At 47.3% G+C, this 144,179-nt stretch overlaps 2 protein-coding genes across 2 annotated transcripts; one reads left to right on the forward strand and one right to left on the reverse strand.

The window, feature by feature from the left end:
- Positions 1-1,001: 1,001 nt before the first annotated feature.
- LOC120844423 lies at positions 1,002-2,450 on the reverse strand. The gene has a single exon (XM_040216214.1). It carries the CDS (start codon positions 2,448-2,450, stop codon positions 1,002-1,004), a length of 1,449 nt encoding a protein of 482 aa, XP_040072148.1.
- Positions 2,451-55,995: 53,545 nt separating this feature from the next.
- LOC121835902 lies at positions 55,996-112,182 on the forward strand. The gene is made up of 7 exons (XM_042290448.1): positions 55,996-56,129; positions 69,823-69,883; positions 73,466-73,596; positions 78,609-78,715; positions 88,883-89,040; positions 102,920-103,018; positions 111,974-112,182. The coding sequence occupies exons 1-7, from the start codon at positions 55,996-55,998 to the stop codon at positions 112,145-112,147; spliced, it is 864 nt and encodes a 287-aa protein (XP_042146382.1). The 3' UTR covers positions 112,148-112,182.
- Positions 112,183-144,179: the final 31,997 nt, after the last annotated feature.

Consider the following 144,179-nt stretch of genomic DNA (forward strand, 5'->3'; position numbering starts at 1 on the left):
TTCGCGCCATCGACGACGGCTAAGAGCGTCTAAATAGCGGTGAACCTTTTTTTGTGCCTTCCGAGCTGCACGAGAATCCTCTAAAGTTTTTGTTCTTCTTGCTTTCCGTTCAGCTCGTCTTCGAATAGCTCGCAATCTTTCATATTCAGCATCAATGTCAGTACAATGGAAAGGTACATGTATCTGTTTTGTCGACAGTTTTAGGCAGTGAGCAATAGACGGTGCAAACTCCTCGTTTGTTGTTGCTGCTGTTATACATTTCCCTGCTAGTTCTGAAAAAAGGTTCCAGTCAGTATATGAAAGGGCGTTGGATGTCTTACAACCGGCAAAATCACGAACTGTGAGAAGAATAGGATAATGATCACTACCTCGAGTTTCGAGATCTGTAGTCCATGAAACGTTTTGAAGAAAGTTTGAAGAGACAAAACTCAGATCGAGAGCACTGCTCACCGTTGTTCCTCTATAGAACGTGGGGCTTCCGTCATTGAGTAGCACCAGATTCAATTTTGAGGTGAGTTCGCTAATCGTGTTACCCCGTTTATCATTTCGAGTGCCACCCCAAAGCTCGTGATGTGCATTAAAGTCTCCGCAAAGTATATGAGGGGAAGGAGTGTCTTGAATAAGCCTTTCTAGCCGTTGGGTATCGAATGCTGCTCTTGGTTGTATGTACGCCGATATCAACGTAAACTTGCGCGATTTACTTTTAACTGTTATGCAAGCATATTCATTTGTGTCATGAGGTGCCACTTCATGTTCTATGTAACTTAAATCTTTTCTTACGCCTATTAAAACTCTGCTTACCCCATTTGACCTTTGTGAGGTAACGAAGGTATATCCTGAAAGCTTTATGGCATTTTTGTCTGGAATTCCAGACTCTGATATTGTAATTAAAGGAAATTGGTGTTTCCACGTGAACTGTCTTAGATCTCCAAGCCTCGATTTAAGTCCATTAGCATTCCACTGGAAAATAGTCGCTGCATTTAGAATAACTTCAAATGGGTCTACATTACCAAGGTGTAGATGTACGGAAGTGCGAAGTCGACCAGTTTAAGTAAAACTTTCGCCCACTCTGATTGGCTGTCATTAAGTAAGCGGCGAACATAATCAATTACGACATTAATTGCTGTCCTACAAAATGACCCTGTTTCTTGTTTAGCGTTATCAGTAGAGCGCTCATTCGTTGTTCCGTCTTTGTTTACCTTAGTATGTTCTTGTGTATTTGATTGCATTGCTGCAGTTGGGGTGCTACGTGGGGGCGTAGGTGGATGTTTCTTGTCCGGCACATTTTTTAGAGCGTCTCTATAGCTACACTGTGGGGGCCCCCTTTCCTTGCGGGGCTCAAGATTGGGTGTCATTGCTTGAGCAGCAGGGTGCTGGATGGCAGTTTCCTTGCTGGCTTGTTTGAGTGGTTGTAGGGGCCTTAAAATCTCTAGAGGTGGCCCCACTTCTGGCGTGTATTTGTGGCCGCTCTGATCGTTGCTGTGAAATCTTCTTTTGTTCTTGGCAAGTTCTCTTTGTTCAACTTGTTTGGGACAGGAAGCTACAAGGGCATCATGTTCACTGCCGCAGTTAACACACAGGGGAGAAGCTTCGCAGCTCGCTCGACTGTGGCTGCCTCCACATCGACTGCACATCTGATTCTTCGTACAGACCACAGTCTTGTGGCCGAAACGGCCACAGTTGGCGCACTGCAAGGGGCGCTCTTCGAAATCCCAAACTTGGTACCTGACCCGTGAGAGCAGCACGTACTTGGGCATTTTTGGGCCATTAAAAAGGATCCTGACTACCTGAGATTTACCTAGTCTTCTGGCGTGGACCACGGGTATCTCCGAGGTTAGCCCAGCTTTTAGGAGAGCATCATCAACGTCGTCGCCAACACCCTTGATGACGCCGACGGCTCCATCGCGGGGTCCGGGCTCGTACGACTTCACAGTGACTCCGCACAGAGATGTTAGTTTTAGAAGCGATCGAGTGGCCTGTGCGTTTCTGGTGTCTACTGCGATCAAGTTCAGTCGGTTGTTTGGGCGTATCATCTGGATGCTTTCTGGGCAGTGGTTTTCCAGCTCGGAGGAAACTCTCATGATGCTAAGTTTGGTGAGGGAATCTGTGTGGTTCGCTGGTACAAATATGACGGTTGGTCCTACTTGTGAAGCCTTAGGCGGTGACTCGCTTGGTTTGGGACGCTTTCTCGATGTTACCAGTGTGTAGCGGTCGTGCTCAGATCTTTGAGCTGTTGCAGATTCTTCCATGTCGTCGTCGGTTCCACGAGGTGTGCCTTGGCCGGGTGTCAATGACGCTTCACTGCCTTGTGAAAGTGATGAAGGAAGAAGGTCTGCAGCACTAGAATCCATAGGAACGTCATTTGGGTTGCTCGGTTCAGCAGAGTAAGAATGTTCTATGACTTGCTCTGACGAGTGTGTTCCGTGATCGTTCAGCTCGGTGTTTTGCATGGTGTTGAAGAGCCAAAAGCCCCACACGCGCTCAGGGCGTGGGGCGAAGGATTGTAAATATGAAGTGCTAAAGTTGTAGTTAGTTGGCGAATAAATTATACGATCACTTCAGTTGATATGAAGGAAGTGATCAGAAAAGTCACCTATTGTTCTTACTCGTCGTCGTCGTTTTTTCGGCAACTCAGAACCCCCTACTCTTTTTTTTTCTTCTTTTTCTTGATACTGATTTTGGTCATAGGTAGTGCTGAAGGTGCCGTTTTCATTCATGTCAGTAGAAGAATGTGTGGTTTTCTTCGTTTTCTTTTTGTAAGGAGACAGGTGGGATGGCAACTCAGAACCCCCTACTCTTTTTTTTTTCTTCTTTTTCTTGATACTGATTTTGGTCATAGGTAGTGCTGAAGGTGCCGTTTTCATTCATGTCAGTAGTTTTTTTTTTTTTTTTTTTTATTTGATGTAGAGAAAGGAAATCAGAGATGTTAGCCTGGAGTTGATCTCCTGACTGGCTACTCTGAGTGGGGAGGGGAGTTAGGGAATGAAAGATATAAGTATGAAAAGAAGGCGTTCCATCTCAGGCCCACACACACACTCACACGCACGCGCAGTACATAAATTAGAAAAAAAAAAAGGCGGGCAACGTTTGCGACCTTAGGTCAGAGTCTTTTGTCAAGGCCTGTTGCTGACAGGAACTTTAGAAGGGCATTCGTTGACTTCGCAGCGCGGCTTTCGTCATCCCATGGTCCGAGAAGATGTTGAAGAGTGAGGGCTGATCCAGTTGTCTGATGAATGTCTTTGTAGAGCTGGTGCCGATTATCAGTATACTTAGGGCATTCAAGTAATACGTGTTTGATGTCTTCAATGGTTCCGCATAGGGGACAGTTGGGTGATTCGAGCTTTCCGATGAGATGAAGGTAGTAGTTTGTGTAAGACACTTTTAGGCGCATTCTATGAAGGACTGCCTCCCGTCGCCTCTTGAGACCGCGTGGAACTTGGAACGTTAAATTTGGGTCAATTATTTTTAAGGACGAGCTCTGGTGGGCGACCGCTTTCCAATGACGCGCTGCAGTAGACCTCCCCAGGAGTGCCACAGCTGCACGAATGTCTGATCTTGTAAATGGAGCCATAACTTGCTTAACGTGGTCATGGCCACGTGCAGCCATAGCATCAGCCATTTCATTTCCTTGTAGGCCACAGTGGCGAGGTATCCATTGGAAAGAAATTGAATGTCCTAAAAGGTTAGCATCTGCATGAACTTTCAGAATTTGTAGAACTAATTGCCTATTTGGACTCTTTCTACGTGGAGACTGCAGCGATTGGAGAGCTGACTTAGAGTCAGTAATAACTGTCCAAGTGCGAGGAGACACATCTAATATGTAAGAAAGCGCCTCACGAATGGCTACCAACTCTGCCGCAGTGGAGCACATTCTGTGAGACAACTTGTGGCCCGCGCTCAGACAAAGCGCCGGGGACGCCAATCCAATCGATGATCCTTCATGTGTAGTCGATGCATCTGTGTATAAATGGCAGGAGGAAGAGTGCCGCGTATATAAAACAGACAAAGAAAGCTGACGAAGAACAACTGGAGGGAGCGCTGATTTTTTAATTATTCCTGGGATGTCTGTGTGGAGCACAAGAGGGGGCAACAACCAAGGAGGCGTAGCGAGGATGAGAGAGTCCTGATATGCATCTGGAATGTTCTCTTTGTGATCAATAATGGCCTGTGCAATTCGGCTGTAGAAACACCTCTCCGGTATGTCCGCTAGGTGGTGCGAGTCATGCCGTGTAAGGTGCCTTATGTGATTTCGTAGAGTCTCCTGAACGCGAATGGCTCTGATAGGTAGGCAGTGAGTTTCAGCTATTGTATCAATGGTCGAGGTTGAACGAGGTACCCCAAGGCATACTCTGAGCGCCTGTGCTTGAAGAGATTCAAGCTTTTTCATGTTTGTGGGACTTAAACCATGCATAACTGGCAAGCTGTAGCGGAGAACGCCAACGAATAAGCTGTTATATAAACGCAGAAGTCCAGCTACGGATGTCCCCCAGGTTGTGCCGCTTATAAACCTCCCTAAACTAATAAATGCAGAAAGCTTCGTCTTAAGATGTTTTAGTTGCGGATTCCATGTTAGGCCCTTGTCTATATAAACTCCGAGAAAAAGATGATTTGGAGTGTAAGGAATATCTGTACCATGGAGGGAAAGAGGGTAACGGCTCATTTTCATCCTCGTGAAAGCTACAGCTGCTGATTTTGTTGGAGCAATTTCAAGCCCCCGATCGTGAAGAAATTGGGATACTTGAAAAAGTGCCTTCTGTAGTTGAGCATGTACCTGCTTAAGAGAGGCAGCGGTTGCCCATAGGCAGATGTCGTCGGCATAAAGTGTAAGGTGCACGGAATCTGGTACAGCCTTCGTAAGCCCGATAAGTGCGATGTTAAAAAGAACCGGACTAAGAACGCCCCCTTGGGGTACGCCCTTCGCTAAAACATGATATGAGGTGTCGCTTTCTTTGGTGTGCATGTAGATTGTTCGATTATGGAGGTAGTCAGCAACCCAGTCAAACAGTCGCCCACTAATTCCAACTGATTGGAGTCCTTGTAAAACGGCTGAATGTCGGATATTGTCGAAAGCTCCACGTACATCGAGAAACACTGCTATAGTAAACTTTCCCCGAAGCTTCTGGTCTTCAACATGGGCTACAAGATCGATGACGTTGTCAATCGAGCTACGGCTTTGCCTGAACCCCGTCATTGTAGCTGGATATGCTGAGCTTGATTCGAGGAACCACTCCAGCCGTGACAGAATTAACCGCTCCATGCATTTGCCGACGCAGCTAGTTAAAGAAATTGGCCGGTAAGACTTCAAATCAAGAGGAGACTCACCCGCTTTGAGTACAGGAACGATGTTCGCTATTTTCCACGCTTGTGGAACACGACAGTTTGTCCATGAGTCATTAAATATCTGAAGCAGCAGCTGGCGAGCTGCTGGTCCTAGGTGGGCAAGTGTACCGTAAGTGATTTTATCTGGACCAGGCGAAGAAGAGTGATCAAGGGAGGCTAAAACTTCATCTAATTCTGGCGCACTGAAGATGGCATTCATGGGAGCTGAAATAGAAGTATGTTCAGCGCTTAAATGCAGTGAAACATCGTCGTTTAAGGCTGGTAGAACGAGTGAAGCGCAAAACTCTTCAGCGATGTCACGTGGCGAGCGACCTGTGTGGAGTGATAACGCAAGAAAAGGCGTTTTTTGTTGCGGTTTGGATCTTAGTCCGCGAGCAACGTGCCATATTTTTGACAGTGGAGCACGGGGATCAAATGAGGAAGCACATGTTTTTCTCCACTTCTTCCGACCTAGTTTATCCAAGTGACGGCGGATATGTTTTTGAGTGCGCCTGTCTACTCTTACGTCAGCAGCTAACTTGGTTCGTCGAGCGCGACGCTCTGCCCGTCGACGAATCGCTCGAAGTTTTTCGTATTCCGCATCCACAACGGTGCGCGAGGCTGGGAGAAGGACAGTCCTGGTCGCTTCCGTCGCTGATAGCTCTAGCGTTGAGACAAACTTCTCGTAAGTGCTTGTTCCTTGCAGGCGCAGTTCCACATTGTCTCGAAAACATGGCCAATCTATATATGAAGTGAGAACATGATTATAATAATTTGCTTGGAACCCTCTGACCGTTATGTAGGTAGGCATATGGTCACGGCCATGAGTCTCTATATCAAAAAGCCAAGAGTTTTGGGACAGGAGCTCGCGCGACATGAACGCAACGTCTAAACAACTACTGCAGCGACTACCTCGAATGAACGTAGGTGAACCATCATTCAGGAGACATAGGTCCGCCAGATCGAGTAGCTCTCGTCCCCGTGGCGTCGTCCTTACACTACCCCACGCCACATTGTGGGCATTGAAATCACCTACTAACAAAATGTGGGATTTGCATTGTCGAATAATATTATCTAATCTCGAGATATCGAAGCCGCAGGCCGGAGCTATGTATACAGCAATAACGGTGAATGTAACTTTCCCCTTTCGAACTGTGACACTCACATACTCATTGTCCGGATGAGGGGTGATATCATGTGACACATAGGTTAGGTCTTTCCGGAGCGCAAGAAAAACTCTACTAATGCCATTAGGACGAACCGACTGAAATATTTCATATCCCGAAAGTCGAAAGTCGGATGGAACGCGTGATTCGCTGATAGCTAAGATAGGAAAGTGATATTTGAACATGAGCTGTCGGAAGTCGGAAAGCCGAGGACGAAGTCCTCTCGCGTTCCACTGAAAAACGGTCGCATTTTTAAGACTCTCTTGGAATGACGAAACGTCAACCATTATTCTGATGCGAATTTCCTGCCATCGCGATAACTGCGGGTTCGAATACTAGGATTCCTTGCAGAATGCTTTTGAAGGCACATGGTGGTAGTTGTGCCGTGAAACTTCGTAGGGCGGAGAAGACAAGGCAGATGATATCGCCAATTGTCATGGAGCAGAATACGGAAGGTGCAGGTTGCTGGGGACGCTTATCAGCTTTGACAACGTCGCTGTATGTGCGCCTGTTGGTCGTGCGGGAAGATACGTCTGTAGCTTTGAGCTCATCTGTAGAGGTAGCGGGCTTGCGAGGAGGTCCTTGGTTTGGCGTTGGTGGGATTGTTGTAGATGCCCGAGTCTTCTTCTTGGTCTTCTGTGGCGGCCCCTTAGGCTTCGCACCTTGTTCGGCAACGCTAGGCGTTTCTTGGGCATCTGCAGTGTCCGTTGCACTAAAAGTAGCGCTTTTTGGAATTGTGTTCTCGTTCGATGGCGAAGCGAGCTTTGGTCCATGAACAAACTGCTTTGTTCTGGCTAGGGCTCTGAGGCGCACCTTGCAATTTACATAGTCTGCAGGGTGTTCACCACCGCAGTTTGCACACTTGACTGCCGTTTCTCCCGGGAAGTCCCTCGTTAAGTGTGGTTGAGCACACTTCTTGCACTTGGCGTCTCCTTTGCAATATTTTGCAACATGGCCAAGCACTTGACACTTGAAGCACCTGGTCGGCGCTTCGATGTACTCGCTTACCTCGTGTTTGGTGAATCCGAGGCTTATTCTGCATGGGCGTTCTGTGTTGGGGCGGAAAGTTAAGACTGCCTTGTCTGTTGGTTGGGCAGCTTCCCCAGGTTTTCCTCAACGTCGGTAGAGTCGACGGGCTGCAATGACCCCGTCTTGCTGCAGGAACGTGGCCAGCTCGGCGTCCGTGTGCCAAAGGGGTACGCCTCTGATTATGCCACAGTTCTGCAGATATGTTCTGGGCACTGTGGCTTGAACGGGAACTCCGCCGAGGCAGCGAACCTTCAAAAGGCGGTCCACTGTGGCGGTTTCAGCGACTTCTACTAGAAGTCCGCCTCTGGCAGTGAAACGATGTCTTATTATGGCAGCCGCCGCCTCCGCGTTTACCTCGGCGCTCAAGCTCAATGGATTTTGATGTTGCAAACGATGTCCTTCATTTGCAGGCACAAAGAGGACAGGGATTCCAGTTGTTCTCTGACGGCGATGCTCAACGAGAACGAACCCCTCAAGATCGCCCTCGATGAGCTCTTGTTCCATCGAGTCGCTCTCCGCCGCCAGTTGTTTGGCAGGCGTTAAAGCAGAATTGTCGCCTTCACCGCCGCGTCGTTTACCGAGAGTAGAGCGCGCGGATGGAGTGTCTTGAGTGACGTACGTGTCTTGAGTGACGTACGTGTGGTCTTCGTTTGGAGATGTCTGTGAAAAACATGAAGATCCGGTCGCAGATGCCAGTGCAGAAGTACCGGGTTGAGAGGTTATGTCGTATTTCGGGTTCCCCGAAGGGACCCTGCCGTGAGGAGCTGCAACCGGTTGACCCTGGCCACGGCTGGTGCTTTCGGGTCTCTTCTCCTTATGTCCGAGCGTATCCAAATGTATTCAAAGCTTGAAATACTCAAAAACGTGAGGGCAGAGAAAAGAACGGTAATTACTCCTCAGTAGAAGAATGTGTGGTTTTCTTCTTTTTCTCTCTAGTGAACTCGCCATGTCAGTAGAAGAATGTGTGGTTTTCTTCTTTTTCTTTTTGTAAGAAGACAGATGGGATGGCAACTCAGAACCCCCTACTCTTTTTTTTCTTCTTTTTCTTGATACTGATTTTGGTCATAGGTAGTGCTGATGGTGCCGTTTTCATTCATGTCAGTAGAAGAATGTGTGGTTTTCTTCGTTTTCTTTTTGTAAGAAGACAGATGGGATGGCAACTCAGAACCCCCTACTCTTTTTTTTCTTCTTTTTCTTGATACTGATTTTGGTCATAGGTAGTGCTGAAGGTGCCGTTTTCATTCATGTCAGTAAAAGAATGTGTGGTTTTCTTCGTTTTCTTTTTGTAAGGAGACAGGTGGGATGGCAACTCAGAACCCCCTACTCTTTTTTTTCTTCTTTTTCTTGATACTGATTTTGGTCATAGGTAGTGCTGATGGTGCCGTTTTCATTCATGTCAGTAGAAGAATGTGTGGTTTTCTTCTTTTTCTTTTTGTAAGGAGACAGGTGGGATGGCAACTCAGAACCCCCTACTCTTTTTTTTCTTCTTTTTCTTGATACTGATTTTGGTCATAGGTAGTGCTGATGGTGCCGTTTTCATTCATGTCAGTAGAAGAATGTGTGGTTTTCTTCGTTTTCTTTTTGTAAGAAGACAGATGGGATGGCAACTCAGAACCCCCTACTCTTTTTTTTCTTCTTTTTCTTGATACTGATTTTGGTCATAGGTAGTGCTGAAGGTGCCGTTTTCATTCATGTCAGTAGAAGAATGTGTGGTTTTCTTCGTTTTCTTTTTGTAAGGAGACAGGTGGGATGGCAACTCAGAACCCCCTACTCTTTTTTTTCTTCTTTTTCTTGATACTGATTTTGGTCATAGGTAGAGCTGATGGTGCCGTTTTCATTCATGTCAGTAGAAGAATGTGTGGTTTTCTTCGTTTTCTTTTTGTAAGAAGACAGATGGGATGGCAACTCAGAACCCCCTACTCTTTTTTTTCTTCTTTTTCTTGATACTGATTTTGGTCATAGGTAGTGCTGATGGTGCCGTTTTCATTCATGTCAGTAGAAGAATGTGTGGTTTTCTTCGTTTTCTTTTTGTAAGGAGACAGGTGGGATGGCAACTCAGAACCCCCTACTCTTTTTTTTTTCTTCTTTTTCTTGATACTGATTTTGGTCATAGGTAGTGCTGATGGTGCCGTTTTCATAGGGTGCCTGCATGTCTGTCTGTCTCAGGGTGAAGACATCCATTGTTGCACTGAATGTGCCAGCGCGTGACGCTCTCGCGGTTTCGGTGCATGATTTGGGCGGTAAAATGGCGTCTATGCATTAGCCAAAGCTACGCGCTCGAGCTGAGTGACACCGGATTGCGCGCACTCCAAAAGGCATAAAAAACAATTGAGCGGAAAAATGGCTGAGATGTCACCACTCAAGCAAAGGCGCGCGTGTGTATGAAGGCACTCTACGTTTTCATTCATGTCAGTAGAAGAATGTGTGGTTTTCTTCGTTTTCTTTTTGTAAGGAGGCAGGTGGGATGGCAACTCAGAACCCCCTACTCTTTTTTTTTCTTCTTTTTCTTGATACTGATTTTGGTCATAGGTAGTGCTGATGGTGCCGTTTTCATTCATGTCAGTAGAAGAATGTGTGGTTTTCTTCGTTTTCTTTTTGTAAGAAGACAGATGGGATGGCAACTCAGAACCCCCTACTCTTTTTTTTCTTCTTTTTCTTGATACTGATTTTGGTCATAGGTAGTGCTGATGGTGCCGTTTTCATAGGGTGCCTGCATGTCTGTCTGTCTCAGGGTGAAGACATCCATTGTTGCACTGAATGTGCCAGCGCGTGACGCTCTCGCGGACTCGGTGCATGATTTGGGCGGTAAAATGGCGTCTATGCATTAGCCAAAGCTACGCGCTCGAGCTGAGTGACACCGGATTGCGCGCACTTCAAAAGGCATAAAAAACAATTGAGCGGAAAAATGGCTGAGATGTCACCACTCAAGCAAAGGCGCGCGTGTGTATGAAGGCACTCTACGTTTTCATTCATGTCAGTAGAAGAATGTGTGGTTTTCTTCGTTTTCTTTTTGTAAGGAGGCAGGTGGGATGGCAACTCAGAACCCCCTACTCTTTTTTTTCTTCTTTTTCTTGATACTGATTTTGGTCATAGATAGTGCTGATGGTGCCGTTTTCATTCATGTCAGTAGAAGAATGTGTGGTTTTCTTCGTTTTCTTTTTGTAAGAAGACAGATGGGATGGCAACTCAGAACCCCTACTCTTTTTTTTCTTCTTTTTCTTGATACTGATTTTGGTCATAGGTAGTGCTGATGGTGCCGTTTTCATTCATGTCAGTAGAAGAATGTGTGGTTTTCTTCGTTTTCTTTTTGTAAGGAGACAGGTGGGATGGCAACTCAGAACCCCCTACTCTTTTTTTTTTCTTCTTTTTCTTGATACTGATTTTGGTCATAGGTAGTGCTGATGGTGCCGTTTTCATAGGGTGCCTGCATGTCTGTCTGTCTCAGGGTGAAGACATCCATTGTTGCACTGAATGTGCCAGCGCGTGACGCTCTCGCGGACTCGGTGCATGATTTGGGCGGTAAAATGGCGTCTATGCATTAGCCAAAGCTACGCGCTCGAGCTGAGTGACACCGGATTGCGCGCACTTCAAAAGGCATAAAAAACAATTGAGCGGAAAAATGGCTGAGATGTCACCACTCAAGCAAAGGCGCGCGTGTGTATGAAGGCACTCTACGTTTTCATTCATGTCAGTAGAAGAATGTGTGGTTTTCTTCGTTTTCTTTTTGTAAGGAGGCAGGTGGGATGGCAACTCAGAACCCCCTACTCTTTTTTTTCTTCTTTTTCTTGATACTGATTTTGGTCATAGGTAGTGCTGATGGTGCCGTTTTCATCATGTCAGTAGAGTAGTAGAAGAATTTTTTTTTTTATTGATGTGAAAAAAGGAAGCCAGAGAAATTAGCCGGGAAGTATCTCCTGACTTGCTACTCTGGTTAGGGGGAAGGTAGTAGAAGAATTAATGTGTGGTTTTCTTCTTTTTCTGTTTTTAAGACAGATGGGATGGCATCTCAGAGCCCCCTATTTTTTTTTCTTCTTTTTTCTTTTTTTTTTCTTTTATTTTCTTTCTCTCGCTGCTGAACTCACGAGCAGGAGCTCGTGAGCTCACAAGCAGGGGCACGCCGGACGGCGGACGGACATACGGAAATGGCTAGCCCCTAAGGAGCTTCGCCCCTAAAAGGTGGGGGCGAGTGTCGTAACGTTAAAAGCTGTCACGGAATTTTGATCTATCGCGCCTCCAATATTTATATTACACCCCCATCGAAGCCAGCAGCATATACGTCTACATTGCTCAGGTTGACCGACCACAAGAAATACTAATTTTCTTCGTTCAGGATTCGAAGCAAAGTTCAATACAGAGAGTTTCTGCATGAATCTCCGATGAAGACTCTCTTCAGTTTGTCTCCGTGCTGCCGGCTAGAACCATTACGCTAAGTTAAAGTAGTATCTCTCTGTCTGTCAAATATACTTATATTCAGCAGTTCACATAATAGCTAGTCAACTAAGCTCATATTTCAACCCGAAGAATATACTAATATCGCTTTAGTGGGACCATAGTACGTAATATAATACATAACCCGCTCGTCAAAATGACTTCTCGATTGCTACTAAAACCTGAATTGAAAAGACGACTGGAGCCGTTCTTAAACTCGGATACGCACGAAAGCTCGATTTCACGGACAGAGAAGTCGCATGGTCGAGGCATCCGAGTTAGCTGAAAATTACTCTCGGTGGAACAATTCTGTAGTCATCGCCGCCTTCCGAAGATGTTCAAAACTGATTTGTATATTACCGTCTCTCCGGAGCCCATAGTTTCGGTTTTGAACGAAATCTCCGAAACGAAAGTTTGACATAAAAAGAACAAAGAACACCGGGAAAGCAAAACTATGCTTTGCAAGTTTATGTGCACCGGCTACACTTAACCGTCTCAGTTCAAATACCTATAAAATTCCGCATTAAACGAAAGAAAATCTGTTCAATTGAACGCGCCACCTGTTCAGGCGGCCCGGCCGAGCCAACGCGACCTGGACTCAGCCGCCATGTTTGTTTGGTGGTCGCGCCCCCTATAGGTCGCTGGAGTCGCGAATAGTCCGCATCTCCAAGCACGCATTCCGAGATTGTCAGCGGCTAATGCGTCATCTGTGACACCACGCGACCACGCTTCTGACATTTCCTGCGCACAGAGAGTGGAGTCAAGCGATAAAAAGTCTATGGCTGATTGGTTCGGCAAGTAAATACCTTCTACCACGCTTTCAGCTTAGGGAGATAGAGAAAAGGAGAGAAGGAAAGGCCAAAACGGAAGTGCACGCACAAAAGGCTTATCTTCTGGGGCATCAATGACCACAATGAACGGATGTCACTTGTACCCAATGTTGATAGTGCAGTGAATGCTATGAGTGGGCCCTGGGCTTGGCAGGTGCCCTGTTCTGCCTTATCACCAACTTCTAGACTGTCGTCACGTGACCCGGAGACACGTTTGGCCTAAAACATGCAAAGCGTCTACCTTGCTGTCAAATCGGAGTGAACAGGTCAGTTCTATAAAGTCCAGTTTTTGAACTTCCAAAGAAGCTGTTTAGGCACAAAAGTAACCCAAAACGATGCGAGTTTGAAGATACTATGTTATACTTCATATAGCCCACGTTAGAACTTTAAATGAAAAAAATAGGTGCGACTATTTTTTGCGCACGATGTCCACAAATAAATAGACAAATAAATATATATATATATATATATATATATATATATATATATATATATATATATTTACCAATAAATTTAAAATTATGTGTACACTGTTAGGTTCGCGTTTTTAAATTTCAGATTTTTTTACGAAAGAGTTACACATAAAAGACAGAACAAAGAGCACATCTTCAGACTTTCAACACACGATGAATCGCCGACGCTCGCGAACGGGAGGTCGTGATGCTGCGCCAACGGTTTTTGAAAGATGCTGCGTAGGGTTCTCCGGGCGCAACGGCTTCGGAGCCGTTCGAAGGGAAAGGGATTCGGGACGACGAAGTAGTGTCTTGCATTTTTAGTAAGCTAACGGTTCGTGTTTTCCCGCTAAATTTAGCAGGGAAACATGAACAAAATTAGTTACATAGCTTGGTTTATCGGGAAAATTGACGTCACGTGACATAATCACCAATTCAATTTCCCGCGAAATTTAGCGGGGCGGTTACATCGATGCCGACAGCGATACCGACACCGCTTAACGCGGATACGGGCGCCAAAAAGCTGCGATCTGATGTCCTTTTTTGATAAACTCGCTTTCCGATCCTATGCACCTCGTCATTTTGTCACACGTCAAACATACAACCAAATTTCATTTGTCTTTCAATCTTCAAATTGCGCAATTGATTAGTTGGTCCAAGTATCTGGAATAACTTCCCTTTAAGAATTTTAACAATAGTTAACCAATTACATGACACTCATGCAATATAGATCAATCAACTAGTGTCTTGGCGAGTACATATCACCTTTTGCTTGTACGACCGGAACGGGCCCATGTATCATTATCAGGGGATATATTTTTACCCGTATATATCACGAACGAGCTATATATGGCAGTATTTGAACTTTTATACAGTTATATATGGCTGTATTTGCACGCCTATATGGTGATATATGACCGTATTTACGCACTTATATGGTCATATGTAGCAGTATTTGCACACTTATATGGCGATATCTGGCAGTAATTGCTCCCATATTCGCGTCTCCAGCTCGACGCTCGCCCTCCCGTGGCGGAAACGGGAAGCGCTCTAGTGAGGGTCCCCGGTTCTCCTGCTCAGCGGGCATGGCGGAACTGCTCGCGATCATGGCTCGCGAAATGTCGTTTCCGAATGCAAACAACACTCTTCACTGTCCCAACGTAGTGCTGCAGCCGGTTTGGGATTGTACTTTACTGGAGAGTTTTAGTATTGCGCATAGAAGCAAATGCAAGCGGTGTGCGTTTGCGTTAGAGTTGCGTGCCCCACGTTGTGCGTGCGCCTCATCGCCATGCGCCATCCAAGACAGCAATTTCGGGCTCCGCGCACGCGCAGTGTGGAACGCGCAAAGCTAACGCAAACACACAGGGCTTGAGTTCGCTCGTATGCGCAATATTAAAACTCACTACTGTTTCACCGGCTTCCAACGCCAACGAAACGTGCTGCAGTGAGCGGACGTGCAAGCAGGTAGGCGTTCCTTCGAACTAGAAAGGCTGAGATTGGCAAAACGACGGCGAGCAAATACAAAAGTAAATAAATGTTATGAAAAAACTAGTAATTAAAAAAAGTTTTTTTTTAACTTTTGGGCATTTGGTCTGGAAGTATATTGGCGGCGACTTTGGACGTTTCGCCGATTGTCAAAAGTCGCGACTTTGATAGCACAATATACTTTACCCACAATTAATGTAATTTTACATGGATTTCTCACATTAGCTAGAATGTTTTCATTGATTTTAGACTATTTTTTTATTTGTAATTAAAATGCAGCAATTGGAACCAGTGATGATAATTAGCACAGTATTCATTGTCATATTTCTTCGCGCGTTTAAAATTAGATCATAAGCAACAAATTATATTAGAGCTTGAATAATTACTTATTCAGATATGTGAATTTTAATATGATTATAATACATATCGCGGCAATGTATGCCTCTAATTAACGCCAAGATCACGAGAATACTCTATTTAACCATAATGGTCTTTCCAGAAAGGTATAATTCAGTTTTCTTTTTAGCATATGAAAAACTCTGACATAGTTATCAAGATACACAAACAGTTAAACGCTGGATGTAACATGAAGTCCTACGCGTCACGCGGTGCTATAAAAACACACACACACACTTCAGCTGTCTGACTCGGATTTCGTCTTGGGCTGTTGCAGTGAGAGCGGCGTTTATTAGTTTATACGTTACGTGAACATATTGTAAAAATTGGAATTATTCACTTATTCTTGTGCTGGGATAATTGTCATTATTTCCCTTGACAATTATCTGAGCGAGAAAAAGGCAGCGAGAACGCACAAACATCAGCACTGATTTTTTCAACAACGACGAATATCAGCCTGGATCGAACAATATGTCACAAAATAAAGTTTCCGCGAACAACCTTTTTAAGTAAATAATTACGATGTGAGACACATCTTGAGTCATGAAAGAATCCGAAATTAAGACATCTGTCGAGAAATTAAATCCAAAATAGAGGTAAGTTTCGGTTTCGCTCCAGAATTAAAACGCGCACCCTCCCGTAATTAATACGCTAAACACCGTTCTTGTTTTCAGGTTAAAGAGGTGACCTACGCTCATAAAACATTAGCTTCCTCGAATTACCAGAAACAATTTATGTCGCTCAGTGAAGCCAGCACACTAGACAGGCTCAACAGCGGCACGCATCTCTGACCCTCACTAAACCCGCCATCTTGGAAAATGAGTGGCGCCACCTATAGTTAGTTGGAGTCGCGAATATAGCGGTATATGGCCATATTTGACTCCTCATAGTATCATATATGGCCATATATAAAATATATCAGGGCCATATATGACATTTTCGTACGAGCAGCCAATCAAGCGCCACTTTAGAAGATACGTCAGATCACTCTTCGGCCGTGTATCAGTGCGCGAGTTAAAATGGCTCTGATTGGGGTTCCGACGTGAACGCGGTGGTGGTTGAACATTTTTGTCTGCTGTGTTGGAGAAAATTCAGACGTGGTATAATTTGGTCGAATTACTGCACAAGTTCAAGTATATTTGGTAATCATGGCTGCAACCTTTTGACGTGCCGAGGTTGACGCGCAGCTGTGCAGTTTCAATTTTTTTAGGGGGATCGGTTGAATGGCACGGAATGTTATCCTATCACAGAGGCCTTGCACGTCGAGCGGAAGCAGGCTCCACAGAACCTCTTCGCCTCACTTCTTGTGCCACACAGAAAATTGGAGACTTTTCTGTCACGGAACGGATCAGGTAGGCCTGAAGAATGGCCCGCCGAGTTCAAACTACCGCCCTTGTAATATGTCTCGCCTGTATGGAGTCGCACGTCAAGGCATCCGTCTCGGATTTGAATGTGCCGACGCCGACTACTAACAACACACTACGGAAGCTGCTGGGAAGTTACTGACGAGGCACGCGCGGCACAAAGAAACTGTTTCTCTACTTTTTGCAACGTCAATAACGGTATGTGGCACTGAAGAATAAAGGCCTTCTTGCTCTCGACACCCTGTAGACATGCTGCCAGTGGCACTTTCTTCTGCATTCAGCACAGCTCAGGCGTTCTTTGGAGGATCGCTCTGTACGACTCGCGCAGGCTCAGAACGAAGTTTCGAGTACAAGGTGAGCACAATTTACCCTGCTTCTCGTCCAAACGCGCATTTTCTTAAACTGTCTGGAAGCGAGCTGGCGAAGGAAACACAGGAGTCCCTGGTGGAGGCGCGCCTGCTGATTCCGCTGCCATTACGGGAAAACGAAAGTGAGAGCGCTGATACATATTTCGCGTGACATTTTAAATAAACAGCAATGCCATTTTAATGTATAAATTATTACATTCAATAAATATCCAACTCAGGTTTACACTACATAATAACTTCAAAATAGAAAATTTATATTTTTAAGAAATCTTTCTTTGCAATACACCACATCGGCCATGGTGCCATGAGTGTTTTTTTTATTTACATGGAAATCTGGATCGCCGTTTTAGCATTATTGCAGAGAGCTCTGTGTACAGAAATTTTTTGTTAATATTACACAAAGAAAATTTTTTTTTATTTAGCATGATTAAAAACAACACAAAAAACAACATACAACAAAACACATAGTTTTAACATGAAGCACCAATTTGAAAATCAGGCAAAACTACAACCTTCGGCAACCTATTTAACTCTTTGATAGTTTTTGAAAAAAAAATGAAAAGGCAAAAATATCAGTACGACAAGGGTAGGGTCGTATTTTTCGTGGTTCGACTGCTCTTCCCGATACATAAAAAGGATCATGCAGAAATGTGTCCCTGCTGAGTAGGAGGCGATTGTGATATACGTTATCAAAGAATTTTAACCTAAAAGATTTTCTTCGTTCGCTAAGTGATTCCCAATTTAGAGTTCCCTTCATACTGGTGACGCTGGCTCCAAGTTGGTAATTATTCAAAACAAATCTAGCACATTGGTTCTGAATTTTTTCAAGTGTATCAAATTATTGTAGTGGGCGTCTCAGATAATTGACGCGTACTCCATACATGGCCGAATAAAAGTAAAATATAAAGTTTCCTTAATTTTGCTTGATCCCTGTCGGAAATTGCCTTATAAAATTAAGCATGCGTTCTGCTTTTAAGGCTATCACATTGCCACGCGCGTCGCTGAGCGAGCGCGTGCTTAGCCGAATGGTTACCTTGCTTGACTGTCGTGCGAAAGGTCTAGGTTCGATTCCGGTTAGCGGACTGCCCTTTTATTTATTCTTTCAACTTGGTGTTTTTGTGAGTTCGAGAACCTTCTCGTCTGACCGAGTTCCGAATATTCTACGCGCCGAACGTTCTAGGCCGAATGTTCCAGAAACTCACGCGGCTACAAAAGGTGCTCCGCGTTGCGAGTCGTGGTCAGTCTCGCCCTATAGCATTCGATTCTGCTATTACGCCGACTTCCACGCTCGCGACGCTCTGCTTTTTTTTGTTGCCTTTTTCTTTTATTTCTGGGCACAAGTTCGCCCCATTAAATGTTTCAGTTTCCTCAGTTATTCTCTGTTTCACCTCGTCATTCGTGACATTTTGGTGGAGGTGCTTGGTATTGCATTCTATGCCCGTTAATCGTACCCCTCCAAAGACATCCCGGCCAAGCGACGTGCTCAGCCCCGGAAGGCTACCTTCGCCGAAGACACCGAAGCCCGAAGAAGCCGTCGTATTAGAGGTCAGTCCCCTGAATTGGGTCTGCTGCCGGACAAGCCCAAGCCGAAGAAGACGACGATGGCCAACAAGTCGCAGACCCCGGCCGCCGCCGTCATGTACCTTCCCGTCGCTCCTCGCAGACCGACGCACTTTCACGGCGAAGCCCAGGAGAACGTAGAAGATTGGCTGCAATATTACGAACGAGTGGCCCGCCATAACGAATGGCCACCGGAGCAGTGCCTTCAAAACGTTTACTTCGTTTTGGAGGCCACAGCACGGAATTGGTTTGAAAACCATGAAGCGTCAATCACCTCATGGGGGCAACTGAAGGCTGAGCTCCGAGGTACGTTCACCAACCAACATCGGAGAGAACGCGCCAAAGAGCTTCTTCAAGCAAGGATCCAAGGCCCTAACAAGAGCGTCGTTAGCTTTGTCGAAGCTGTTCTTCGACTCAGCAACCGCTCCGATCCTCAAGCCCCTGAAGCAAAGAAGCTGAGATCCTGATACGAGGTGTCAAGGAGAGCATCTTCGGGGACCTGGTGCGATGTCCACCGACAACCGTCGATACGTTTGTAAAGGAGGTGACCAACATTGAACGGGCCCTGCAAGCACGAGCCGCTCACTTCCATCGAGCTCCTAGCGTCGCTGTACCCACGCCGTCCAGCTGCGCCCTCAGCCCCAATATTCCGGGGATCCGAGAAATTGTCCAGACATCGTCCGTCAAGAACTAAAAAAGCTGGTACCTGCCGCCGAACGTCCAGCTTCACTCTCGATCGCCGAGATTGCTCGAGAAGGGGTCCAGCAAGCGCTGCAGCCAGACGTTCTCGCCGACGCCGTACCGGAACCACCAGCTTTGACCTACGCCGCGGTTGCTCGTCGTCCGCAGCCTCCTGTCACCCGGAAGTACTCAGCTGCACCCCGAAGAGAGGTCTCTTCGCCCCAGTACGTTCCGCGCCAAGAGCAGCGTGGACCTCGAAAGACCGACGTGTGGCGCACGGATGACGGACGCCCGGTGTGCTTCCACTGCGGGGAGGCTGACCACGTTTACCGAAGGTGCCCCTACCGACAGCTCGGCCTGCGAGGATTCCCGCCAAACGACCGTCGACCTCGCTTTGGAGAACGACCAAGGGACATCGAGGAATACCTCCGTCGCCTTCCGTCACCAGCGCTGAGAGCACCACGAGGTTCCCGTTCTCCATTTACCCGACGTTCCGCATCGCCTTTCCGTCGGTCGCACAGTGACAGCCTGTCCCTCCTATCTCGTCGGGAAAACTATGTGCGGCAACGCCTGGAGGTGGCGTTTCCGTAGACGACCGAAGTAGAGAGCCTCCAAGAACGCCGGAGCGCTCCAACTCTCTCGACGCCACGCATCGCAACGACGCGCCTGCAACAGCGTCCAACAACCTAAACGTCGTCATCGACGGCCACGACGCATCGGCACTCGTGGACACCGGGGCAGACTACTCAGTCATGAGTGGGAGTATCTCTCGCCGCCTTCGAAAAGTCACGACGCCGTGGATGAACCTCAAATACGAACCGCCGGAGGACACCTCATTACATCAGTCGGGAGGTGCACTGGTCGCGTCGAGGTCCACGGTGAGACGTGCCCTGTGAAATTCGTCGTTCTACTAGACTGCGCGAGGGATGTTATCCTCGGAATAAACTTTCTCTGCGAGTATGGCGCCATCATCGACCTCCGAGCAAATCAGTTGACGCTCGAAAGCCTGTTCTGCAGCCGGTAGAGACCAACACGACGTCAACCGCGATCCGAGTTATGGCCGACCATGTGAACCTGCCACCGCGGGCGAGTGTTTTCGTCACCGTCATAACCGACGCATCCATGCACGGTGAAGCTCTTCTGGAAGGCAGCATCCAACTGCTCTTTGAAAAAAGTGAAAGCCGTTTACAACTCCCTGTAACACCGAATTGGAGTGCAGCTCTCGAGGAGGAGGAGGGAAGGGTACTGAGAAGAGGGTAGACCCCCCCTCCTCCTCCTCCTTCTCCTCCTCCCCTCATTCTTCAAAATGCTCCGGGGGGTCACCTGACCTCGGGGGGGGGGGGGGTGTCACGGAACTTGGGGGGGGGGAGGGGGGTCACGTGACCTTGGGGAGGGGGGCCACGTGACCTCGGGGGGTACGTGACCTTGGGGGGTCACGTGGGGTCACCTTGGGGTTCACGTGACCCTGAGGTGACCCCTCCCAAGGTTACGTGACCAGGGGTGCTATGTTGCGCTTTTTGGACTCCCAGGAGACCAGGGAGAAGGAAGTGACGTCAACAACGCAGCAAATTCAGATTGGATGTTGATTTTGTTTTCTTCTGTCAACATCCAATCTGCGTTTGCTGTATCATTGACGTCACTTCCTTCTCCCTAGTCTCCTGGGAGTCCAAAACGGGCAACATAGCCCCCTTGGGGGTCACGTGACCTTGGGGTGCCCTTGGGAGGGGTCACGCGACCTCCGGGGGTCACGTGACTTTGGGGTGACCTTGGGGCGTCACGTGACCTTGGATGACCTTGGTTACGCCGACGGCGACGCCGACGCCGCTCAAACCGGAAACGAGCGCCTAAGAGCTGCGCTCTAAAAGGAATTGGTGTCGCACAAGGCGTAACGGATTTCCAAGAAGGACGTACAACTGTTCTCGTGACAAACTTCCGAGAGGAACCGCAGCACATAACGAAGGGTACCACAGTGGGCCACATCAAAAAGCTCCAGGCGCCAGCCGTGGTCACCGCAATCTCTGAGGAAACCTCGTCGTCACACCAGAAGAGCACGTCGCCGCGACAGCTCGACATCGACCCCAACCTCCCAGCTCCAAAGCGCAGGAAACTGGTTGATCTCCTCGCCGAATACAGTGACTGTTTTGCCACGTCGTCGAAAGTTCGCCGAACACCAATGGCGAAACATCACATTATTACCGACGACGACGCGCTCCCTGTCCACCAGTCGCCGTATCGAGTCTCCTTAAAGGAAAGGAAGGTGATTCAAGATCAAGTCCAGAAAATGCTCGACGACGACATCATTCAACCCTCAAGAAGTCCGTGGGCATCCCAAGTCGCCCTTATAAAGAAGAAGGACGGAACCCTAAGGTTCTGCGTGGATTATCATTGACTGAACGCTCTGACGAAGAAGGTCGTCTATTCGCCCCCCCCCCCCCCCCCCCCCCCCGCATCGACGATACGTTAGACTGACTGCGCCACTCCCGATATTTTTCGTCGATGGACCTGAAGAGTGGTTACTGGAAGATTGATGTCGACGAACGCCACCGCGAGAAAACTGCCTTCATTACTCCCGACGGACTGCACGAGTTCAAAGTGACGCCGTTCGTACTTTGTACAGCACCAGCCACCTTCCAGCGTGTCATGGACACCGTGCTGGCAGGTCTGAAATGGCAGAGTTGCCTCGTCTACCTGGACGATGTCGTGGTATTTTGACGGGATTTCAACGAACACCTGAGACGACTTCGAGCCGTGCTTCAAGCCATCAAGACCGCCGGCCTGTCACTCAATCCAACAAAGTGTCGGTTCGCCTATGGTGAGCTAAAGTTCCTTGGCCACGTCGTGAACAACAAACGTGCTCTCCCTAACCCCGAGAAGACCTGCGCCGTAGCTGAATTTACGCCGCCGTCTGACAAGAAGGCCGGGAGAAGATTCCTTGGACTCTGTGCCTACTACAGACGGTTTATTCGGGACTTCGCCAAGCTGCCCGCACCGCTGACGCACCTCACGAAGGACGCCGTAAAGCTTGAATGGACATAAGAACACTAGCGGTCATTCAATGAGCTCAAACGAAGACTCCAGACGCCCCCCATTCTTGGCAATTTCGACCAGTTCGCAGAAACAGAGATCCACACGGACGCCAGTAACAGCGAACTTGGCGCGGTACTAGTCCAAATGCAAGATGGGGTAGAGCGAGTCATCGCATACGCGAGTCGGGCGCTGTCTAAGGCAGAGAAGAACTACTCAACGACTGAAAAGGAGTGATTTGCTGTCGTCTGGGCAATAACAAAGTTCCGCTCATATTTGTATGGAAGTCCTTTACACGTGGTCACGGACCACCACTCGCTCTGCTGGCTCACGAATCTGAAGGACCCCTCCGGACGGCTCGCCCGATGGAGCCGACGATTGCAGGAGTTCGACATAACCGTGGTATACAAGTCCGGCCGGAAGCACAATGACGCCAACTGCCTGTTAAGGCCGGTCCTGCCTGCATCGAAGTCGACGACGATGAGTGTTTCCTTGGCGCTTTGGGTGTCAGCGACATGGCAGCACTCCAGCGATACGACCCTGAGCTGCGATCACTCATCGAGCACCTAGAGGGACAAGGAAGCGCCGTTCCCCGAATTTCCGTACGAACACTGCCAACCTTCTCCATTCGACAAGGTGTGCTCTACAATAAAAAATTCAGCGACAACGACACGGCGTGGCTGTTGGTGATCCCTTCCAGTCTGAAGAAATATTTCAAGCCTGACACGATGACCCGACGGCGGGACACCTTGGCTACAGTAGGACTCTTGCCAGGATACGCGAAAAGTACTACTGGCCCAAGCTTGCGAAGACAGTCCACCACTACACCCGATCTTGCCACGATTGTCAATGACGGAAGAAACCACTGGCGAGACCGGCAGGACTTCTTCAGCTTATTGCGCCGCCATCTGCCCCATTCCAGCAAATCGGAATGGATTTACTTGGACCCTTTCCACCATCGACGCAAGGAAACCGATGGATAATCGTCGCAACCGATTATCTCACACGGTACGCCGAGAAGAAAGCCCTTCCATCAGGCACGGCTTTTGAAGTCGCAAAGTTTTTCATCGAGTCCATTGTCCTCTGGCACGTCGCCCCCAAAGTCCTCATTACAGACCGTGGATCATCGTTCATGGCCCAGCTGACGCAAGAGATCCTTCATCTCAGTGGCACCGGCCACCGTCGAACCACTGCGTACCATCCACAGACAAATGGACTAACAGAACGGCTAAACAAAACTATCGCTGAAATGATCTCCATGTATGTCGGCATAGAGCACAAGACTTGGGACGAGGTGTTACCCTACGTCACGTTTGCTTAAAACACGGCGGTGCAAGAGACAACAGGAGTAGCCCCGTTTCAGCTGGTGCATGGCAGAAAAGTAACGACCATGCCCAACGCAATGCTGCCATGAGAACCAGCTGACGATGGGATCCCCGACGCCCAGGTGGTTGCTCAACGAGCCGAAGAAGTTCGCCAGCTCGCCTGACTCCGAATTCAAGATCAACAACGTGTCGAAGCTACCCGGTACAACCTTCGTCGTCTGGACGTCCACTTCCAGCCCGGAGACAGGGTATGGGGCTTTGATACCGATTCGCCGCCGTGGTCTCGGCGAGAAACTCCTGAAGCGCTACTTTGGACCCTTCAAAGTGCTTCGTCGAATCGGGGATCTGAACTATGAGGTGATGCCCGACGGAACACGGACTTCATCACGCCGCCTCCACGACCGGAAGTCGTCCACATCGTACGCCTCAAGCTTTACTACGATCGATATGACTGTGAATTGTGTTTTGTAATACGCTCGATAGGATTGTGTTGTACGAGTCTACGTAGTTTGCCATTATTTTTGTTTGTTTTGCTGTTTTGTTTCCCAGCACGTAGCATCGAGACCATGCGCTTTTAAAGGGGGGAGTAATGCCACGCGCGTCGCTGAGCGAGCGCGTGCGTGGCCGAATGGTTACAGTGCTTGACTGTTGCGTGAAATTTCTAGGTTCGATTCTACGTAGCGGACTGCCCTTTTATTCATTCTTTCAGCTTGGTATTCTCATGAGTTCGAGAACTTTCTCGTCTGATCGAGTTCCGAATATTCTACGCGCCGAACGTTCTAGGCCGAATGGTCCAGAAACTCACGCGGCTGCAAAAGGTGCTCCGCGTTGCGAGTCGCAGTCAGTCTCGCCCCAGCGTTCGACTGTCCTATTACTCCGACTTCAATTAACGCTCGCGACGCTCCGCTTTCTTTTGTTTCCTTTTCCTTTTATTTTTGGGCACAAGTTCGCCTCATTAAACGCTTCAGTTTCCTCAGTTATTCTGTTTTACCTCGTCATTCGCGACAATATTCACATGCGCTTTTCACGTTAAATCACTAGACATCATAACACCTAAGTACTTTACATTTGATTTGGTTTTACTTATTTCGTTATTTACTATATAGTTGGATGAAATGAGACATTTTTTTTTTCTAGTAAATCTTGCGTGCACATACTTCTTAACGTTTAGATTCATCCTCCAACTGGAGCACCATGGCGTCCAGTGAATCCCCCCCCCCCCCCCCTATTCGCGACTCCAACGACCTATAGGGGACGCCACTATCCAGCAAATATGGCGGTCGAATCCAGGTCTTGTCGTGCCACGTGCCAGCTCAACGCACAACGCTGTGGCACCAGCAAGTAAACATTGGACTCAAAATTGGTTCCCCCGCATTTTATCTTCCACGTTTCGAACCTGCGGCGATGTGTTGGGGTAAGCGAGCTTCCAGAGGCTTGACTTTCTTCGAGGAAACGAGGAAAGGACTGCCCCCTGACCTTCCACGCTACTGGTGAACATTGATAAACGCGGAATGTCTGGCTCACGCGGTTACGTAGGTCACGTGCAGAGCAACTTGGGTCACAAGGCGATACTACGGTTACGACACGGTCACCTGTACAACTGTTCTGCCGCGCAAACCACCGACAACATCTAAACACGGAAGCCAGAAGAGACGAGCAGAAATCGCGAAGGAACCTGTTCCGGCCTGTTCAGTGTTTTCCCTCTAGGTGCCATTCGTTTTGCTAGAGTCGCGAACAGTGAAGATCAGTGGACAATACCTACGAAATTTCACGCCCCGAACAACAGCACGAGCTTGTGGTGGGTTATTTCGAAAACTATCATTTTTAGAGAATTTTGTGTAATTGTTTTTGTATAATTTGTATAAGTGTAAATATCGGTTGCGATCTTTATTAGCGCAATAAGTTTATTTATGGAATAGGTACATCGTGCTCTACTTTGGACTCTAAATGAAGAAGCAAACGCACAAGGAATAAGTTTACGCTAAAACACCGTTTGTAGTCAGTGTTTGTCCTCTCCTGTCCTTTCTTTTTCGTGTTCAAGGATCTATCCTTTTCGGCAAAACATGGTTTCGTAGTACAGTGGTACAGGGTGCACAATTGGAGCAATTTATTTCAAATTTTAGAATGTTATAGAAGAAGAGTGCGTTCATTGTCATTAGAGGCCCTTTTTTCGTTTTTCATTTTATTTTGACAGATATTTACTTTAAAAAATGTACCTCGCGGAAGCACATTCAGTCGCGGATTTTTGGCCGCCTACTCGGTCATTTTATTTGAAACTTTTTACATGTGTTTGCAACTATGGTAGAAAGAGCTACGCTAAATTTCATTGTAATATGGCCTAAACTTTTTTCGGAATGCTCACGTGAAAAGTGACAAAAACAATTTTTTTTGGCAAACTTCATTTGGTAGTACAGTGGTACAGCGCTTAGGGATTGGCACATTTGAATAAAATTGTAGACCTGCAAAGAAAAACATATTCTGCTTTGTCATTAGAGGCCCTTTTTCTAAATTTCACCTTTGAATTTCCATAAAAAAAGTTTGAATATAGGCGAAATCACGAATTTGTTGATAGTCAAAACCGAGTATTTTGACCCTTTTTGGCAGACATTTAGGCCGATATTTTTAGTATTAAATGGAGATTAGTGTTCCAGGTCCTAATTATTAGCCCACATTTTCACTAATCGAGCCTATTTATTAAAAAAAATCATAAAACATACAGAAAACACAAATTGGATGTCTGGTTGCGCCCTCTATGTGGCGGTGGCTGAAATGTGACTACGCGAGGTTCAGGAAACTGCCGAGGATGGCGCTGATTCCAGCTGTGGTTGTCAGCTTCGGAAACTGGTTGTACACTTGGCTTCTTCCGTTTCTTGCAAAATAACGTGCTGGAAAACTTGGTCGAAACTCGTGAGGTCCTTTATAACACGGTACTTTCTGCTAATATAGACCTTTTCATCCTCCTTCGCATGGGCGCTGCCATCTTGGAATCACGTGACGCGGCAGCCATTAGGTTGCTTCAACTTGCTGCTCCGCTCTCCCCTCCGCGCCTTGGCGGATGCGTTGTATTCGTGTTTTTCGACGTGTTTCACCGCGCTTTCTTGCCTTACTTCGGAAACTGTAGTCCGATACGTCTACTCGACGACTAAGATATCACAAAGTTTGAAGGGTCCTTATGACAACTGAGGTTTGTTTCTAAGAGTGGCGGAACATTCTTAGTAAGAAGCGCGTATATTTATATCGCGCATTTAGGATCGGAAGGTGTCAAAAATAGTCAGTACAGGGAGACTATTTGTATTTCCTGAGAGTATCGTTTTTTGTATTCATAATATGTCAAAAACAGTTTCTTTTTGATTATTTGAGGAAACTCGCGGAGGAGATAGACAACGAACGTTTAACTTGTACTTTATCTGAGCTTAGAAGTAATGGTACGTCAACATCAGGCAATTTCTTTGTTCATATCATCACACCTACATGTGTATGATGTTCTCAATCTTTTTTTGCGACGTCAACCTTCGGTTGGTCGGTTTACTTATGAAGTTTAAAGGGGCCCTGCAATCATATTTAAGCGTCTACCTTTTATGCGGTTTCCACCTCTCTTGGGGTTCGGGCAAGCCAGCGGGCACGGAAAGAGTAGCTAAATATCAGTGCGCCATATTTTAACCGGACGACACGAAAACCTCATCCACCGACGAGGGCGACCCACGGTACCGAAAGCGCGCAAAATGTGACGTCTTTGGTCCTGGGCTTACTACTGGTCAGAGCCGCTAAAAGCTTCTTTTTAGTCGAAATACAAAATATAAGTGGTGCGAACCGTTTCAGTTATTTATAACAGTAGTTTTTGTTCACTATTATAGATGAAAAAAAAAAAAAGAAAGAAATGCACTTTATAAAGTACGGAAACAAGTAATGACCCGTCAACATACCCGCCGCCAAGCGGCGGCGCATACTAGAAAAGAGTAGTGGGATAAGGCGCCGACACGGAAAAATCCCGGTTGTACGCGGTGGCGCTGCAGTCGTATGGACAGGAGGATCCGACCGGCTCCGAGCGTTCAGAAGGCCTTCCGCGAGAGGCTTTGTCTGGCGGTTTGGCCGTTTCGCGGTATGGCAGCGCGAAGTGGCTCCCATTCTGAACTGATATTTACCCCGTGTTTGCTGTCGTTTGTGGCCAATAAAGTGTCATGCCGAATTAGTGTTTAATCGCGCAGCAAACGCAATGAAAGCCGCTTTGGCTGCCCGCTGTATACAGCCTATCCAGAACATGCTTTAGTGGCGCCCTCTGGCGCCGTCGACACGGAGTGCGGCGGCCGTGAGCGCTCGATGAGCTCACTATTCCTCCTCTAGTTCACGGCCACTCAAGCCAGGACCTACGACGTCATGAAGGAGGTTATTTTTTGCTTGTTTTTGTAATTCTAAATTGCCTATAACTTTTAAAATGAAGCGAATTACGCGGAAAGAAAAATTCCACTAAGTTACTACGTTCAGTGCGCTCAGGTTCGGTGCAAATTAAAAAACAGTAAAAAGTCCTTGCAGGGCCCCTTTAAGGAATTGCATACCGTGTCGAAATGGGATCCCATTTTGACAATCATATAAGTGATTTATTGATTATATTTAGATAACCAGTGCCATGCACTTAATTTATTTTAACAGAAAGGTTGGGACTTCTCGCGTAAGAAAATGCTACAGACACTTAACAGTCGCAAGTTTTAGAATAGCGTGCTCAAAGAAATAATGCATTTTCTATTTGCAAATCAAAAACGCATTTTAAATTCGGCGCATGAGCAATTTTTCTTTTTTTTTTTTTTTTGCATACGTCGTTTTAACTTTTGTTAGTATCTAAAATCTGCGATTTTTGATGCCAACAAAAAAAGAAAAAAAGGAGCTGTCTGCATAACAATCATTTGAGTCCAGGATTTTCGATGACGAATAGAGGCTTACTTTTGGTGACTGGTGACGCCGAAATTTACAAAGCGAATCTGTTGAAACAAATAAATATTTGTTCACACAGGTACGTGAAGTGGTGCCTAGCGTTAGAATTCGGCCAAACTTTCCGAGGTATTTCTCCTCCTGCGCCCATGAATTTTATTTGGCCAATTTTACGGAAGACAAATGTCACATTTAATTTGACATGACTGTCACTTATATCACGTGGCGATCTTGAGTAAGCAAAGGTTGATATAAAAATAATTTATATCCTAGGTCCAATATCGCGAAATTCTGCTTACAAGTACTTTAGCAGGGTAGATAGCTTAAGACATTTCCTACCCGGCCTGTCAAAACATGCTCGAGTACTGAATTAAAAAAGAGGCCAAGGCGATACTGCTTGTTTATATCAATTATCTGCGTCATTACACGATACGTTTTTAGTTTGCGAAGTTCACTAAAGGTTGAGTGCCCACAAAAACCAAACAGTGAGTAGTAAAGTCGCAAGTTCATCTGTTCTGTCCGATTCAGCACATTGCTAATCAAGCTGTTGTTATGCTTCTTTACATTCATGTGTTAGTCTCTTCATTAGTTCGTTTTCTGGAAACTGGTGTCATTGGGTACGGCCGTAGACGATGGTAGTCTTTCCTGTACATCAGGCAGGCGTTTAGCAACCAACCATAGTCAGATACATCAACGGAGTTGGTAAAAAAAGCCCGCAATGTAGGCTTTAAAACACCTCGTAGTACTCAAAGTGGCTCAATACCACTGTTTCATTAGGCGTGTGCTACAAGGAAAATAATCGAACCACAAAATTAAGCAAAAACAACGTAAAACAGCAACATAGCCGCGTGCACATTGAAACCGAAAACAACAAAATTGAAGCAACCTAATGGCGCCGAATGCGTCAGCGCCCTCTATCCGCCCGTGAGGCAACTACTGAAATGAGGAAGAATTTCAGTCGCTTTCATATTGTCAAACGATTTTTTTTTTTCTTTATGCGAGGCTCCACCGGTTCAGTTTGCTGAATAAATTGTTCACGCAATCGATATCGAAGTTTCAAATTACCGAAATGCGAAAATCGCCAGTTCCGCGTTGATACGCAGCGTGACGCACGTGCTTCTGGTGCGTGTGCACGTACGTGTTTGCTGCGTGGTTCTTCGGTTGCTGCGAGTTTTCGCGTATTTATTGTGCACTGCTTACCTCCGTCTGCGCACGCCTCTCATCCTTGTAACTACCTTTGCTCTGTTTGCCTAGAGTGAAGTTTGTGTCTGTCTTTTCGTTCGCTGACTAAGCTCGTGTCGGTGTCCTTCCTACTGGCTGCTGTTCGTGTTTGCGTACCGTGTGTGTCGCTTTGATTACTAGGTCCCCTGCTTATAGGCAGCCTGCAATGCTGTTTGGTTTGGCGCCACCTAGCGACTGAAGCAAGAAATATTGGGTACCCCTGGGAGTGGCGGCTGCATTGTTCAAACGTGAGCTATTACTCTGGTGGCGCCGCTGAGCCTAGTGTCTGAAGCAAGAAATATTGGGTATCCCAGGAAGCCGTGATCGCGTAACGTGCCAGTAGAGCGGAAGCTACGGCCCGGGCGGGCCAATCGGAACGTGACTGCGTACCACCGGAGCGCGCCTCAACTCCGAAGAAGTATCAGGCTTTTCGCTGCGTCATGCTCCAATATGTGTGCGTTGTGCTCGTATAACGTCGCGCATTTCGTAGCCTTCGGCACGCAATGTGGGGCTTATCGTTCGCCGTTTGCCAAGTTACAACGAGACAGCGTATAACCGTGCGCTCTCACCCTGCTGGCGCCGCCTGGCCGTTGCCGGCTGCCTACTGGGTGGAGCAAGCGGTGGGCGTCGCGCCAGGGGTGGGTCGTGATTGGGGAAACAGCTTAGCAGCCGACGCCGACTTCGGCGCTTTTCTTCTGCCCACGCGCGTACTGTCATTGATATCGCTACTTCGCGCCGTGACGATGCGCTGATCTACAGGCCGGTCGGCGCTCGCGTGATACTGTTGAAAATTCTCGAGCGTGTATTTACGTTTCGAAAGCCATAATAGAATTAAAGTGACTATTTGGCCGGCAGCCGGCATACCGTGCCTCTGAAAACAAATTGCTAGGAGTGTCCTCCCATTCGGGTGCGCGCAGTCCGTGCTTCTGGCCGCCCCGGCCGCCCAAATGCGTTTTTCTGATGCTTGTTTTGTTTTCAGTAAACAGACAATAGATTCCTGCTGATATTCTCCTTTATAATCTTCACTCTTGACAACTCTTTAGTCTTGGAAGGAACTCCGTCAAATTTGACGATAATGCATGTGTAAGTACAACTGGAACCTCATAGTTGCAAGAATACTTTTCCTGGATTGTCTGCATTAGAGTGCCTCCATGTGCGCTTCGCGCACATGAAGGCTCCCTAGTCTGCACCTTTCTGATAATATGATCGGACTCCATAAATTGCACTTCCCCGCTTCGGGAGCACGGCCAGCGGTGGTTCTCTGTCGGTCATCGAACCTCACACACGTGAAGCGTTGTCAAAGCTGTGATATACCGGGCGTTTTATTATTATTATGTTTTGTTTTATTTATTTTTTTGCTGAAAGAAATTATACTGTTGGTATCCCGGGGATAACATTATCGGCTGCGGCGGACGTAAAGGAACGAGCGTAAATTGACAGTTAGTGGCCTAATAAACTAAAATTTGCCATTTGCGAACGCTGGAGAGGGGGCGACCTCCTCTCCCCCGTTCGCTCCGCTGAAGTGGAACAGGGTGGGAGGAGCTCCCACTTCGTTCTTGACCTGTCACCGACTACAGTTGCGAATTCCACTTGTCATTTTGGAGCGATGACGAGATAGAGCTGAGTCATGTATTGCGTTCTCTGAGATGAAGAACGCAATGCGCGCGGAGTTGCTCCACGTATGCACCAGTCACCAGTAAAAACGACCTGTCCTCCGAGGAGGTCGAGCGAGACGCCGGCTGACATGGGGGTCGGTCACCTCACCGTCACCACCGTCTACCGTGCCTTCAAAAACACGGGGCGCAATGTGTTTCTGCAGTATAACAAAAATTTGAACAAACAAGGTACAAACTTTCATTTTTTTCCTAAGTGTGGTTTGCAGGGCTGAACCGAATACAAAAACGATACGCCGTGCTGGGATGACGTCGACTACAATGGTACACGATCATAACAAGAGCACAAATCCTGCCACATTATTTTGCTACAGTGATAAGAGCATATATATCTTTGTCCGCGATGCCGCAACAGAGACATTATTTCCAAATTAGAGTTCGAAGTTAGCCTTCGATGCTAGCACTGACCAACTCACTTCACTCACAGGGTGAAAACGTGAAACTTTGTATCATTCGGACAGAGATCGAAAAATAACACGCACCGCTTCAACTTGGACACCCCAAAAATAATTAACTTTAGTGGATCGCACGCAAAAGCTTCGTGTACGCAGTAAAATTGCCGGTCAGAAGTACGGTTCCGCAAACAAAATCAACATATGAGTCATCAAATTATGAAGTAAAACCAGGTGTGAGCCTGCCAAAAATATTCGACATTATTTGTTTTTCTATCCACGTGCTTATGTCGCAGTGGAAAGCCGTGAAACTCCCTATAAAATTATTTTGGGCAGTGTTTCCGACGAATCCCGGAGAAAAGCTCACCGGAGAAAAGCTCACAGGAGAAAATCTCACAGGAGATAAGCTCACCGGAGAAAAGCTCACCGCAAAACCGGCGGATGCGGAGAAAAGCTCACCGGCCATTGAGCGTATGCGGAGGAAAGCTGACAGATTTTTTTTTCCTCTCTTTATATGGAGGCTTTTGGATCATGCGTAACATATATCAATTTATTATCATTAAAATTCGTCAGCTTTGTAAAAAAATGCCCTTTTTTGTATTATTTGTTAAGCTTATTGGGTATATTTCTCCCAAATTAATAATTGCGGGCGAGTGTTTTCTGTGGCTTACTCTGTAGGCAACGAAAGCCCAACTCAAAAGATTATAAACTTGAAGAACAGGAAAAAGTTCGAAAATTTAATGTCTGCATTAAATCTCAGAAGCAAAACTGTCAATGGCGAACTTCCGAAAGTGCATGCGCAACAACGCGGTACCTGAATTCCTCTTTGAAGCTTTTGTTAACCTTTGAAAACAGGATAGAACGTCTTCCACGGACATGCACGTTTTGTAGCCGGAACGGCTACAAAACGTGGTGGCGTTTCCAGACGTTCCCTTCGTGTGATAGTGCCCTTCTACGGCGAGTTACCCATGACCTTCAGAGCTGCACACTGGCACCATTGTTACTCAGAAGTAGTCTTCTGTAAGGGTAACGAATAGGGCGAGTTGGTAAACGTCATACATGATGAAAACCGCTCGAACGACGACGAGGGAGTGAAGGCAACAAACACGACAGGACGAATCTGTTCTCGCAACTAAAGTTTTGTTAGTGGAATTAACAGAAAGAACACGACGTAGCCGACACTGATTACATCAACAAACACCTACTTATCTATTAGGCAATACACAATATTTGGAACTGAAACGGTTCACACACCGCTATTCATATTAGCTTGCAAAGAACAAACCTCTTTATTTGACAGAACTATCGACGGTTGTCAATAAATTGTTGTCTTTTTTACCGGTGTACGATGTTCTGATTTTGTACCCCCCCTTGCAGTTTCATTAATATCCAGAATGGGTGATTCAATCGGTGAGCTTTTTTTTTGCATTCGCTCAGAGGCTGGTGAGCTTTTCTCCGCATTTGCCGGTTTTGCGGTGAGCTTTTCTCCGGTGAGCTTATCTCCGGTGAGCTTATCTCCGGTGAGCTTATCTCCGGTGAGCCTTTCTCCGGTGAGCTTTTCTCCGCCGCCCGTTTCCGACGGTGCTCGCTCGATCGTAAAATGCCGCTTTGTTGCTACTTTGGCGAATCAAACAAGGAAGCCACGTTCACCTACAATGCCCTGTCCACAAGAAGGGAAATCGAAATTTTCGCTTCGTTTTCTTTTTTTTTTTTTTTTTTTAATATTCTTCTCTTCTGCACGATAAATGGTATGAATTATTATCCTTCCCTGTACTCTCGCTGCGACGAACAGTCCGATAAACGAGTCACCCTATGACAAAGATGGGGGTCCCGAAAATCTCCTAAAATCGTGTTTGTTCTCAGAGACACATCCGTGTGTAAGAAAAACCGCGGCCCTCTCCACGAAGTACGGACATATTTGATAAATAGCGTTGACTTGAGGTTGAACTTTTCATTTGCTTTGTAAACACAAGCGTGACGTCACGTGCGCATCCCACGCGACCCGACTGAAGTCTGAACTGGTGTACTATGTGTGGACAATAGGGCATTATTTTGACTTCCCGGCCGCGACGACCTTGGCGAGGGAGGACAGATGGGGGTCCCGAAAACTCCTAGAATCGTGGTTTGTTCGCAGGGACACACACATCTGTGTGTAACAAAAAACGCGGCCCTCTCCACGAAGCTTACACAGGCATTGTCGTGTAACTACTGAAGATGCCTCTCGCAAGGGAGGCAAAACGTCTAGTGAAATTGTTTTTTCCTGTTCTGTGAAGTCGGTGCTTTTATTTTAATTATGTTACCAGTCGGCCTGTGCGACCAGTGGTCATTTGAAGAATCGCCTTTGTCTTTCCTGAACCCTAACAAAAACACCCTCATTACATTTTTTTTTACTGTTCGGCTACGTTGGCATAGCCTATAATCGACATAATTTTTGCGAAAGCCTACTTTTATTTTATAATTATCTGTAACCATTTCTAATTGAAGAAGTGACAAGTATAATAATTATATTATGATTTCATTTCAAAATTCGACGAACCGGGAGATGCGAAATTCGGTGAAACAGCTCTTCAAAAAAATATCCGGTGCCCGAAACTTGCTTATATTAAAACGTCTAACATGTGTATGTGTTCTAATACAAAAGATGAGTGCAATGTGGAAACTGAATGGCCTCACAGACAATTGTCAACGAGTTGGAATTTTTTATGAATTACCCTTTGTCGAGTCATCCTACTACCGATTGGCCTCTTCAATCAATTGCCCGTCGACAAATATTGTTGTTGGTTTATTTGCCATCTGCTGTAAGGGGAGAGTGTGGGGCTCGTCAAGCCGACATCTGCCAGCATTTTCATCACGCCTCCAGCGCCTGTACCGACTGACGCCGACGAGTTGGCCTAGAAATAAATACCCACGGACTATACTATAGCCGCTAAATATCTCTACGCTAGCATGATTTGTTTTCAAAGGGGCACCCGCCTGTCGGTGCTTCTTTGAATTATACATACGTCACGGTCAAAACGTTCCGCAGCTAATGAGTGAAGGCCGACCAACCTATTTTGTCCAATTGTCCGTGCATGGAAGATGAGAATGCCACTGCGTCAAAGACAAGACGTGTGCGAGCGTTGCTAAAAATAGAGACCGCTATCGATGTTTTAGTATACATGGTTTTATTCTTAGTCAGAGCGGAAACAGAGGTTAGATGTCACGAAAACACATACACAAAGACAAAAAGCACTTTATCACGGCGCATTGTATGAGTTGTTATATTAGTGGGTGGAATCACCCAAACAAAGATAGTGAACGCCGTGGCGTTTAGGTGTTGAGCTGTTGGTGATGCTTGATCGGCGCAATGTGTCAGTCGAGCTCCAACTGAAGGTGATATGAGGCGGGGCAGCTCGGTGGTTTTACTTGTTGTTTATTCTGGTGTCTTTCGTTTTTGCGCGAAATACTGCAAATCACAACAGCTAGGCATCTTCGTCCGATGAAGCTCTGTTTTATTGATTGGCGTTTATCGAATAGTGGACATTTCATCGAACACCGCTTCATTGAACGCCAACTCAAGTAGCTTGATCGAATTATGTTTCTGCTATCAAATTATTGCAGATATAATAACTACGCTCGTCATATTTTGTAAATAACGGTAGCCTTTAGCGAAAATTGTGTTGCATAGTTAGTTTCGGCCGTCAGCAAATAGTGAAAAATATCTATCTACCTATCTCTCTCTCTATATATATATATATATATATACAAAGGCAAAAATGCGTACTGTCAGAGTTACTAATTCGAAGTTTACTACGACGTTTCGAGTGGGGACCACTCTTCATCACCTAATGAAGAACGGTCCCCGCTCGAAACGTCGGAATAAACTTTGAATTAATAACTCCGACAGTACGCATTTTGACTTTTTATATATATATATATATATATATATACATTTTACTAATACAATGTCTGGACATTTACACTTACCAAGTAACCATTTTCAGCTGTGATTTGAGACTGTGTTGCGCTTATCCCGCTCTTATTTATTTATTTTTTGTTTCTCTTGTTTCTGGCCTTTTTCGTATAGGCTTCCACCAGCTCGCTTGCGCGTGAACTCTAATTTCAAGTGAAACAAGTTTGTAAATTAGGGTGACACTATATAGGTTTGAAATCCTGTATACCAATTTTATTGCCATTTGGTGAGCCACGTACGAATTTTGAAATATATCTTTTCATCCAAATAATCGATTAGTAAATCGAATAGCGATTCGGACGAATTTACTACGACGGGAAGAACGAATTTGCAAATCTCATGGCAATTAGGAAATTTCAGCCATCCTTGGTTTCCGATTGGTCGCGCTCAGTAGCGGCTCCCTCCGCACAGAGTAGCCTCGAGTCAGAATTCGCGGAGTCTCTACTGACCGGCCAAAAAAGTGCGGCGTTTCAACTGCTCCCGCCCAGACGACTTGATGTATTTGTATACGCCCATGACATCGGCCGCGATCGGCGATTGAGGTTCCGTTAGCCGACGCAAGCGTCAGCGGACGTCTCATATTTCCATACTCTCATTTAACTACAGAAACAAAAACAACAAAAAAATCATCCAGTTCATGTTCACTATGTTCACCACTGACAAGATAGTCGGTAGTCGACGAGTTTCCGTGCAAAGCCGATCAAAACGAGGCACCAGATCAACTTTTACGGCTGCCATCAGGAAAGATCTGGCTTGTCGCGTTCCCTCAACGTCACTCCGAATATTGTTTGTGCCCCGCGCACCATCCTCTTGTAGCAATATTTTATTGTCCCCATGTGATTTCTTTTTTATGTTCTTAGTGGTGTTTGATCATAATTCGGTCATTGAAATAGTTTTTGCTGCCGACCCTACCATTATTTTGACCCTCTGGCAGCAAAGGAATCTTATGCCGGCATTACACACGAAATAAGAATGTAGACACTCCGTCCCATATCTCAAATTACATCACAATGTGTTTACACAACTGTAGTGCAGAGGTACGATGAGCAGGGTTTGAAAAAATATTAGTTTCAGTATTTTCAAAAGAGCGACGAAACATAATAAAGAAAGGACCGCCAATCGGCAGCGCGTGCAAGCATAGGCAGTAGTGACAGGAAACGCAAGGTGTGTCTTTCGTACGGCCGGCATCAACTCACGCACTGTCCGAAGATGTACTCTGTTTTACTCGTAGGATTGCAACGCTGCGGAATGTAGGCGTGTGATTTCAGAAAGCGCGTCCTACCATTTCTACGCGCGAGTGCTCCTGCAACCCAAGCATACGTCCTCGCGCCCGTGCCTTGGCCAGCCCCGTACACAACTTATGCAGTATCGAAAAGGCATAGTTCAAAATTGACGGTCCCACTTTTCCATACCGCTTCAAAACCCCATCTCGCTCAAATCACTTGGCAGCCGGACAATTTTGGCAGGGGGCCTCAAGTTGGGGATTATCCGGTACATTGTCCTCCCAACAATGAACGTGGGCGCGACGCGAGAGACGGTGAACACGTGAAAGGAGGGGCGTAAGAGTGGAGAAGGAAACTCAAGGTCGCAAGCGACGGGAAAAAGGGTTTCGAAATTGGCGCGCAGGTTTTGCAGCATTTGCTCATACTAGAGGGAGCCAGAGTTGCGCATTTGTTTTCCCCGCGCCGCCACGCCGCTATTCGCCGAGATCCATCACGTGAGGAGCAAAGCATCCGTTGGCGTGCAAGAAAGCCACCTTTACGGTCGCTCCGCCGACGTTTCTCTTGCCCCGGCGTATGTTTCCCTGCTTTCCGCCTCCTTTTCCTCCTCTCCTGTTTTCCATGCGCGGCGGCGCGCGCGGCGCCGCTATTCGCCAATTTTAGTCACGTGAGGAGCAAAGCATCCAGCTCGTGCGGGAAAGCCGGCGCTATGGCCACGCGCCGAGGCTGAATGCGCAACTCTGCTACCGTAGGTAGCATATACAGGAACTCTAGCTCATACGGACAGCCAACGCCGCCCTGGTGGTTCAACTAATGTTTTGTTCAAGATGGCCGCCGTGGTACTCATTTTTGATATTTAGAAAACTATGTAGCCCTCTTCAGTATCATATAGGAAGACTCCATGTCAAATATTACGATCTAATTCCGTTTATATATTTAATAAACTTGCCAGCAAACCTTCAAGCGAGCCAAGTCGCCGAAATCTGCCAACTCTAGCGTGCGGCGCGAGGCGCAATCATGAGCGCAGTTGATGCCACGGAGTTGGAGCGGCCAACATTGAACCACTACGTCAGAGGCATGTGTACGTCATTCTCACGTTTTGCTTGTTTTTACTTCTCAGAGTAAAATTGAACGATGACGTCATGAGTTTCTCCTCCCGGTGTTGGCTGACCGGGCGTTCACGTGATCACCGTAACGCGGATGCGCTAGTTTGCGCTGCCCTGCGCGCTTATCGGTCTGTTTCTCCGCTCCCCTTCTCCTCTTTCGTCTTCTCCCCTTCCCTCTCTCCCCCGGGCCATCACCGTCCATGCCATGCGAAGCAACCTGCCCGCGTCCAATAAAAAAAAAAAAAAAAAAAAAAGACTTGCCCGCGTCGCGTGTTCTGTTTCTCGCTCCCTCCCGAACGTCACAAGACCACGTGGTTCGACGTGACGTGCCATGACTCTGACGACCCGAGACCAATGTTGCCTGACGCAAAAGAAGTTTCATTTTCGGTATCTGCTGATGTTTAAATTAGGATTACACAAATAATATTCCACATTTCGCGAATCCGAAGACGTAGAGTTGTTTAGTAGTACTTTGTGAATGTGAGTCACATGGAAGCCTAAATTTTTCGGAATTGAGCGGAGTTGCCCTTTAAGGTATTTAAATAAAATAAAAAAAATAAAATAATTCTGAAGCATAAGCTGATATTTTGCAACCACAAAAGAACATATAAATACTATTATATCCTCTGCGCGTGCTTTTGTGTTGCCCTTTGGGGGATTGCACACAGTAAACGACGTCTTCTTGATAAAACGTCTGCGACGTTTTATCAACAGGTCGTTTCATCGACAAATCTTGCCATGTTTCGTCAACATTTTTTTTTTCTTTAGTTAGGGGTGCGTTGGTTTGTTGGTGAGCGAGTGTGCGGGTACATGAATGGGGGCGGGACCACCCTTACACGCTGGTGCGAAGCGGCACGTACGGGTGGGTTCACATTTTTGTAATGAACTGCCGCAGACTGTCGCCGCGAGGCGTCATGAACTGGGTGGCTCGGATAGTTTAACATGGACCCTAGTGATAAACGCGCAACGAAATGTTCTCACAGCGTGTAATTTGCGTGTGAATGAAACTTTACATGCGCGGTGTGGTAGTATGGATTAAACGAGTCAATAAAAAGTTGATGAAACATGTGTTGATGAAACGACAGGGACCCTTTGTTCCGATGGTTCCATGGAAGCTCTGACAATGAGGACTGCAAAGTTGTCTCCAATAAGAAGTTCGATATGTTTTCTACACGAGTTCGGCCTTGCCAAGGTAGATCAGAAAGATAATGGTGGACTCTGAAGAGGTCGTTCGTGGCTACGGCCTGGTATAATGCAGAGATAAACATACGTCAGAATTGTATTTAGGTGGTTCGAGCCGTTGCTTGATGCAAACATTGTCGATTTTATTGTTATAAAGACAAACCATTATGCCGCTTGCATTCGGACCAAGATCAGGACATCTGGTTATTCGGTATGTCTTAAATTTTTGATGTAATCAAATAATTCTCATATAGGAAAGCCAGAATTCATGAACTGGAAGCTGCCCTTGCAATAAATTTTTATTGACATACTTTTCAGCTGTTTCAAATTATTAAACCAATGCTGCGATCGAATAGTGTGGACGAATTTTTCCCTCTAAAGTAAATTGGAATAGTTGGTGCGTGTTTGCCGGTAATACCCAAGGTATTACCGGCAAACACGCACGTCACGTACCCGGGTTTCGAAGCATAAACATACGACTGACAGGGCCTCTGAGAGCAAGCAGAATGTTCGGAATCATTTGAGAGTTCCAAATCTGCTTCCCTCAAATTCTCTGAAATTTTTCCAAAAGAAGACATCAACTTCTTAACATCCAAAATAATATCAATTACATGTTTGTAACAAACGCATCAGTGGCTTTATCATTTGTATGTCACATGTATGTAACAGTTCATTATTGCGAACGAGGGTGCACCCGTGGGTACTATCGCGGTCATAGATTACCGTGCAGCTGATTGCGACGCGGAAACTTGACAATGACGCCACGTTGCACATATGAATACATACTGCTGCGAAGGCGTCATTTCAGAAGGCAGACTATTTATTTACGCCAGCAAAGATATGGTCGAAATCGGGTGAAGACATTCACTGTGTTCGCGTTTCACTTATGCCCCTCCCGCACAGCCCACTACACTTATAAAGAAGCGTTTGGTGACCGCTGCATTTTAACGTCGCTCCACGGAAATCACTGCGAAGAAAAGCCGATGCCGTCACGATGTTGAGGCGCAACCTGAGGCGGACGAAGCAGACGGCGTCCGACGTGTGTACGATGCTCGGCCTTACTCCCGCATCGAACTTTTCGATGCCAATGCTATCGCTGGATTCTCACGCTGTCGCGCAGAACCTATTGCGAATAAAAGTGGACGCGTTTACGACTTAGAGACGTACGCTCGGGTAAGTGAAAAACCCCGGTAAAGAGGAGAATAATTGCTGCAGGATACTGGAGTCGTAGGAAATCGTCCCGGCAGCCATGTTGAAAATATTCGTTTGCAAGAACAAGATTGGTTCGCGCAGGTCGGGACGTCACGGAAACAACGGGACGCGATTGGTGGCGGAGCAATACAAGATTCCACTTGAGGAACATTTGCCGCTTCCTTCTTGACTTGTAACCGACTATAGTAAATCTAGAGCCACTAAATGAGCTGCGCTTAGAGTATCGGCACTCCGTTCCCCGGCATTGTTGTGGGCGCCGCCATTTTGGCTCGTATGCAGAGCAGACTCAACTGCCGATCGTCATGATTCAAAAGTGCGACTTCTTCAGGATTCGGTTGTGGAAAGGTCACGCAATATTGCTTTGCTCTGTCACGAACTATTTAAACATTTGTGGAGGGCGGAAAGGCGTTTCCTGTGATTTCAGATAAAGCTTCAGATAACTGGCAACCATGATTTTACGACACAATATGGCCAAGTGTCGTTACTCTGAAGCGTAGCTTATTTAGTGGCACTAAGTAAATCCAGTAGTATAGGGCGAGGCCACTGATCTGTGGGCGCGGCTTAGAGGGTGCTGTGACATCTACCTAAATAACGTGGAAAAATTACTAAAAAGACACATGTTCCATATATGCCCTTTAAAAAGTGTTATTTTTTTTTTCTTCGTCTTAACGATTTTGAATTTTGAGCACGCGTCTTCATTCCGTCCAAACAGCGAATCCGCTATTCATGGATTAATAATTTGCGCTTTCTGCGTTTCCATTTTTTGCGTCTGTATCTTACCAATGTATTACAACTCCTGCTATGACTTTCAGTCGAAAGCCACAGTATCGCTCAAATAAGTAAATAAGTGGCGGCACCACAGATTGGTTCCATTCTAGTTAAGGCGTTGTAAGGCATATTTGTAAGCGTCGGCACAGGACACTTCTTTACACTTTTTTCCTTGACGTCACTGACTTTTCGTTTGTTCATTTTGTCTTCGGCTTTTTTTTAGTTCCCAGGCTGTTCAACTTATTGTGTTTACCAAGACAGGCTTTCTGCACGTTTCTTATATAGGGTGTCTGAAATAACCAGGCTCGATCTACACTGGGCCGTAAAAATCGCTGCCGGCACGTAGCAATTTAAAATCTTCGGCAAAGGTATAATTTACCGGTCGGTTTTCTGCTTTAAAATTACAAAGCATACCTTCCCATCTGTAAAAAATGGCCGAGATACTTGCCAGGTTCAACGGCAAACGGTGACGCAGACGACCGAGTCGAGTGGCGGGACGCGTTTTTCGCGTGCATTGATGGATGGTGCAAAGCTCCTTATCGATACTGCTCACGACGACGCCTTGTCTACTAAAATGAACTTAATATTTTTTTCTTTTGCAAAGTATCTTTGCTTTAATAATTTATTGAGGACAATAACAGCAAAGCTTGAAGTGAAAAAAAAATGCGGTTGGCTAACAACGGCGCTTTTGCTGCCAACAAATTTCGTCTGCGTGTTGTCTGCTTTCTTTCGCTGGTCGGCTACACCTTCCGAAGCAGCTCCCGACGCCATCTATCGATACGTGCGCAAAAGGCGCCCCCCCCCCCCCCCCCCCCTCGTCTCCGTCGCCTGCGTCGCCACCCGTCGTTGACCCTGGCAAGTTTTTCGGTGCCACTGTTTACAGAAAGGGAGCTACACTTTGTAATTTTACAAGATAGCCCGACTTTTAAAATACAGATTTGACGAAAAGTTTAGATTGCTACGTGTGGGAGCCATTTCTTACTGCTCATTTTAGATCGAGCACGGTTATTTCAAACACTTTATATATCGTAGGTTTGAGCGGTTCTCGGAAAGGTAGTCACTGACCGCTTTAAAAACGCAAGGCGGGGATTATTGTGTTGATTCCCATGTACTTGCTTCCTTGTCCTTATTTTCCGCAATTTCATTGGCTAATAGGCAATAATAAGATTCTCAAAACTTTTCGTTTCTTAAACTGTCAGTGACTTTAATGGCGGATACTATTTGAAACATTTTGAAAGCCTTCATAAAGCAACATATCCGGCGCTTTTCGTGAAGCTTCGATATTTTCGCCATAAACAGCACTTCTTCACTGGCACACCAAGTTTATTGCTCCAGCCCGCCGCTCGTCCTGTATCGGTCGAACGAAGAACCAGAGGAGCGGGGACTTCGGGGAACGCAGTGCCATGGACTGCCGGCCTTGGTGCTGCTCTTACCACTAGGACCTGGTCGGTGTGTTCGCGCATCGTGCAGTTTTAAAGGAGAAATGCGGTCGCGTGAAAATAGGAATAGTGTTCCATTTCGCAACTTTTACAAAGCAACATGCTCAATTATTTAACGCACGTCAACATCTGCGTTACCTTGGATATGCTCCTGCCCTTACCGATTTGTAAATGTAGCCAAATATATTCGTCTCATCACACTGACCAGCGTCAACGAGCTAGCGTACGGGAAATACTGGACAATCTAATTCCGTATCTTCCATCTTGGAACTATAGAGCCCCGTCATCTACGGGACGGTGGATTTGCGAACACGGCCCGCGTCGTCACGACCCAAAACGCTTCGCCCTGCTTGTCACGTGTAATTGGTTTCTGCGAACAGGTGTGACTTCTCCCGTGCGTGCCGCCTTCCGTTACGATTCCTTATGATGGACCGCAGGGCAAGCCGCGAGCCATCCCAGCCAATCCGGCGTCGCGAACGTGTCACCTGTCCACACGAGTCGCCTGTCCCGGAGGTCACGTGACGGTCGCGTGGCGTTGGATTGGCTTGCATGGCTCGTGGCGTCCTCCGCGCTCCATCGTTAGTTGAGTGTAGCTATTGAGCCACCCGCCGGTACGGACGGAATCGATAGCCAATTTCCTGGGCTCACGAAAGACTGTCGAGTTTATAGAGCATCGCGTGGGTCCTAAAAGCGCTGTCACGCTGGCGCAGTGCACGCACCGGCCGACCGACCGTCCTGAAGGCGAGAGGTCCCAACGGCTTTTGGTTGCTCTTCGTCCCCTCAAGGACAACTTCAACTGTCCCTCCAAGCTGCGTATTAGACAGTGTCCGTTCGATGCTCGGAGCGAGTCCCGTTTTGAACATGAAGGAACCCGGGAGACAGGGCGTCAGTCCAAAGAAAAGGTGGGCCCCTAATTATTGCTGTCTGTCGGGCTTTCGGTGGCAAAGTTTTGTCTCGGTTAATAGGCGTAACGATTAATCGAATAATGTTAGTATTAAGATGAAATCGGCGCTTATATACGCGTGTAAATGGCCTCATTTTGAATGCAAGGCTTTCAAGACCTCTATAGGATGTTTGTCTACAATATATTTGGCTTATCGCCCTTTGTATATCGAGTTGGCTTCAACTCCCCAATGCTCTCGCTGGAGCTAGACGGTGGAAATATTATTCTTCAGTTTTTCCCAACTACCCCCCCCCCCCCCTTTCCCGACCTAAATCAAAATATATTTGCGAGCCTAAAAAAAATTCAGTTTAGTTTACAGCCCGACAGCTCACCTATGGCTGCGTGACTTATTCTTTTTTCTCACCAAAAGACCTATAGAATATATCATACGAATATATGCAATATGCATGCAAGGAACCTATGAAATAATAAAACTTGTGCGCGACGTTATGCACTCAAGAACGGATATAGCGTCAACTCTTCGCTAAGCACATCGGTGAGTCAATCGCTGCTATCAATGGAAGCTCGGTGAATTACGAGGCTAAAAAAAAAATGAAAGACGTTTGCAATTATCTGTAGTGCAGAATTAGAGCGCAGCTCTTGAGGAGGAGGAGGGGAGGGTATGCCCCTGCTCAACCTCCGTACCCTCCCCTCCTTCTCTCCTGTCCCCTCCCATTTAGCGGGGAAATTTTCCGATAAATTTAGCAGAAAAATTTCCCCACTAAAGTTAGCGCAAGAATTTCTCCGCTAAATTTAGGGAAAAATTTCCCCGCTTACTTTAGCGGGCCAATATCCCATAATTCAACGCGCGGTTACGCCGACGCCGCTCAAGCCGGAAACGGGTGCCTAAGAGCTGCGCTTTAAAATAGGTTTAGAGCTAAAAAGTACAGCCTTCGCTAGGGCATTCAGCATGATGTTTCGCCCATGGAGTTGAACCTGCAATTATTCCGGTTCGGGTTCAGTGGTTTTCAGTTTTGTTTCGGTTTGGTTCCTGTTCAGTGATGAATTAAAGGAGGATCGGTGGCCGAGTGGGCTAAAGCGCACATCCAGCTCGACGCGCGTGGAGCGAAAGCTCGCGCTGCAGAACCCAGGGATCCTGGGCTCGAGCCCCACCCCTGCCCGTTTCGATCTGGATGAGCATCGTACCGGCGTGCGGTCCTGTATCACTACTGCGTGAGCACGTTAAAGACCCCAGGCTGGCGGTTGTACTGCACCGACTAAATTGCTCATCTACAGCGTGTGACTCGTCGCAACTTTAATGGCTGACCAACTACACGCTGTATAAATATCCCCACAACCCCCCAATGAAATAAAAATAATGGTTTGGTTACCGGCTCCAGCAAGCGTGAACCGGTTAGTGTGTTCGAAGCAGCGTCATTTTCATTAAAAAAAAGTGTCAGTAAAAAGCTGCGCTGTGGAAACGAACGCAGCGAAACAAATATATGCTTCACTTCGATTTGTGATCTTGACTTTTTATCGCAAACACCGTTCTCCGCAAATTAAAGGGAAATCCTGCATGGCTTGTTGATCCAGCCCGTCAAATGACGGAATTCGACGAATAGCTGCGCCGGGCGTTCGAGGCGCGCGGCGCGCTCTAAAGCAGGGGAACGCTCGGCGGGGCACGCGCAACGTCTACTTTCCTGCACGGCACTTGATCCGGCTCATCACGTGACCGGATCTCGGCGAATAGCGGCGCTGCGGCACGTGGAAAACAGACGCGCAACTCTGCTCCCGTAGGGACTCTCTAGGTGGGCTTGGACATGAGCGCCGATACGCGGCTGTGAACGACAGCGCGTCACTTTTTTCTCGGAGCTTGTCAACTTCTCTGATCCAGTAGCGTCGGCTCCGGCAGCCACAGTCTTCGCTCATCGACAGCGGCCGAGCGGCCGAGCTTGCGTGCTCTGCAACACGGGCGAATCATGCGACTCTCGCGCGACTCCGCGACGCGTTAAAATGATGGTTTTCTTTTTTGCGTTAGTTGAACGCTTCCCATCAGCAATGAAGCGATGTCACCAGGAAGTTTCGTTACTCCGCCGCTGCCGGCAAAAACAAATTGGGTGGTGTGTATGTTTATACAGCCTAGAACTTGGTCTACCACAACGGGCGACGAATCTCCCAGTTGTAGATGAATAATTTGGCCAGTGCAGTACAACCACTAGGCTGGGAGCTTTAACGTGCATCAGGCTGTAGTGATAGACGACCGCACGCCGGTACGATGCTTATCCAGATGTAAACGGGCAGGAGTGGGGATTGAACCCAGGGTCCTGGGTTCTGAAGCGCGATAATGCATCGTGGGAGCTGTAGTCGTTCGGCACGCGCGACAACCACGCTGCATGTGATCACGAGCAGAGCATGAAACAGCTGGCCCACGTGCAAAAATACAAGTCCCACGATCCATTTGCGACGTGAGTGATCGAAAGCGTCGCAGTGGTCGGCCTGCCACGATTGGCCGAATGCTGACTATGACGTCAGCCACAGATTTCACATAGACGCAAATAAGAGTAATGCGAGAGTTTCAATTTTTACAGTGTTGGCACTGTTGCTTTGGAAGCGCAATGACTTCAAGCTTTCACCATGCTCATTGCAAACACCATCAAACTTGTTGTTCGCGAGGTAATGACGTCATGAGTTGAAGCCATCCAAGGCCGATGCAATTTCTGCAACGACAAAACGAAGAAGGCCGACCAAACACTCCTCATCTGGGACTGTCCCGGACTAGAGGCATGCAGACGCAAACACAAACCGACGGAAATCATCGCTCTAGAGGGGTGGACTCACCCACCAGGTCCCTGTGTCAAATCAAGAAAAACGACGCTAGACTCGCTGCTTAAGTTCATCTTTGAGGCGGGTATCGACGTCTGCTGCTAAATTTTTTGTTTAAAAGTATCCCCTTCCCCACAACCTCTTAAGTGTTTCATCCCTTCCCTTCTCGCCCAATGTAGCAGCGTCCAAGCCAAGAGCTACTTGACGCGCTCCCCTATACCCTTTATCCTGTACTATGGTCAATGAAGCGCCTACAACCACAACATAGGAGGGCGCCAAATAAAACCTTTAGCTGCCCACAGAGGCTGCGGTGGCATAACTAAACTTGCTGGTGAAGTCACATAGTTCTATTGCAAATATAAAAGCTTTAAAAATATTAATTAAAAAAACTATTGTTTTGAACGCATGAAACGCACATTGCACGAGTTTCTTAGTGATTCTGCGCTGTTGGTTCATCGCATTGAACGAAATGGACGACTCAGCGTGCATTCGAAACTGCCCAGCATCCCATACTCGGTGTTTTTGTAAAGTTCGGTTATACTTTACTTCAAATGTTTGTGCAGGTTCGTGCAAAGCATGGTAGAGAATAAATATCAAAATGGTTTAAGTCGTGATTTTAAAGGAGCTGTGCAACGATATTCAATTGGAATGTTTCTCTCTCTACACGAGCTTACTGGCACACCTGGGACTCAAGGGTACTCACACGCGACGCCATTGGCCAAGAAACCCCTTTGTTGCGGTGTAATTTCAAGGACAAAAGCGATCATTTTCATTCAATCTCTCCTTTGCAAAATTTGATGACGTAGCGTGGGGATCGCAGAACACCCAAGTGACGATATTTGAATGCGGTTCATAGACTGGACCCGAGCATTGCGTGGGCACTCGACTTGGGCTCGTGATAATTGCTAGCTCGAGAAGCATTCGGGTAGTTACCCGTGTCCAATCGCTGCAACAACGACAACAGCCGAGCCATAACAATGTCTGGAACTCAGCGCGTGTCCTGCGCTTTGCTAACCCCAGCGCGTGGCTATGATCAACACTGGCGGCATATAATCGGCTCCAGATCACGTGGCCGCTTGTCCTGGCTGCGAGTTGAGGAAGTGAAAGCTGCTCGTTTTTCTTTAATTTTTTTCTGGGACTTCTATTGCGTGGGGTGAAAAACGAACGCGTGTTTCATAGGTCATTAACGTTAGGGATCAGTTTTAAGCGGTATTTCCGCAAAGTACAAAAATTGTTGCATTGCTCCTTTAAGCATAATTTATATCACGATTTGAAGTACTACAGTTTCACTGTAATAATTTGAACCATACTTTTTCTACAAATAAAATACAATAATATATTGTTTCATTCACCGTTTGTTTTTGACCAAATGCTTTTCGTGCGTAGTTATTTTGCATATAATAAAATATTAACCAAAGAATAAACATATATGTATATAGTTCTGGACCCGAGCAAGGTGGGCTATTTTTCCGATCAAGTCGGAAAGGTGATATTTGTTTCTACCTTGCACTTCACTCACTCAGTTCTCTGGTATCCTATACAAGCAAATTGAAATGCGAGGGAAAGAAACAAATACAATAACTATGCGTGCACACAACACACAAACCGGCAGAGGGAGAAAGAGAGACAAGTAAATAAAAAGGCAAAGATAGGCAGCCACAGAGAGACAGCTAGACTGAGGTATAAATCTAAGGTTCATCTTGCATTGGCCTGTATAACCGTAGTGTCTTACACGAGCTTGCTGCGTCACTTTTGAGCCATTGTTATTTTGGGCAACAAACAGACTGTGCGCGAGTTCAAATGCAGAAATATTTATTTTAAAGTTAAGTGATTGAAAACGTAACGTTAATTTAGATCAGAGAAACCTCCTTTAAATATGAGAAATTGTGTACAAGTTCTCTTTTATTCATGGTGTTTACCACCCTCCTGTGAAGTACGGGCGTGAGTGCACGACTTCAGAAAGTGCTTCCCTAGAGCGAAAAATCATGCCCTAAGCCGATCCACGTAACGTTCCCATATCCTTGATAAAACTCCACACAATTTGTAATATGAAATACAAAAATAATTTAGGAAAAATTACCACGGCTGAGCAACTTTACGCGTGGATGAAGTTACTTATATTTGAAATGGAGAACACTTCACGCCCTCTACGCGACTTTTTGCCGTTGAAAAATATCCCCCATGTTAAGGAATCGATCCCGAGATCTCTTTATGACAGGCTACGTGCTCTATCAACTGAGCTAACCAGGAGCTAACCGCGAGTAAAGCAAACTAATATTAACAGTTTATACCAGGCTTGAAAGGGAACTGCCACAAGGGTAAGGTCAGACATCTGATGATTAGCTAATCAGCGAACATCTGGGGATTCCTAGAACTAACTGGGGTTCCCTAGACCAGCGCTTTGCCTCGTTGTCTCCGAGGCCGCTATGAAACTAAGTAAAGTTTCATAATAGCGATATAAATCCAGTTCACACCGAACCGCGTTCGTTAGGTTATGTGACGAAAGTTGAAAGGACCGTACACACATTTGCGTTTGAGATCGGTTGAGTGCGTCTCACTGCGTTGCGTCGCGAAACAAAAGCCTCTTATTGTCACAAATGGCAAATGATTAGGCCGCAAATAACTGGAAGAACTGAACGCTTAATGGGGCGAACTTCTGCCCGAAACAAAAGAGAAGCTTAGCGTCGCGGCCGTCGATATCGGCGAAACAGCAGGATGGAGCGCTGGGGCGAAACTGACCTCGGCTCGGCCACGCGGAGCCCTTATGTAGACGCGTGGGCATCTGAAACAATCGGCGTAGACGTTTTGGCGTGGACAACATATTAATCTCAAATAAGCAACAAGATTCTCGAATTTACCAGAACGCGACATTACAGAAAACACAAAAAAAGTGTATACGCGGCCAGGCATCGAGCCTCGGCTTTTCGCGTGGGAGGCAAACACGATAACCGTTAGGCCACGGGCGTGCTGCCTACTTCGCCAGCTGCGTGCGCTGCATTACTCCCCCTTTCAAAAGTGCACAGCCCCAATGCAACACAAAAGAAAGCAAATAAAAAGAACCGTAAACTAAAGAGTCATCTGGAACACATAAGGTCCACAGTCTTGTCGAGCGTAGAATCGCTTGCGTCGAACGACTTGAACCAGCTCGGGTCGCGGTCGGCGTCGCGATGATGCGTGCGTTCCGTCGGGCACCACTTCGTAGTTGAGATCTTCCAAGCGTCGAAGGACCTTGTATGGTCCAAAGTAGCGCTTTAAAAGCTTTTCGCTGACGCCACGACGTCATATCGGTGCCCACACCCACACCCGGTCTGCGGGCTGGAAGTAAACATCCAGACGACGAAGGTTGTATCGGCTAGCGTCGACACGTTGCTGGTCTTGGATCCGGACTCGGGCGAGCTGGCGGACTTCTGCTCATTGCAGAACCACCTGGGCGTCGTAACCTCCGTCGCCAGCTGGCTCGTGAGGTAGCGTAACGTCAAGCATCGTGGTCACCTTGCGACTATGCACCAGCTGGAATGGTGTAACGCCAGTGGTCTCTTGAACCGTTGTGTTGTAGGCGAGCGTGGCATATACGGCAGAACCTCGTCCCACGTCTTGTGTTTCACGTCGACGAACATCGACACCATGTCGGCGATGGTCTTGTTTAGGCGTTCCGTTAGCCCAGTAGTCCGAGGAAGGCACGCTGTGGTTCGCCGGTGGTTGATGAGACGGAAGATCACTTGCATCAGATGTGCCATGAACGATGACCCGCGATCTGTAATCCGAACTTCGGGAGGCGCTCCCGAAGGAGGACGATAGACTCGATGAAACACTTGGCGACCTCCAATGCAGTCCCTGAAGGAAGGGCTTTCGTTTCGGCGTAACGCGTGAGATAATCTATAGCGACAGTTATCCAGCGGCTTGCCGACGTTGACGGCGGGAATGGGCCACATAAATTCATTCCGATCTGCTGGAACGGCGTGGATGGGGGAGATCGGATGCAAACTTCCTGACGGCTTCGTCGGCGGTTTCTTGCGTCGCTGACACTCGTGGCATGACTGAGTGTAGAGGTGAACGGACTTCAGTAGACTCGGCCAGTAGTACGTTTCCAGAATCCGGACGAGCGTCCTGCTGTAGCCAAGATGCCCAGCCGTTGGGTCGTCATGGCATCCTTGGAAGATTTTTTCTCGAAGGCTGGAAGGAATAACCAACAGCCGCGCCGTGTTGTTGTTCACGAAGTTCTCCTCGTGCAGCACCCTTTTCCTTATGGAGATGGTAGGCAGGATTCGTAAGAAAACACGGGGAACCGTACTTGCTTGTACCTTTAGGTTCTCGATGAGTGCTCGAAGTTCAGGGTCGTCTCGTTGGAGTGTTGCCATGCCGCTGACATCCAGAGCGCCAAGGAAACACTCCTCCTCGTCGTTTTTGGTGCAGGCAGGACCAGCCTCGACAGGGGCCCTTGAGAGGCAGTCGGCGTCATTCTGCTTCCGGCCGGACTTGTACACCACGGTCATGTCAAACTCCTGCAGTCGTAGGCTCCACCGGGTGAGGCGTCCGGAAGGATCCTTCAGATTCGCGAGCCACCAGAGCGAGTTGTGGCCTGTTACCACGCGAAAAGGACGCCCATACAAATATCGGCGGAACATTGTTATTGCCTAGACGACAGCAAGGCACACCTTTCCAGTCGTTCCTCTCCGCCTCAGGCAGCGTCTGACTCGCCTATGCGACGACTCGCTCTGCCCCGTCCGGGCTTTGGACTAGTTTCGCGCCAAGTACGGCGTTACTGGCGTCCGTGTGGATCTCTGTTTCAGCGAACTGGTCGAAATGTCCAAGAATCCGCGTCTTCGTTCAAGCCCTTCGAATAAACGCTAGTGTTGTTCTTCTGTCCACTCAAACTTTACGGCGTCCTTCATGAGTCGTGTCGTGAATGCGACGACGGTTTCGATACCATCCTGCCTGTAGATGTTTTCGGCGATCTAGCTTATAAGCTTCTGCTGCTTAAGTGCAAGCAAGGTAAGTTTCAGTTCAACGTGATTTGAAGCCAGCGGTACGCCGTCGCACTACACAGCGGTCACACTGTGCCCAGCACGACAGAATCGCCCGAACTCAACATTCATCCAAGTTAATTGTCACCATTTTTTTCTCTTTCATCGGCCGTAACCCAACCGACAGTTCGCAATAACAGTAGCCACTCATACCTCAAGAATCTTGGCCGTCTCCAGGCGCCAGAACAAGGCGATAGTTTCCAATTTTGTCTGCTTCCGCGAAATTTGTCTGCTACAAGCTCGTTCGGGAGCAAAGCAAACAAAATGAATAGAAAAATCACGCCAGACGTTTCGCAGACGATTTCAAATTGCCAGCGACTCACACGGTTTTGAAAATGCATCGAAAGTACGAACAATGTCGATAAATAATCATGTGGTAATTTTATTTCGCCAGGATTTAGCAAGTACTACTTTAAATTAAAGAATATCGCTGACACGATACCTTCCCTGGCAGGGTTTTATACAAACTCGATTCCATCGCCTTCCACAGAGCCATATATGTATAGAGTTCGGTCATTAATTGGCAAAAATAAAGTGAAAATTACGCACGTCATTGCTCAAAATTATTTCAGTGACCTTGGGCGCGTTGATTGACAGCTGTTAAGACCAACCACAAACCACGAATATTGCCCTGGTGGAGGCCATGAGCTGAACTTATGCCCTCCAATCGCAATTTATTGTTAGGTATGGATGTATTCAAGTGGAAACTGCAAAAATAAACTACGCGTGCCGAACGCTCATTCTGCGCCTTAAAGGGCAACTCCGGTCCATACTTTCGATTTTGGGATTATGACTGTTTTTAGTGCAGTCAGGGCGTCCCTGAATCGCAAGGTGTAATTTTTCTTCTCGTTATTGTGCGTAGTTATAAAGATATCGACGCCTCAAAGTTTTGTTTGGGGCGCGGCCAACAAAACCGAAACTAGCCGCTCGAGGCTCCGGCAACACTGGAAATCAGCTGCTATGTGAACGTGACGTCAGGATCGTTCTCGTTCAACGAGTACGCAGGCCGAGCGGCACCTAACCCTGTTGCGCTAGCCGTCTAAAGATAGGAGGTAAGCTGATTTTGTTTTAATTCTGTATACGTGGCAGTTACCCAGCATATGTAGCAAGAGGTAGTGCGTATACCCAAAAGCTACCGACTGGAAAACCCGTGAACTCGTACGGTGCCGTACTCGGCGGCCGCCGCCGTGCCTGCGCTATGCCGTACTCGTCGTTTATACCCAAAAGATAGCGATTGGAAAACGAGTGAACTCGTTCGGTGCCGCACTCGGCGGCTGTCGCCGTGTGTGCAGTCTTCCGTACTTGTCGCTAGGCCTGAATTGTCATCTGGGCTCCGTGGATGGAGCGGCGCAGCTCTACGGCGGGCTGCCAGTGACGTACAGTATACTGGGGGCCCTCTCGCTTTCGCGATGTGGGTCAGTTCCAGACACGAAGGTTTCAGGCTCTCCGGCGCGGGCCGCGGCGCCCGAACACACGTGTGCTGGGCTGTACACGTCTGTTTTTTCGTTCTTTTTTCCTCGGGCGCGTAAAAGCCATAGTCTAAAGTCCGCTCGACGAACAGCGTTCATCCACACCTTCTCCAATTTCCGCTCCGTTGGAAACTTGTGAAAAAGCACCTCCGTGTTGCGCAGCGGGTTCTTTGAGCAGCCCACAGCGCTACAAGTTGCATTCAGCATCTTTCGAGGAACAGCTGGGCAGTCTTGGGCGCACCGAGTTGCTCGCCAAAACAAGTCTTAAAGTCCTCACAAGCAAATAAACAGAAGGCTTTACCGAAGCTACACGGGCTACAGATAAAAGCAATGGCTAAACACGCCAATCACAAGCCGAAGTAGCGGTGGTAGCGGCTCAAAAAAGCGCACTCCGCGCAAATCCCGGACCGGAGGAAAAAAAGATAACGATACTGACGTCACGGCCCAATGTTGCTTTAGCGATCGGCAACCCGCTGGCCGCCCGCTAAGGAGCAGCGGCTCGCGGCGGGTCGCATGTTTATTATCGGCATTAGTTGAGAATGCGGCGTCCAACGGACGTAATATTTGGGTTGGGGTCGTATTTTGTGTCACTACAGCGATACCAGTAATTTATTTCTTCTTGAGTTTTGGCCAGAGTTGCCCCTTAATGTAGCACTAGAGGTCCGAACCAGATGCCGAACTAGTATCACAAACCGTTATCTTATTAAAAAGTTAGAAGTGATATTCCGTAATTTCCAATGAGAAAATGGCGCCCGATGGGCCTCTTATATTATACGGAGCTCTGTGGCACCAGTTACCGAAATCGGGCGAAAATAGGCCCTATTTTCCTATTGAAGTTTTCTGAAAATCCCTTATTATAAGATAACGGGCAATGCTGAAACTTTTCCATCTGGTTTGGACCTATAGCGTTACATTCGGGTGGAGAATGAGAATCCTGTGACGCACAGTTCATTTTTGCGTTAGAAAAAAAGAAATACGTGAACTTTCTGGGGGGACACCGTGTGTTTTATTTTAGCACGTTAGAGTTGACGTTTGCGACTCATTGCAGCTGAAAGGGCACCGCACCTTCCGTTGTATTCACGGCGACATTCAGAATCAACTCAATATTTCTTTTGCTGCGGCCACGACGGAGTCGACAGTAAAAACCGCGGGCCTCCGTGAGGATTTCGGCCCTAACCACGAACGCGCACCCCACATTCGCAGTTTCGCCTCATTTTTGAGGAAACATTTCGCGTCAGTGTCAGCTTTTCTTACACATCAAACGGACTCAGCACCTTACACTCCCATTTTCCACCAATCTCTTACAATTATCTATTCATATAATTTCTGCCTCATATCCACAAACAAAAACTACCTGCGTCGCTATACGCGTCGCGCCTCCTTCACGGTCATCTCGGGTTCTTTTTACTTCGCAAGCCTTCCGCGTCTTCCGTTTTCCGCGGCGCCATCAATCGTAAGGCGGAGGAATACTTGCTGAGCGGAAGGCGCCAGGAGGACACAATCCGGTCGCACCCAGAGCCGTTTATACTGAGAGTGTTTTGCCAATGGGCGAAGCATGCCGCCCGCTAGAACCAGCGGATTTCAGGATAACACAAAATGGCGTCACTTCTTTGTCTCGTTTATTCCTGAGAAATCACATAGAGTCCCTATGACTCCGAGTCACAAAATGGCGGACGGAAGTGGTCATCCCCCGGTTGTCAGACTACGCCGCTGCGGTTGCCAAGTTGTCAAGATCTCCTTAAGAAGGCTAAACTCTCTCAGTATAAACGGCTCTGGTCGCACCGCTGTGTGAGGTCTCAGTGGTCGATTCCTCACCTGGCTATCGTTCACCCTGGCCACGTCATCGGCCGAGTTCCCTCCGTAGATTGCAGCGATTGGCTCTCCCGAGTGCTTTGCGGAAGAGGACACGCTCCAAATTTCGTAGAATCGAATTTGCATCAGCTATGATGTCTTTATTGAACAAAGCATGGAAAAATGCTTACTACACAATAAGAAAGTGTTTATTGAAGGGGTCTTCCTTCAAACAGCTTGTATCTTGTCAGGAAAATCCCACGTTGTGCTCGTGTGGCTCATTTTCTTGGAAATGCGTAAATGAGGGGAAGCAGAAGCAGAAGCGAAGCCCCACCCCTGTCCTGTCCTGTCCTGTCTTACCTTTCTCTTCTCTTGTCGTTTGCGCTAATTTTATCTGATCATGTCTAACCAACTAGCCCAACAGATGATATTGAAGCCCCACCCCTTTCTCTCCCCCACCCGAACCTATAGAAAATTGTAGGACGCTTAAAGGGACAATGACCCCCCCCCCCCCCAAAAAAAAAAGCCCCCCCCCCCCCCTAAAAAAAAAGTTTTTATTTTTTGCCAGGCGATTTATTATAATGTCAGAAGACTGCCCAATCAAAATTTTGCTACAGCATCACGTATATTTTTAATAAAGTAAAAAACGAAACTGCTCAAAATCGGTACTGCAACTGGACTGGGGATGAAGAAGAAATATAGAGGAGAGGAAAGTTGCCGGAAGTCACGTGGTTGTGGAACTTTTATTTTTTTCGATCAACGTATTTCCAGCTTTGTGCAAGCCACAAGAAATGGGCATAATATTGTTGTCTATGTTTAGCACTGAGTGTGCGACTTCCATCACCTACGACTTTGATTATCTTTGATTGTCGTGTCTAAACTACAAAAGACGGCACGTGACCACGGGGAAGAGAGTGAGCGTGACTCAAAAGGGCCAGTTCTTGATCGGTGGTTTTCAGGCGGAAAAAAAAAAAAACGAATTTCGATCCGCACATTGCGTTCAGGGTGTTTGGGCTCTCATGTACAAATAAAAACCTTGACGAGCGTAAATACCCTGTCAGTGTCCCTCTAAGCTTCGCCTTTGAGAGTGGAAAGCGATAGCGTTATCGGGCGCCGTTCGCAAAGCCTTTTCATACAAATCCGCGCTCGTTCTCAAGCCGTTCAAGCATCTGTGCACGATCCCGTCGGTAGCGACACGTGTCATGTGACGTCAAAGCCATGTGTGACGTCTGTCACGCGCTGCGTGACGTCACACGTGGCTGCGCCCATTGCATTACGGGGTTCCATGGCCCCACCCACACCAGACTTTATGCGACACGAGCTACCGAACCCTGTCGCGTTAATATGCGTGCACATTTGCCTCGGCCCCGCATCTTTCATGCCCTCCATGTAATAAAGAGCCCAGCCATCCCAGTCTTGACGATGGGGGACGGTTTCTCTGAAGGCACGTGCGGCTGTTCCGGGCGCTGCGGCTGTTCAGCGGCTTGCTGATGCTGAGTGGGCTGGTGTACCAAACGGCCGGCACGCTGGTCTCTTACCTCCGGTACCCGACGGTGGTGGACGTACTCATCGAGAGCACGCAGACGCTGCGCTTCCCCGGCATCTCCGTCTGCCTCACCAACTGGTGAGTCGCCACGCACCGGCCTCTTCCGCCGCTCCATTTCTTCCAGGGTTAGCGGTCACGCGTTACGAGTAACGCCGTTACCGGTAGCGCCTTACTTTTTTTACTTAACCTAGAATAACGTACTTGTTACATTTTCGAAACAATAACGTCTAACGTACTGTTTTGTAACGTGTACGTAACGGGTAGCGTAATTGCGCTACTCGTTGCCTCCTTATCCCTAGACTTGAAAAATCCGCTTCAATAGTTTTCGCGTTTCTAGGCGCCAAGTTATCAGAATTATTGCGCTCTTCCCAACATACTTCCAAAATGTCGCCTCGCTTTTTCCCACGCAATAACTTTCATTTAAAAAAAAAAGCCCAAGGCCCACACCCCTTGTCCCGTTGTTGAAAAACGCCGTCGCTGTCGATGACAGGTAATGCGAATGACAATAACGCGAAAGTAAAGCTTGTCACTTTGTTTGAGGGACGGTACCGCGTTCCTTTTATATGGATGTAACGTAGGTCTGTAACGTGTACCTTTTATTTGAAAAGAGGAAGTAACGTATCTCGTTATTTTTTTTTTTCGTAACGCGTACCAACCTTACTATACTTCGTTTCAGCTTCGGTCCAGACGCAGCCGATGCTACAAGCGCGAGCACGTGGCCCAGAACAGTGCTTGCACTGCACGAGCGCGCGTGCTTGGCAGGGATGCTGAAAGCCCGGAGCTCGCGCTTGTAGCTTTGACTGCGTCTGGACCGAAGCTGAAACGAAGTATAGAACCAACTCAGATGTGGAACTCCGCTCCGGAGGGAGGTCCCTTGCAGAGCCGTGTCTGGTCCCTTGGCGTGGCGTCTGTCAAAGGTCGCGCGCTTCGCATTCATACTGGCTATCATCATCATTGACGGCGCGCTTCTGGCCGCGCTTCTGGCCGTTCCTAGTGCCACTAAATAAGCTACGCTTCAGAGTAACGACACTTGGCCATATTGTGTCGTAAAATCATGGTTGCCAGTTATCTGAAGCTTTATCTGAGATCACAGGAAATGCTTTTCCGTCCTCCACAAATGTTTAAACCGTCCGCGACAGAGCAAAGCAATAATACATGACCTTCCTATCACCGAATCTAATGCTGAGGAAGTCGCACTTTTGAATCATGAGGATCGGCCGTAGCGTCTGCTCTGCATACGAGCCAAAATGGCGGCGCCCACAACAATGTCGGGGAACGGAGTGCCGATACTCTAAGCGCAGCTTATTTAGTGGCTCTAGCCGTTCCTTCTGGCTTACAGAGCTTACGGATGTTTGTGGCGCTCTTTTTCACAGCAGCAGACGTCTTTCAAATTGTTTCTGCTGCTGTTGGTAGCCACATAACAAAATTCCAATACTTTCTTTAACTAATAAAACATTGAATCTGTGTTCCTGTTGACCGTGAACCATATCTCAAGTGTCGTCTGCTACCGGTGCAAAATAATGATCGCGCGCGCGCGAACATTCCTTCGGTAGTTTGCAATCGCCGCGACGGGGACGCCCGCGCGTATTTCACACCTAAAAAAAACAACGCAGGGAAGCTTATACCAGGATATCAGAGTTCACAGATCGTTCAAAACTTGTGAAGCGACAATCTGAGTCTACAATCTTATCAAAATATGCTGGTGCCGTGCTGCCCACCGGAGCGTCGACATCGTAAACGGTCGGTGCCAGGTACTCATGCGAAACATTTCTTCAAAGTTTTTTTTGGACGAGAAACGACGCTCCTTATGGGCGAGAAACTTCCCTTGGCGAGACCTATCGCACAGAAAGTTCCTCTGGGATTTGCATTTTAGGAAAGAGGGCATCCTGAAGTACTTCGAGCACAAGACTCGTGGAGAACTCGTTTTAAAGCTACGGGGTAAGTGGAGTCTGAAGCCCGACACCGTCCCAAGCGTGCTTGCGACCTTCCCGGAATATGTGCCCCGTTAGAAAAGGAAGCCTGAAAGTATGAGGCCATCGGAGGCGCCTCTGTGCGAAGGTGTCCCGGATAACTCTTCGGGAGGCGCTCAGTCAACTTTGCTTTCCGGCGCCGACCTGTCCTCTGACCATCCCTCCGAAGGCTGTTTCAAAGATGCTGAGAACCTCTGTGAACCAGAGAAGATTTCATAAAGCCTTTACACAACATGAACTTGGAAGTACACTGAGATTTGGGTCGAACAGAACATGTAGAACAGGTTCATACCTCACAGTCAAGGTTATTGTGCAACTCCTAGCAGCTATTGGCTCCACCTCTTGGTTGGTTAGACTTTAAATGTTCTGCTATGCTTTGAGCGATTATTTAGTTAACTGTATTCTATGTCAAGTGTTGGGGGGCAGGGGCCTGTCAAGCTGCAGCTGCAGCTTTTTTCCCCGCTCTCCACACCCCTTTGGAGTGAAAATAAACGATTATATTATATTATACTAATTTAAATGGTGGTCGGCACATCTCGGAAGTCTTCTCTCGAAAATCGGTACGGTAGACACTGACCATGCAGGCAAACAAGTGCGAGCGAACAAGCAGCTACATGCGCGAGCGCACGCCTCAAACAATACACATGCGCTGCACGATCGAGAATGGACCTTCTGGAGTGCGTCACCTTTCGATGGCAACGCCAACGAGGTAGAGGGGCTTAAAGCGATAAACCGGCGTTTCAGCCTGTGATTGCCTGAAGCTGAGCAGGTTGGTTATTCATGCTTCTGAGATATGCGAGCTGAACGAAGGAAGAAATATAGGCAATAACTAAAGTCGACGAAGGAAAAGAAGTTTCCATTAAATGAAAGTCGACGAAAGAAAGGATGTTATCCAGTAAATGGTTGTTAGTCCAGCGGAGTGCATGTGTATGTTCCTTGTGTGTCTCTCTCTGTCTTGTATTTTTCTTCCTTTGTTCAGCTGGCATATCTCACACGTTCCAGTCTGCGATCGAAAGTGACCCCTAGAGTCACTAAGGGCCGGTTGCACCAACGCCGTTCAAAATTTTCTTCAGCGTGGCAGAAGATTCCCCCTCTTTTCTTTTTTTCCTCCCCCCTTTCCTCCTCCATTTTCCTCCTCGCTTTTTACGGCCTTCTCGCACGAGTGCTAATGGGCTTACCGGCCCCCCGACAAAATCTCTATAACCCTTCAAGGTTCTTTGCTTCAATCCCAAACACCAGGGATTAGTTAGGCAGGCTGGATATGAGGTCGGAAGGGTTCGGGCTGGCTCGCTTTTCTTCTTTTCTTTTTTTTTTGCTCTTTTTCTGCTGTTCTAAAACACACTCAGATAGTCAACACCAACTAGCCCAACAACAAGTTCTTTTACATTCAGATACTTCCGCATGCGGCCACACACGCTACAACACCGCATATTTATCTCGAGTGAACGGAACTTGAACATCACAGCAGAAGGAAAAAATATGGGTATTTTTATCCGAACTTTGAGCTCTACCCAAAGTGTTGAAAATTTGTCGTTCTAACAACGGCACACTGACGAGTGATTGTATCACTATTGTTTTTTTTTGTTTTTTGTACAAACTAATAATCATGAGTAATTACAAGTCAAAGATATTGCAGTCAGAGGGACACAGTCTGACCATTTCTGGGGCATAATATATAGGTTCGTACTACAGGTGTTTTCTAGAGTGACGGCCGCCTCGTTGAAGCTACTAAGAAGAGTAGAAACAAACTTCCATAAAAACTGAAACGGTTTATGGTATATTTTATCTATCTTCAGCCTTTGAAAAAAATTTCTTCGTGGCCAAACGTGCATTTAGTTTCTGTCAACAATTGTAACTGAAAACTTGACACCCGACAAATATCTTGCGTATCAGCAAAGAGAACGGGAAACACGGAGATTGAACCGCAAAATCACAATTTTCTTCGCGTAAAATTGTGCAACTAGCAATAGTAGCATATTATGCCATTTATTAAAAGACAGCAGGTATTACGAAGTTTTCATTCTCTTCTGTTCGCATTTGTTCGCTGATGAAGAAATGGAATGCCCAGATAGCCTCTGGAGCCCTTACATAATTATTTGGGGCTTTGTCAGGGTGGGCGAAGGCCATCTCCAAAAAAACCCAGGAGTTCGGAAGGTGTGCTACCGCAAGTTTTGGGGCTATTTCGCTAATTTAGGCGTCTGGCCTCTGGCGTTCCCCGATAATTAGAAAAGAAGCGGAACAGCGGTCAGCTCAACGTCGTCACCAAGCAGGAAATCATGCCGAAATGTGTCCTTGAACACGTGCGAGATCTTTACCCGAACCCATCCGGGATTCGCCACAATTCATCTACGAAGAAAACTATAAAAAGGGGTAGGCTTAAACGATTTGGCAGTTTTTGAATATAGTCATGCGGACTAACTGTCCAGAAGTACGGAAAGAAAGGCAGTAGAAATGCAGAGCTCTATTGTGTTCTTTATGTCCATACTTGTCTTTCGCGCTGTACGCCAATTAAAATGAATTCTGCAATATCTGTAGATTATGCCTGGTTATGTTGTCTTTAAAAGAAAAGTAATCAAGCAAGTTCGGTATCGTGCCACAATTTGTGCATATACAATTTTATGTGGAATTCAAAGTCAAAACAGTACTTCCGCGGGAAATAATGCATCCGTCGTTCTTCGTCTTCCTGAAGCTATGAACTACCGATCTCCGCTACAGGACTTTTGGGTCCACAAAATATCACGCTCAGTATAAAATTCGCCTTTTCTACCAAAAGTACTGGAAATTATTTATTTTTCAAACAGGTCGGGTGGTGATGCGTGTTTGAGTGTAGGACCGTTGACTGGGCACTGGTTTGCGCCAAGAGTGCAGTGCTTCCTTTCATGCTGCCCGCGACGAGAGTTGAAATTTGAATATAGTAGAAATAAAATCAACTGACACCCTTAGAATTATTTTAAACTTGCGCTTTCTTCAGGCATTAAGATTTCGATCGTACCTTTTATTCATTGTAGTCTTCGATGAGGGAACAACTTGCCGAGGAGGCCGCGCTGTCCGCGTACGCGGCTTGACAGATAAGGTCGCAAATGCTTTTTCACGAATCTTTAAAGACCAAACATAAAAATGAAAGACGCAGCCACTTTACGCCAATGAAACCAACTTTATGTTTTGGGCAGACGTCTTGCGAGAATTGCAGTATTTTAATTATGCCTAATAAATTAAGTGTTTAGGACTAAGTACCAAACTTCTTTTAGATGTATTAAGAACCAAAATGTCAAATGGAAAGTTCTAGAGCAGCTTGAGAAACACCCGATTAGCTGTTTGCAACGTGATAAGGCTCGCGTGGCTTCCTTCTGTCTAGTAATAAAGCTTATGAAACATGAGAAAATACCCCGTGATAAAGCGCCCGCCCCATCATAAACTCAATTTCGAATGTCCCGAAATTTGTTTTCATAGGCCGGAAAAAAAAAAAAAAAAAAGAGATGCATGGAGGACGCGTGCCCCACGCTTTATTTATATCAGAAAAGAACTGCCCTCTGTTTTATATACAACGTTTATTGTTTTTTTTTTTTGTTTTTTTTTCGCCTACTAGATATTAGAAAAAACGTGGAAATTAACGTTTTGTGGATGCAGGCGCAGATTGGGTTCAAGAAAGAACGCAACAAAAACCGACTGATTACCTAACATTTGTTAATGGACTTTTTGATTATAAAAGAAAACGGGATAGTTGATTTATAAAGTTGTTGGGCGTAATCGAAAGCCACCAAATTGTCCAGTGAAAATTAGCGCCATTGCGGTTTGTGTAGGTGAGCTATACGGCCAGGCGAGGATTAGGTTCAATAACGAACGCAACTAAAACCAACCGATTGCCTAAAATTCGCTAATTAACCATTTAATCGGAAAAGAAAACGGCATCGTGTATTTAGAAAGTTGTTGGCCATAATCGCAAGCCACCAAACCGTCCATTCTTAAAAAGATGTAACGCGCATACACTATTATACGGCGTCCTCCTAATTTGGGCGCGAAAATATAGTTCTGATTTTATGTGGGCTCCATCTCCGCGTGGCACAGCCTAACGCCATGAAGCCAAAACGACAAATCATACGCATCGCTGTGACAACGCCACTGTAGAAGGGGTGAGGAGTGCGGTGGCCGAAAAGATTGCGGTAACACGATTCGCGTCCAAATTAGGCTTTTTAGGACGCCGTGAGCCTCTTCACGTCCACTACATCTCTTTAAAAATGAATGATTTGGTGTTTTTGATGAGTACAGATAAGGCACAAACCGCAATTGCGTAACTCTGACGTCCTTTTTAAAAAAAAATGTCTAGTCGTTAAAAAAAAATCGCCCTGTATAAGCACGATTGTAAGGCAGTTCTTTACGTCCGGCGACATCATTACGGCATGGAAGGAGACGTTGACCACAGATCATACTCTGTGTATGATCTGTGGTGACTGTTTTTTTTTCTACCAGAATGAGCAAACATTTAATACCAAATAAAATAGATTGAGCATTCACAAAATTCGGCTTGTTTACTTGATTCAAATCGTTATTAGATTTGATTACACTTATTTTGTACCCGCACACGCCTACTTTATTCCCTAATGAGTTACAAGTGACAATTACATTGTTTTTTTTTTTGTCGCGCACCTCGCGCGACAAAAAAAAAACAAAAAAACAATGTAATTGTCACTTGTAATCACAATCACAATCACAATTTATTATTAACAATCGGAACTCTGCGATTACGCGGAGGAGGCGCATTTGAAGACATTTAAAATTATTCTGAATACACAAACAACTTCAAACGACTTGCTGTTTGGGTCGTTTCCTACACGCAGGACCAATAATAAAGCCAAAACCTTATAGAGGAGACAATCTATCAACTCAACGCACAAACACGATGTGAAGCGTGTCTGCGTACGTTGGAAAAGAGATACCGGCAAGCAAACCATAGCGTCGAATGTCCATGCATCAAAATGTCCGTGCACCGAAATATCCGCGCACCGAAAAGTTCCACACCGAAAAGTCTTTGCAGCAAAAAGTCCGTACACTGAAATGTCTGTGCACCAAAAAGTCCGCACCGAAATGCCCTACAGCAAAACGCTCTACACCGAAAAGTACTAGACCCACTACGGGTGGGATCCTCCGTCACCTCTGCCGGTTTACGAACCATGATGATTCAGGACCACTGGTCTATGAAGCGCCATCCCTGATATAGAGAAAATGCCGCTCGTACTTCCCGTTGTCGCCATGAATCCGCCTAAACAACGAAAGATGCCAAATCTTATATTAAAATTGATACTTCAATGACCACTTCTTTGAGCAGAACAAGGCATTTGTGCTCTCACAACAGCAAAGAATCGTCTTCCAAACCAATGCTAAAAAAAGAGCCAATGCAACTCGTTGGGAAGAGCAAGTGCCAAGCTCGCTCAAAACAGCTACTCGCTTGGTTCAACTCCTTGTCGCAGGTGTGCCGGCTGGCTTCTGGATAATCTTTTCAAATCCTTGAAGCCTTCCATTTCCTCCACCCCAAACTTGTAAAAAAAAAAAAAAAAAAGAAATCGGAAAATGGCGAGGAGGAAACGAGAGGCGATTTCCTCCTTTCACAGGGGCGAGAAGGAAAGTGAGGATCGGGTTCCTTCTCTCTGCTTGCGGGCCGGCCTTTAACCCAAAGCGGCACTTTCCTAAGCCGGCTTAGCGCCCTAAACCGAGCTCAGGTAAGCATGGGTTTAAATTCCGGTTGCACCAACGTTAAGCCGGCTTTACAGACGCGCCCCTAGCTAAACGCTGGATTTGCGTAGGGAATCTAGGGACAAACAGAGCAAACTAGGGAACGCTCAGAGGAACGAATACGATTGGCGGAGAGAAATCACGTGATGTAAACAAAAAAAAAAAAAAAGAATTGCCGTAGTAGTTGGCGTCTGCTTTTCGCTGTATTTCTTAGGTGAGTAACAAATTAAAGGTCTCCAAAATCAATCATTTTTTCGTTTAACTTTCAATAACAGAAGTCAAAGCTTCAAATAAACACGAATGCACTTTACATATGTGATTGTGTGTTTAATATCGGCTGATAACAGGATATTTTGACAGTGGTAGTAGTTTTCGTGCTCACATTTTGAGGTGAAGGAGCCATCGGGTACTCTGCTCGCTACATCGCTGAAGACAAAACATCATCGATATAAGTAGGCAGGTAAGATGACTACTAATATCAAGTCAAGCCTGAGACCGATGAAGTTCAAAACAGTGACGAACTCGCCACGGCAGCTGCGAAAATGCCCGGAAATCGTCGAATAGAAGTCGTCGAGACGTCAGGTCACGAGAGACCTTGCATCGACGGTACTCGTTGCTATCAGCAAGGTGACAGAACTGCACTGTACCGTCGTTGAACATCCGCTGCAGCCTCAAACGGACTTCAGTTTCACACCGTCGAGTTCAGAAAAAAAAACTCCCAGTAGTACATCACATCGTGCCGATAAGAACAGTCGTCTCTTCGCATCGCCTTCCCCAGCCTGCCCCGATACAGCAATGAACGAATCTAGCATAGTAGTCGTTATTGTCGTCGCCACGAATGAAAGATATAAAGCAAAATATTCCTAAAAAATCGCGAGCACCAAAAAAGTTACGGTTATGGAACGATACAGTTTTCTGAAGCCAATATTCTACTCGCGAGATTAGGAAATTCACTGAAGATTGTCTCAAAACTCAGAAAACGAAAGAAGTTGAATTTTCGTTGTTTTATTACTTAAAAGCGCCGCAATCTAATGCGAACGGCAGAGGTGTCGACAATCAGCTGATCGCCGAGATCATGTACTGCCACTATTCAACGCGCTGATCGAATTGAAGGATACGCGCTGCAAGTGTAAATAAACAAGGTGGTAAATAACAATACGTTACAGTTATTCAAAAATTAGTAAGTACATACGAATAAGCTCGTTGACAGAAGAACCAACGGGAATACAGACGGGAGCCCCACAGACCCACAGCTCCGTACGTTTCTCGGTTAGGGCTAACACGCCCTGAGAGTGGAGAGCCAACTTGAAAACAGGGGTCGATAAACACTTCACGCGACAATATTTTGCATCCTTGTCACAATCGAAGGTCATTTTGTCGGGACTTTCACGCTGATGTAGCCTAAAACACTTTGCACAACCAATTTCATCCACCGCGTCGACCGCGACAAACCAGCCGCCGTTTTTAATCCAGGATTAAGAAACAACCAGAAGCAAAGCACCGAATGTTGAGCGCTCAAGTTAAGCGTAGTTAGCGATAAGCGAGATTGGTGCAACCGAACGAAACCGAAACTAAGCTTAAGTTCCCGGCTAAGCTCCGTTTTGCGCTAATTGCGACGTTGGTGCAACCGGCCCTAACCGCTCATTCACACTGGAAGCGGATCCGCGTTCGCAAAGCGGTTGCGAGCGCGGTTGTATAAAGATCCAGTATAATTGCACGCGCACTCGGTGACATCAAGTGCGCGTGCAGTTGTACTGGATCTTTATACAACCGCGTTCGCAACCGCTTTGCGAACGCGGATCCGCTTCCAGTGTGAATGAGCGGTAAATGAGCTGAGCTTATTTAGTGATACTAGTGCCCCCATAAGGCCGCTGCCATTCTACGCAAATGTGACCACTCGTTACGTGTAAAGCCCCTTGATAAAAGTGTTTTTTACAAGTACCGCCAACCATTGTTGTGGAATCGCGCGAGACACGTGCCATGAGCGGGTGCTCCGCCGCCATTCGCTTCCAAGGCCCGCTCATTTCAGTGCTGCGCCGCCATTTGCTTCCAAGGGTTGCTCGAGACATGGGCCTCGTGCACTCGCGCATTTGACGCTACTTGCAAGACAAACGTAAACACGTCGAGGGGCTTTAGTTACGTGACCAAACCAAATACGTGACGTCACAGGAAAGATGGCAGTGCCCAGGCAGCGGCTGGCTTTAGCTGAGCCGGAGTATTGGCCAAAGCTTGTCGGATGCTTTGTTTGCTGTCGTTTGCCTCGGCGAGTTGATTTCAGACGCGGAAGCCGTCATATGAGGCCGGTCCAGAGCGACTTTAGAGTTCAGCGTGGTGTCTCATGTAGGTATAACATGAAAATTCAGAGGAACGGTGTGCACTTCGTTGGTGATCGACGGGGATATGGCCATGAAAGAGACAATCTGCCCTGCGTTGCTTGGACCTCGGATTGATTCGGATATCGCTAGAATAAATTTTAAGGTGACGTTTTTGTTCTCTCGTTGATACAATCTTCGAGGTCTGCACTGAAGCGTGTGCAATGTATCTGGATACACAGTTTAGCTACGGAAATCGCATGAGACGTGCTTGGCAGTATGCAGTTGTGATGCCGCTTCGTTCAAATAACCGAGGGCTCTTTTTTGTTGTGCGGCGCACTGGAGAGCTGTCTTGAAGCTGGTAGTTCCCGTACCGGGCTAAATAATGTTGTGCTGGTTCCCAAATTGCGTGCACTTTCACGGAGCACAGGTGTGCGGCGCACCAAAGAGCTGCCTTTAAGCTGGTAGTTACTGTGCCGTACTTTAGGTGATGCTGTGCTGCTTCCTAAATTATTCTGGCATAGACGTGTCTATTCACGAAGCACAGGTGTTGCAGTTGGTATTGATGCTCCTGGTCCGTCGCACGTTTCGTCGACACAAACATTTCATCAACACTTGTTACGCGTATTGAAAGCTGTGTGGATATTTTATCCCGCGTGTTACCTACACAGTCCACCCGTTCACGCTGCTTTGCTGCGACAGTATGCAGCGGCTCATTACCAGAAAAGTGGTCCCACATCCATTTTATTTCAGTTCGTCCACGGCAGTCGCCAAACCCCAAAAAGAGAGGATTTATTCGGACAGAATGCCACTTAAGCAATGCAGCTTCTTTAGCGGTCGAAATAGGCTCTCTTCTGTATTTTTTGTCATAGTGCCACGGATCCTTGTTCCAGTCCTATCTTCTAAAAATATTTACTATTGTGGAAAGTTGCAGGCCATGCTCGGCTGTCGTCGTATCCTCTGGTGGAGGTGCTGGGTACTTTATTCATCGCCCTTCACTCTGTGTGCACGCTGGCAGCTCCTCAGCGGAGGTGCCCGATAACGGGACACGGGTGGCGGACTACCCCGCGTCATAAACCCTGGGTGAGCCGTGATCCAAATCCTATCCTGAGCTTGGCAGAAAAACCGCACGACGAGCGAATACCACAAGAACGTACCTCGGAAATGCACCACGAAGAACTTGAAATCCGAGCCAGTCGCCGCTACCAGGAAGAACCACCGGAATTCGGTCTCCTGCCAGAAAAACCGAAGTTGACTAAGCTAATAATGACATATTTGTAGCAGCAAACCGCGTCCACTTCCACCATTGTTTGCATGCCCGTCGCACCTCACACCCCGACTTCCTTTCACGCAAGGTGTATGAAGACGTCGAGGACTGAATTGAACAATATGACCATGTCGCCCGCCACAATGGGTAGGCAGACAACCAGCTCCCGCAGAACCTACACTTCTCGTGGAAAAAACTGCCAGGCACTTGTTTAAAAACGATGAATCCTTCTTAAGGTCATGGGAAGTTTGCAAGATCGAGCTGAAGCGCACGTTCGTCAGCCAACGTCGATGAGAGAGAGCTGAATTCCTGATTCTGTCCAAGACACTGTCTCAACGAGAGCGTCACCGCCTTCGTGGAGGATGTTTTCCACCTGATAGGGCGCCCACGCGGAACCTTCTGCTACAGAAGACAAGAAGCTAAGAATCCCATGTCCCTCATGTGAGGGACAACACCTTCGGCAGCCTTGTCCGCAACCCCTTGACGATAGTCGAAGGGTCATGTCACCGAGGCTTCCAGCATTAAACGTGCACTGCATGCCCGAGCCTGTCACTATCAACAACTTCTCGGCGTCTCGACACTCAAGTCGTCCAGCTGCGACTTCGACGCCAGCCTTCCAGGCATCCGCGACATCCTCCACGACGTTGTGCGGGAGGTGACCAGGAAGCTACTTCCTGCCATCAGTTGCCCGGCTTTTATTTTAATTCCCGAGATTGTTTAGGAACAAGTTCGACAGGCATTTCAACCGGAGACTTCTGAGAGCGAAGCGGCATCTGACGAATCAAGGGCGACTTGCCCCACAATGGTACGATGACCGCCACCGGCTGTCCATAAGTATCCAATGCCAATTCAATCAGACACCCTAACGCCGAAGCGTTCACGACATCGGGTGTAGGTCTGTGCTGAACAAAGTACACCGAGGAAAACGGAGGTGTTGTGAATGGCCGACCGAAAACCACTCTGCTACCAATAGCATGAGGCCGACCGTTTGTACTGGATATGCCCATTTCAAATGATTGGCCTGCGAGGGTTCGTGCCGAACGACCCTCGACCACGTCGCGGGGAGCGACCGTGGGACATTGAGGATTGTTTTCGGCGGCCTTTGTCCATGGTGCCGACGTTACCCCAAAGCTTCCGATCCCCATCACCTCGACGGGAGATAAGCACGACAAAGTAGGTGAGCGGCAATGCAATGAAAGTTGATTTGGTGTCGATTGTCGTCCATGGAGAATGCCTAATAATTCGCTGACACCTATTATCTCTGTCCAAACCACGAAGCACACGAGTTCCAACTTCGAGGGAGAATGCCGCTCAGTGACTTAAAGAAATAGAATGTTTGGTTGTTCTCAAAAGTGGACACCAAGCATCACCCGACTTCACTTTGCCACACGAGACTTACACAGCCGACGGAAGAGTACGCGTACGGAAGTTGTACAGGACATCGGAGCGTAAACACGAGCCGAGGACTAGGCTACGGTGGGAGGCAATCGGAGCGGCGCCGTCCTCCGTTAGTCACCTCGTCCCTGGTCTACTAGGTACAATGCTAGCGCTTGGAGACTCTATTTACTGCGCATAAAAGACATCGAACGAGAGCAAGTGCGTCCTATGTGCGGAAAGGCGCGCGGCTCGCTGGGCTCGTCTGCCGCCTTTTCTCGGGCCTTGGCCGCCATGTTTTATGAGGAACACGCTCAGCCGTGTTTTGCGGAAGGTAGACACGGTGTATCGTGTTAAAGCTTACACGGCACCTCGTGTGTAGATGTTTAACATACATGGCAACGTGTAAAACGAACACGTTTTGACGTGTCTGCTTTGGGACAACGGTTTACACGCTTGGGCGTGTTATTTTTGCTAACAGTGTAGTCTTCCGTGCTTTCGGATAAATTCCAATACGAAGAACACTTGCCGCTAAATTGTTTGTCAATTCAGATTTATCCAGTAAACTCAGATTTTCTAGGTCGCAAAGGCAAAGTATAAAGCAAAAAACACGGTGTTTACGAATACTTTTTATAAGAGGACAGGGTTTGTGATCCTGAGGAGAGACCACTTTCTTTTGAAATCTCGAACAACTTACAAAATTGATTTGCCTTTCAGTTCGCCAAGTTTCTTTCAGGATAACGGCTCATAGTCCCCGGATTTTATTTGTTTTGTTAATGAAGTTTTAAAAATTGGGGACACTGTAAAATTAGACTCTGAATTTCTAGGAACTAGAAATCTAGCAAATGTATACTTTGATAAATACCGAATTTTGAGCGAGAAAAAAACACATAAAAGCACTCTCCGAATTTTACGAGAAACAAAGTCCGAAAACACGGAATCCTATTTATAATTTATCTTGACATTTAGTCCTTCCACATTTTTTTTCTTTTGGCATAGCCTCTATGTTATTTATGACGTACAAATTAAGGCAATGTTATAACAAGATGTAAATATATTTTTCTACAGGACCTCGGTATCCGCGTAGGATCACTAAAGTAAACGGCATGTTCTTTCTACAGGATTGACAAAGACAAGCTGTGCTACCGCTATCCACGGTTCTGCAACATTACCAAAGACAAGGCAAGTAAGACCCTAAGGAAGCAAGTAAGACACTGCTCGTACATCATACAAAAGACCGTCTGCAAACACAAGTTACCGCAATATCCGTGGTTTGATTGCCACCTGCCAAGTTTCCTCCTGGAACTCATTGCCATGCGGCATTCGAAGCACGCGGTAACTCGCGTTTCAATCTGTGTGCGGGCTGTCTTTTGCAGGGTGTTTAGCGCTGTCACACCGGCTTAAGAAGTACAAATCCAAATACCACCAACATTTAAAAAAAAAATCGCGTTTTATTTTGTTTGTAAGTTGCACAATGGGGTAGCGGCGAAATCTGCTATCAGTCCTTCTGATTGAGTGATAGCAGGAGAACATGTAAGTTTCTCTTACTCCTATCAGTCAATGGAAATGACACAGTCCTAGTTATATTTTGTAAAAGAGTTTGTTTCATGCAGCGGCTATACTCCGCCTAGGCTGACAATACGGTGGAAGCTACGGGCTTTTGGAATAAGTCACACGTCTAGCTCCCACCACGTGATTGGGCTCTCCCGCCTCTACCAACGCGCAGAGGGAGATGATGAAAGGGACGCAGTTCACTGGTCCGGCGTGCGCATAGCTCCAAACGTACTGTCACTTGAAGCCGGGCTCACACATCGTAGGAAAGACAGTCTGCAAACAGATTCGAACGCAATTTCCGCAATATCTGTGATTCGAATGCCGCATGGCAACGAGATGAAGGAAAAACTTGGGACGCGCCATTCGAACCGTGGAGATTATGGCGACTCGTGTTTGCGGACTGTCCTTTGTATGATGTTCGAGCAGTGTGACGCCGGATGTAGAGGTGGCGAATAGTCGGCGAAATTCTCAACCAAAGGACTCGCAGTTAAAAAAATGATATATTAAAATTATGTTGTATTTCTAGATTCTGTGATGCGATGCAAGCACATTCTTTTGTAGGGTACTAAAGGGAAAGGCAAAGATCGGTTTATGCGTGTTTCGCGGAATGTAAAAATATATATTTATGTTTGCTCGCGCCGTTCAGATCTACCTAGAGCCAGTAAATCAGAATATAAATAATCGGAAGAACATAAAAAACAACAAGGACAGACAAGACGATTTCTCAACTGGCAGCAGATTATTTATATTATCCTTAAGGCGCTCTCCTATTCAAAAAAAGTTGGACAACTGTATCTGGCACCACGAGAAACACATTTCCGGCGACCCTGTCACATCGCGGCAACAACAGTCGGGCAACATGTTGCAGTCACCCGGCAACCGTGCTGGCCGATTTGTTGTCCGACCACCCTCTCACACCGCGCTGACGGCTGGGACAACACGGAGAACACTCCGCCATCTTGATTGTTTACCTTCGTGTGCGGCGCCCCGTCGCTGGTAATGTGACTACAAAGTGCTGGTGCGTTCGGTGGTACGGAAATCACCACCGGACGACAACAACCAGTGACTGTGATTGGAAAACTTGACACGGGGACTATTTTACACCCTTCCTTTTATCCAAATGTTTTCATTCGTTGTCAAAGCAGATAGCCCTAACCGAGGAAAGTGGGATCGCTGATATATATTCGGTATTTACGACACCGTATGAGGCATTTCTGTCCGGCTCTTTTTTTTTTATTCACTTAATATTTCTACTGTAAATTGAGTTTGCACCGGCAGTACCTTAAAGCGTATTTTGTAGCGTCGTGTTGAGTTGAATTGACAGTGCTTCAAAACTGCGACCCCGAAAATATGGGTCTTCATAACAGTCGGTGGATTAAATATTTTTCAACGCTGTCTATTTGCCTACCGTCTGCTATGTGATCGCCCCATTTTCCACGGCGTCCTGGGGATTTTTAAAACAATTCAGGTGTCAGGTAGCGGCTGTTTCTAAGCTGCAAGCATCAACAAGCATGATCAGAGCGGTCGTTTTAATGCTTCGATTTATATATATTTTTTTAATTCGGTATTATTTTTATTAGACTTTATCAGCGGGTGAGTAGACACATTTATTTTACTAGCAGTCTGAACGTTCGCGACCGTGGCTGTTACTATTTCGACAATAGCTTTACCTAATTACGCAGTAAAAACATTCATCAAATGAGTCTGGCTCCACGCAGCGTTAATTATTATTAAACAACATTTCCGAGCCTTTATTTCAGTAAGACGTTATTGACAGAAAACTAGCTCTGCCATCGACGCTATCTGTGTTGTCGTGTGAAGGGCACAAAATTTGCTCATCCCCCGATCTGCGGCAACACACGTCGTTCAACACAAGTTGCCGCTGTTTTTTGTTGCTGAAAGCGGCGATACTTTGGCAACATTGTCGTTAACGTCCATGTCGTGCTGCTGTTGTCGCGATGTGACAGGGTTGTCGGACAACGCGGGGAGCGACCAACAGGTTGCTGACTGTTGGACAACGTGTTGTGCTGCTGTTGCCGTCATGTTGCCTCAGTGTGACAGCGCCATTACCAGCACGCTGTCCATTCTAAGTACCACTACATCAGTTTCTGTTTAAGTATCGGCGCTTGAGCATTCTTGGTGTTTAAAATCGTTGTCGCCGGTTATCTAAATCTCTATCTGATATCGCAAAAAAAGCAATTACGTCCTCCAGAAACGCTCAAGTAGACCACGACAAAGCAAAACATAATAATAATAATAATAATGTTTATTTTTTATTAAGGTAGTAATTCTGGCCAGTTTTGCGTTCTTTTTGCGCTTCTTTAGGTGTTTATTTTTCCATCAAACAAATTATGGAGGGAGACCGAGGAAAAATGTTGCATCATGCAGCTTGACGATTTCGCCTTCCCCGCAATGTATTTAAACATCAGCATCAGCAGCGCCCTCTCTGCACTCTTCATTCAATTGCCTTCAAGCGACTTCAGGTAATTCGATGAGAAAAATATCAGTCAAATGCGCGGCGCTCACAAGATAGTCGGGAAATAGAGTGCCAATATAGTCTTAGCTTTGCTTATATAGTGGTCAGTTCCACCTAAAAGTTTCGAAAAGTAGCGATGTTACGAAGTTAATCGAAAAGCAGGTATAAGACCCGGGGCGGCAGGCCGCCTGGCCATGACCATAACCTTCTGTATTCTACAAAGCCTATCAATTTGACGACGGAGCCATTGAGCGTGCCACCGGAAAAAAAAAAAAAAAAAAAAACGCGAGGAGCAGCGCCGAACGGTGACGCATATGGTAGCGCAAAGCCACCCTTCAGTGAGCGCCCACAATACGCGCGGTGGCCTCTCTACGAAACAACAAAGCAGAACGTAGAAAAAAGAAAGGAGGCTACCGGCGCGTGGAGAAACGGAAGAGGGGCGGAATAGAGGTGGGTCGAAGCAAAATGTTCTCCGTTCCTGAAAAGAAAAAGGAGGGCGTCCGTGTTTCCGGATTTTACCAATCGGGCATTGTTTGGCGCTGCCAGAGAGAGCCCCGGCGCCCGCCCTCCTCTCTGATCTCCTTTTCCGCGTAGATGATAATGAAAACGAGCAGATCCGCCTCGCGGTTGCGATTCCAACGCCAGCATGAATGCAGCCTAAAGGAATGCCATGGCTAACGCCGGCACTTGACGCGAGTAGGATGATTGTCGATTGTAACTTTTCTGACCCACAGTTTCCTGATCTGCGGCGCGTGCTGGACGAAGACGGGAACCTGGGAGAGATCGCCCTGAGACCCGCAGAGATCCTCCAGACGACCATCGAGGACCCCTCACTCTACTACTACAAGTTCATTCTCGAGGACACGTATGCATGCGCTCCCAGTGCAACTCATTTTCGCGTGCTGTTGTTTTGTTTTTTCCCCCGGATGAAAGGAAAATATTTACATCCCCAGCGACGTGCGACCGGGTACCGCAATAGAAACTGGCCTAGCTGCATGCATTCCGGCCTGGAGGCCACTCCTGGTACGATAGGTTCTTAAAAAGGGTTGCGAAGGAATCTACATTACATTATCCGACAGGGCAATAACTTGATAACTTGATTGGTTATAGTGGTAGCGCCATCTTCTACGGAATTTTCTCGACTTTGAAATCGCGGCCCCGATCATTGGTCTTGATCTCGAGCTCAAACGTCAAAGCAGCCTGCCAAACTCTGACGCAGCTCTTGTGTCAAATCATTCCGTGGCAAGGCTTTCTCAAAGTTACCATTTTAGGCCACCAGCCGCTCTGACTGGCAGCCGACGGAGGCTCTCCCGTTGACGGCTCTGGGGCTATTCTTGCAATGTGGCAGTCGGTTTCTTAGCATACAGCGTTTTACTTCTTTCGGCCAGTGGTCTGGGTCCGTTCATATTGCCGCTGACGTACATGTTGCCCATTTTGGCCGCAAGGACACGCCAGATTTCGATGGAGCTTGGATAGGGGTAGGCTTTCCTCTCTCTCCCTTCCTCACATTTTTGCAGCTGCGTGGCGTCGCCTTCACTAGAATTGCAACTAACTCACAGTTCGTATGTGGACGTGCGTGCGTACTCGTACTTTATTCATACTTGATTATAATCGTCACTATACATCTTCGCAACGATCAGCGGCAAAAAACTTGAACTAGGGTAAACAAATACACACGACAGGACGGCGCTGAACCAACTAGATTTTTTTAATACACAAAAAAGAACGAAAACAAGAAGCATCTTAACCAGACAAAACAAACGCTACACACGAGCCAAACAAGGAGCACACTTTTTTTTTTTTTTTTGTCAAGAAAGGTCATATCAGTGGCTGCGTAAAGACCTTTATAGTTGATCGAACTTACCCGAACTCTTTTTCAAATAAAGGAACCGACGACCCTCTCACGAATCTCCCGCCAAATTCAGGAATAAAAAAGCCTCGATAATTTCCCTTGTCACACTGTCTCTATGTTTATCTAAAACAGTGACTTCACTAAAATTAGGCTGGCACTTGCACTGTAAAAGTATCAACCCCTCAACAGTTGCCATAAGTGATTAGGAATGTTCGCTAAGTCTGTCATTTAAACAGCGGGCTGTCTGTGCAAAGTATACTTGCCGCACGACAAGGGGATCTTATGAACCACGCCAGACACACAAGCCAGAAACGGCACTACGTGGTTTTTGGTGCATTTCCTTTTTGATCGCTTTTCGGTGGCAGCGCCGACCTTTGCAGATATCTGACCCATTTTCTGTGGGGCAGAAAACACTACCGGGACACCATAGCGAACTCCGACTTGCTTAAAGCTATGAGGTAGCCGATGAAGATAGGGCACGACCACCATTCTTTTGTTTTCTGACAAAAGCTTTTGCCGCTGTTCTTCCCAAGATATTCGCTTCAAACGAACTAGCCCAATACGTCACAATATTGCAATGTAGTTTCCCTACACATTTCGCCCTTCTTGTTCTACTACGTTATCTGCGGTCCCTCCTTTCTTTACTTTCTGGGAAACGGGCAACCACTGCAAGGACAACATATCTCTCACCTTCAGGACCCTTCCGCCAATGTCAGTTTCACCGTTATGTGGATGAAGCAGAAAAAAGTGAACATATGTCAAATTAAACTTTCGAGATTATTAGAAAGCCAAAATGTACGTGTTTTTGAGAGCAGCAAAGGAAGTTTTCTTGGTGATGTTGAGCACTCAACAGGGGCCGACTCTGTACATTTCGCTGAGCTGGACTTAGCATCTGTCCGAACTGGTACTTAATCGCTGAAGCCTATGTTTGGTGGACAAAACATTTGTCTTCAATGTCGTCGATGAAAGCAGCTGCTTCTCTCTGCTCCAAGTTGAATTGCGTTCATCCGACGAGCCGTCTTCTCGCCATCCGCTGGAGTGCGTTGGCTAGCTCATGGAGCGTGCCGTTCTTCGTTAGACTTTGGCAATTATATAAGCAGCATGCATCTCTCATTGCTGACGTACTGCACGTTTCATCTAATGCATGCCAACTGTTGTCTTATATCTTATCTTATACCTTCTTATCAGATGGTGCTTAAAACGGATCTCCGATTACCGTGTTTTAAGACAATATTGTAACGAATGACGAGGTGACGACACAAAGAATAACTGAGGAAACTGAAAAGTTTAATGTGGCGACCTTGGGCCAAATCCAAATGGAAACCAAATATAACGACAGAGCGTCGCGGGCGTCGAAGTAGGCGTAGCAGTTCGAGCGCAAGAGCGAGGCTGCCCCCTGTCCGCCACAACGGAGCTCCCTTTGTACCCGCGTGAGTTTTTGGAACATTCGGCGTAGAACGTTCGGCGCGTAGAACATTCGAACCTCGATCAGACAAGGTTCTCAAACTTGCGAGAACGGTAAACTGAAAGAATATATAAAAGAAACCCAGGAATCGAACCTGGGTCCTCCGCGCGAAAGCCAAGCATGGTAACCATGCAACCACACACGCGCTTTTCTTTTTTTGGACGGGGGGAGGGGCGGGCCACGCGTTCGCTTGGCGATGGACGTGGCCATATGTGTTATAGAACTGAGCTTCATAAAACAGAGTCACGTTTTCGATCGATTGCACTGCAGCTGGTTTTCAAGCAGCTTGTGACACCTCACGACCGGCTCTGCGGCTGCGTAGCCGGTCGTACGCAGTCACAAGCGGCTTGAAAACGCTTGTAGCTGAGTCGGTCGCAGTCAAACGCAAGTGTGTGAATCAAGGCCCGTTCGCACTCTTGCAACCGAGTACGACCGAGAAAGACAAGACCGGTTTTAAAGCCTCTTACGACGTCTTAGAACCAGCTCCGCAGCAGCCCATCCGGTCCTAAGACGTCGCAAGAGGCTTTAAAACCGGTCTGGTCTCTCTCGGTCGTACTCGGTTGCAAGAGTGTGAACGGACCTTCAGCCTTTACGCTCGACCGTTACGCTCGAGTCTCGACCAACACACAGATCAAGGTCCTTTAAGCAATACAGCCCGGCTCATAGTGCCCGTATGGCTTACGTGACCTTGCGTCAGTATGTCATGTCACGTCACATCATGATGTCACGTGACTTCATGTCAAGTTCACGTGTCATGTGACGTCCCCAGACACCATGACGTCGCGTAACGTCACGAAATCACGTGACGTCGCAAACACACACACACGACATGTGCCGAGCTCATTTGCAACACATTGTTGATCCCATCTGATAAAGCCTCCGAGCTTATGAGATATGATCAAGAAATACATCCTTATTTTCTGTACGGTCAATGCTTGTTCGATGACGTTAGATCTGTGCATTGTCGTACCTTGCCACGACACATTAATGGCAGCCCTTGAAACCGATGAGGCTCTGACCGACGGAGTTGGACACAGTAGAGGATTGGTCAACTTCCGCTCGCCATGCAGACAGCCAGAAAACGCGGGCTAAACTTATACAGCCAAGGGGCTCGAACGATGTGATGTCAGATGTGCTCGTATTACTTCACAAGTTGGATCATCAGCTCTATAGGCATGCCACGAGCCACGAGGACTTTGGTAACCTAACTCATTCCTTTTGGAAGCAGTCCATATTTGTTTCCTGTTTGCTATCACTGCGATGCGTGGGGGTTAACCGTCAAATACGCATTCCAGTAGTACGGTGGTGAGTTGGGCGAGTTGATGATGCATTTTAAAAGGGTAAAACAGCGCAAAAAGGCACGGACGGGGAGAAGTACACAAACGAAGCGCATACTTTCAACTGTTTTATTTTGAAAAAAGACGCCCACCGCCGTACCCACATATTTCCTATCAAATTACATCACGTACGTCATATCAACTGACCATTGTGTCGAAACTGCTGATGAACGCAAGTTCACTGTCAAATAAACAAATAGAGGGAGTGCTGACACACCTATCTTTGTACTTAGAAATAAAAAAAAACGCTTCCGCAATCTATTTAGTCATCTTTTGACGGTGCTTGGCCAGAATCTTAGTATGAATTAAAACAGGAGTGCAGCCGCACCTATCACAGTGCATCGCCAAGTTCTTGACGGTGAAGTCAGGACACGTGGTGGTGCACTGTGATAGGTGCGAGTGGTCATTCGATATGACGTACGGGATGTAATTTGATTGGAAATATGTGGGCACGGCGGTGGGCGTCTTTTTTCAGAAATGAAACAGTTGAATGTCAGCGCTCCGTTTGTGTACTTCTTCCTGTCCGTCTTTTTTTGTGCTGTTTTACCCTTTTAAAATGCATTCTAGTAGACGTGCCGCAACAGAACAAAAATATGCATCTGACTAAAATATATATATATTGTACAGCGAGCCACTGCGCGACACAGTTGGTGCCAGCACGGCATTGGCGCATTTTCGCATTTAGCTCATGAAGGGTACGGATTCATACAATATATTAGCACCCACGTTTGTACCCATGCTCAATACATTCCACCGAGGTATAAGTGAAATCCCGTAAAATAACTGGCAGACGCTTATCTGAAAATGTTAAGATAGTCGCGAAAAACCGGTAAGGGCGCTTGTTAGCTCCAAAAACAAAAATTCGCAAGGGGCGCATGATTCGCTAGGCTTCACCGCTTTGCACCAGAGTGTCAAGAGAAGTGGTTACCGAGGCTGGCACAAAAGTCTAGGGTGGACTCTTAATGCGTTATTTGCCTAGTGTTTTCAAGCTTTTCAAAGTAGCGGGTGGCCACATTATTTGACATGGACCTATTTCCTTTTCAATCGTTCTAAAGAAACAAAACAACAACAACAACAACGTCAGACGCAATGAAAAAACAAGAAATCAGCGATCGCTCAATCGTGACAACTGGGTCGTGCCCTGTCAATCGCACATGCAAAAAAGTGATTTAACCCACAAGTCTTACAAAATGGGCCCCAAGAACTTCTTTCTGTTTGTGCAGGCAGATCAAGCAGACCTACTCACGACTGCCCAAATACATGTGCTACACGCTGAACTGGAGAGGGAACGCTGACATGGTCTCCTTTCACGAGTTTCCGCCGTTGTTCGGTAAGAATGAGCGCGTCCATTCCCCGTCTTTGTGTGGCTTCGGCATTTCGAACATTGTAAAATGAACTACGGGAAATCATTTCAACGCATCACCTGATGGCCAACTTTCTGGTACATTCCGTAGAATAAAATCTTTAGAAGTAAATATTGTAATTTTAACAGATTTGTGTGCTATGATACCCAGATAAGTACAGTCCTGGGGGATCAGTGCCATCTTTTGTCACGAAAATGAGATATTTATAATTTTGTGATTGTGGCACATGGGCTTCAATGCGGAAATTTGCAGAGCCGTGGAATAGAAACTATAAACGTACAAAAGTGTAATTACTGCGGATGGATATTCTATGACTGCCATATAAAATATTCCCGGGGAACATCGCGATGTTTGGTGTTATTCGATCGAAATTATCATTCTAGTGAACGCACCGAGGCGTTCATATCGAAAGAAGTTGGGAAAGAGCGAGCTGAAATTCGCACCCACTGGGCTTCTTACTGCCCAATATTACCTCGTGAACTTTGCTGATGCGATTATGGCGCGTTTTCTGCAAACTGCGTCATTGTTCTCGCCTCGTTACGCCTTGTGCCTCATTTCATCATCATCATCATTTATTAAACCTTAAAGGCCCTTACGGGCATTACACAAGGTGGGGGTATCCTGCTGAAGAAACATTATATAAAGGAACAAATAAAAAGTGGGTTACATGCTGGAGGACATTGTTATATAAAGCAGCAAAAACAGGAAAAAAAAAAACACTCAAGACATCTTTAAGGAAAAACAGCTGAGTAAACAGGAAAATACACAAATAAAACATTTCTATAAACAAGAGTTGACTTTGCTATTAGTGCAACAGCAGATGGATGGTCAGTTGGGATATGAATGTGTTATGATCTGTCTGGGGGGGGGGGGGTGTCACGATACTGTTAGGCAGCCTATTCCAGTCTGTTATTGTTAATGGCAAGGTAGAGTTAAGAAACGAAACTGACGAGGCGAAAATTGGACGAACTTTACAGATTTTGTCAACGCGAGGAAATACGCGAGTGGCTGGGAATAATAGTGAAGTTCTGATGTCATGGTTATGGTAGTAAATCTTGTGAAAAAGAGACAGGCGTGATCATTTTCTTCTGGATGGGAGCAGACCAAGGTTAGCTTTCATTCGTAAAGAAGTGATGCTGGTGTCTCGTGAGTAATATAAAACAATGAATCTGATTGCGCGATTTTGAAGTGTCTCTATGCTTGTTATCAATGAATGTTGCCAAGGGGACCAGATGGATGACGCGTATTCAAGTTGCGATCTTACGACTGTAATGTAGGCTAGCTGTTTAACTGATGATGGTGCTAGTTTCAGGTTCCGTCGAAGATAGCCAAGAGAGCGGTTAGCATTAGACAGGACGTGTTACATTGCCGCGCGCGCAGATGGCCAAGTAGGCAGCGCGCGCGTGGCCTATAATGGTTATCGCGTTTGTCTCCCACGCGGAAAGCTAGGGTTCCATCTAGAATACAGCTGACGGTGGTGTTATTTGTAACGCCCAATAGAAACACATAAATAAAGCAAGAGTTAAAAAATTCTGCCTTTTGAGAAGCGTCAGTGATTACAACGTCATCTTTCACGAGAGACGGAATATGTTGTGTCATGCTAAGAGCTCTATGACGTCAGTATCGGGATGACTGCTGATCAGCTGTAAAAGCGCTGGGAACACGAAGCTCCGTCTTTTTCGGACGGCCGCGCTGGCCGAATAACCTTTTTCAGACTAGACGTTCTGTCTCCTGCCTCGACCACCGCGGCTCCAATATATGGCGACGAAGGTGGGATGCTGCATTGTCGCAAGAAGCTTTAAGCAGAGTTTCCGCAGCGTGCCGCGACGAGACACCGGGATGCCAAAGCTCGGAAGGTTCGACCAGTTCATTGAGGACGGCGACGAAGACCTCGAGTTTTACGTCGAGCGGTTCGAACACTCTCTGAAGGCCTTCGAGGTGAGCGACGACCTGAATCTATTAACGTTTGTAACGGCAACAGGAAAGAAGGCCTTCAAGACTTCGGTAACTTTGTTCGAGCTCGACAAGCCGGAAACCCAGAATTACGCTCAGCTGGTGCGAGCTTTGCGGGTACACTATCCCCCGAAGTCCCTAGTCCTAGCTGAGCGGTTCAAGTTTAAGCGTCGTTTCCAGCAAGAAGGTGAACCGACAGCATCGCTCGCGGTAGAGCAGAAGCGATTGGCTGAGTCGTGCAACTTCAAAGCATATTTGGACGATGCTCTTAGGGACTATTTTGTTGCCGGGCTCACTGACAAAGAAACTCAAGCGCAGTTTTTGGAAAAGAACACGTGGACGTTTACGCATGCCTGTCAAATCTCAGAGTATCGAACGGGCTCGCAAGGAAAGTCAAGAATTTTAGCCCAGTCATGCCCAAGTCACAGTCACCGCGCTCCGCCACAAGCCAGACAGTGGGAGACGCCCCCAGCAGCGACTGCGTAAATGGTCTGCTCCTGTGGAACCAGCGAGAGCAAGATTGTCGTAGTCTGCGGACTGTTTACGGTGCGGCTCGACACACGAGGCGGCGACCCGCAAATTTCGGAAGTAGCGCTGTCGTTCTTGCAAACGTTATGGACACTTAGCAATAAATGTGCATGGTCGGGGCTAAAGACACTGCTAACGTAGTAGCAGAGGACAGTGACAGTCACGAAGTTGTGCTGCACAATGTCGATTCTGGTGACTTGAGTTAAGGACGTTGCGAAATTTATTCGAAGGTAGCCCAGAAGAATATTCTCGTGCCAATAGACACGGGCGCGTCTGTCTCAATGATACCTGAAACCATGCACAAACAGTACTGGCCCACTCTACCTTTAGAGACATGCCATTTAAAGCTGAAAACGTTCGGCGGAGCTTCGCTGACACTGACTGGGAAGCCCAGTCGAACTTTCCTCAAAGAAGGTAGCACACCGGTATTTTGCAAAGCAAGTCAAGTGCCGTTCGCATTGAGGGAAGCCGTGTCACTTGAGCTGCAGTCTCTCGTAGAAACAAGAGTCCTTGTTGATGTGCAGCAAACTGACTCGGCTACGTCTCTGGTATTTGCGCCTAAACCGAAAAACCAAGTCAGGGATTTTTTAACTTTAAAGTTACATTGAATCCGTGCCTACGAACGGATCATTACCCCCTTCCTGTTATGGGAGATTTGTTCGTAATGATGTCTGGGCGCAAGTACTTCACGGTTCTTGACATTTCTATTGCCTATCGGCAGCTCGCATTGCATCCAGAGGCACAGTCACTAGTAGTGGTCAACACACACATTGTACTGTTCAAGTACACTCGATTACCATATGGCATCACGAGTGTCCCTTCCATCTTTCGAGTTGTTATGGATGACGTGTTAAAGGGATTAGATCGAGTCTCATGCTATTTAGGTGACCTTTTGATAGCAGGGTCTACATTTCAATAGCGTTTCCAAAAAGTGAAAAGACTGCTGTCACGGTTACAGGAGATAGGCATATGATTGAAGAAAGAAACAAGCAAGTTTTCCAGACGTATATCTCTTATCTGGGGCACATTCTTGACGAGAAAGACGTAAGGTCATCAGACAGTAAGGTGAATGCGATAAAGGATGCACCTACACCAAAGAGTGAAGCACAGTTGCGCGCCTCCCTTGGATTGATTAACCTTTATAGACGTTTGTTCCTAACATGGCTGCCAGGCTAAAGCCTCCGTACAATGTGATAAACCACGAAAAAGGGTTTTAGTGTTCACGCGCGGAAGAGGAAGTATTTCAGCAAAGTAAAACCTGGCTCACGCCGGAAAGTGTTTTAACTTCCTACGACCTAACGAACGAGATTGGGCTCGTGTGTGACGCGTCAGCTTATGGCATGGGTGGCATTCTTTTTCGTAGGATCGAAAAGGATGAAAGCCAATCGCTTACGCGTCCAGGGCATTGAGCAAAACAGAGCAGGGTTATGCTCACATAGAGAAGGAGGCCCTGGCCGTGGTATTTGGCTTGAAGAAGTTCCTCAAGTACCTGTTTGGGCGCAGCTTTGTCATCTATTCCGACCACCAACCACTAGCTGGTCTTTTGGGTCACGGGAAGCCCGTTTCAGTGATGTGAGCTGCTCGCATGCAACGCTGGGTTTCATTGCTAGCGGCGTATGATTACCGATATGTGCATCGCAAAGGCAGCAATGTTGTAAATGCTGACGCACTGTCACGGTTGTTTATAGCAAACGAGAAAGATGTCTCCGATTACGTACCCTTCATTTCAGTTGTTGATGAAGTGCCGTTATCTGCTGTCAAGATCCAGAAGTGCATTGGCACTGACGGTGTTCTTTCAAAAGTGTTGATGTACTCGATGCACGGTTGGCCCGCGTATGTAACGGACAGCGAGTTGTCAGCTTGCTTTGTTAGACGGCATGAACTGTCGGTAGACCAGCAATCTGTTACCTGGGGTAATCGTGTGATTATTCCTCATATACTTCGGAAACAAGTGCTGCATATTTTGTACGAAGGTCGCCCGGGCATGACCCGCATGAAAATGCTCGGCCGTAGTTCTATGTGGTAACCTCAGCTTACGCAAGACATTGAAAGCGCCGTTAAAAGCTGCAGCAACCGTCAATTGACGCAAATTGCTTCACCCAGTGTGCCACTAGAGACGTTAGGTTAGCCGACTCGCAGATGGGAGCGAAATCGTCTGGATTTCGCATTTACAGACAACCAGTGGTTTGTGGTGCTTTTTGACGCACGCTCAAAGTTGGAGGAGGTGTTTTTGATGAAGTCAACAACTGCAGACAGGACGATCGAAAAGCTGCGGACATCTTCGCGTTTATAGACTCCCAGAAGAAGTAGTTACGGACAACGGGCCTCAGTTTACCAAAAATATCTTGGCGGACTTTGGCAGAATAACGGAGTTGGTCCACCGGTCCACCCTTATTTCGGACGGAAGGGCTGGGCGGAGTGTGGAAACCGTCAAGCGGGACCTTCTTCGCCAGCTTCTCGACGAGACAACTGAAGGCATCACGGAAGCATCGGAACACGCGTTCTGCTACAAAGGGGAATACACCTGCGTTCTTGTTCTGGAAACGTCGCACTCGTCTGAACCTTCTACAGCCTAGCTGAGAGAGGCGCATGCAAGAACGTTTTTTCCGTCACGAAAAACAAAGCTGACGAGAGGATCGTGGTGATCCTTTGAAGTAGACGACCTCGTTCAGGTGCAAGGTCTTTGTCCTGGTGAGGCAAATTGGTTGCTTAGAGTCGTCAAAGAGCGGTGCAGTGGCGCAACCTACATCGTTCGGGTGAGACAAGGACACAGGTTTGTGAATGCAGACAAATTGCGGCCGTGCTCTTTCGAATCCGCCGAAACTGCGCCTAGCGCGTTTCCTTGTTAGGCGCCAAGTTCAATTGCAGACCCTGTGCCGGAGGAATCGGCTACAAGGCCTCCCCTGGCAGCGATGGATTAGTCCTGCAGCACCGCAGCCAGGGCCACTGGAAGATGCTCCTCCGGATCAACCGGGTCCCAGTCAGCAACCAAGCCCCCCATCGCAGTCTCCGCATCAGGCCTCCACATCACCTCAACAGCCAGAAGCTCGGAGCAGTAGTCGTACTGGTACAAACCGTAACTATTGTGTAATCAAAATAAGTGAGATGAAATGTGGTGTCACCCTAAGCGCGCTATGACGCCACTATCGCGACGACTGCTAATCAGCTCTAAAAGCGCTGGGAGAGCGAAGCTTCGTGTTCTTGGGACGGCCATGCTGGCCGAATAAAACTTTTCACGCTAATCGCTTTGCCTCCTGCCTTGCCCACCGCACCTGCAACAGAATATGCACATTTTTTGTTTATTTCTTTTTACGGATTTCCCAAGTTCTTTAGGGCCTTGTTTGATTTTAGACTCGAATGATTATCTCGATGTTTTGCTCACTGATTTCAGTTTCTAATATTTTCAGCTGACAAATTGTTTTAGGAAACGCTATAGATTCACTGTTTGTTTTTTGTATCAACTTTCGTAGTTGTTTTGTAAACCATGGCTTACTTTCATTACGTCTTTTAATCAAAATACACGAAAGGACAAAACGATCTTGATATTCAAAAACGTTATCTTAAAAAAAACACTCAGAGTTCAGTTAAGGGATCGGGTTCTGCAAGTCTTTCAAAAAGAACAAATTATGCATTCAGTGCAACATTGATTTCAAAAATGTTAGTTTTTTTTTTAATATAATTCATATACGTCGATTTCCACTATGACACATATTTACATGCTCCAAATTCATTCCACAAAGGACAGCACTGTAATCAATAATTCCCGGTATTACTGAAGTAGACTTTACCAGGTCTGGCTCATTTGTAAGGAAAAAGTCTAGAACATGCCCCCTCCAGAGGGTTCTAACACAGTTTGAGTCAGCGCGAACAAATTCCCAATATTTGCCATTACTGCAGTTAGTCCATGGTTTGCCCCTGAAAATACTTTTTTCTGGTGCCAATTTAGAAAGGGCGAATCAAAATCGCCTTCCTTAATCATACCATCAAATTTAATTGTTTCGGCCATCTCTGTAAATTTTTATAATGCATTACCAGAACTTGCGGTTGGCCGCTAAAAAGAACGCACTGAGAGGGTATGTTCTTTCTCAATCTCAATTGACACCATATCGCTTCGCACGAGCAGTCATCAACTTCACTTTTACAGAAGAAATGCTTTGGTCAACGAGGATAAGCACACCTCCGCCATGACTATTTCTATCTTTCTTGTAGCATATAAAGTGATCAGGAAACACCCCACAACCTGTTACCTCTTCAGCTAGCCATGATTTTGTGCCGATAACAACCGATCGTTTAATCGTATCTATTAGGCTAGAAAAATCATCAGTATTACTTTAATGCTACGACAATTTATTACAAGAAAAGTGATGGTGGTGGCCGAGTTCTAGAATGGTCACTTAAAAACACATGCAAAGAAATATCTTTTTTTAAACAGGTTAGATGGAAAAAGAATATTATAAAACGAATTTACAACGAAGATAAAAAATTAGAGCTATATTTACGGCGCAAAACAAATTGGTAGTTGGCGCCCGCGGGAACCACCGCTGGTCACGCGGTAGGCCTGTGCGCCGCCGCGCTCCGTCGCCGCCGCCGCAAAGTCACGCCGCCGCCGCACGCTAAGCGTTGTGGGACGCCGCTTGAACGCGTTTTTCCACGCACAGGTCTATCACGTCTGCTTGCGCTTTTTGAGAAGTTTCCTTTGGGCCCTAAAAGTTACTTATTAATCTTAGTTTTTTGTTATACTTCAAACAAAGATGAATAAGTTACTTTTAGAGGCCGTAGAAAGCTTCCGAAAGAGCGCAAGCACCACGTGACAAATAGAGACCACTTTTCCGCATCACCCGCGGGCGACAACTACAAATTCGTATGGCGCCGTAAATATAGCTCTAGAATGTTCATATCTATTTCGTTGTAAATTCGTTTTATGACTTCCTTCTCCCAACCCGGATGTTAAAAAAAGTTTTTTTTTCCTTTGCATGTGTCCTTTAAAATGCACTACTTGGATGTTGTCGTCCTCATAAATATACTTTATGTCATTAACATAAGAGCTTCATTCCTCAGGTGAACCCGCGTACCGTGATTCCTATGACTCTTGGCAAAATCTCACAAATGTCGTCTTTCGTTGCGTATCGCTTCAGACAAATCTTCAGATCTGCTGATACCGGACCCTTTCAATTACTTGGCGTTCCCTAGGGCGGTCTGTTTCTCTTTAAATGATGCAAAGATAGGAATCAGGGGTCGATTTCACTCTGGCCGGAATCGCCCTATCCTATGAGCTCTTTCCATTGTGGTCGGTGTTAGGCCAAGCCTCGTTTCGCACAGTTCCTGAACAAGTGATTCTAATACTGACTATGATTCGCGAGAAGTTACGTTTTTTGCACTATAAAAAAAAAAATTGCACCGCCTACTGCGATTCTCAAGGTCCTCCATTTTTGACACGAGGGACTGCGTGACATTGTTTTCGCAGTTCTTTTCGTACTCTGTCACGGTTGTTTCTAAATTTTTAGGGAGTTGCTACCTGAGTTTCTAAGAATTAAAATCGGGTCTTCAGCTCGTCTAGGTTGACACCTTGTGCAATCTGACTGATTTGGATGCTATTTAGTTGAACCTTAATTTTATTTTGCACGTCCAAAATATTCTGCAGAGTGGGACCTGTGTTTAATTTAACAACTCAGCATAATAAAAACGGTAGGAAATAAAATGCAAGCCTCCGCAACAAGAGAAAGTGACTGCGTGTACGGGACTTCATGTGGACTTTTATTCATTTATTCATTCATTCATCTTTATTAGCGGAACTAGAGGTACTCTGGGTGGCTTGCAAGGCTATAGGCAGATAAGCGGGAGCCCGTACGCGTGAGCGTCTGCTAGCCAGCCACCCAGGGCAAGAGAATTAAATTGAAACACAACGACAGAAGAACAAACAAGACGAAGGAGCATCGGGACACGTGAGAGTGGAGACTACGTCACCGGACACGAAGCCCAAGCACCGGAATCCCCGCGCCACAAGGGACGAAAAAGCACGGCGCAGAGGCCGGGCACGAGTGATGCGCCACACCCGACCGAGACCCGTGTGCTTACGAGTCTCAGCAGAGCACCGACGCAACCCCCGCACCCAATCCGCGTCCGCCGGACCGAAATCATACGTGGCGCACGTCGGAAACCGTTCTTCGCTGCCGGGTGCCGCGTGACCAGGGTGTAAGATAGACAGGTGGGGAAACGGCCCATAGAAGCCTACCGCAGCGCCGTGACCGGATTGTGTACTCGTCTGCTCTCGGGTACCCCCGATTTGCGACAGATGGCGCTGAGGCGAGAAGAAAAAAATCGGAATCGGATTTGCATGAAACTCTGGGAGAGTGCGCAAAATGAACCAAGAGCACGCCCGGAGTGAGAGTTCGCGGTGCTCCACGTAGATGGCGCCACAGAAAAAGAGAAAACCGAGGGGTACACAATCCGGTCGCTCATTTGGCTCTCGTTTCCCCACCTGTCTACCTTACACCCTGCGCGTGACTCAGCTGTGACGTTGAAGGGTTAATGGGAGTCATCGCTGGTGTGTCGTATCAACACTTGTCCACACTGCGGCGAGCACCCGTCCCTTTATCACGTCACTTGGCCGTGTCTCTGCAACCCCTCTCTCTCCCCTTCCCCTTCCTACGAGACCTGGGGGAGCTGCGGTGCTCAGGCCCTCCCCCGACGACCAGCATATGCTGGTATACAGGGCGAAGGCTGCGGCAGAGAGCAGTGGCGCCCTAGACAAAGGGACCCACCAAGACCACAAATTTCTTTTGCAATCAATACAAATTTACTTCTCCTCCTCCACCTGCTCTCTTTGCACGAGAACTGTTGCAGCCGGGCCGCGTTCCACAGAAAGCTCGCGCATCGAGAAACAGGTGAACGGCCAGGGACGTCAATTTCAGGACAAAGAAAAACACCCCAGTGTATCGAAGGGCCATCAGACACGATTTTTGGCATTCATGTACAGGTCTGGAAGGCGATCCCATCGCCATTTGTTGAATCAGAATCGCACTAACCAAAGGTGGGGTTGCACCTTATATTGCAAACGTTTTGCAAGGTTGGAAACGCTCTCCGTGTTAGATCATAACATTCTACGGCGCATGCCCATATGCTTCACGCAACTCTGGTTTTTGCTCACGAGCATGGTTCCACACCTGGTACGGGCGAACGCGTACTTATCTGTAAACGCTCTTTTGACTTATTTTTGCTAAGGTTATACCGCCTGGAACTCGACTCCAACTGGTATGTTCAGACTCCTATCCCTCCCAGGCATCGAAATGGATGGCAACAAATGACGTCACAAAAGGCCAGAGTGTCATGCTGTCAGTTGTGGCGATTCTGACGGTTGCCCGTAGAAATGCTGGCGAAAAGCATCAGTGAACTCAAGTGTCGCTGTCGTCCCGACATCTTCCTGCTTAAGCTTCCGTCGACTGCTAAGAGGAAGGACTTGCAGCAGAACGGGTGTCTGCTACATCCACCACTGCTGTTGTGACACCGCCAGGATCGCGGCAGACGACAGCATGCCATTGTGAGGACGTCATCAGGCGCAAATGGAGGGACGGGTTTTCGGACAGGGTAAACACGAGTCGGAGACGGGTTCCAGGCACCGTACTGCGGCTTATAAAGATACGAATAATTGTCAGACTTCAGCCTGTTCATCACGTGGAAGATCAAGCGCCTGGTGCCCCTGGATCGGTACATGGCGGACCTGGGCTTCCACCACGTGGACAACCTGGACGCCGGCGCCAAGCCCACCGCACTGCTCGAGCCCAATGGAAACTACGAGTACAGCATAGAGCAGGCAAGGAGCCCCTCGGTGCATTTCCGCGGAAAACGTCACACGGAAGGGATGATTATAATGCAATTAAATGCAAAACTGCAAGCCAGCTGGACACCTGGACCAGGCGGTTTTTTTCGGCCGCGCACCAGTCACCTAGCTGTGTTTGGAGATTTGTGTTTGTCCTTTGTCCTTCTTGTTCCCCTTCTCCAGAGATTATTTTCGTAATTCTTGTCCAGATCGCTTGCATCTTTGCATTTAATTGCTTTATAATCATAACCTTAAATTACAAGCTTCACCCCTGTTGGTGTTAGACTGGTGGCAGCTGATAAAACCCGTTTGCTCTACTGACGTCTAACCCCTGGTTAGCTCGGTTGGTAGAGCGCTCCACTTGTAATGGAGAGATCCCAGGTTCGATACCCGGACCAGGCGGATTTTTTCGGCCGCGCACCAGTCACCTAGCTGTGTTTGGAGATTTGTGTTTGTCCTTTGTCCTTCTTGTTCCCCTTCTCCAGGGATTATTTTCGTCGTTCGATACGTAAGGGCCTGCCAGATCAAACGACTCTGGTCGCAAACAAGAATTCATCAAATGAGCTCCACAACATGCATGCGAGTCTCACTCAGTTGCCCGCTCACCAAGGTAGCAGTCACGACGAGTTATCTGCAGCGTTCCGTGTTTTCGGGGTTCATTTTTATTCAAATTCGGAAATGTTTATATTTTCTTTTTTTGGTTCGCGTTTTTTTTTTTTTTTTTTTCAAAAATTGTTCGTGTTTTGGGGCATATTTTTGGTGTAAGAATGACATAGCGTTGCGGAAAACATCCCAACCCTGATTAGAGTTCTAGGAAACCGATAAATAGGACGTGCTTCCTGCAAAGTACAAGCGGATTCATGGACAGCTCAGGGGGCTGTTTTCGTGCTCAGCAAAAGTAGTTTTTCTTTTTTTTTTTTTTTTTTTTTTTTGTATAGGCGTATTTCTTGGTTTGCTCATTGATAGTAATGTATTTTGTCATGGTTAGCAACGTATACTTGTATTTTTGATAACTAACCTGCTCCCCTCTATAATGCCTTGGGGCCCTGAGAGTAATTAAATCAAGTTAAATGAAAAAATAAAAATTCCTTTCCTCAAAGCTTGGGGTTCTTTTAACTCATTAAAAAAAGCGGTTAAACTTTTTTTTTCTTTTGCCTGATTCCTAAAAAAACTGGCCGAGGGGTTACCTTTCAAGATTTTTTGGTACAAAACAAAATCACGGATCTCTAGCTATGTGACGTGAGCGCGACATTTGCGAAATGGCCGCGTCCTCGATCAATACGCAATGGCTTCGGTAGCGGACTATTTGCGCATCGCGGAGGAACAGGGACGGGCGGTGACCAGGGCGTTGGTTGAGCTTCTGGCCTATTCTTAACTTATACCTGACCATAGCAAACGCCACTCCTAGCAGCTCGTTAGCGACCGCGCTGCTTCACGAGCAAGTGCTTTTGTCGCCGACGGGTGATTTCCAGGTGTAGGAAAGTTTCTAACAAGGAGTGTTTGACAGGTGTACTAGCGTTGTCGAATGTCTGTCTCTAGTTAGACTACGCGGGCATAAAGTAAGGGAGAGGAGGACAGGAGGGCGCGGGTGTACGTCATAACATCGGGTTGTGGTTGGAATCAGTGGGTGGACGTAAAGCTAGCTATCCTTCTCTCATGCTCACTGTTCGAAGGCATTTTCTCCCCGTCACTGACGTGATGAGAAATGCGTCCATTTTTGAGAGCTGGCGTACATCGCGCGGCGTTGCCTTTCGCCGCGCTTTGGCTGCGAGCGTACTGGAGGCGGTATAACTGCAAGACCTCCCTGCCCAATCTGACAGTGCCCACGTGACTTCGGAAGGGTCGAACGCCGATCTTTGTCTATTCGCCAACCGGTCCAGTGGCGCTCCCTTCAGTACTCCTTCTGAGTATACAGGAATTGACCCCGTATGTGTGACGTTACAGCTCCAAACAAATCGTTGCTAGGGGCGTTGCAATAGTCGGATATATGGGAGTGGATTTCGCTCCGAAAGAACAATCGGTCAAAACTCGGGCGTGGAATTAAAACGTCTGAACATGATAGGTACAGGAAGGCTAGATTCCACACTTACCACGACAAGCGTAAGCTGAGAATCGGCTGTTTCTGAAATATTTTCGACGGCAACTTCTGCTTCTCGAGACGCCTTGAAATGCCTGTCGCAGACGACGAACGCATGACGAACGCACACGAAATGACTGAAGTATGCCGTCTGCAAAAGCTTGAATCATTGCACAGTGACACGATTTCGATTTTGTATTTATTTGGAACGTGGCAGGCCTAAGAAATCTGATAATGTTTATAACGAATGGCGTTTCCGGGTGATACGAGATACTGTATGACGAAAATCACCACACGCGTGGAGATATGCCAAAAATACAGCGAGAAAAACATCCGTTTAGAACATAACTTCAAAGCAGCGTCGGGATCTCTTTTCAATTTTGCCGTTGACGTGCATTGTAATAAAAGAGTAATTATTTTTACTGTAACATGAGCGATTCGAGGCCGCTAACTTTAATTTTCAGGCTGGCAATATGTGTGTGTGGTTCGTACCTTCCATCTAATCCTCACACTGAGGGACAATTCTAGTGATTTTTCAGATTTAAGTAAGACCCCAAGCCCCAGTATAAAAGATAAGGAAGAAAGAATGACCCTGCTTAATCACTCTCACCCAGAGGTCGGCATTTTAGCTCGCCCTCACTCACCCTTACCCTCACAGCCACACTTACCTAAGCCCCTCACTCACCCTCACCCTCACAGCTACACTCACCTTCAGCCCCTCACTCACCCTCACCCTCACAGTTACACTCACCTTCAGCCCTTCACTCACCCTCACTGAACCTCACGGCCCTCACGCACTCACCGCCCTCACGGCCCTCACGCCCCTCACGGCCCTCACGGCCCTCACCGCCCTCACGGCCCTCACGCCCCTCACTCACTCATGGCCCTCACGCCACTCACCGCCCTCACGGCCCTCACCGCCCTCACGGCCCTCACCGCCCTCACCGCCCTCACGGCCCTCACGGCCCTCACCGCCCTCACGGCCCTCACACACTCATAGCCCTCACGCCACTCACCGCCCTCACCGCCCTCACGGCCCTCACGCCACTCACCGCCCTCACGCCACTCACCGCCCTCACGCGCCTCACCGCCCTTGCGGCCCTCACACCCCTCACGCCCCTCACGCACTGATGGCCCTCACGCCACTCAGGCCAGCTTCAGATGGGGCAATTTCGCCCAGAAACTTTACGTCGCAACACCAGCAACACAGGCCGCCCGCGATCACACGCAGCAACGAATTGCTGCAATTTGCCATCGTCATCATAAAATTTTATTTTTCTTGCACTATTTAGACACAATTACGCGTTATAAACGTGTTTTCATGCATTTAAATCTCGTTAAGAATACTAATGCACCTTTCTGAAATAGTTTATTTCCAAAAAAAAACGATCGATTTCAAACCAGAACCAAGTCTTTCGGTGTCATCATCACCGGCACGAGGTATCACGTGAAAATTTTGCGTCCCTGATTGGATGCAGCCGCTTCAAACGCATTCGAATTGCTCCGAGTTGCATGGCCCTCACGGCCCTAACGGCCCTCACGGCCCTCACGGCCCTCACGGCCCTCACGGCCCTCACGGCCCTCACCGCCCTCACGGCCCTCACCGCCCTCACGGCCCTCACGGCCCTCACGGCCCTCACGGCCCTCACGGCCCTCACCGCCCTCACAGCCCTCACGGCCCTCACGGCCCTCACTCACCCTCACGGCCCTCACTCACCCTCACACTCATGAATTTTCCTGGTTCAGAAACTCACTCACCCTCACCTCACCTGTGAAGATGAGGGTGAGTGAGGGTGAGTGAGGGCCCTCATGAGTGAGGTTTGCCGAGGTATGCTCTCACCCTAGCTCACTAAAGTACATTGTAGGTCGAATGTTTCATATATCAAGTGTCATAGATAAAGAGCGCGGCCTTGCCGACTCACAGCCAGCTGTCACGCCGACGCATCGTCGCCCTGCTTCCGCCGTCAATGCTCATCCTTCCTTTTGTTTCTAGGCACATGTTCGCCGATTAAATTTTTATTTCCTCTCTTACGCTTGTCGATCAGTTTGATCTGCGACAGTTTATATCTGTAACGGACAGTTCGCTTGGTCACAGAGATGTTCATTGAAGCAATTGTGGTGTCAGAAGTCCTTGAAACATGTGCTGGCCTTCACTTCGACCTCGATACACTTCATGTCGTCGTCATACGCAATTCGGCCTATTAGGCTGTGTTTTCCTTTCTCAAAATATTGCGAAAGCGAGCCCCACGGTACACCGAACTAGAAATGATTGAGTGCGGCGAGCTACAGGCTTTACGGATGTTTTCAGTTGAAGCTCAGAATGTGGAAGGTTGGAGTGGTGACGCTGCGATCGAAGTGGCTTGGTTCGCTTGGATTTTTGTCGTGACGTCGTCGTCGTCGTTCGCTGTCGTGCCGCACGCCGCGTCACGTCAAGGACGGCGCTGTTATGCGACATCAAGTCACCCCTGTAACGCGGTAGTAACGTCGCGCCGCGTCGAGGAGGACGTCGACGTGGTCGTTGACGCCCCACGCAACGTCAAATGTCGCTATGACGTCACGTTAATGTCGTCCTATCGTCCCATTACGTCAGCGTTAACGTCGTTTTAATGTCGCGTAACGTCATCATCTAGGTCGACATCAACGTGACGTCACAACGATGTCACGACGAAACCTTGACGTCGTGTAACGTCGTCGCCTTTGTCAACATCAACGTAGACGCGCCGTCACGACGAAGTCCTGATGTTCTGTAACGTCGTTGTCGTCGTCGACGATGACGTCGTGAAGTAGTCTGCACGTCGTCGTGACGTCAAGTTTTGTCATGTCGACAAAGACGTCGACGACCTGACGCCAAGCGTCTTTACCATGTCACGTTGACAAGGGCGCCGTCCTCTTGACTTCGCATGACGTCTGCGTCGTCGTCGTCAACATCAACGTTGTCATCGACGTCGTTGTCGACGCGATGTGACGTCAAAACGCAGTCTTGATGTCGTTTAACGCGCGTTGTCAACGTCGACGACGACGTTGACATCTGGGCGTCGTCGTGATCTCGCATGGCGTTATGACGACACGTCAGGTAGCTGTGACGTTATATACTGACGTGACGCCTGACGTCTAGGTTGTATAAAAACATAGCCCGGGCTCTATTGGTTTTATGACCTTGACCTGCGTGCCGGTCGAGCGAGGCGTTTGAACGCAACTCTTTTTTTGCATAAAAACGGCTCATAAAATAGATACAAAACTTGAAAGTATAAAACAGAGAGGACGAGGACGGGAACAGGACATCTTTCATCCTGTGTCCTGTGTCAAAGTACCCTGCGTCCTGTGTCAAGAGCAGGACATCCTACATCCTGTGTCAAAATTATCTGCGCGTTTGACAACGACGTCGATGTCAACGTCGACACATATAAGCTCAACGTCAACGTTGAGCTTATATTGCAGCGCTTGTTTACTCCTTGTTTAGGCAAATTCAAGCCTGTCCGCTTGCAGCGCCCTCTAACACTTTTTCTACGTGCGGAGCTTCAGAAATAGCACCCCGGGGGCCCCACTCATCCCCTCTAATTCACTCTAACCACGGGAAGGCGTACGCGCACCTGGTGCGTCGACCAAAGCTGTGCTCGGGCACTCTTCGCTTCCAAAAATCCCGCAGAAAGTTTACCCAGAGAATAGAAGTTTCGTCGATCGTCACCAACCTCATTCAACGCGGTCGTGTACTGCCACAGAATGAACCATCGAACCCGCGAAGTCACTGTGCCTTTTGCTCTCAAGGCAAAGCAGGTTGTGAAACATATTACGGGCTTTTGTCATCGCGTTATGGTACTGAGACGATCGAAAAGTCTTCATCATTTTATATTGAGATGACACGATGCATAGAAGCAATTATTTACTTTTTTAATTGGACAAGTTTTAGCCTCACGTTTGTCCATTACAACGGCCCCAGCAACGGTTTGTTTGGAGCGGAGCGCCATGTTGTGCCGTCATCACTTACGGAGTCAATCGTCCGATATTATCCGGGAGTTACTAGAGAGTTTTAGTAGATCGTTTTTTCGCCCCGATAACGACACCCGATAACGATACAATGCATGCCCAAAGCCGCCGGAGGGGAGAGGAGGTATCGTTATCGGGGCGAAAAAACGATCTGCTAGAACTCTCTACTAAGGTTTTGCGCTGGCCACGTAGAGAGGGCATAAATATAGAAAAGGGGCACAGCAGCGGCGTCGCGTCTGTCGCCTATTGTTCGTAGAGAGCCCAGATTGTAGAGAGGGTCTAACTCAAACCATAGGGAGCGTCAGCAGTTTAATGGCGGACGCCTCCATCGGGGATTGGTAGCAAGAGCGGATGCGCAGCGTTATCGCGTGGAGGAAAGCAGGCGGAAAGGCGGAGACGCTCGCGGATAATAATAATAATAATAATAATAATAATAATAATAATAATAATAATAATAATAATAATAATAATATGTTTTATTTTCCGTCAAAAGTGTATGACGGAGGGAGACCGAGGAAAAAAGCTGCATGATGCAGCTTGACAAGTCCTCGGCCCTCCATCCTCACATTTGGCAGCAGTGGCACAGAAAACAAAACAAAAAAGACAAAAATTCATGTAAAGGATGTTCACAGAAAAAGAATACATACACGCAAAGCACAGTTCAAATCAACAAAGTAAGGTAATACATTTATGTTAGTAATTGTCCAAAAGGTAAATATTATACATTTGCTACACACTCATATTAGAAGAAAAGAATGCTCGAAGGTCTTTAAATGACATGGTAAGAGGGTGGATGTTTTCGGTGTGGAGAAGGTTAAGTAGTCTAGGTGGTGTACATGATGTCATTTGCTCGCCATATGTCGCTTTGTATTTTTGTAGCATCCAGTACTCCGTGTTACGGGTGGGATATGCGGTCAATTCAGGTGTTAGGGACACAAGTTCCAGAAATTTATGAGCATTTTTTTCTACGTGTGATTTATAGGTTATACACAGTCGATATTGATAGAGACACATTACAGGCATCAGACTCAGGCTTTTAAAAAGAGGCGCACTAGGATGGTCATATGGAACATTACAAATGTTTCTTAAAAACCTTTTTTGAAGGACAAGTATTTTATTTAAATTAGCATTTGTTGTATTTCCCCAGACTAGATGGCAATAGTTCACTTGGGAAAGAAATAATGAATTATAAACTAGTAATTTTACAAGTTTTGGCAAAATATGGCGGTGACGGTATATCGCGCCAACCACGCGTGACAGCTTTACCAATACATAATTCACATGCTCGTCCCATCTCATTCGATCTGTGAAAATGACACCAAGCGTTTTAAAACTAGAAATAACTTCTATTATTTTTGAATTTAGAATGATATCGCTGGTAATATTATTATTCTTATTTCTTGGACGAAATAAGATTGCTTTTGTTTTGCTCTCATTAATTTTTAAGGAATTAGAACTACTCCAGGTAACCAGGTCCTTGAGAGTTATTTGCTTTGATTACTAATTCGTCGCAGAAGTTGCCTGAAAAAATAAGCTCGTGTCGTCAGCATAGATTATATATTTAATATCTGAGTTTACGTTTACAATATCATTCACATACAGGTTAAACAAAAAAGGTCCCAAGATACTCCCCTGCGGAACACCGGATAAGATTGGTTTTACATCAGAACAGAAGCCGTTAATGTGAACATATTGTTTTCGATGTGATAGGTATGACGTAATTAAAGTTGAGGCATAACCACGAAATCCGTACAATTCCAGCTTTCTGATTAATAGATTGTGATTTAAATGATCGAATGCTTTGCTGAAGTCGATGAAAATTCCGAGTGTCATCTTTTTATCTTCAAAACTGCGCAAAATGTAATCTTTTTGTTCTAAAAGTGCAAGTTCCGTAGATCGGTTTTTGCGAAATCCAAATTGTGACGAAGTGATTATATCATGCTTATCAGAAAAATTCACTAGGCGTGAATGGAGAATTTTTTCTAGCCCTTTCGAAAAGACTGATAATATTGAAATCGGCCTGTAGCTGCCAATGTCATTCCTATCACCCTCTTTAAACAAAACACTAACCTTTGCAATCTGCATTCTTTTAGGAAATACCCCGTGCTGTAAGCACAAATTAAAGATATGGGTCAAAACGGGAGATATGAGATCTATAACATATTTTATGGGACTTATCTGCAGGTCGTCGGGGTCGCAGCTTGTACTGTTTTTTAGCGATTGAAATGTCCTCGTCACTTCCATTTCTACAGCAGGCTCAAGAAAGATCGAGCTCACATTTCCACGCTGAATATATGCGCAAGCGTTTTCGTTAGGGGTTTCTCTAACTAAGTTTACAAAATAATCATTAAAGGCATTTGCTAGTGGTCGTTCTGTTAATTCTATGCCATTAAGATAAAGTTTTTCAATTTGCTTTGTACCATGGGAACGGTTTAAAACATTGTTTAGTTTTTTCCATGTCACGTCAGTTCGCATTACAGAAGACAGAAAGTAATTGCTAAAATACCTTGCTCTAGCATTCTTTAGTTCTTTTGTAAGTCTATTACGGTATATTTTAAAAGATTTAAGGTTTTCAGGGTCCCTTGTTACAATGAATAGTTTATATAAAGCATTTTTTTATTAATTTTTATTCGAAGTTCCTGAGATACCCAGGGCTTACGACTCTTTTTCGACAACCTAACAGGCTTATTGGGAAAACACTCTTTATATGTGCGCTGAAATTTGTTTAAGAACAAGTTGTACGCTTCATCAGCGTCTAGTTCATCGTAAACCTCATTCCAGTCGAGCTCTGAAAGTGTTGATCTAAATTCACAAAGGCTGCTTTCTGTAATATTCTGAAAGGATCCACGAAATTGGTTCCTCGTAGTTTTGGCTTTTCTTTTCTCCACAGAAAGAAATATACCCTGATGGTCACTGATGTCCGTGCTAATTATCCCCGATTTTAGATTAGCTAAGTCAAAATTTGTTATAAATAAGTCGAGTAATGTTGAGGATTCTGTCGTGATTCGTGTAGGCGATGTAATTACGTTTATACAACCACTACTGTTTAGTAACAGTTCTAGTTGTATTTTATTAGGTATATCCTGCAGCATGTTAAGATTAAGATCTCCTCCCAAAATAATATCATATCCATTCTCGGTTGCAAATCTAAAGTAAGTTTCTAAAAAATGAAAGAAAGATACCACGTTTCCATCCGGCGGCCTATAGATTACGGAGATAATAATTTTATCAACCAGCAAGGACAGCACTTCGTAATCTCGACTGACACATGAGTACTCTTCTATTTTTTCACCACACATATTATTTCTCAGCATTAATGACACCCCCCCCCCCCCCGCGTCCAATTGTTCTGTTCAAATAGTATCCATTATAGTCCGGTAGACTGAAAACGTCACTTTCATTAGAATGCCACGTTTCCGTAAACATAATAACATCAAATAAAAAATTGAATTCGTCAAAGAGGAGACCAAGCTCAACAGTTTTATTTCGAGCAGATCGCGTATTTAAATGAAAACAATTGAACGATTTGCAGTGGTCTTTTTCAAGGTGAGCCTTCAGCTCAGAAGCAGTAAACAGGTTTTGTTCTGACATAAGTACGTTAAGGATAAGCAACTGGCAGGAACAGTAGCATAGTTCACTTCAAGGTTTGCAAGTCCATCTCGCATTTCACAAGAATCACTCTTTCTCCGTCCCTCCGCCTCAAAAAAATTTTTCCATTTCGGTGCCATGAATACCGGTAGCCATTTTCCTTCGCCCATTCCTTTGTTCCTGAGAGCAGAGCACGGTCTTGTCTTGTCATGTTCTCGAGGATATAACAGTCCTCATCTGTGCGATTAAGTTTCCTTCTTTTGTCAAGCCACTGATCGCGTGTGGCCTGTCTTGCGAAACGAACGATTATACAAGGTACTTTATCGGGTCGAGCTGGCAATCTGTGCAAGGCTGCAATATCAGTTTCTGCTAGTACGGGCACCTCCAGTTTTTCTGCCACCAGGTTCAGCTTTCCCATCAAATCTTCATGCTCAGAAACCGGGATTCCATGCACTTCAAGGTTCATTTTTCTGGTTTGCCACTCTAGCGCATTCATGTCTTGGGCGATCTGTGGCGCATTTGTCTCCCTTTCACGGTTTTCGATACTTGTTACTCTGTTTTTCAAACTTTTTATGTCACCGTCGTGCTGACGCATATGCTTGAGAACTTCGTCATATTTTGCCGACATCATGCTTACAGACTGTTCAAGAGCCGTGACAGACTCTTTTGACCCCATTAGAAACTCTAGTTTTTCGTTTACGCCAACGAGTATGGTGGTCACGTCGATCTTCTCTGACTTTTGTTTTGGCTCTGGCTTGCTTTGGCTGCTCCTTAACTTGGCTGTTCTACACGTTTGGCAGCGCCACGAATTATGCCAAGTAGCACCTTTTGTTTTAAATGTCGATTCGGAGACACCGGAACAAGCTCCCAGGTGATAAGAATAAGTGCATTCTGTGCATTGCATTACATTATCCTTGTCATACGGCTCATCACAACACACACAGCCGTCAGCCATAGCACAAAACACTTCTATTGGCTAAAAACAACGCTGTGATATAACTGCACAAAAAGACAGGATTGAAAGCTCAGAAATTTACAATGTGGCAGCAGCAGCAACAAAACAGCTCAGTTGAACACGAAATGTAATAGTAAACAGTGATATCCAACCTGGAATGTATATCGGTAGATTTAGTCTTGCGTTCCCTCTGCCGCCACCGCTGCCAATGTGCCGAGTCGTTGGAACGCAGTCCTTTTTATCGGCGGTCCCCTTGCGGCGTGTTGTTCGTTGTGTCCAGGGCTGGATGGAAACTGCAGCGTTGTTGTCGTCCAACACGTGCCCTCAGTCGATGAAAAGCAGCCTGGAAACTGCAGCGTCGTTGTCGTCCAACACCAGCCCTCAGTCGATGAAAAGCGGCCTGGAATGTATATCGGTAGATTTAGTCTTGCGTTCCCTCTGCCGCCACCGCTGCCAATGGATGACCAACGCCTTCGTCACCTGGAGCTCGTACTGCAAACGCAGCCCAGAAACCACGGGACCTTGATCGAGGAGCTACAAATTATTTAATAGAGGCTCTCTAAGTAACGAAATTATGGCCAGTGAGCATTCCAGCTGCTAGACGTTTACCATGATTATTTTAACCCGAGACTGGGGCAGAAGGAGGAATGTGTTTTACAGTTGAAGGGAAAGTAACAGGGGTAGACAGCGTCTCCAGCTCGGGTAATACATTTAATCAACCAACCTCCTTATATACAAAACTACAGCCACCACTGATCTTTATCGTAGTATGCTGGACCGTGGATCGGCAGCCTGTCGGTGTCGCCACCGGCGGCCATTGCTTGACACCAGGCAGTACACGCAAGTCTATAGGAGAAACGCACAAAAGTAAAAATAATGAAGCATGTACGCTGTGCTCGAAGGCGAGTATTTTATAGTGTGCTGCGATTCTCATGTCGGGCGTTTGGAGATCGAATCGGTACTTGGTCAAACGTTCGGACGCCGATTAAAAAAAAAGATCAAACGTACCGGAGCACCTACGGCTGAATGGGCAGAGCTGGCAAGCTTGCTCTCGTAGTGGAGTAAACAAAGAAACTTGCCGTCCATGAGACCGTCCTCGCGGAAGCCCAGAAGTTGAAGAATGACAAAGGGGTTTCATCTCGACAGCGGCTTTCCGGGAGTGAGCGAACTCCGCGTAGCAAAGCCTTCGAGCTTGTCGTCTGCTAAACCCCACTCAACGAAACCACCACCGACTCCGCGGTAACTCTAGGTAACTTTTGTTTAATTGAGCTGCACAACATTTCTCACCCAGCGGAGTCGCTCTCGGCCACAAAATATTTATTTATAAGAACTGCGAGGGCTGTCAGTTATAGTGTTTGTACGCAAGCTATTTGACGGGCTTATCGAAAAGCAGCCAAGACGTTTCAGTGCCGACAACAGCTTATAAATGGGGGGGAACGGCACTTTTTCTTGTTTTTCCTCATAGAGGCCCATGCATTTGGTGGTGTTAATCAATGGCCGCCGGTGATGACACTCGGCATTAGCTGCCGAGGCCGAGCTCCGCGATCCAGCCTACTACAATAGAGATCAGTGACAGCAACCATAAAAGCACCGAACATCCTGTTTTTCAAGGTCACGCGCTAGGGGCGCCCTAGTCGGGGCTTGAAATATGTTCACTCCTTTCCTATAGTGATCTGTGGTATTTGTTTCATTAAAAGACACTCCAGTCTCGGGTTAAAATAATCATGGTAAGTTCTCAGATTGTTCGCTTGCATCTAGTGGTTGTAGCCGCCTACTCGTCAAAAAGCAGTGTTGACAAACTTCACCGGCCTAGCGTGCCTGTCATTATTAGGGCGGGATTTAAGGTCCTCACAAAATCCGCAAGCTTTTTTCCGTGGCGCAAGACCTGAGCGAATGTAATCTGAGTCCAGCGGCTAAAACGTACCTACCGATGGAAATTATCTCTTTGCCGCTAGGGGTGTCCTGGTTGGGGATTTGAGTTACGTCCTCTCCTTTCCTATGGTAATAGTGATATTTATTTCATTAAAAGACACTCCAATATTTGTTAAATAAATTATGAGCATCAAAATGAAATAACGCCAAGTTTCGCAAATGTGCATGGCTGATCGTGTCGTGACGTCACAAGAGAAATGGTAACGTCCGAGTCGCGGGCGTTGACTTATTCCCGGTTTTGATCAACATGGTTCATGGCGCATACAAAGATTATCCTCGACGAATTAAGCTTCCCTCAAATCCGTAAATGCTGTTTTTCTTAGAACGAAGTTCTTTTACTGAGACAGGAGTCAGAACCTGAGGTGGCTCTCTTTTCCTGGTGTTACGTCAGAGCTTCCGCGGTTGCCAACAAAAACGCTCTCTATTTTGCAGGTGCAGTCTAAGCAGCTGAGCTTTCCTTAAAATGTGATTACTTGTGCGGCGTAAAATGAAAAATGCGGATATTACACGGATTATATTCCTAAAAGCAATGACGTGATATAGTTGTTTTTGAAAGACAACATTTTATCGGACAATCCCTTTAAATTTGCCACTGAACAGAGCGCCGCATACTTCAGCCTTTTTTTTTTAATGCGAAAGCATTAACTGTCTCATGGAGCGAGCTGACGTCATCAGTCTGAAGCGCGAAAACGGCAGATAGTTTCCTTCAGTTCCATTGGCTGGCGCGCGTCGACTGGGCTCCTATTGGCCGCTGCGCTCGTCAGTTTCCACGACTATACTCACCCCATGGCGCTGCGTGTCCCTCAGCGCGGAGCGTCCAAGGTCACCAGGGGAGCACACGCGCCGACCAGCGACGAAAAGTGCGCAGCAGATGAAAAAGGGAGCGGACAAGCGGCTTGCATCTTTTCGCATTCACAACTCATAAGGAATGCTTACGTGTACCTAAATCTTTCTTTTTAAATCTAACTTCGCCACGGAACAGCGCGAAATTTACTTCAGCCTAATCTAACAATTGCTATGGGCTCTTTGACAACGGGCAACAAATCTCCAATCCAAATACGCCCGCTAGGGCGAATATTTAAACGGTTTATTACTAGAATATAGGTGATCAGTTTTCGCGTTTTAATGTCCTCTACGGTGAATAACGGCATAACGAAGGAATAATTCCATTATCTGGAGTGCTCTTTTTGTCCTTAGAAACGTCTGTCTTAGGTGAAGTACCGTGTATTTACTAGAAATCTCGTGAAGGCGAAAGCATGCACCTAGAGAGGGGACGAACTTTGGGTGAGGGGAGTAGTCATGACTCGGTGATCGAAACTGCCTCGATCTGGTTGCAGAGAGGCAACGTGGCACTTCCAGCTCCATACGACACCAAGTGCGTGGACTACAGAAGCTTCGGCAAGCATCGCTTTTACGACGCCTACATGACCCAGGCAGTACGTACACCAATCCGTCTTCTTTTGTTTCACTTCCGTAGACCCGGAGGCGTGCTAGTCCTAGTCACGACCGGCTTTATTAGGGGCGACCAAATCACTCCGCGTTTCCCTATGGGAGCGCACAGGCCAAGAAATATCACGTGAACGGCTTGGAGGGACCGGGTGTTCCGCTAGGCGCCGCCCTAGCTCAACACCAAAAGCGCTGTCAAAGGTAGCGCTCAATCACGCCCTCAATCTTAAATCGCGTCTCGTGCTCTCGCGCATTCCAACATTGACAGTGCTTTTTGAAATCGGTCTCAACTGAGGCGCTGTTTCGAGAAAGCCGCACCGGATTAGCAGTGCAACAAAAAGACCAAAGCGTTGTATAAACAATGCTGAGTTATTTTTTATTTGTTTCTGCCATGTCGCCCTATCACGAGCTATCACCGATCTTAAATGTTTTCCCAAATTTCCTCCTTTCGATGAGACCACAGTGGCAAACACACAGATGATAACGGCGGTTTCTTACCGTTGGTGAGACCGCAGTGGCAAACTCACAGATGATAACGGCGGTTTCTTACCGTTGATGGGCGACCGTCTGTCTGCTTCATGGACGAGGCTGACGTCAGCATTAATTCGAACCTAAGCCACCAACCAAAGGTTCCTCAGAAGAAAAAAAAAACGCCTACTCGCCAGGAGCTATTTCATACCTGCATGACTGTGCACTTTCAACCGTGAGGCAAAGGTTCAGGGAAAGTGATTATCCACATCACAGGTTGTTTGTCTGCTTGTTTGTTTATTGGTTCAACCCAGGAGGGTAATGAAACTGTGAGCGGGCTTTAGCCCATACCAAGGGGTCCATAGTGCCTCTAGGCCAGAAAAAGAAAAGAAAAAAAAAAATAACAAAAGCCGGTACATAAATGAAAAGTGTCCGTGAGTTGTGAGAGAACACAAATCGAGTTAGGTTCTTCGCAGGTGTGCGTGACGCTCTTGGTGAATGTTCGAAGTGAGACACTGTCGATTGGTTGTGAACTGGTGACTGGCGTGGGGAGGAGGGGGGGGACCTCCAAAGTTACACTGCACGGGTTGCGAAGGAGTTCTAGTGACGAAGCGTACGGTTTAAAAGGGGCTGCAGTTCACCAGTGCGAGTACGCCGCAGGGAGGAGGCAAAAGGAAGCGAGGAGTCCGGTAGCAGACAAGTGGCTAGGAGTCACGTGGTCGCTACTTGACGTCGATTTTAAAGCGGGTCCCTGCCGAATGAATGGAGGAGGTGCAGTGCTCGATAGGATGGTGTTCGGGGGCCAAGTTGGCGCCTCATAATAAAGTAGGAAGCGCGACGTTGCACCTACTCAAGGGAAGCGGCAAGTTGCCGGGTCGCCGAATCCCACACCGAGCAGCAAAACTCCAGGATGGGCGACACCAGTGCTGTGAACAGCAATCTGGCCCGATCGGGACTGGCTCTTCTTGTAGACCGAATGACGAAGCCAAGGAGTCACCTTTCCCCGGAAACAACCTTTTGGACATAGCGATGGAAATCGAAATGCTGGTCGATGATGACACCTAGGAGGTGGATATGCGTTGTTCTTGGGATCTCAACTCGGCTCAGGAAAAGTGTTGGAGGGGTCGAAGGTTGGCGCGAGGCAGTGATGTGCGTGGTAGCGCATTTGGTTGAAGTTTAGAGGAAGTTTTTATCTTTTTACCAGAGAAGAATGCGATCTAGATGAGCTTGTATACCTCTTTACCGAACATACAATCGCAATAACGATGAGAAAAATCCTTAAAATACAGCCGATTATCCTCAAAACGTCGTCGGTCGTGGAGCGGACACACAAAGATACACACGCGAAAGCGTGTGCTAGTGTGTTAAGCTAAAGCGCCAGAAAACGCGGTGGCGGTTTAGCGAACTAGCGAAAGTACTAAATAAGCAAAAGCAAATGCGGCGCGCTCGCGCTGCCTCGGGTAACCTGGTCGCCCTATAAAACCGGTCGTGACTCGTGGTGCTATACCTTGTCTCATCCTACGATGAACTAAAGGCCAAAGCCACGGGCCGCCAGGTCCAATCACGTTCCACGCTATACTATAACACGCTTAACATTGACTAGGAGTGGACGAAGAATGCGCTAATCCAAAAGCGCCGCATCATTTCTATAGCTTTGACGCTGCAAAGAGCCTATATGTTGTGGCTTTCTTTGCGATGTAAAATTGTTGAGTCACTCAGTGATTTTCGATTCGAACCACTGTCCACCAGTGCCCTCATCAGTGATTCGAGGCGCGGGCACCGATATGGTCATTGAAGCGAAATACCGCACAATTTCTAAGTGGATCGTGATTGGTTCCGGCAGTCCGTAGCTTTGGGCTTTAGTCCATCTTAGGGTGAGACGAAGTATATAGGTGCCGTTTGGATAGGCTTTTCGCGTGGTTTCATAGCTGGGAGCTGGATTCACTTGGAGAAAGTATTTAAGGTGCCGTTTGGCGCGGTTTGAAAGCTCATGACGTCGGCTCGCTCCATTGGACAACTAATGCTTTCGCATTAAAAATATTTGGGAAACTGCTAAAGAGCTTGCTCTGAAAAAGCGGCACCGATCTGTACTCAAAAACCAAACTAATCGCGATCGCGACGCCACCATTCCACCCGCAGCGGCCACTCGGATAACTGCACGACTGCGTGTGTTGGTTTGGGACTATCGATATTCGACAGCATGTGACTGTTCTGCTTTGGCTTTAATCGGCCACTTTGGCGCCGAAACATGTACGGTAGAAGAGGGGTTTCAGAATGCCAACCTCCGTCTCCCAAGCGGACGTGCCGCGAATCGCCACCGAAGTTAGGACGCACCCAAGTCGGGACGCGCTACCTGAAGTCGCCGGTGAGGCATGGCTGTACAAAAAAAAAAAAAAATATATTAATTGTGCCGCAAAACCATGTAGGCTAAAAGTGTATGCAAACATCACGCTCTTGTCATTTTGTACTGATCTCCAAAAAAGGTTTCTACAAAAAGAGCTTTTTACCATTTGTTTTTACGAAAAAACGTGCTTTGTAAAAGTCATTTTAAAGAGCGTAGGGTCCTTAGGGGTCTGCGAAGAAGCCATACAAGGTCTATTGGGGAGGAGGACAGACCGTGACGCTCCAAGCGGTTAACTTGACAACTACACGGATGGGGACAACAAATACAATGACGCAGCGCTCGGCCGACATAACCGAACGCGGCGTCAGCGTTCGGCTGGAGTTCGTGTTCTCCGGTGAGGGGGAGGAGGGGCTCTTTTGTTTCCACTACGGCCTGCATGAACAATGCAGCATTCACGGTCCCAGCTAAGCACAAAAGCCGAAGTGGGTCAAGCTCGCATTCTCCGAGGATAGATCCGGCACTTAACGTCGCTTCGTCGATTGTTAGTATTTTTTACATTAAGCTGTGCCCCGCGCTCTATTGTAGAAGATGACATGGACCTGCCCATAAGGCCTGTCGGCATGTGCACAGGCCTTGTGTTGAGTAAACACCGAGCGTGGGGAAAACAAACGGGTCAGAGCGCCCCCTATAGTTCGATCTCCTAGCCAATAGGGAGTACCTATGGGGTTCACAGGGAAGCCATACAGGGTCCACAGGGAAGCCATACGGGGTCTACACGGGCTCCTTATGGAGTCTGCAGAGAAGCCATACAGGGTCTGCACGGAGTCCCTACGGTGTCCATCGAGAAGCCACTTTAAGCGATGGTGGTACCGCGGTGTGAGAATCGCACTCCCTCGCTCCTGGATGATTGGCCTCATAATAAAATGACTTGCCTACACTTTCCTGACGTGAAAAAAAAAAACATAAAGTAAGTCTCTGACACTGCGCGTATGTAGCAAAACTACAATTACTTACGCGTCGCGCGCAGACCCAGCCTAGTATACCGCTTTTTAACGACGATCATCCAGATGACCGCAATTTTGATAGGCACCAGTGCGCCCCCTATGGGTTGTGAAAGTTGCGAATATATGCGGGGGCCGCAGCGACCCACATATACCTACCTCCCACTGAGAAAGTATAAACATTATTCCCGCACATACTGAACACTTCCATCTCCACAACGAGTATACCCTGAGGTTGGATATGCCTCCAGACATCAATGTAACATATTGATACCCGGAACTTAATTAACAACTCTTTAACTCGGACACCTCGCTACACGTAAAAAAAACGTCTACCCGGCATCACTTTATTAATGTACCAATATATAGCTCACACCATAAAGAGGCAATAGGATGACCATAGACTCACCGGGACCATAGAACGGAAATAGAAAGGAATGAAAAACTTTTTCTTTCGCGAAGATCTCTATTGCGTTGTTGTGTCCATTCTGTGGCAAACCAGCGGTACATAGACGGTCTAAGAACTGTCTACAAGAATCCATAGGATGGACAAAGAGGTAATAGAACGGCAAAAGTATGGGCATAGGACGTCCATACATATTTTTGTAGGGGTATATTATTGGTCCCATCAACTAGGAGCGTCGGATGCCTGTGGACATAAGCTGCAATAAATCACTTTATTGGGAGGGATCGAGATCACTAAAGGTGTATCCACACGACGGACCAAATTGCTGTTTTTGTCCGCGGGCCGCGCATCACGTGATCTCACGTCACCGGTTTGCGAGGTCCGCCGGCGGTCCGCGGCCCGCGCTTCTGAGAAATGCCAAGCGACTTTTCTCGCCCGGACCTTGGCGGCGGACCGCGGCGTTTTTAGTGGGATTGAAGTGCTAAGTCTGGCAACAAGCTGACTTTTGTTGTTTGAATTGGAATCCAAATCCAAAGTCGTGTTCTTTTGGCGCCAACTGTTGAAGACGAAGAAGATGAACCTTTTGTTGTACGACGATGGCGGCATGGTGCGACGATGCAACTTTTTACTTCATCGCGCTCGTGGAGCGATTCCCCGCTCTGTGGGACAATAGATGCATGCCCTTTTCGGTTCACTTAAGTCCTCCTCGTCCTCAATAATCAACACCAGGACCACCGCGGCCAAACGTCTCTTTCGTTCAACCTCCATCTTCGCTCCTTACAAATAGCCTCAAAGCAGCTCGCTGCATGCATTTGGCGGAGCTGTGAGGTCGAGGGTTAGACCGGCCCGTTCACTCTGTCGTCTGCTCTTTTGGTCCGCCGTGTGGATGCTCATTGCAGCCGGGCGGCCCGCGGGCCGCGCATCACGTGATCAATCGGTCCGCGGCCCGGTCCGTCGTGTGGATACACCTTAACGGGATAAAATTTCGCGTCTATGCTTTGTGTCTTGAAGCAGCGTGATGAGAAGCGCCTGAGAAGGACCAGTCAAGAAGCAAGAAGTGCCCTGCCTTCCTTAAGCTTTCGGTGACACCCTCCTTTTGTCTCCACTGGGCTGTGGAAGGCTTTCTGAGGGTGTGCAGTAGCTTCCTTCCGCGGAATGTCAGAATGCGTCCACAGCTCACGGACTGGGCGGTTTTTGCCCGGATGATGAGCGTTCGAAAGGTCTACACGGCGAGCAAATTTTCCCCAATGGCTCTTCGACGCACCGGTATGAGTGGAGGTGTACGCCAATCCCATAGAGAAGGCGCAGGGAAGGCGCGATGACGAGGCAGCCATGAGCGCAACGTCAATGGTTGAGGTCGGGGGCACGTGGCCTCTTCTGGGGTGTAAACAAACTCACCAGGTGCGCGAGGAGCGAACCTACTTGCACGCCATAAACACTTTAAAAAATCTGGTGCGGCCACTTTTCCGCAAAGCATTGGATACAGAAAATAGACGCATCTCACTAAGCGTTCGGCGTATTCCTCACACCGCCCTAACTTGAGTTCGCGGGAAGCAGACGACCGTGCATGCGAGGGCTCCTGCCGTCTCGTGCTCCACAAGCGTGGAGCTCCAGCGAGGCTATTGCGCGTGCAGAAATACTAATGGCGAATTCCACTGGTCGTTTTGGAGCGCGCCGGGATCGACTTTTCTGGAGCGAGCCTATTTCACTGGGCGATCGGGATTGAGACCGACATGTTTCACTGGTCGTTTTGGATTAGCTCCCGCTCCAGATCTCGATCTGGATCCGATGGCGAATTCCACTGGGTGTTTTGGAGCGCGCCGGGATCAGTTGACTAGATCCGAAATGGAGCTCACAATCCGAACGGGGGTCGCGCCGGCGATGGATCCCCCGTGGAACATGACCGCTGCTCTGGGATCGGCATTTGCCTTCATGTCATTCAATTGCCGGGGAATCCCCTTTCCGCGGCCGCCGCGGTCGTTTCGAAGACGTTTTCGCAATCGCGGCGCTAAGACGTGTTCGACGCACGAGCGGCAGGAATGGCTCAGGAGCTTCTAGCAAAGATTGCCGGAATGCAGAAGTGTTTCATTGCCGGAATGCCCGTAGCGCGGCCAAAACCTTCTCTTCTCCTTCCTGGAAAACGAACCGTCTGTCGAGCCAAGGGGTAAAGGCCCTGTCACACTGAGGGGACAGTTGGACGACTCTATCCGGCAACACGGGGAAGTCGTGTTGCCGGCGACCCTGTCCCATCGCGGCAACAACAACAGTCGGGCAACATGTTGCTGCCGCCCGGCAACAGTGTTGCCCGATTTGTTTTCCGACGACCCTGTCACACCGTGCTGACGGCGAGGACGACACCGGGTGGGGAACACTCCGCCATCTTGATTGTTTACCTTCGTTCGTGTGCGCCGCGGAATCGCTGGAAATGTGACTCTACAAAGTGCTAGTGCGTTCGAAGGGCCGGGAATTACCACGGTACGACATCAACCAGTGGCTGTAATTAGAAAACTTGACACGGGGAGTATTTTCCGCTCTTTATTTTATCGAGATGTTCTTCATTCGCTCACAAAGCAGATAGCCCTAACCGAGGAAAGTGACATCGCTGATATATGTTCGGGATTTACGCCACCGTGTGAAGTGATTCTGTCCAGTTCTTTTATGCAATTCCTATTTCTACTGTGAAATTGCGTTAGCACCGGCAGTACCCCAAACCGTCTTTTGTAACGTGGTGTTGAGCTGAACTGACAGTGCTTCAAAACTGCGACACCGACACCATCGGCCTTCATAACAATCGGTGGAATAAATATTTTTCAACGCTGTCTACTTGTCTACCGCCTGCTATGTGATCGATTCATTGCCCCAAAACGTCCTGGGTATTTTTTAAACAAATCAGGTGTCTGGTAGCGGCTGGTTCCAAGTTCCAAGCATCAACGTTTTCGCAATCGCGGCGCTAACACGTGTTCGACGCACGAGCGGCATGCAGGAATGGCTCAGGAGAGTCTAGCAAAGATTGCCGGAATGCCCGTAGCACGGCAAAACCCTTCTCTTCTCCTTCCTGGAAAACGAACCGGCTGTCGAGCCAAGGAGTAAGCAAGCGGCCATTACCATTTCTTCTGAGGCGAGATCAGGCGAGATGCCCGCGAGAAAGGAAGTCACGTGGGTGCGCCGAGGGCTGGCCCGGCTGGCTTCCGGCTGAATCCGCCGAAATCGGTGGAGCGACTTTTCTCGGATCCAGATCGAGATCTGGAGCGGGAGGTAATCCAAAACGACCAGTGGAACACGTTTGTCTCGATCCCGATCGCCCGTGAAAGAGGCTCGCTCCGGAAAGGTCGATCCCGGCGCGCTCCAAAACGCCACGAGAAAAGTCGCTCCCACGATTTCGGCAGATTCAACCGGAAGCCAGCCGGGCCAGCCCTCGGCGCACACACGTGACTTCTTTTCTCGTGGGGCATCTCGCCTCGGAAGAAGAAAAAGCACGTCGCGGGCTGGGCTCCTATAATAGATTGTCTCGAGATCAGAAGAATTCGTAATGGCCACTTGCTTACCCATTTGCTCGACAGCCGGTTCGTTTTCCAGGAAGAAGAGAAGAACATGGTTAAAGAGAAGGTATTTGCCGCGCTACGGGCATTCCGGCGATCTTTGCTAGAAGCGCCTGAGCCATTCCTGCCACTCGTGCGTCGAACACGTGTTAGCGCCGCGTAGCGAAAACGTCTTCGAAACGACCGCGGCGGCCGCGAAAAGGGGATTGCCGGGCAGTTGAATGACGGGAAGGCATCCGCCGATCCCGGAGCAGTGGTCATGTTCCACTGGGGATCCGTAGGCGGCGCGACCCCGTTCGGATCTTGTGCTCCAATCCGGATCTGGTCGACTGATCCCGGCGCGCTCCAAAACCCCCAGTGGAATTCGCCATAAATTTCCCTCGATGCTCTGCGGTAGCGGTGGCGTAGTCACACCGGCTGGTGACATCGGTCTATTGCCGAAATCTCCGAAAGCTCTCCGAACCTCGAGGCTCGAAATTAAGGGAGTATTCACTGGACGCCATATTTGTGGGTGCTCTTTAGAGCGCATGCTCAGAAAGAGCTCACATCAATAGGCTGCTAAGACCGGCAATCTTGATGGTGCGGAACGCACGGTGCAGAAGAACTGTGGAAGCTCACCATCAGCACGCGCTCAGCATTCGCGCACACAGCTATGGCCGCCAGTGAATAGCCCCTATATTTAGACTTAAGAAGACAGTCTGCGCTATGACACGACGCACGTGCCAGTACATCATGCTCAATGTCACAATGAAGACTTTTAGTTTTTTCTCTCTAAGGATTAAAACATGCGTCTTTCGCTCGCAAGTTCTTTATTTATGGGACTAGACGTCCGCCTTCTTCGATGCTTGGCTTCCAACTGACTGCCGCGAGTGCTCCAACGGCGTGGTGTCCTTGCTGTTTTTTTTCTTCGCGACATTATGTCCTCGCTACATTTTAACCTCGTCATTTGCCGAACTCTCTCTGAAGATTGCAACGACTTGCTGTCCCGATTGCTTTGTGGGAAAGCAGGCGCGCTATATTTCGTATAATGTTGCTAACGTTATTCGAACGTTTAGAGGTAATATTGCGACAATTTATGGGGATTTTGTGTTCCTCAAAGTTTTCTGAACACGCAAAAAAAAAAAAAAAGACTAACAATCGAAGCGGACAGGGTAACGTTTATGTGTTTGTCTTACTCTCCTCCGCAGCTCTGCATGGAAGAGTGCCGGACGAACGTGACGTTCGACCAGTGTGGCTGCATCATGAAGTCTTATCCCTTCAGAAACAGACTGGACAAGGTCATGTGCGACGACAAACTGACATGTGCGTTTTCCATATGCTTCTTCTCGAATGTACCCCTTAACGACAGACCCAAACATTGAGAAGAGGCACAGCAGAAGCCGCTAGCGCCTGAGGTCATTCTCCTTTGAGGAAGTGCAGTGTTCCTTCAAAACAGCAAAGAAAACTCATTCCAGTGGTTCGAAAAGAATGTGTTCCAGTTCTATTTCTAAGATTGTAACATGTTACCTTAACGTTATTTTTCCGTATTTCAAGAAAATGTTGGATAACCCATAGATGAAATACGGCAATCGAGTGAAAATATCGTACCACGTGTCGAGTCGTCGTGATCATCCTTGTTCTCCGTTTTCGATTATCCCTCGGACACTCCTCTATCACTCGAAATCGGAGGCTGAAATAGCCAATAATAAAAAGCTTAAATACCTTCTAAATACGAATAAAACTGAAGATATATATAAGAGAGAACACCGCTTCTCTAGCCGTTTCCTCAGAAAGTAGAACGACAACACACAAAATGTATTCTCGTTCCAGTTTCAATGACACAAGATGGTCTTAAAGTAATTAATGCAAAGGTGCAGGAAAGTTGGACAAAATTAGTGATAATATTTTATGCAGAAAGGGAACAGGGGGGACAAAGGACATACACAAATCTCTAAAAGAACTAAATGACTGGTGCGTGCTGGAAACATCCGCCCCCTTCCAGTGGAGCAATTTATCAACTGAGCTAACCAGGGCCCGTTTGCTCGAAGCCGGTTAACTTTAACCGTGGTTAAAAGTTAACCGCCCTTCCCTACTAGGTACCTACAAGTACCTAGCAAAGTTTGACAAGGGCTGGATGAGCGATAGCTCCGTGTTTTATTATGAGGTGATAGCTGGTGTCACCTACTGGCTAGACGCTTTGCAGCAGCTGTGCATGGACGCCTCAATAACTGACCTTCAGTTTTTGTTTCCTCTTATTTCGTTTAAATCACTTCATCATTACCATAGCAGGCCAGGTTATTGCCATATTAGACTCAACTGTGTCCTTTTCTAAAGCATCGGCCTTTGTAGAGGATCGTCAAGTACCGTTTCAGTTGCTCGGCATCTCGGTAAGACAAGAGAAGGTCAGCAACGGCGGCTGTAATTTGGCGCGTGTGTAAAGCGTCTATACTAGAGCCACTCTATATGGCAGCGTAGCTGCCAGAGTAGCGACACGACCAACGAGGTAGAGGGGCTTAGAGCGATAAACAGGGGTTCCGGTCTGCACTCGAAAGTGACCCCCATAAGGCAGCTGCCATTGTACGCAAATTTGACCACTCGTCACATGGCCAAACCAAATACGTGACGTCACAGAAAATATGGCAGCGCCCATGCAGCGGCTGGCCCCAGCTGGGCCGGAGCATGTCGGAAGCTTTGTTGGTTGCCGTTCGTCTCGGCGAGTTGATTTCAGACGCGGAAGCCGTCATATGAGGCCGGTCGAAAGCGACTTCAGAGTTCAGCGTGGTGTCTGACGTAGGTATAACGTGAAAATACGGAGGAACGGTGTGCATTTCGCTGGTGACCGACGGGGATGTTGCCACGAGAGAGACAATCGGCCCTACGTTGCTCGGACCTCGGATTCATTCGGACACCGCTAGGATAAATTTTAAGGCAACGTTTCTGTGCTCGCGTTGACCATCGGAACCTTCAAGACCTGCAGTGAAGCGTGTGCAATTTATTTGGATACACAGTTTAGCGACGGAAATTGCATGAGTCGTGCTTGGCAGGGTGCAATCGTGGTGCCACTTCGTTCAAATGACCGAAGGCTCACTTTGGTTGTGCGGTGCATCGAAGAGCTGCCTTGACGCTTGTAGTTCCCGCACCGTGCTAAATGATAGTGTGCTGCTTCCCAAATTGTTCCGGCGTAGACGTTCACTTTCATGGAGCAAGGTGTGCGGCGCGCCGAAGAGCTGCCTTCAAGCTGGTACAGTTCCTGTGCCGTACTTCAGGTGATGCTGTGCTGCCTACTAAATTGCTCTGGCGTAGACGTGTACTTTCACGGAACACAGGTGTTGCTTTTGGTATTGATTCTGCTGGTCTGTCGCACGTTTCGTCGACACCAAAGTTTCATCAACACTCGTTACGCGAATCGCAAGCTGTATGGACAATTCAATGCGCGTGTTACCTACCCAGTCCTCCCGTTCATGCCGCTTTGCGACGACAGTCTGCAGCGGCTCATTACCAGAAAAGTGGTCCCACATCCATTTCAGTTCAGCTCATCCTCGGCAGTCGCCAAACCCCGAAGGAGAGGATTTATTCTGACAGAATGCCACTAAAGCAATGCAGCTTCTTTAGTGGTCATAATAGACTTTCTTCTATCTGTTTTGTTATATTGTCACGGATGCTTGCTCCAGTTCTATTTTCTATCAATATTTATTATTCTTGAAAGTTCCAGGCCATGCTCAGCTGTCATTGTGTGTTCTAGTGGAGGTGCTGCGCACTTTATCTATAGCCCTTTACTCTGTGTGTACCCTGGCGACTCCTCAGCCGAGTTGCCCGATAACAAGACACGGGTGGCACACTATCCCGCGTCTTAAACCCCCGGCGAGCCGAAAACCAAGCCCTACCCCCGCCCCGCATAAAAACCGCAAGACGAGCGAGTACCACAAGGACGAACCTCAGAAATACACCACGAAGAACCTGAAATCTAAGCCAGTCGCTGCTACCAGCAAGAACCATTGGAATTAGGTCTTTTGCCAGAAAAACCAAAGCTGACTAAGCCAACAGGGACAAACCTGTGGCAGCAAACCGTGTCCGCTCCCACCATTGTTTGCATGGCTGTCGCACCTCGCACTGTGATGCCCTTTCACGCAAGGGGCATAAGACGTCGGGGGCTGGATTGAACAATATGACCATATGACCGTGTCACCCGCAACAGTGGGTAGGTGGACAACCAGCTCCTGCAGAACCTATACTTCTCGTGGAAGAAATTGCCAGGCACTGGTTTGACAACCAGGAATCCTCCTTAACGTCGTCGGAAGTTTGCAAGACCTAGCTGAAGTGCAAGTTCAGCAGCCAACAGTGACGAGAGAGAGCCGAATTCCTGATTCTGTCCAGGACACGGCCCCAGCAAGAGCGTCACCACCATTGTGAAGGATATTTTGCGCCTGATCGAGCACCCACGCCAACCCTGATGCTACAGAAGACAAGAAGCTAAGAACCTCATGTCCCTCATCTGAGGAACAGCACCTTCGGCAGGCTTGTCCGCAACCCCACGACAGCAGTCGAAGGGTTCATATCACCGAGGCTTCCAACATTGAATGTACACTGCAGGCCCGAGCCTATCAATATCAACAACTCCCCAGCGTCTCGACTCTCGAGTCGTCCAGCTGCAACTTTGACGCCAGCCCCCCAGGCATTCGCGACATCATCCACAACAGTGTACGGGAGGAGATAAGGAAGCTAGTTCCTGCCACCTGTTGCCCGGCTTTTATTTTGATTGCCGAGATTGTTTTGGGAAGAAGTTCGACAGGCATTTCAACTGGAGACTTCTTCGAGCAAAGCGGCATCTGACGAACCGAGGGCGATTTATGCCATAAAGTCACAACGACCCCCACCGGCTACCTGTTATTATTCAATGCCAATTCAACGAGACACCCCAACTCCGAAGCATTCCTGACATCGGGAAGAACCAGTGTAGATCCGCGCTAAACAAATTACACCGAGGAAAACGGAGCTGCTGCGAATTGCCGACCAAACACCACTGTGCTATCATTGCCTGAGGCGACCATGTCTACTGAAGGTGCCCGTACAAATGAATTGGCCTGCAAGGGTTCGTGCCGAACGACCCTCGACCATGTCTCGACGAGCGTCCGCGAAAGATTGAGGATTATCTTTGGCGGTCTTTGTCCCTGGTGCCAACATTACCCTGAAGCTCGTGATCCACTTTATCTGGACGGGAGGTAAGCACGACAAAGCAGGTGAGCGGCAATGCAAGGACCGTTGATCTGGTGTCGGTTGTCATCCAAAGACAATACCTAATAATTTGCTGACACTAATTATCTGTGTCCACGCCACGAAGCGCACAATTTCCAACTTTGAGGGAGAATGTCGCTGGGTGACTTAAAAAAATAGAATGGTTCGTTGCTCCCAAAAGTGGACTGCAAGCATCACCAGACTTCACTTTGCCACACGAGACTTACGCAAGTTGCAGTGGTCGCGGGATCCAGAATAAATCGCCATTACGAAATGGAAGTGAAATGGCTGGGATAGCAAACAAACATTGTTGCCAGTTATCAAGTTAACGGTACAGCAAAAGGCACGGGCACGCAACCAATACATGCCCGAGCTTGCTGCATTGATGCAGAAAACTACCAGGAAAATTTGCAGATTAGAAGCCAGCCCTGCGGCTTTAGTGCATCAGATGTCAGTGGCTGCACATGACGTATGATTACAAGACGGCATCAGTCGGTCAAAGTTGCCACTCGACCAAGCTAAACACCGACGTGCCAGGAGCGTCATCCGACAACAAGGTCCCCAGGTACTACGACTGAACGCCTGACAGAAGACTGTCGCAGAAAGAGCTCGTTATGGAACCATTTACTAAGAATCAATAATTATGTAATCAAATAGAAATAAACATATTTCCGCTTGCCTTTACGCCTTGAGAGTCTATACACCAAGAATTGTGTTCATTGCACTCGAGGGTCCTTTTGGGGACACTCGCATCTCTGACCCTTCACTAATAATTCATGGGACGTACCAGGCTGGCAGACTTGTTGCAAGGAGCTGCACTCGTTCCACCTCTCCTGAACACGTGGTGCATCCGAAAACCAACTACAGTGATGTGAAAATGTTATTTATTAATTTATTCCCTCCAGGGGCCTTCGTAGGCATTGCAGAGTGGATACTTAAAACTACACACATGATAATGACATTAAAGCTCACTGTTGTAACTTGTTAATTTCAAAAACAAACACACCTCTGAGCATATATTTTAATAGTATATGTTGATCCATAGTTATTTAGCAGGACATTTCCTATACGTAGGGTGTGTACTGTCCGGTGTTTATTTGTGAGAAAAATTTGCGGATGTTTTTCGGTGTTTATTTATTTTCGAAACACCGGTGTATTTCGGTGGAACGTCTCACGACGAGGCTAAAATCGGTGATTATCGGTAAAAAAAAATGCGATTGATCACAAACAGAGAGTTCCAATTTTATTCACATATTTCATATATTTCTCGAGGAAGCATATATTTCTCACACTTGGTTATTATAGTAGATGCAAGCGTACTTCGAGAGGCTTGCATCCGTCATGGCAGCACGTTCCTTGCAGTTCACAACCCGCAATTTTGAAAACGCATGCTCCACATTTGCGCTGGACACAGGAAATCCGAAAATGTCCAGCGAGGCTAAGGACAGTAGTGGCCAGTCAGGTAAATGAAGTTTCCAAAATAACACTGGATCAACGGTGCTAGTCACAGCATACTGGCGGTAAGTCCAGACTTGTACCGTACGCATTACAAGTAATCAAATCACTTGTAATCGATTACTTTTTGGAGTAATTTTGTAATCAGTTGATTACTTGTATTAGGCAGTAATCACAAGAGTAATCTGATTACTTTTTGAAGTACTTGTAACCGTTACAATTTGTCCACGGGACCCCCCCCCCCCCCCGGCACACGCCTTTTTTTTTATGCAATGACAAAAATAAAATTTGCTTTTTTTTTTTCGAAAAGAGAAAAAGAAAGATTTTTGCGCAGCTGTAAGAAACGAGGTCAATCTTTTTTCTTTGTACAGTTTTGTGGAATGTCCGTTTTTTTGTTTTTTTTTTTCGAGCTGGGACTGGGAGTGGGAAGCCCCAGGGAAGCCACAGTGCGTGACAAAGGCCATTCAGGGCGAAGTTTGAGGAAGCAGAATGTAGCTTTGTGAGTCCTTCGTTCAAACTAGCCCCCTCACGCACACACACACAGAAATAAAGAAATAAAAACAATCCTGCTTAGGATACCTACTCGTAGCCCGTAGGAGAACAAGAACCGAAGATTGCCTAAAGCGGATGCAAAATATAACAAAGGCAGTTGAAATATTTCCCCATTTCCCCTACGTGGTCTTTGAGACAAGCAATGTTTCGAGTTGAGAAGTGGTCGGGGCGATCTCTTCCGCTAATGGATACTGCATATGATCCGTTTCAAATCCTGGAGCTGCTGGTCTTTTGTATAACATGCGAGCTCATCCACATGTGAATAATAAAATGAGCGACGCAAACTTTGAGCGACAACTCTTGCTCAAGCTTAACACGATCTAGAAGCCCCTCCGCTCCCCCCCCCCCCCCCCCCACACACACACACACAATGGCGAACGCCCAAAGCATTAAACGTCTTCAAACGAATTCTGTACTTGTGTCCGCATTGTGAAGGTGCAACGACCACGAAGAGGCAGCCAGTTTTTCTTCTTCAATACTTGTGCAAATGTGAAATATAGGTTGGAAGTAGTTCATTGTTATGAGCGCTAAAGATGTGTCTTCACACAATAAAGTAATCGGAAAAGTAACGATTACTTCTTTAAGTAATATCCAATTACTTTTGCCGTCGAGTAATCAAGTAACCTAATCGAATACTTTTTAGCCAGGAGTAATAGTAATTGTAATCGATTACTTTTTTTGAGTAACGTGTACAAGACTGGCGGTAACAAAGAAACTCTGATTCTAGGTCACTCAGCTAGCTCTCGTCTCGGAGGACCAGCCGATAGATACTTTCATAAGGCACAAATGCCTCTGGCAGCTCCACGTTTATGCACGGATTAACAATTGGCACGCGGAACCAGAACGACGATTCATCCATGAAATCTGTAGCGTAGTCATGCTGAGCTTTCCGCTTACTTCCCATCCTCGTGGCCTTCTACTCCGCGTGACGACGAAGGGATGCAAGTCTCGCGTTGAGAAAACCCGCAGAGGCGGAACGGACGCGCCTTCTCAAACACGTCTGCAAATTTTTTTACAGAACGGTCCTTTTATATACAGCGAAAAACTCCCCCGCCAACAAAACCCTTTTTCCGTTTCCCCAAAAGCCCATGAAAACTAAACAGATAACAAGGAACGCATCTCAGTTCTGAAAGGTCAGTAGCCCTGTACGACGACACGGATGTTGGCAGTGTCTTCCAGGAACCACAGCAACCTCTGAATACATGGCTTGCACCGACATTACTTGGCCAGACACAATGGGGAAATGGCACGTGAGAGCGTAATCTCCACTGCGTTAATTGTTCCACAGAAGGGGGCCATGGGCGACACAATGGGGGAAAGGCGTGTGAGAGCTTAGCTTCCACTGCGTTAACTAGACGCTTTTGACCCCCAGAAAGGAGGGCGGACTGACGCCACGTGCAAGCCATGTATAGACACTGGGAGAATGCAGGATTCACGGGATAACACGTTTGACGAACCTCTACGGGGAAAAGGTTTCGCTAGGTCGGAAGCGTGCAACGATCGGTGTTTTTCGGTTTTAACCAGGGCGAAAATATCCAACCACCGGTGTTTTTCGGTTTTAACCGATTTTGTATTTTCGTCACCGACATGTTTATCGGTGTTTTTCGGTTAAAACCGGAAAATACACACCCTACCTATACGTATGACACAATAGACCCTTTGCAGAACCCCATCAAGCAACACAACTGCCACCATTTTTTTTTTTTTTTTTTGGCGTAAAGCACACGACAGGGCCCCAGTTCACGTCGAATGCTAATGCAGCATTCGAGTCCAATAGGTGCCGAGCCGAGTTCAGAGTGATGGCGGACATAACATTCTTGCCGAACAAGTGCCCAAAGTATGAAAGCCTGGGGTAATTAGAGTAGTAGCTACTGTAATTCGTTTCATCACAATTTGGCAAACGGCAAAGGCTACAGTCTCGGCGAGTCCATAGGCACATTGGAGAGAGGCACATGACAACATATCATCAAAGTGCTCGTCTGCACAGATTTGTCACACACCTTCGCTCCGTCTCTCTGATTGGCTCGAGAAAGCTGTGGCGGTTGCCCTTTTCCAAGTTACAATCATACGAAGTATAGGCAGCCCACACTTTCCAAAAAGTCTATTGAAGAGACCGAGAGGAATAGCCAACATTTTTCAACAAGACTGCTTTTCGGGCAAGGTATAAACACAAATATGAATCATTTTGTCCAGGTAATTAGAACAAATAAATAATTGACCGGCTAACGCAGTACACTCTTGGTGAAAAAAAGTACTGCTGCAATAAATCCCACGAAAGAAAAAAGGGTGCAGTTAATCTATGCATACACCAAAACAGTTGTTCTTATAGCAAGTCGAATAACTTTGAAGCAGGTGCCTGCAACGATTTATTCATCCCCACACTCAATAAAACGTAATCCTCGTAGCTGAAAATAAGTGTGTACTTCGCACTCACAAAAAAAGGAACAAAAGCAATCGAATTTAGAATCGTCGATTAGCACAAAAGGTTAAAGATCGCAGGAACTTCCTCGCTAAAAGTTGCTGTGGTTATTCGGTGACGCAGGGCTGAAACAACTTCCCCTAGGCCCTAACGCGAGTATACCTCCGTTCCAACGTTCATTCAAACGTTCAAACAAAACTAGAAAAATGCGAATATTTTATGCCTGAAGTTATATCGTAAGATTGTTGAAAAGTGCTAAACGCAAAGGTCGCAGGAGCTTCCTCGCTAAAAGTTGCCGTGATTATGCAGTTACCTAGGGCTGAAACAAATTCCCCTAGGCCCTACATCTGACGCATACATTTCGAGTAGATTTTCAGACATTCTAACGTTCAAACAAAGCTAAGAGAATGCAAAAAGTTTATGCTAAAAGCACTCAAAGTTCTATCGACCCTCGAACAGATCCCGAATCCGAGCACCGGTACGGCGATACGGCTGATGCTGCCTCACAGGTGTTAATATCCAGGTGATTCAGTGCGATCTTGCAAAAAAAGGCTATAAAGTCTCATCCCTTTATATTTTCACATTATACCTGCGTCAGCGGAAACGAAAAAGCCCGAAGTCGTCGGAAAGCAGCTGCACATCACGGCTACCGCGCACCGAACAAACTCGCCTCCGCCAGCTCTGGGCGCTGCCGTCTTACCTGTGACGTCAAGACTCTTGGGAGGTCACGTGACGAGTGGTCACATTTGCGTAAAACATGGCGGCAACCGGGGGGGGGGCGCCACTTCCGAACTTCCGGTTTATCACTCTAAGCCCCTCTACCTCGTTGGACACGACGCAAAATTATCTAGATGCATGACATCAGAAGCGCCTATAGTGATCTCCATTTTGGGCCTGGGAGGTTTCTAAGGTAACCGGACTGCTAGCGACGCCGGGCGGCAACCTTTGTCTAGTTGATATCTCCATTCGTTAATTAAAAAGTGGTAAAAGATCTAAAAGACGCTTTCCATGGCGGTACGACACGGGCCTCTGGAGGAGCGTTGCCTGTTTCTTCTGGGAAATGAGACGTTTTGCAGCGTGCACGGACAAGGCGAGTGGTTTCCCGCGCCGCCGGGATGGCGGCCGCTCCATTGGGACGAACGTACTGTCCTTGTACTTTCGGACTTCGCTCCTACGGAACAAAATCCGATTACGCCGGCCACGACAGGACGATTGCCTTGGGACATGACGACTGCTCGACTGCCCTATAGTAAGAGAATGTATGCTTAGCACCATACTTCAAGACCCAATCATTCATTCAAGATGAGATTATCTCACCGATTGGCGAGGAGCGACGTCGACGACAGTATCACCCTTGTTGTGGGCGATGAACAGTCGACAGGGCTAAACCAAGAAGGACAGCACGGTGGTCTACAGAGGATTGTTAGCGCCATCAAAAGAGACGGACGCCGGATATGAGGTGTTCTTGCCGACAGGCTAAGTGGTCGTCTGGAAGTTTACCGGCATGCAAAATGTCACTATTTTTATCTGGTGTAGCACGGATACCCGTATTAAAGGTGCCATGAAATGATTTTTTTTAACTTCTTCTTGCTTAGCTTTGATTTTCAGCTCGAAAGAAAACAGTGGAATCACGCAGTCGTGACATGCTAGGGCACCGGTGCGATGACTTCAAGCTTCCACCGTGCTTTTTAAGCACACCATAGAACTTGTAATTCGCAAGTGCACTCATGTGCACTCATTGGCCACGGACGCGAATTCAAATATTCATCGACGAATTGATTGTTGACGAGCGCATACATCCGAGTGACGCAGTTTTCGTGTCAAATGCGTGAGCTGGGGTCGGCTGACGTCATTTTGGCTTTTGTAGGCATTGCAAAGAGGATATTTAGAACCATGCACACATGATGATGACATCATAGCACGCGGACATTAATGAGCACAGAACGGGCCCAGCTACAGAAAATAAATATTACACTCGTAAAAAATATTTGTCTGTAACTTGTTGATTACAAAGACGAACACACCTCTGAGCATATAAGTTTAATAGTATGTGTTGATGCACTGTTCTTAAGGAGGTCATTTCATATACGTCATTTGAGCAAACGCCAGCTTGTAACCTGAAAAAAAAAAGAAAACACTGCGATCAAATGCAAGATATTGCAACAAAATGACGTTTATCAAAGTCTTCAGAACTGTCGATTCGTAAAATCGTCTATTAATACAAATGGTTAAAGGTCGCAGGCGCTTCCTCGCTTAAAGTTGCTGTGATTATTCGGTGACGCAGGACTGAAACAACTTCTCCTAGGCCCTACACACGACGTATACCTTTCGTTTAGATTCTCAGAAATTCCAACATTCAAAGGAAGCTAGAAAATGCGAAAATGTTATCCTAAAAGGTATATCGTAAAATCGTTGATTAGTACGAAACGTAAAGATCTTAGGAGCTTCCTCGCTAAACGTTTCTCTGATTACGCGGTTACCTGGAGCTGAAACGACTTCCCCAGGGTCCAACATGCGACACATACAATTCGCATCGATTCTCAGACATTCCAACGTCCAAACAAGGCTAGCAGTATGCGAAAATTGCATGCAAAATTTCTTATCGATCCTCGAACACATCCAGAAATCCGAGCACCGCTACGGCGATATGACTGATGCTGTCGCAAAGGTGCTAATATCCAGGGCGATCTTGCACATAAAAGGTATAAGGTCACATTCTTTCAGATCTTCATGTTATACCTGCGTCCCACAGCACGAAGAAGTCCGAAATCGTCGGCAAGCAGTGGCACATTACGCCTACCGCGCACCGAACAAACTCGTATCCACCAGCTCTGGGCGCTGCCATCTTACCGGTGACATCACGGCTCTTGCGAGCTCACGTGACAAGTAGTCACTCGGTTGCTACGGAAACCGAGCCAGCTCAGCTCGTTGCCATGGTACCGCGTGTGACCAATCACGGTGAGAGGCGGCACAGGGAAAAGCGTGGCGCTACTCTGGCAGCTACGCTGCCATATCGAGTGGCTCTAGTCTATACGTGGCTTCCGTGGAAAGGTTCCCGAAATGGGGGGACCCAAAAAATGCGCGCTGCCTGGTTTTCGCGACGCAGCGCGGCATACATTTGAGCTTAAGAAACAATTTTTATTGCTCGTGGTACAAATAATCGGCAAGGTAAAACTAAATTAACCCTTGTTTGGAAATTTTCTAAATATTTGGCTGTATGAAGTGAAGAAAAGCCTCGTTGAAATTTCCTTCCGAGTTCGAAAGAGGACGACGAAGTTCAGTCCTAGGAACAGTAAGGAAGAAGTGAGCATTGAGAGGCGGGCGGTACACCGGCAGCATGGTTGGCCAGCATGTAAGAACTGTATATAACACCGTCATAAATTGAAAAACCTGTAACTCGGCTCTACTGAAAATTGACCAATTAGTAAATTACCCGAACATCGAGAAGAACGCCGGAAGTGTAATTCCACGATCCGCGCGCGCTGGCGTTCCGCTTATAAAACATTTGAAGTAAATAATCATAATAAATCTTTGACGAACGCCCGTGCACGGCAAAATTTGTTTTAGGCTTTTTGCTTAAGAACAGTTATTACTGCAGACGCCAGCAGGTGCAGCGCGTGTACCTACACTCGTAGCATGCACCTGGGTGCTTTTGAATTTTAGCAAAAGGTTTTGTATGTTATCAATACCCGGCCGATTGAGTCAAGGCAATCCACTTTCCAAAGACTTTGCCACGCCGACAACTATCGCATTCATTTAGGCTTAGGAATGGTCAGAGTCGAAAGTCTATCTAAAAAATGCGGCGAGGTCATTGCTCATGTTTTGCGTTTTAAGTGAGGTAAGGCAACGCGAAAACCTCCTGCACCATTCATTGCTGACTAACGCGCCCGCTACTGCAGCTACTACGACGTATTAGTCCCAAAGCAAGCGGCGCTCACTCACCGGGGCACCGCCAGGTTTCCCCGCCGTCCTTACTCTATCAGTCACGTGACCCGAAATTCCCCCTCGTAGGGAAATCCGGTTAACCGCGGTTAGTTAACCAGCTTCGAGCAAACGGGCCCAGGTAACCAGGAAATTCTGGGTAGCTCGTTTGGTATAGTGCTCCACTGGAAATGGACAGGTCCCTGGTTGGAAACCAGGAGCAGGCGAATGTTTTTCAGCGCGCGCCCGACCGCCAAGTAGGCATATCCGGTATGGGCGACGAAAAAATATCTGAACGTTTCCACCTGCAAAGAGTAAAAAAATAGAGGGGAGGTAAAACATGAATGTGTGACGGTTACGTTCATGCCCTAAATGCCTTCTATTGGCGTGGCGACGGCAAAACAATGTTTTCGCCCAAACTGGAAGTGACGACAATGGACCTTTTCCACATACCGACGGCATCAGGTGGTGGCTGCGCGAACTAAAAATCGAGGAAGGACCTACCTGCGCTACCAATCTATAATGGGAGCTACGCTACCACTTTCTTCGCTCTCTGAGCGCTCTGAGCTGCGACGCCTGCCCAACGCGACTTTAAATAGGGGTATCCGTGGCGTCCACCCAAACGTCATGTTTTTCTTACCGTCCACTATCTTTTTTTATGTAACACAATTATATATATGCTGCAATTACGTGTTCGACTCGCTGATACACAGCCTTCTTCCGAATTTCCTCGATTTTTCGTGCCGACTTCCGCCGCTTGGCATCGGGCGCTCGCGCATGCGCAGAGCGCTTCTCGGGAAAGGTCCATTCAAGATGGCGGCGCCCTTGCGGAAAAGGTCTATAGTCGGTTACAAGTCAAGAAGGTAGGAGAAGCTCCACCCACAAGCGTGATGCGCCCGTTTCAAATCTTTCCTAAGTCGATAGAAGAGTTCACTGGAAACACTCCTTGTTCCGCTTCAATGGATTCCAACTTGCCTCCGATCCCACTTTTTAAGAAAGCGACCTTTGTATTTATCAGAGAGGGAACGGAGCCCCTGAAAGCAGCCTTTGTATCCATCGGGGGGGAAGCTAATCCCCGAAAGTCATATTTGTTTCCGTCGGTGGGGGAGAACTCTAATCTCCCTCTCGTGCCTTCCACAATGCTAAGTAAAAGTCGAAATATGAAGCAAATATGTACAGAAAGGCAAGCCCTTCCTTGGGCGTTGGCCGCGACGTCACGGAAACGGGGGGACGCTATTGGATGCGGAGGTGGCGGAGGGATATCTTATTCCCTTTGAGGGGCATTTGCCGCTACCTTCTTAACCTGTAACTGACTATAGTCACCTTGCTGTTTTTTGGAAATTTGTTTCTGTCCTTTATTTATTTATTTATTTATTTCGCCCTCATGGCCAGAGGCGTTACAGAGGGGAGTGGGTTTGAAAAACACGTAGAAAGAACACCCAACAGCAAATCGGCATGAGCACTCTATGAAGGTGGCTCTGTGAAGCAATACATGTTAGTCGAGGCATTTCGAAAACTCTTACTGTCCACAATTTTAGCAACATCCATGGGAAGTATATCCAGTATAAACAAACGGTGGGAATAAAGGAATGATAATATGCGTTAATCCTGTAGGATGGAATGCCAACTTTGAATCTTTGATTCTAACCTTGCTGATAAATAATGGGGTTGTGTTAGTAATGAAGCTGACGAGGATGCAGTGTTGAGTGAGTTGGCGATCTATAAGGGTTAAAAAGCGCAACAGGACAACGGATAGTAAGCAAGACACAGACACAGAAACTGAACTTTATTTTAGTTGTCACTCAATGTATATGACGGTGCCAACAAAACCCAGTTAAGAAAAATATACAAATGCACATTGCTAAAGGGCTAAAATTGTAACATCACTCATTGCACCATCTCAGGCTGGTCATCCCTGGCTAAGAAACAGCAATTCTTTATCTGACAAAGATACAAAGGGTGCGCTGACACACTGCAGCCTCAGTCTACCAATTTCTGGGGCCTCAAGTATTTCTCGTGTGATTTTGTTCACACGAGAAATATTTGAGGCCCCAGAAATTGGTAGACTGGGGCTTCAGTGTGTCAGCCCACCCTCTATATCTCTGTCGGATAAAGAATTGCTGTTTCTTAGTTAGGGATGAGTGATGTTACAATTTTCGCCTTGTTACAATATGTATTTGTACATTTTTCTTAACTTGGTTTTGTTTGCACCGGTATATATATTAAGTGACAACGAAAATAAACTTCAGGTGTAAGTAGCGCTGTGCCTGTGTCTTCCTTCCTGTCCGTTGTCCTGTTGTGCTTTTGAACCACTGTGTTAGTAGCCTTTGCTTGAGAGATGAATTATGATGATATATTTTATAGAACAAACACAAGGGGAAACTTTTCTGCGCAAAGAAAGATTTGGCAAGGATAAGCTGGTTCTCATTGCGGTTACGCTGGCGGTACGATGGTAATTGTAAACAATAAAGCGGGAAGCATGTTGATTTAAACAGGGCAAATAAGTTACGTAAGGAAGAGACAACAGGAAGGAAAGAAGAACTCGCCCAGCGACTTATTTTGGTACAATAATTTTCGGGAAGCATGTTTTTGGAATGATTCCAATTTAGAAATTAGCGATTCAAGACAGGGTCCCAGATAGACGCAGCATATTCAAGCTTACTGCAAACAAGGGAAGGATGAATTTCAGCGACGAAGGAGCAAGAAAAAAAAAAACGTTTTTTTTAAGGTAACCAAGCATGCGATTAGCATTGTTAACGACGTGTTCAACATGAAGTTTTCAGAATAAATCACAAGTTATGTGCACTCCCAGATACTTGTAGGATGGCACAGATTCAAGGGAAATGTTATCAACAAGGTAAACAGGACGTGTTGTGTTAAGAGGAGACACACGCATGTATTTATATTTAGCAGTATTTAATTCCATGTACTACAAGCTACACCAGTCAGAGATAGAGTTAGCATCAGACTGAAGGAGAGATATGTCAAAGTCATTTGTATTTTTACAATAAATCACAACGTCATCTGCGAACAGAGTGGCAGGTGAACATAGATTGTTAAGTAAGTCGTCAATGAAACTCCATGAAACTCAGTCTATCCCTACCCTCCCTCTCTTTACGTCGCAAAATATCGCGCTTGTGCCTCTTTTACAAGATCTATCATTCTAACACGTCATTGAAAGATAAACTATTCCTTGAGCCCCCATTCATTTCTCCGCGTTTTGATCATCCATTCAAAGTTGGTGTCCCTCATTGTAACACATCAGCCTTTTTGAACGCGTTTATTCCAAAAACATCTCTTGAGTGGAACCACCTTCCCGCTTCGTTTGTTAATATACCTTCAATTGATTTATTTAAAAAAAACCTTATCTGCTCACCTTTTGTCGTGATTGTCCTTTTGTTTATTTTTTGACCAGAGTGCTGTGTTTCGAGCTGTTGATGTTTATTCTCGGCTGTGTTTGCTCTCTTTTTGTACCCTTTTTTTTCATTTTTTGGTTGCCCCACCCCCTCTGTAATGCCTTTTGGCCCTGAGGGTATTGTAATAAATAAATAAATAAATATACAGAAGAAATAAGAGAGGCCCCAAAACAGAGCCCTGGGGAACATCTGAAGTGACTGGAGAAGGTTGGTAATCAACATCATTGAGAGTTACAAACTGCGATCGATTAGTAAAAAACTAACGTCGCCATGCAACGACGTTAAGGTTTAAATTAAATTTGATATGCTTTGAATAAGGAGAGAGTGAGAGACCTTATCGAAGGCTTTAGAAAAATCTAGGAAATCCCCCTTGTTCAGATATTATTATCGTATTCCCGAGATGGAACGGCGGCGTTCCTTCGTTCTTCCTAAAAAAACTTGGTCCAGGATTGTCGTTATTTGGAATGCCGTTCCGCACAAACTCAACCTTTTCCTGAGGACTTGATGCTAAAGCCTTGAAAAAATATAAATATCCCTAAAATCCGGGCGTGAAAGCAGACATTGAAGAGATCGAGAGCAGGAGGGAAGCGCAGTTTGTAACCAGTCATCGGCCGCTCGCAGCCCTCGCCTCCAAGGTCGCCACCGTCGTCTTTCACAGCCGAAGCTATAGAGCCAGTTCCCAGTGTTTTCCGGTGTGAAGTGCGGGTCCTAAACTCTCTACGCGGGATTCGTACCCTGGTGGAGAGCAAGAGGGAGGCGGGAAGGTGAACATTTCGGCAGACGTCTGCCTGGTTGGGTTACACGTTATAAATAAAGAGCAAACGCCAACCAATCCCTAAAAAAAGGTAGGGTCCCAACGTTTTGGCGCTGGCTCGTCACCTCCTTCAGGGGGGGGGGGGGGGGGGGGGGGGGGGGGGGGGGGGCGGGCTATTTAAAAGAGAAGCAGCTTCTTTCTTTTTTTCTGCGGTGAATGTAGGGCAGTATCTTCGCTTTTTACGGCGGTTAGTTCTGAAACCAGGTGCGTTACCTTCGTTTTCTTCAGAGTTGGCTATTTAAAAAAGAGGGTCAGCATCTTCGTTTTCCTCTATGGTAGGGGCCTGTTTCTTTGGTGTTTCTCTAAGTGTCGTAGTTCATTGACGTATGCCGAGGGCAAGGTGCCGGTGGATCGGTTAATATTTCCTGGTGTGGTCTGTATGCGCCACGACTTAGTAAAGAGCCGTTGGCGCTAGTTAGTTTCTACACCCAGGATCCGTGTATTTTTAAAGTCTATGCGGTGGTCTCTGTCCTCGCAGTGTTCCGCAACAGCACTATACTCTCGGTCAAATTTGCGTAGGTCATTCTTATGTTGGAGGACTCTTTCGTTGAGGCTTTGCGTTTCGCCGGCGTATGACGCGGGACACTCAGCACAGGAATTTCGTACACAACGCCTTCTGCTTTTTCTCTTGGTGGACGGTCTTTCGGACGAGGCATTAGGCGCCCAAGTGTCGAAACTAGTTTGTGATCACCTGATTACGCTCTGTGGCCAGCGTGAGGGCCAGAGTTTTGCTAGTTCCTTTTATATAAGGTACACAGACGCCGATGCTAGGGCGGGACTGCGTACTATCCTGTGGTTGCTCAAGACCGACCAAGACGACCAGCAACACGGCTGAAGCTGTTGGTGCAGCCACTCTTTTTGAGGTCGGCGATGACAGCCTGTTCCTCACTTTCTTTGTCTTTCTCTGAGAAGCATATTTTTCAAGCTCTGGACAGCAGGGTCGCAACCGCGGACGCCTTGTTACTCGTGGGGTGGTATGAGTCAAACCGAAGGTAACGTCCAGTGTGGGTCGGCTTCGGTATGTAAATGTGGCCTGCAGTATCTCTACGTTCAGGGCTCACCTCGATTTCACGAACGCCTGTCGAGGTGCGCACATAGTTCCACAGAACCTTCTTCTCAAGCGCCTCGTTCATACACGTGAAGGACACAAGATCCTCGACCAGGCAGAGCACCGTCTGGTTGAAGCCCGTATTCACGAGTGTCAAGCAACCCTCAAGAAGAATGAACTAGACTTGTTCTTCGTCCGTCGGCAGCTTGAACACCGTATCCAATGTATCGTTCCATCCCTTCAGTCTTTCGCCGAAAACATCGCATTACTTCTGCACAAAAACGACAGGATTCTCGGAAGGAGAAGCTCTTGAAGCTGAAAAAGAAACGCGAAGCAAGATATGGAACCGACACTATCAGGTTCGTCACAAACATCTTCTCAAGGGAACTCTCTGCGATCGAGACTGCTGCTTTGGCAAAAGGCCAGGGCTTCAACCTGACCACGACAAAGCCACCCATACGAAATATTGTCGCCACAATAGAAGAGCGCGTCACGCATTTGAACCCAAGCTCCCAGGAATTGGTCCGACAGAAAACGGTCAGCCTTCTGTCGAAAATGCGATTACGTCAACAATACAACAAATCAAAAGAATAGTCGGCAGCACTGCGGCAGCTAAGAGATGACACAAAGATTGCTAAGAGATGACACAAAGATTGTGCTTTTACCTGCGGACAAGGGCAACTCGACGGTCGTCCTCGATCGGGAAGACTACGAATGAAAGGATAGGGATCTACCCGACAGCTCGGCGTATCAGAAACTCAAAAAGGACTCCACGAAACAAGTTCAGAGAAATCTGAACAAACTCCTGGCGTAAATTTTCAAGAAACATCCAGACTCAAAGAACCTTTACCTACGGCTCATATGCCTAAATGGTACTGCTTCTGGTTTCTATGAACTCCCCAAGGTTCATAAGCCAAATGTTCCCCTCAGGCCTATCGTGGATTTTACAACGTCATTGCTTCGGGCACTATCCAACTACTTCCATCGCACCCTTTCCCCTCTCGTCGGAAAAACGCCAACTAACGTACGGAAAGCTGGTCATTTTGTGGAGCTCATTTCGGAACTCAAGGTCACCACCAAGGACAGTCTAGTGTCATTCGGTGTAATTTCACAGCTCACAAGCGTTCCAGTGCCCCTGGCAGTAGCCACAGCCAGAAACGCTCTCGAAAAGGAGAAATACCTAAAAGAAAGAACCTGCCTTAGCGTGGATGAAATATGCTGCCTCTTTGAATTCTGCCTTCATAGCACCTACTTCAGCTTCCAAGGAGAGTTCTTCAGCCAGACTAACGGAACCGCAATGGGTGCTTCTATTTCGATTACTACGGCAAACCGGACGATGGAAGCAATTGAACAGTGCTGCAGTCCTTCCCGGCTAGCCCCAAAGTATTCTTACGCTACGCCGATGACTGCTTTTGTATCCTCTTTGAAAACATCAGAGGTGGACAACTTTCTAGCACACCTAAACTCCTTCGAGCCGGCCATCCAGTTTACATTTGAACTTGAGAAAGACGGCACCTTGCCGTTCCTGGACGTGCTTGTCAAGCGAGTAGGTGAAGACATGAAGTTTACTGTATACAGGAAGCCGACCCACACTGGACGTTACCTTCGGCTTGACTCATACCACCCTACGAGCCACAAGGCGTCCGTGGTTGCGACCCTGCTGTCCAGAGCCCGGAACATATGTTCCTCAGAGAAAGACAAAGAAAGTGAAGAACAGGCTGTCATCGCTGACCTTAAAAAGAGTGGCTACACCAACAGCTTCATCAGCCGTGTTGCCCGTCGCATTGGTCACAGTCTTGAGCAACCACAGAATAGTACGTAGTCCCGCCCTAGCATCCGCGTCTCTATATTTTATATAAAAGGAACTAGCGAAACTCTGGCCCGTGCGCTGGCCAAAGAAGGTATTCAGGTGGCTCACAAACCTGTTTCGACACTTGGGCGCCTAATGCCTCGTCCGAAAGACCGTACACCAAGAGAAAAAGCAGAAGGCGTTGTGTACAAAATTCCCTGTGCTGAGTGTTCCGCGTCCTACGTCGGCGAAACGAAAAACCTTAAAGAAAGTGTCCGCCAACATAATAATGACGCACGCAAATTTGACCGAGAACGTAGCGCTGTTGCGGAACACTGCGAGGACAATGACCAGCGCATCGACTTTAAAAATACACGAATCCTGGACGTAGAAACTAAGTGTTAGGTATGCATAACACGGGTTTATTTACAAGGCCGACTTTGGCCGCGTACAAGAGTCGAAGAGGTAGAAAACGGAATGGCGAACAGTGAGTCCTTCCACGTCCGCGTACTGGAGGATGGCGCTGCTATCGCTCACAGTTGCCCGATCTGCTGCATACACAACATCCCTTCCGCCCTACGGAACGTAGTCCTGGTAACGCCGTGGAGGTCTTCTCTCACGTTGAGGGTACCTAGAAGCTCCTGTTGTTGCAGGTTGGCTGGGAGAGCTCTGCGCCTGTGAGAGACTTCCAGGCAGGTTAGGACCGTCGGGTCTAGGCAAGAAGGTGGTGGGGCTGTTGTTGTTGTTGTTTACGGGTTTTACGGCGCAAGAGCTCCGATGGCCATACTGCGCCAAACTAGGTAAGCTGAAAAACACTGGTAAAATTACATTCACTAGACTAGAATTTGGCTATAATTTATGTAAGATACCTGTAGTTTTGAGGAAAGCTAAAAGACGTTCAAGTGATATGAGAGGCTGCTCCCCTAGAAATAAGACAGGGTGAAATGGGATGTTGTACTTGAAAAACTCAGAGAAATAGATCTTGTATTGTTGTAAAAGGCCACGGCAAAGAAAGAGAACATGCAGAACAGATAAAGCTTCCCCACAGTGCTCGCATATCGGCGGTTCCTCACCTATAAGCAGGTATTGATGGGTTAGGAATGAATGGCCGATTCTCAGCCGGCACAGGAGCACTTCGTGGAAACGATTTTTATTATACGAGGTTTCCCATGCACCAAGTTGTGGCTTGATGACATGAAGCTTATTGTTATCGGCTAACTTCCATTCAGATTGCCAAAGTTGCGAGAGTGAAAATTTTACGGACGCTTTAAGGTCTTGGTAAGGTATGCAGACATTCGATGGTAAAAGGTTCTGTGAAGAAGCAGCTAGTCTATCTGCAGCCTCGTTGCCTGCGATGCCCACATGGCTCGGGATCCAGTAAAACTCAATGTCCTTCCCACCAGCGAGTCCCTGTTGAGCTCTGGCCCGTACAAGTCGAGTCAACTTATTCGTAGTTGGTGTGATAGAACATACTGCAGTAAGAACACTTTGAGAGTCTACAAATATAATGGCTTTCATCACTTTGTTCCTGATTATATAGCCAAGTGCTCCCAGAACACCATATAGTTCGGCAGTAAAAATGCTGGCGACATTGTGAAGTCGAGTAACATGGGTAAACGAATTTGAATAAACAGCTGAGCCGACATACATTAAGGACTTGGCACCGTCAGTATAAAACTGGCGGTAATGTCTGTATTTTTCTTGCAGAGCTAAGAATTCCTGTTCTAGAATGAGTAGAGAAACATTATGTTTATTAAATTTTGTAAAATACCAATTGCAAGCTATTTGTTTCATATCCCATGGGGCAGTATGATATGCACTTTCTAGGAAATGGACACCCTCACGTGGCAGGTTAAGGGAGAGACGGAGACTCTCAAAACGAAGGCTCGAGGGTCGAATAACAGTTGGTTTATGCTCGAAAGTACGATAAAACTTAGACTCTCGAATACTATTGTGGGCTGGATGGCTGGGTTCTGATAACACCTTGTAGGCATAAACCAGACTTAGATACTGCCGCCTTTTTTCCAATGACATTTCATTGGAGTCAGCATACAAGCTTAAAATAGGAGATGTTCTGAAAGTACCCGTCGCAAGACGCAACCCAAGGTGATGCACAGGGTCAAGCATTTTTAAGGCAGACGGCCGAGCAGACGCGAACACAACAGACCCATAATCAAGGCGTGATCGTACAAGAGAGAAGTACAAACGGAGTAGACACCTCCTATCAGAACCCCAAGACTTGTGTGAGAGGACTTTAAGAATGTTCAATGTCTGCATACATTTCTGCTTTAGCCATTTGAGATGGGAGACAAAACTAAGCTTACTGTCAAATATCAATCCCAGAAACTTATGCTCAGTTCTAACTTCGATGGTATTTCCATTTAACATGAGAGAGGGCTCTAACCAGAGACCCCGCCGTAAAGAAAATGGAACACAAATAGTTTTTTCTGGAGAAAACTTAAAACCATTCTCGTTAGCCCATTTAGTCATTTTATTTATGGCTAGTTGTAGCTGCCTTTCACAACTAGACATATTACATGATGCTACAGAAATTTGAATGTCATCTACGTATAATGAATATGATACTGAGGAAGGTATGACACGACAAAGAGAGTCAATTTTTATGGCGAAGAGGGTGACACTCAGTACTCCACCCTGAGGAACACCATTCTCCTGGAGAAAGCTGTTGGATACTGTCGTGCCTAACCGTACACGGAAGAAACGTCCACTAAGATAGTTTTTTATACAATGAAGTAATCTGCCGCGTACTCCATACATGAACAAGTCACGTAGAATGCCATGCCTCCAAGTGGTATCATAAGCCTTTTCCAAATCAAAAAAGACAGATACGCAATGCTGCTTATTCACAAACGCCTCTCGTACAACAGTCTCCAGCCGGACTAAATGGTCTATGGTGGAACGTCCTGATCGACACCCACATTGATTTACATTCAAAATATTGTGTTGCTCCAGGAAATAAACAAGACGCTTATTAATCATCCTTTCAAACGTTTTACCCAAGCAACTAGTCAGTGCAATCGGTCTGTAACTTGTAGGAAGTGAAGGATCTTTTCCAGGCTTTAGTAACGGAATTACTTCTACCTGCTTCCAATCGGCGGGGAAGTGTGCACTGTTCCATAGTTCATTGAAATATGTCAGGAGGGCTGAGAGTGACTCCTCCGATAAATGGCGGATCATCTCATAATGTATTCGATCAGGACCGGGGGATGAATGCTTCCGGATTTTGAGAGCCATTTGAAGCTCAACCATTGTAAACGGCTGATTATACGGTGCTGAGGCTCCTCCTGCCAAGCTGACTTTCGTTTTTTCTGCATCTGTTTTAAACTTCAGAATGAGATGAGTTTGAAACGGCTGCAAAATGAGCACCCAACACATTTGCCTGGTCATGTAAAGAGCTTACAGAGGGAAAAAGAGGGACTATAAAGCATCGGTATTTGCCTTCAACTTTGTGCAGTCGGTCCCACACTTCCGTTGCTGGGACATAACAGCTTATAGAGGACAGATAACCTCTCCAGGACTTCCTCTTGGCCTGTTTCCTGGTCCAACGAGCTTGGGCCCTATTTCGCTGAAACTCTATCAAATTCATGAATGTTGGATATCTGCGAAATATACCCCTTGCCTTGTCCTGTTTTTTCTTAGTATTGGAACAATCATCATTCCACCATGGTTTACACTTTTTGGGGATGCTAGAGGAAGTTTGAGGGATGGAGCGAAAAGCGGCATTAGTGATCTGTTGTGTAATGTATGTGGTGGTTTCATCGTGTGTTAAGGACAAGAACATGGAAGGCTTAAGCTCTGCATTTAGGTTGAATAGACTCCAGTCTGCCTTGTCAAGTTTCCAACGAGGGGTACGTTTCATAAGGCTTGGAACTGAAACAAGACTCTCCAGAATGATTGGAAAGTGGTCACTTCCAAAAGGATTATCCAAGACTTTCCATGTAAATGAAGAAAACACTGAAGGGGATGAGATGGAAAGACCGATAGATGTAAATGAATTGTGAGCTGCACTGAAAAAGGTTGGTTTTCTCTTATTCATGAGGCACAGCCCAGATGTTAATAAAAACCGCTCAAGGACTCCACCACGTGAGTCTTGGCGGGCGCTACCCCATAAGGGGTGGTGAGCATTAAAATCTCCTAAAAGTAAAAAAGGGTGAGGAAGCTGTGCAACAAGTCTTTGGAGATCATGAAGATGCAGTGGAATGTTTGGTGGAATATAAATAGATACAACAGTGATGAGGCGATCCAAAAGAAGGCGCACAGCCACTGCCTCAAGAGGTGTGCAAAGAGGAACCTGCGAGCATGCGACTCCACTTTGAACAGCCACAGCTACTCCACCTGATGCATTTGATGAAGGGCGATCTTTTCTAAAAAACTGATGGCGACGTAACACTGAATTATGATGATCATTAAGATGTGTCTCTTGTAAGGAGAGAGCTATAGGACGCAATTCGTCCATGAAAAAATTTACATCATCAATATTTCGTAAAAGACCGCGGCAGTTCCACTGCATAAAAGTAAATTTAGACATTATTCTAAAACACAGTTAAAAGATTAGTAAATAAGTAAAAGTAGTAAAGGACAAGTAAAAGTAAAACCTTGACTTTGCCGCGCAGGGCAAAAAAGAATGTCCTACGTCACTTTGGAGGGGTTACTGGTTTTTTGCTCTTATGCTTAGATTTACCTGTCTGCCAGTCCATGTCGTCTTGATCAGACGCTGGCGCAGACACCTCACTGCTGTCATCCATTGCCTCCGCCTCTTGGGACGGGGATTTGGGTAAAGCTTTGGGTTGGCTCGGAGCGCGGGGCTGCAGGCCCCGGCCACGACCTGATCTAGCAGAAGAGGCAGTAGGTGTGTCGGGCAGGGCACTGCCCGACTCCACCCGTTCCTGTTCCTTTTTCGATGTAGGAGCGACAGAAGAGACATGCCGCTCCTTGGAAGAGGATGCTCTCTCCGACGAGTGCGGACGAGAGCGTCGACTTCCTTCCCTGGAAGGGGACCGCGGAGTGCGGACGGGCACGACAGCTGCAGCTACCGGCCCATCCTGAGAAGGGGGGGGTAGCCTGTGCACACTCTCCGCCAGAACGGAGAGGCTGCTGCCCTGAAGGTGCAGGGCAGTTAGCACTCTTGCTGGAATGGTCGGGAGACCGACCTGCTGAAAGTGCATGCCCAGGGAGCTGAATCTTCAGCTTGGGCGTGGGGGACTGCAGTGGCTTCCCATTGTCTGGAAAAGACGTCTGGGTTGCCACTGCCACTTCCAGTGGTGCAGGCCCCCGCTGCACCACCTCTGCAAAGCCGCCTTTTTGCAAGAACGCAAAGCGACGGCGTGCCTCTGGATAAGAGAGATTTTCCTTCACTTTCAAGGTAAGAATAGCTTTTTCATCTTTCCAAGTTTTACAAGAGCGGGAATACGCAGGATGGGGACTGTTGCAATTGACACAGTTGGCGTCGTTAGAGCATGTATCTGCTTGATGGTTAGCCTGACCGGACTTCGCACAAGTGGCTTTGCCTCGGCAGTTCTGGGATCCATGACCAAATCTCTGGCAGTTAAAACACCTGCGAGGATTTGGCACGTAGGGCCGGACTCTACAGTGAAGGTACCCAGCCTTCACAGCCTCTGGCAATGTAGTGGATTCAAAGGTAAGAACTATGTGCCTTCTTTTCCGTTCTTGGCCGTCACGGCGCAAGGAGATACGCCTTGCCGCTACAACGCCTTTGTCGGAAAGTCCCTCAACTATTTCACTGTCTGAGGAGTCAAGGAGGTCATCCTCATAAATGACCCCCTAAATGGTGTTTAGGGTGCGGTGAGGTGTAACTGTGATTTTCTGGTCAGATATGGAACTTAAAGCAACAAGGGCAGCACTCTGCTGGCTTGATTCGATTTCAACAAGCAAGTCGCCAGAGGGCAATTTCTTGGCCTTGAATTTCTTTCCGACAGTAGATTCAAGTATCTTGGCTACAAGGAAGGGAGAAAACTTTGATAGTGGTTTTTCAGTTTCAGAGTGCAGAACCAAGAACTTTGGGAACCTAGCAGGAGTAGATGGTGTGTTGACTGTGGTTGGAACTTCGGTGCGGCCCCTTTTCGGGGGCCGATCGAGGAAGGTTTTTGCACGAGAACCCATGACATGGGGAGGAACATTCAGTGCCCGGGTGCACCGCCCACCACGGAGCCTAACAAGGGGGTAGGTAATGTGCCATAGCAAGAAAGGCTTGGCTGACACAATTACACTACCAGTGCTGCCCGGGCACTATACCCTAGTGTGGTTGCAGGGACAGGACCTGTTTCCACTCAAGGTTGGCCCTTGCCGCCTAAGAAGGTGAAAAAGGAAGGGAGTGTAGAAGAAAAGAGAAAGAGGTGGAAGGAAAATTGAAAGAAGGAAGAAGAGGGTAGAAGAGGCGACTGACTGAATCATCCTGGTCGGGCCAAGCCAGGACACCCGTCTACGAGAAGCAGAGGTCGAAGTGGTGTATTGCCTCGCCCGGGGGGCCCCGAAGGGTCCAAACATACCCCGGGCTCAGCTCAACCACCAGGGTCCCCTTTTCCCCGGACACGGGTTAAGCCACGCACAGCCAGGCGTGGGTGGGTAAACCCACATAGCTCGGGGTTCGCGGTGGAGCCACTCACCAAGCACCTACCAAGGCAGGTGCCCCCTGCGTGCGGGTATGGTGGCCCACGTGGCTGGGGTCCGTGGTGACGCTACTCACCAAGCACCTAGCACCAAAGGTGCAGGCGCCCCCTGCGGGGCTCGGGGTACGTGGAGACGCCACTCTCCAAACACCTGTTTTCACAGGTGCCCCCTGCGGGGAGGTGGTGGGGCTGCCGGGTAGACTTGGACTTGAAGAATCTTCATTCACCCCCGGCAGTGGTGGGTCCTGGCCAACCACAGGGGAGTGATCACCATCGGTCGTGTCACCACAGGTGTCACTGGCAGCTCCACCAAGGTCTAGTGGACTGGCACAGTTGCGGAGTTGACCAACGTGCCTTCGCCAAACGCGACCGTCGGACAGACGAACTTGGTACAACAGGGGTCCTGTGACTGAAGCGATGAACCCAGGAACCCACTTGATAATTCCGTGCATACACCGCATCGCCGGGACAGAACTCCCGAACTCGTTGAGAGCCATCTCGGAAGTAACGTTTCAGAGATGATCCATCCAGATGAAAATCGGGATGCAGACGGTCTATGGCAGATCGCAGTCGTCTCCCCATCAGAAGTTCAGCCGGACTCTTCCCCGTAGTTGTACTGGGTAAGATGTGCTAGGGGGGGGGGGGGGGGGGGGGTCAACAAGAAACGAAACAGCTTTGTTGCCCAATCTCCTTGAGACAACTTGCGTAGCACTTGTTTTGTTTCCCGTACCATCCTCTCAATCTGCCCATTGGAGGACGGGTGATAGGGTGCGACTGTAATGTGCCGGATCTGATTCTTGGTTGCAAACTCTTCTGACGTGAACGCAGTTCCATTGTCCGACACTAAAACTTCGGGAATGCCAAAGCGAGCAAACATCGCTCGAAGTTCCTTGAGTACTGCTCTGGTCGACATTGATTCCATCAAGGAAACTTCCAACCACTTGGAATGCGAATCGACGACCAGCAGAAAAACCTTCCCTTTGAAGGGACCGGCAAAGTCAATGTGCAAACGAGACCAAAGGTTCTTCGTGAACTCCCATGGGTGCACCGGTGCCTTGCTGGGAGCTTGTCGAGTTTCTTGGCACATTTGGCAGCCAGCTACCTTGCGTTCAACGTGACTGTCGATGCCCGGCCACCATACTATGCTGCGTGCAAGACCTTTCATCCGCACCACTCCAGGGTGCGTGGTGTGTAGGGTTTCAAGGACTTGAGCCTGTGCGGGACCCGGAATCACAACACGAGATCCCCAGAGCACACCGTTTCTGTAGCTGGACAGTTCGTTCTTCCTGGCCACAAAGGGGCGGAATTCCTCTGGCAGCTTCCCTGAAGGCCAGCCTTGCAAAATCCAGCGGTGCACACGCGACAGAACCGGGTCAGTCCGTGTTAATGCTACGATCTTGGTAGAATCTAGAGGAACCTCCGGCGCTGCCTCAAGCAACAAGACGTCTCCCAACGGTGGCTCGTGCTCATCCTTGACAGGAAGCGGAAGACGACTGAAAACATCGGCATGTGGCAGCTTGGAGACAGGTACGTACAACAGTTCGTAGTTGTATGCGGAAAGTTGCAGACTCCAGCGCAACATCCGAGGTCACAACACGCCAGGAACAGGCTTGGCCTGGTGCAAGAGGCCCAGCAACGGCTTATGGTCTGTCAAGAGTTGAAACTTCCGACCAAAAACGTACTGGTGGAATTTCCGAACACCAAATAGCAAAGCCAGAGCCTCCCGGTCTATCTACGCATAGTTACGTTCTGCTTTTGACAAAGTTCTCGAGGCAAAGGCCACTGGTCTTTCAACGCCGTCTTCTCCCACTTGGCTCAGTACAGCACCCAGCCCGCACGGAGACGCGTCACAGGCCAGCCTTATGGGACGTGACACATCATAGTGTGCTAAGACGGCTGATGATTCCAGCAGGCTCTTGGCACTCTGGTACGCCTTTGCTTCAGTCTTTGTCCAAATCCATGCCTTGTCCTTGTCCAGGAGGCGGTAAAGTGGCTCCATCACATGTGAAGCTCCTTTCAGGAAACGGCCATAGAAATTTAAGGCTCCCAAGAACGACTGTAGCTCCTTCTTGTTCGTTGGTTCCGGAGCTTGCTTGATGGCTTCAACGTTTTCACTCAAAGGGCTTACTCCATCCTTGTTGATACGGTAACCCAGGTACGTCACTTTCTTGTCCCTGAATGCACACTTGTCGGCATTCAGACGAAGCCCATCGTCTTGGATACGCTGCAGCACCTTACGCAACCGTTCGTCGTGCTCGGCGACTGTTCTTCCACCAATGAGGAAGTCATCAAGAAAACACTGAACTCCTTCAAGTCCGTTTAGTACTCCTTCCATGTAACGTTGGAAGATGGCTACTGCCACTGCCACACCAAACTGCAATCGCGTCACCTTGAACAGGCCTTTGTGTGTTGTCACGGTTTGCAGCATGGCGGTGTCCTCGTCGACACAGATCTGTTGGTAAGCTTGATCCAAGTCAAGCCGGGAAAACACCGAGCAACCTCCCAGTCTTGGGAGCAGTTGCTCTGGAGTGGGCAGTGGGTAAGTCTCAAACTCTACGACTGGTTGAGCGTTCCCTTGTAGTCTCCACAAATCCTCATCTTTCCATTCTTTAGAATCGGAACAATAGGCGTCGCCCAACGAGAATGCTTGACCGGAACATAAATCCCTTGCTCCACCAACTTCTCGATGGCTTCGTCCACTTTCGGCAGAAGAGCGAAAGGTACTTGCCGTGACTTGTGGAACTCGGGTGTGGCTTGCTCCTCCACTTCAATCCGCACCGGAGGACCTGTGCTCTTCCCTAACCCAAGCTTGAACACATTTGGGTAGTCCTCCAGCAGAGTTTTGACACTCGTCACCACCTTGCGTACAACTGGCTGGCCTTCTCCGCTGGAACTCTTGGAAACTGGAGCTCCGTTGAGCTGGTGCAGTCCTTCCAGGGGTATGCATAACGGTTGAAACCAGTCTTTCCCCAGGATGCTGATTCCAGACCCTTTTGTGACGAGTAGAGGTAGCTTTCACTCTCTACCGTTGTACCTGACAAGAACTTCCACTTCGCCCACGATCGGGACAGGCTGCTGTGTGTAGGTCCGCACTCCTCTGGAACACGGTCGAAGTGCCTTCCTCGAGATTCCCAGCTTGCTCAGTATCCTCAGGTTGACAATGGAACAGACGGATCCAGAGTCCACTTCCATCGATACCTCCTGTCCGTTCCCGATGACCGTTGCCATGAAAGCCGGCAGTCCACTGGCGATGTGGTAAAGTCCGTACACTCCTGAGCGTCCCAACTTGCCTGGGTGTTTATTGTCGCTCTTGGCTCTGCTCCTTGCCTGTTCCTTTTGACGGCAGGCTCGAACGATGTGCCCCATCCGCTTGCAGAAATGACACTCTGCGTTGCGGAATCCACAGCTTGTAGCGTCGTGGTCGCCGTTGCAGCGGAAACACCGCCTTGTTCCTGTCGCTTTTGGCTCTCTTGAGGGTTGTTGTTTTCCGCCCGGCTTGGCACCCTTGGGCACTTGATTCATCCGATGTAAATCGGACGCCGCAGGCAACGCTCCTCTGATGTTTTCTGTTTGCCGCGTGGCATACTCGGTAGCAACAGCCTTATCGTACGCTTTCTTGAAGTCCAACGTAGTCTCGGCCAGGAGACGCCGTTGCAGCCCTTCGTCCCTAACGCCGCAGACGAGACGATCGCGGAGCATGTCTTCCAGGAAGACGTCGAGCTCGCAGTGCTCGTAGAGTCGCCGCAAGACCGCGACGAATTTCGCGATGTCTTCACCAGGCTGCTGACTTCGTTTGTGGAATGAGAAACGTTGTACGATTACCGAAGGCCTTGGCGTGAAGTGGCTTGTGAGCTTTGAAATGATGTCCACGTACGGCGTCTCTGCCGGCGTCGCCGGCGAACACAGCGAGCGAAGAATAGCGTACGTAGCCGGACCGCAGACGCTGCGCAGCACTGCTCTCTGCTGCTGCTCCTCGACCACGCCGTTCGCCGCAAAGTAGAACTCCAGGCGTTCCTTGTACGTAGGCCAGGATTCCGGGTGGTCCGGCGAAAACTCTTCCATGTCGCCCAGTCGACCCATGAAGACGTTCGAAACGCTAGGCTTAGCTTCCGAAGCCATCTCGTTCTGCCCGCTGCCGCCGCCGTTACGCAGCCGCTCGCCCTCGTTGCCTCGTGTGGGTGGAGTCTCGCCGCTTGTTTTTGCTTCTTCATGCGGCCGCCGTCGCTTACCGCTGGTCTGTGACCTCGTCGCCAAATGTTAGGTATGCATAACACGGGTTTATTTACAAGGCCGACTTTGGCCGCGTACAAGAGTCGAAGAGGTAGAAAACGGAATGGTGAACAGTGAGTCCTTCCACGTCCGCCTACTGGAGGATGGCGCTGCTATCGCTCACAGTTGTTCGATCTGCTGCCTACACAACACTAAGTAGCGTCAACGGCTCTTTATTGGGTCGTGGCGCATACAGACCGCACTGATCCACCGATCCACCGGTGGATCCACTGATCCACCGGCACCTTGCCCTGGGCATACGTCAGTAGATTACGACACTTAGAAGAACACCAAAGAAGCATGTCCCTACCATTGAGGAAAACGAAGATACTGAATTAAAATTAACTGTTGGGCTAGTTGGTTAAACATCTTAATTACAAAAGCGCAAAGGACAAGTACAGAACAAAGAATGAACAGGACAAGCGCTTACTAACAACTGACTGTTTAATGCATGATAAGAGAAAGACGAAAATAAGAGGAGATTTAATAAATTAAAATTCCAATTGTTTTCCCACGTAAAATGATTAAAAATTATTTGAGTAAAATTAGGACTGATAAAAAAATAAAATTAAAGAAAAGCATCCAGATTAAGAAAAAAGGTTGAGGTACCCTATCTCTTTCTCTTTAGACAGTGAAATTGATGGTGTGCTAATGCACGTGGCTCCTTTTTCGATTATAGTTTTTGCCTCGAAAATCTCTCTGGCTGTCTTGCTCCGAAAGCGTTTGAGTATTTGCGTTTGATTGAATAGGGGACTGCATTTATGGTTTTTGGCATGTATGGCCAAGTGTCCAGACGGTGACGCATGTAGGGAAAGCTCATGCTCTCGTAGTCGCACATTTACGCAGCGGCCAGATTGACCGGCGTACACTCTCCCATATGTGCACGGAATTTCGTAAACGATGTTGACGTTGCAGTTGATATACTTATGTGCGTGCTGGACTGAGCAGTGTTCTTGTCTTTCGTTCTGGGAGTTGATTTTTAAACACAGTTTTTTAAGTTTGTCAGGAGCTGATGTTACAACCTGTATGTCATATTTTGACGCTATTCGTTTCAAGTTGTGTGATACTTTACGTGTTGGTAGGGTATCACTGCCGGGCGCCGTGTCTTATCTCTTCTTCTTTGATTGTGAGTGGTCAGGCTCTCTGCTACATCGAACATTAAAGAACTGGTATACCCAGATTCCTGTAGTTTTTGAACTTGTGCCTCAAAACTCTGCTTGGCTGTGTGCTCGCATGATTTTCGCAAGGCTGCTATGAAGCAGCTTTTTACAATTCCTCTCTTGATTATTTTAGAATGGGCCGAATCAAATGGTAGAAGTGATTTTTTGGACCGTGGTTTGTATGTCCAGCAAGTATGGTTGTCTTCAAAGGACAGCTGAATATCTAGGAATTGAAGCTTGCTTTCATCTGGTTGCTCGTGGGTAAAGCTTAGTCCCTGAGATTGAGTAAGGAACGTGGTGCAGATATATAATTTTATTTTTCTATCAGTCCTAATTGTACTCAAATAATTTTTAATCATTTTACGTGGGAAAACAATTGGAATTTTAATTTATTAAATCTCCTCTCATTTTCGTCTTTCTCTTATCATGCATTAAACAATCAGCTGTTAGTAAGCGCTTGTCCTGTTCATTCTTTGTCCTGTCCTTGTCCTTTGCGCTTTTGTAATGAAGAAAACGAAGATGCCGATCCTCGTTTCTAAATAGCCAACTCTGAAGAAAACGAAGGTAACGCACCTGGTTTTAAAACTAACCGTCGTAAAAAGTGAAGATACTGCCCTACATTCACTGCAGAAGAAAAGAAAGAAGCTGCTTTTCCTTTAAATATCCCCGGACGACGAGAAGTGCTCCAGAAC

This window comes from Ixodes scapularis, unplaced genomic scaffold (assembly GCF_016920785.2).
Source record: "Ixodes scapularis isolate PalLabHiFi unplaced genomic scaffold, ASM1692078v2 PGA_scaffold1__304_contigs__length_218370807, whole genome shotgun sequence".
NCBI lineage: Eukaryota > Metazoa > Arthropoda > Arachnida > Ixodida > Ixodidae > Ixodes > Ixodes scapularis.

What these genes read in the sequence shown, in the direction of transcription:
- LOC120844423 (XM_040216214.1), bottom strand. Translation starts at nt 2,450, where the DNA reads ATGCAAAACACCGAGCTGAACGATCACGGAACACACTCGTCAGAGCAA.
- LOC121835902 (XM_042290448.1), top strand. Translation starts at nt 55,996, where the DNA reads ATGCTGAGTGGGCTGGTGTACCAAACGGCCGGCACGCTGGTCTCTTAC. An exon ending in CGAGTTTCCGCCGTTGTTCG is followed by an intron (nt 78,716 to 88,882) that starts GTAAGAATGAGC and finishes AATAATTGTCAG; the next exon opens with ACTTCAGCCTGTTCATCACG. An exon ending in ACGCCTACATGACCCAGGCA is followed by an intron (nt 103,019 to 111,973) that starts GTACGTACACCA and finishes TCTCCTCCGCAG; the next exon opens with CTCTGCATGGAAGAGTGCCG.